At 42.8% G+C, this 144179-nt stretch overlaps 2 protein-coding genes across 6 annotated transcripts; one reads left to right on the top strand and one right to left on the bottom strand.

Moving 5' to 3' along the window:
- Positions 1 to 15455: 15455 nt before the first annotated feature.
- On the bottom strand, positions 15456 to 50813 carry EAF1 (ELL associated factor 1). Its single transcript, XM_063452292.1, has 6 exons — positions 50708 to 50813; positions 49456 to 49550; positions 26601 to 26737; positions 21497 to 21663; positions 19778 to 20008; positions 15456 to 16011 (listed from the first exon to the last, which is right to left on the bottom strand). Exons 1-6 carry the CDS (start codon positions 50811 to 50813, stop codon positions 15965 to 15967), a joined length of 783 nt encoding a protein of 260 aa, XP_063308362.1. The 3' UTR covers positions 15456 to 15964.
- METTL6 (methyltransferase 6, tRNA N3-cytidine) lies at positions 50796 to 92441 on the top strand. 5 transcript variants are annotated; one of them, XM_063452289.1, is made up of 6 exons: positions 50796 to 50884; positions 57190 to 57493; positions 85507 to 85641; positions 89998 to 90168; positions 91185 to 91326; positions 92278 to 92441. In XM_063452289.1, the coding sequence occupies exons 2-6, from the start codon at positions 57197 to 57199 to the stop codon at positions 92430 to 92432; spliced, it is 900 nt and encodes a 299-aa protein (XP_063308359.1). In that variant the 5' UTR covers positions 50796 to 50884; positions 57190 to 57196; the 3' UTR covers positions 92433 to 92441. The 5 variants fall into 5 exon arrangements, with proteins under 5 accessions (XP_063308359.1, XP_063308360.1, XP_063308357.1 ...); XM_063452290.1 differs by lacking the exon at positions 50796 to 50884 and adding an exon at positions 50920 to 51041; XM_063452287.1 differs by lacking the exon at positions 50796 to 50884 and adding an exon at positions 51048 to 51160.
- Positions 92442 to 144179: the final 51738 nt, after the last annotated feature.

The following is a 144179-nucleotide window of genomic DNA, read 5'->3' on the forward strand; positions in this document are numbered from 1 at the left end:
TTCCTCTTTCCTGTTCACTTCTCCAGCATGTGCTAGAGGAGTTTGGCCATATCTTTTGTATCCTATCTGGCACTAAGTACTAGCGATATAGGATCTTTCTTTGGAGTTCTAAGTATTGTGCGCAAGACATTAAGCCCTTGTGTATTGTTACCATATTATTCCACTGTTTCGCGTTAATCTCATATCCCAGATCTCTACCCCATGCTATTTTATGATTCAGGTGGTTGCTTACGCCTTGTTAGTAATACAGAGTAACACATGGATAGAGGTTTATTTAACCCCTTAAGGACACATGACATGTGTGACATGTAATGATCCCCTTTTATTCCAGAAGTTTGGTCCTTAAGGGGTTAAGGGTTTGTCTTTCATACAGGCCCTCTCAAACGCTGAAATGTAATTATTGTCCTCTTGTACTAGGGGTGTGGGCTGATTAGTATTTAGAAATGATTTAAGTTGAAGATAAGTGCCGGTGATAGGTCATATTGCTGTTGTAAGTCTGGGAATATTTTAAGTTGCCCTTCCTAGTATAGTTATAAGATGTGTGTAATTCCATTTTCCATCTGTGGTTAAAGTTGGGATTGCAAGGCGAGAGACTGCATTGGGGCAATCAATGAGAAATTTGTTAGTGTTTTCTAGCGCAAGTACGTAAAGTGGGTAGAGGGGGCACCCCTGTCGGGAGCCATTAGTGATTGTAATAGTTTTAGATAGGAACCCGGCACACAGGACCTTAGCGGATGGGTGACTATAGAGCACTGCTACTCCGTCTATAAATTGTTTAGGAAATTTAGTAGAGCACTCATTCCAGAAATGTCCAGTTCAATCGATCAAGGGCCTTCTCCGCGTCCAAAGACACAAAGAGACTCCCGATCTGCATCTTCTGTGTGCTATGGATAAGATTTAGGACCTTACGGGTATTGTCCAATCCTTGCCTACCCCTCACAAATCCCACCTGATCATCGTGGTGAAGTCTGGTAATATCAATTTCAATTGGTTAGCTTGTAGTTTTGCAAACATTTTAGCATCAGTGTAGAGTTCTGGCATGATGTAGGAGGTTTGCCAGGTTTAGGGAGGCGCGCTCTCCTGTTTCTAACTAGATTTTTTTTAAACTTAATTTTCTAAAAAAATATTTTTTTTATTTTTAAATATGCCACCTCCAGTTATCTCCCTGCTGGTCAAGGGAACATCCTTTACCCAATCACTTCTAGCTCGCTGCCTTTTAGTTACTATTTATTCAGACCTCACCTCTTCTTCCTCCATTCAGTCTTTCTTTAAATAATGTAACGTTCAAAGGAATTAAGTTGTTATGGTGTGAGCAGGTCCTGGGCGAATGTTTTAATCCCAAAGTCTTTAAGCTGGTGTCCGATTGCTCTGTTCTCGAATTTTTACTCCATGTCTGAGGCTTCTAGGAAGCCTAGAACCAAGTGCCACTCATAAACTGAGATTATGAGCTCATACTCTATCAGTCGCTCCCCACTGTGAAAAAGAGAGTGCCGCTCTCAGAAAAACACTCCTTTGTCACTCCATTTTCTTAATAAAGAGCTATTGACAGCCTCAACCTATTAGCAGCACCTGGTCCAAGGCTTCCTGATTGGCGACAGAGCAACCCAGCTTCTCCTTGCACCATAACAATTTCATTCATGGTTTACAAACATTGCTCACATTTATCTAATGCAAGACATAACTAAGGCACTTATTCATCATTTCTTATTCTAACTGTTGTAACTTACTCCTAATTTGCCTTCCAAATACACGCATTGCCCTACTTCAATCTGTAATGAGTGCTGCCATCAGATTTATCTTCCTGACTCAACACCACTCACACCTCATTTCTTTATCAGTGTTTATGCTGGTATCTGGAACCGTTTAGTATTCAGTTCAAGCTGCTGAATCTAACTTACAAAGCTCTCAATAATTAAACTCCATTATATCTCTTTAAGCCCTTCTTGACCCAGACTTTACCCCAATTCTTTCATTACAAGGCAGAGGCCTTTTTGGTATTTTTGCTAAGTGTTTTTTTCCACCATAATTTAAGTTAGCAGTGTTATGAACAAAATAATAAATTTTGGGGTAAAAATTGTAACTTTCTTTTTCAAAGGTTTGCTCAATACCTTCTACACAACTAGTGTTTCACCTATTAGTCCTGATTGTGAAAATGGCCCATATGTCTAGGATTTCAATTCATTTTTGAAAGCCATAGGACAAATATAGCAAGCAGCGAATTCAGCTTTCAAAACAAAATCTTAGGCATGCTGACCCTTTAACGTTAATATCAGTCACAGAGAAGGCGGGGCCTGATAGCCAAGATGGCCGGCCGCATAATCTCAGAGCTCCTGCTACATCAGACCAAAGAGCGGAGATACTGAGCGATCCGAAAAGCGCTAACGACACACGGTGACCAGCAAAGGGCACGGGACAAAATAAGCTTTAAAACAATGCCAACCCGGCACTGGAGCGCCGAAGAAAGGCGGAAACCGGCCATGCGGCCTATGCCAGAGCGGGACCAGTGGTCCGGGGGAAGCGGCCGATCCCACGGCCCGGGACACGCTCACCAGTGAGAAAACATAGCAGCCCTACCACCCCCCCCTATGGACCGGCGGGGGATATCCCGGTCCTCGCCGGGGGTGAATACCCCCATATCGCAGAGAACCCAAGCGACGAAAACCTTAAGCCCCCAGAACCATCAGGGCCTTTAATTCTAGTGATTACCCCTGTTATCGAGGGAGTATTCTGTTTAAGCCAGTCTGACGCCACTGCCCTCCTTGCTGCTAGGGTAATTTTATGTATAAGTTTTTGCTCGCTCCGGGTCCACCCATCTATAGATCTGCTTAGTAGATACAGCCATGGGTCTAGATCTGGGGCCCTGGAGAAAACTTGTCTCAGTAAGTCCCTGATTTGTGACCAAAATCTGCTAATCTTTGTGCATCCCCACCACATATGTATGAAGGTTCCTTTCATGCCGCAGCCCCTCCAGCACAAGTCCGTGGGGGTCTTCCTCATGTGGTATAGTTTAACGGGAGTGGTATACCATCGGAGCATTGTTTTTACTGATTGCTCTTGTAACGTGACGCATACGGAGGAGGTGTTATTAGCTTCCCATATTTCTTGCCATTCTATCTACTCTATTTCCTCCCCGAGGTCTCTTTCCCATTGAGCCGTGTATGTGAGGCCTCCCCATTCCTTGGTTTACGAGCATAAGTGGGCATATAGTAGTGTTATCAGGCCCTTGGGCATGTTTTCCTGTAGGCATATGCGTTCAAAAAACGTCATTGATTTTTGTGCTGCTGCTTGTATGTGTGGCTGTTTGGCATACTCTTTGACTTGTATGTAACGAAAGAAGTCGGCTGGTGTAAGGTGGCCCCTCTGTTTTAATGTGTCAAATGGAATGATTTCCATGCCCTGGTATAACTGACAGATGCGTTGTAGGCCTATTCTCTCCAGATTCCAGAAATCTCTAGCTGTCATGCCTGGTATGAATTCCCTATTGCGTAGGTATGGCATAAGGGGAGAGGGGGCCGACGCAAGGCCATTTTTATGAGCCGTGGAGTCCCACGTTCTTAAGGAATTAAGGATGGTCGGGCATGTGACTCTGATCACGGGTCTAGATGTTCTGGGTACCCATATGAGCAGTTGTGGCAGGTCTGCGCCCACCATAAGGGCTTCTACATCTTCCCATTTCCTTTCCCCTGGAGGAGAGTGCCACATTGCTACCTGTGCTAATTGACTCGCTACATAGTAGAAATATAAATTAGGTAGACCTAGTCCACCTCTAGTTTTCGGCCTGTGTAGTATGTGTCTTGAGATCCTATGGCGTTTGTTTTGCAATATGAAGGCCCCTGTTCCCGTTGCAAGGGCTGTAGTTGCGTCCTCGAAATGTGTATGGGAATAGGAATAGGATCCTAGGTAGTATATTCATTTTTACCGCGTGGATACGTCCTATCCACGAGATAGGCCTGTCTGTCCAGGTCTCTAGTTCCTTAGTTAGCGTTTTGAACATCGGTGTGTAGTTGTGGCTATATAACTGTGCTGGATTTGCCGTCAGGCGTATCCTTAGATATTTTAGTGACTGGTGTACAACGCAGATATTGTGTGTTGTCCGTATTGTGGTTACCTCTCCCCCAGGGATGTGTATCAGAAGGGCGCTGGATTTTGACATGTTGGCTTTGTAGCCAGAAATTTGTCCGTAGTCCCGTAGGACATCTTGGAGGGCCCCAAAGATCTCGTGGGGTCAGTGAGCGTCAGGAGCACGTCATCCGCATAGGCCGATACCAGGAACTCTCTCCCTCCCACCCTAACGCCCTTTATGTCTGGATGTTTCCTCAGAGCCTGAAGCAAAGGTTTGAGCGAGAGCACAAACAACAAAGGGGACAGGGGGCACCCCTGTCGTGTTCCATTGTGAAATTGGAATTGTCGGAGCTGGGCTTCTGTAATTTTTACCTGTGCCTGTACATTGGTGTACATGGCTTTTATTAGTGTTGTTGATTGTTCGGGGAAACCTAGGTGGGATAGAAGTGTAAACAGATAAGGCCATTGAACTCTGTCGAAAGCTTTTTCTGCATCGAGCGAGAATAACAACGTTGGGGTGTTGGTGGCTGCCTGTTTACATATGAGGTCAATGTTTCTGCGGGTGTTCTCAAATAGCTGCCTGCCGGGTATAAAGCCTACTTGGTCTGCGTCTATTAGTTCTGCAAGATATGGGTTGAGCCTATCCGCTTGTATTTTGGCTAGGATTTTCATATCCTGGTTTATGAGGGATATGGGCCTATAGCTTTCGGGGAGTAGCGGGTCTTTATCTGGTTTAGGTAATAAGATAATGGTGGCTAGGGACATATCTTGGTTCGGTGTACCTCCCTTTCTAAATCTATTGAATACCGCTGTCAGGTGAGGTGTGAGTTCCTCCCTAAAGGTCTTGTAGTATGTCCCGTCAAAACCGTCCGGTCCGGGGGCCATGTTTCCTTTTAGCTCAGATATGGCCCGGTCTACCTCTTCTGGTAGGATTTCCGCAGCCATCTTATCTCTCGCTTCTTGCGATACAATATCATCATTTTTTATTGGACTAACAATATTTCAAAGACAAGATTTCGAGAGTTTTCCTAGAGAGAAAAACTCTCGAAATCTTGTCTTTGAAATATTATGTTAGTACAATAAAAAAAAAGGTATCATTGCATACTGCAATACTCTGGTATTTTGGCATCTTGTCTACTGGACTAATACGGCTAATCCAAACTTCACTACTATAGATATAAAAACAATTCTCTGTCACAGTATTTCAATGGGATCAGTAATACTTTTCATATACAATTAATTGCCCATGGGACAGAGGCGTATCTACTGAACATAGCGTTACTGAGGATATGATAATGTACGGGGGGCTTAGTGTATGTTGAGCTGTTGTTAAAATACAGTCTCCCCTTTTGATATCCCTGCCGGCTTGAGGATTGCCGAACAGAGCAGGAGCTCCAACTGGCAACGATATGGCACCTCCTTCCATTGGCACCTAGGGCATGTGCCATGCCTGCCATACCCTAGGTACACGACTGCCGTGGGATGCCGAAGCCTAAGAAATAATTTACTCTAGGTATTATTTAGTTGTTGCACTTCTGCAGTGATCTTAGCATTACAATGTACCATGGAAAGCATGTTGCTTTGTGTTTTTTTTTGTTTTTTTTTTCATCTGGAGGTACCTAGTTAGCATCCCACTCAAATACTTCTGTTTTAAATATAAAGTGTATGATTAATGTATTCCATTTTTAGGCTATTTATGGAGTAATGTGTGAAATGCGTTTACATGCATTTAGATTTCATCCGTTTTACAAGCACTTAACTAAATCTCAAAGTAGAGGTTTTGTTCCATACAAGTTGATCCTTTTGTTTGTAAAACACAGACAAAAGCACATCTCTAATGTCTGTCAGACAGACAACCGCTAGAGCAGTAATTTCAACTTCAGATTCTTCACATTCAGCACACACACAGCATGATGACAACAAATGCACTTAAGGTTTTACATAGTAACAAGCAAAAACGAAGAACAGGAGTGAGTGAAGGGGTATATCGGGTATGTTGGCCCTCAAGAGTAGGACAGTGTTCAAACACTATATAACAATAAACCCTAATGTTTAAAGGACCACTCTAGTGCCAGGAAAACATACTCATTTGCCCCCACCCTCAGGGACCCACTCCCGCCGGGCTCTGGGGGGAGGAAGGGGTTAAACTTACCTCTTTCTCCAGCGCCGGGCGGGGAGCTTTCCTCCTCCTCTCCTTCTTCCTTGCGACGTCATTGGCTGAATGCGCATGCGCGGCAGGAGCCGCGCTCGCATTCAGCCGGTCGCATAGGAAAGCATTTACAATGCTTTCCTATGGACGCTTGCGTGCTCTCACTGTGATTTTCACAGTGAGAAGCACGCAAGCGCCTCTAGCGGCTGTCAGTGAGACAGCCACTAGAGATTTTGGAGGCTGGATTAACCCTCAGTATAAACATAGCAGTTTCTCTGAAACTGCTATGTTTATAAAAAAAAAAGGGTTAATCCTAGAGGGACCTGGCACCCAGACCACCTCATTAAGCTGAAGTGGTCTGGGTGCCTAGAGTGGTCCTTTAATATTAGACATCTAAATGTCTAGATGACATTAATATCTTACACCAAACAAAGAATAATGGTAAGTGGATAGCAATTAGGCTTCACATTTTTATTTAGTGTGTCTCTATGTAAAGCACTGGATTGGCAGATTGCTGTGATGGTGTCCTATGTCTGCAGTATTTTTATATGTGAAGTACTTCATCAATGTTATTTATATCACAAGTGGGTCGGGTAGCGAACAGGACTCTGAGCTGGATTACAGGAAAGTTTCATGGTTTTCTTCAAATAAAAAAAAACTTTATTTTTTTTTGTCACTTTTTTGATCCCTCATCCAAAAGGATACATTACAATTTCCATCACAACAGGTTTATATCCAAGACTCGGCTATTCTCAATGTTCTTCTGACAGATAACCAGACACGCATGCGTGAAAGACCGGTTTCAAGCATGCCTAATGTAGATTTGATCAGTAGCATTCTGCGAAACAAGATGGTGGGAGGAGTTGAGTATTGCTTAAAAACCTTTCCTGAACGACCTGATAAAGGATGTGTAGATTTACTGAAGCTCTGCCTTTTGTAAAGTTTTGTTAAATATAAATATGAAAAATTACCATAGTCCCTAGATCCCACATTTTATACAGAGGGTTCCCTAGTCAGCAGGAGGTTTATTGAAATAACAATAAACCGGCACATTTACATTGGCTTAATAGTTAAGGCTAATTCCTATAACTAGCAACAAAAAAAAACAATCAAACAGCAAATCAAAATTGGAACACTTTTGCTGCAGTGACCATTTTCCTTTGCCCTATTAGAGAGTGAGTCAGACTCTCTAAAAGGGGTTCACCCAGGTGAGACACGGTAAAAGGGCTGTACACTCGGTCTTCGGGAATAGAGAGGTTGATCATTCTTGGCTAGGCTCTTTTGAAAATGGCCTGATATGCATAAAATAAGGTCATATGTTACATCTATTCTCTTTATAAAATTATTTTCCCTGTCCTATCAGCTGTGTGGGGCAGAGCTAACCCCATTTGTATATATGCTACTATGGTTAGTCAGGAAAACACATTTCGGACTAAAATTAATGAGGGCTTACAAATCAAGACCAAATTAAATGTGTAAATGTGTAAATAAATAACATGTTCCTTTAACAAGGAGACAATAGCTACATTTGTTTTGCTTAGGAGACAAAAGCTACATGTTTCTTGCTCATGTCTCAAGAGTTTGAGAGACACATTTACAGTTTAGACTTAGCTCTAGGGACAGTAAGCTTTTTAGGAAATTTCCATGTAACTAGTGAGTGAGAATGCTGACAAAATCTCTGGTTTGAAACATTGTCGGGTCACTTGCATGGTGACTGAATAATATGGAGGAAATAATTATGTCTTGGCATTGCTTAACCTGTTCCCGATGTTAGGACGTCTGATGCAGTCCTACACACAATGGGCGGAAATACTTGTAAGGCAGCATGGAACTTCCTGCAGTTTTGGGGTTTACAGGGCTAAATGCTTACACCAGGAGCCCCATGAATCTATACATATAGGATGTTAAATGAAAACCTTTTGCTGTCATTTAAAAAACAAAATATAATCTGTATGGGAGCACTTGAAGAGGAACCCTTAAATTATGGTGGAGCAAACACACAGCTCAAATTCAAGGTTTTGATTTGGTTCAGAACTTGGACAATTGCCTCCATCCTTAAGGAGTTAACCATTTAAAAAAAACAAAGCATAGAACTTAACCCCTTCACGACGGGTGACGGACGAGGTCCGTCATCCTGGGGATGCCCTTAACGACGGGTGACGGACCTCGTCCGTCACGCGGTAAAATTAACCCCAGATCGCCGCAATCGCGGCGATCGTGGGGTTAATGGTGCTCCGGTCTGCCTCTGCATTAGAGGCAGACCGGGAGCACCGGATCGGGCTGTCAGAGTACATGTGCCCGCTCTGACAGCATGCCAGAGCGGGCACATGTGCTCTCTATACTCACCTCCGCCTCCCTGCACTTCCGGGTTCAGTGTGAAGTGCAGGGAGACGGATCTTCAGTGATCCTGCCCCCTGCTGTTAAAAAAAAAAAGTTAAATTAAAATCCCACCCCCCCTTTACCCATATTAATAAAAAATTAACCCCTTCCCTGCCAATTGATCACTGACTACAGTGATCAATTGGCAGGGATTACATTTTAATATGATCTGATTTTTTTTTTAACCCCTGAGGGTTAATTCTTTTTTTTTTTTAACCCTCAGGGGTTAAATTTATTTTATTAATTAATTTAAATATTTTAAAATTATAAATTTAGCTAGCTGGGGAGGGTGGAAGTTAGTGGGGAATTGGGGGATTTAGTGTTAGGCTAACTAGGGGTTAACGTTAAAAAAAGTTTTAAAATAAGCTTTAAAAAGTTAAAAAATTAAGTAAAAAAAAAGTTTTAATAACGTTTAAGTAAAAAATAAAAAAAAAATAAACCCTTTACCCAGTCCAAATAAAAATTAACCCCTTGCCTTCCAGTCTATCACTGCCTACAGTGATCAAAATACAGATCACAGTATTATACTGTGATCTAATTTTTTTTTAACCCCTGACGATTAACTTTTATTTATTTTTTAACCCTCAGGGGGTAAATTAATTTAATTAACTAATTTAAATATTGTATAATTCAATATTTTGCTAGCTGGGGTGGGTGGGAGTTATGGGAAAATGGGGAATTTACTGTTAGTGCTGCTTACTGCTAGTTAGGGGTTAACGGTAAAAGAAAAAGCTTAGAAAAATGTTAAATCTGTAAAAAAAAGTTTTACGAAAGTTTAGGAAACTTTAAAAAAATGAATAAGCAAAACAAAAGTTTAAAAAATAGTTTTAAAAAGTAAAAAAAGTTTTAAAAAGTAAAAAAATACATTTAATAACGCTCATTACCACTACACCTGGTACAAGCTAGCGGAAAAATGATCCCACGCTAAGGTTCAAAATATGCCTTTTGAAATACCCTGGGATGTCTTCTTTAAGAAATGGTATGGCTTTATGGGGTATTTGGATTATATAGCCTGGTAAAATACTCTAAAATGGGACATGGGCACAGCGTAAAAATTTAAAGTTTGAAAAAAATGGAATGGCTGTGTCCCAAATGTGCCCCTCCGATGTCCACATATACCTGGCAAAGGTACATACGGGGGTATTTTTGTACTCAGCCGACATAGCTGAGCAACATATAAAGTATTATAGAGTGGTGGTACACAAAATGTTTGCAAAATATACTGTGCAAACTCACTTTGTGTGTCAAAAAGGCAGAAAAAACGCTTATTACCACTACACCTGGTACAAGCTAGCGGAAAAATTATCCCACACTAATTTTCAAAATATGCCTTTTGAAATACCCTGGGATGTCTTCTTTAAGAAATGGTATGGCTTTATGGAGTATTTGGATTATATAGCCTGGTAAAATACTCTAAAATGGGACATGGGCACAGCGTAAAAATGTAAAGTTTGAAAAAAAATGGAATGGCTGTGTCCCAAATGTGCCCCTCCGATGTCCACATATACCTGGCAAAGGTACATACGGGGGTATTTTTGAACTCAGCCGACATAGCTGAGCAACATATAAAGTATTATAGAGTGGTGGTACACATAAGGTTTGCAAAATATACTGTGCAAACTCACTTTGTGTGTCAAAAAGGCAGAAAAAACGCTTATTACCACTACACCTGGTACAAGCTAGCGGAAAAATTATCCCACGCTAAGGTTCAAAATATGCCTTTTGAAATACCCTGGGGTGTCTACTTTAAGAAATGGTAGGCCTTTGTGGGGTAGTTTGAATTTAAAACTTACGAAGATGCTTGGAAATTGCACATAGGTCCAGCGTCAAAATTCAAAGTTCTGTAAAAACTGATATGGCTTGGTCTCCAATATGCCACTGTAGCTTCACAAAATAGTGCCAAAGACATTCATTGGGGATGTCTTTTTACTCAGAAGACTTAGCTGAGCATAATTTGAAGGTTTTGAACTTAGTGGCACATATGAAATATACAAAATGCCCAGCAAAAATGCAATCCGTATGTCAAAAAATGCACAAAATTATTTTTTACCACATACTTTGGCATATATTGGTGAATAAATGGGGGCATGCTAAGGCACAATATGCACCTTATGATATACCCTGGAGTGTCTACTTTTACAAATGGTAGGCCTTTGTGGTTTTTTTTTTGAACAGTCAAACTGTTATAATACCCCAAATGGAAGCATAGGCTCATTAAATCCGTCTCTCAAAATTCTACTGTGAATACTGAAAAGGACAGGTCTCCTGTATGGCACTGTAGCTTCACGAAATAGTGCCATAGACATACAATGGGGGTGTCCTTTTACTCAGAAGACTTAGCTGAGCATAATTTGGGGGGTTTGAACTTAGTGGCACATATGAAATATACAAAATGCCCAGCAAAAATGCAATCCGTATGTAAAAAATGCACACAATTATTTTTTACCACATACTTTGGCATGTAATGGTAAAAAAATGGGGGCATGTTAAGGCACAATATGCACCTTATGAGATACCCTGGAGTGTCTACTTTTACAAATGGTAGGCCTTTGTGGGGGTTTTTGAACAGTCAAACTGTTATAATACCCCAAATGGAAGCATAGGCTCATTAAATCCGTCTCTCAAAATTCTACTGTGAATACTGAAAAGGACAGGTCTCCTGTATGGCACTGTAGCTTCACGAAATAGTGCCATAGACATACAATGGGGGTGTCCTTTTACTCAGAAGACTTAGCTGAGCATAATTTGGGGGGTTTGAACTTAGTGGCACATATGAAATATACAAAATGCCCAGCAAAAATGCAATCCGTATGTAAAAAATGCACAAAATTATTTTTTACCACATACTTTGGCATGTAATGGTAAAAAAATGGGGGCATGTTAAGGCACAATATGCACCTTATGAGATACCGTGGAGTGTCTACTTTTACAAATGGTAGGCCTTTGTGGGGGTTTTTGAACAGTCAAACTGTTATAATACCCCAAATGGAAGCATAGGCTCATTAAATCCGTCTCTCAAAATTCTACTGTGAATACTGAAAAGGACAGGTCTCCTATATGGCACTGTAGCTTCACGAAATAGTGCCAAAGACATACAATGGGGGTACCGTTGTACTCAGCAGAAGTAACTGAACACATAATAAAACTTTGTACAGGAATAGCACACACCAACTTTACAAAATACACATGAGAAGTTCTTTGTTATACGTTTGTGTGCGAAAACCCCCCAAAAACACAATTTTACTCCAATATTTAGCAGAGGTTGGCGGTAAAATGGCTACGTAGAAAGTGTCAAAACAACCTTAGGTAAATAGCCTGTGATGTCTACTTTATATAAATATATACTTTTGTGTGGCAATTTTGTTTTATTTTATGGCTATTAGGCTTACAAGACAAACATACCAAATTCTAAAATCGCTCCACATTAAAATTTTATTTTACTCCTTGTGCTTTGTGACCTGTAACTACCAAAAAAAACTTAAAATCCCAGACACGTTATATATTCTGTAAATCAGAACAAATAAATGAATTTATTTTTAATTACTTTCCTTAACCTGCACTAATTATGCACACATTATGATTGCAAAAACTGTAAAAAAAACCCAATATTTTTCTTTTTTTTGCATTTTTCTGTATTTTTTTTATAATAAGTAAGCATTTATATATATATATGTTATATCAAATTAAAGCCCTTTCTGTCCTTTAAAAAACAGTATATAATATGTGTCGGTGCAATAAATGAGAGAGATGCAAATTGCAGTTGAACGCAAACAGCAAGAAAATGCAAAAATTGCTTGTGTCATTAAGCGTAAGTCAAGCTTCTGAAGCTCTGTCCTTAAGGGGTTAATGTTAAAAAGAAGAAAGGAAGGCAGACATTAATGTGAAGTTGTTTACTTTTACATTTATATAGCACTTAAACACATCCACAGACAATAACACAATGTAATAAAGAGTTTATCTACAAGCAATGAAACATTATCAAGATATATTGGCTGTACAGTTTATAAGAGATTATAATACATAAGATATGGCCTTTACTTTAGCCAAAAGAACACAAAAAAAATAAAAATAAAAGAAATAACACATTTCTAAACAAAATTAAAATCTAGAATTATGCAAAAAAAATTTATCAGTGAGTCTTATTCTCTCCAGACTCCAGGCCTGAAGTTCTAAGTTAGAATAGGCAAGGTGATTAATCACCTCTGTTAAAAATGACCAGCTGTGTTGAAAATTATATGTCTTGTGAACCTCTTATTGCCCAATTAGTTGTACCGTTAACAAATAAAATTTCTTGTTGACATATAAGTATTATCTGGGATTTCAATTGCGACATTACCAGTAGTATTCCTATTAGCATAAATAGGAAAGACCTATATTCACACAATTGTTTGAATATGACTATAAGTAAAATTGGCAAAAGATCAATGATCCAAATCTGATCTTAAATGGCACCTGTCATGCCCCAAACAGCTCATGCTCATTAGATTGAGAATACAATTGTATCTATTAATTGTGCTAGCAGTTTTGCTAGACAATGTATAGATTAGGAGAAAAATAGGTTTTTCTCACAGCTGTCAGTCAACGCTTTAGTGTGCCGAGGCATTGATTGACAAGGGAGAAAAGCGCTTTTCCCATAGCAACCACATAGCATGTTTGTTTAATAACAGGGGGACCAGCAATCGAAAAACACTCCAACCTTAAAATTGTTTATTTATTTTTAATGTTCAAGCTTTACTTTCTGCAGAAAAAGTACATTTAATAGAATAAAAATGAATTTTAATAGAAGTGTTCAAACCATCGTTATGTATTTAAGTGCCACTGACCTTGTAAAATTAACCACTGTACAAATGTGCTAGCACTACTCTCACAAATGTAACAGCAAGTAAAAAAAACCATGCAGAGTAATAAAATGTAATCTAAAAAGCAGTCTAGGCATCCACGCACAAATCTTCTTTTAAATTAATTTTTAGAAGATAAATGAATGTACACATTTTCCCTTCCTATTTTCTGTTTTTCAGAAGCAATAGTACAGTTATGAAAGACATCAATATTCTATAAGAGAGCTCAAACAGCTCATATGTGTGAGAATGCAGACAAATGGAAGACTATATAAATCACACGAGTTTCTATAGCTTAATTTATGGGTTTTTTTATGATGAATGAAACTAACTGCAGCAGTGTCTGGTACTTTCTACAGAAAGCTGTGCAGTGTACAGCAGGTTTGGTTGAAATTAGCTTCATTTATCAAAAACACGAATGAAGCTATTTGCACAAAGGTTCTATTAACAGGTGCAAATAGCTTCACTCATGTTTTTCAAGAATTAAGCTAACCAGATTCAGCTCAAGATAAGATGATGCTTCGGAATAAGTAAAATTGCTGTCCACATCACTGCACAACAAAATTTCCACCTTCTGAAGCTATGCTACCTCAACACAGATTCACTGCTCACCATATTCCATAATTCATGGTCCTACGCCAAGCATTTTCTAATGCACTGTCTATTAATTACACTAAAAGTACAACATAAAATGCCCCTTTAACATGATTAAACTGCATTCAGAAAACAAATTCTTTTTCGTGCATGTTCATTTGTATAGCACTTGGAAAACAGTCTTATTTTATACTCAAAAAGACATGGGGCTGCCAACGCTAAACTTCAATTGGAGTGAAGTTGACTGTAGCGCTGGGAATATGGCTTATGCCAAGTGTATCCATATCATTTCATACTTATTAATACCACTATGCATTAATAAACTGAAATCCGAGAAGTAAAATATTTTTCATATTTAGTTGCAATCAAAGTGCACGGTTTTGTTTTTCATACTATGAAAAGTATTAAAGGGCAAAATAAATTGTAATATTTTATGCATTAAGCAAACACATTTACATTTTATTCACAATAAAATGAGTACAGGGACGCAATTGGAGTGCATCCGGGTACTCATTTATTAATTGTAAAAATCTGAAAGTTACGTAGCTGAACATTATCTTGTGGCAGCACGATCATTAATATAAAAGTTATATTCCGTCCTGTACGACAGATAAACAATGAATAATAATTGAGAACCAGATTTAGGCATAGATAATTAAGAGGTGCCAAGGCAATTTCTCACTAAAGCTTGCATTGCACCTTATCTTTTTTTACTAGGAACACATACAAAATGTATACAGAATTCAATATTTGCTGCTGTGCATGATATAGGAATTATATCGATAAAGATGCAGCATAATGAGACACTTTGGTTTCTTCCTTAACATGTCATTTTTTTCTTTCCACAAGGGGCTGGTTACGATGAGACACATTTCTAAACAATACAAGACTGCACAAACATTTTCAGAATATTCTCAATGACAAGCAGTGAAAACATGCACTCTAAAGAAATACCATCACTCGCAAGGCTATTCATTTTACATCTATTTCTAAACACAGAATCCCATTACTTTCTTTGGTTGGTGGCACATTCCATTTGAATGAGTAGCACTGTATATCTAGACTGATGTCTTGTCGATGATATTGGTTGCAGCATTCATGCAGTGGGAGCTTGTTCCTTGGCAATCCATTTCCAGGTAGCAGTGGTGGAGTCGAACAACTTTCAGTCTATGGGGAGAAGCTCAGCAAAATGTCACAGAGCTATTGTGGCTCAAAAACACATATGCCACAAAACAATATGGTGCGAAATATGGGGCTCCTGTACAGTCCGCAAATTATCCTGAGCAGTCCCCTATGGCCAGTGTATAAGTATGCAGCAGCATGGCAATTTATTCAGACAACGTGCTTATAGCTTCAGATGATGTCCGGTGTTACAATGACTAGGGGTTTTCAGTACTGGTCCATTAGCATGTCGTCCAATGAGCTCCATTTGCGCTAATTTATAAAATGCTGGTGTTTTAAATAACATCTGAGTGCTATCCTACATGTGTATTTATTTACATAATCATAATGCCTAGGATTAACGCTTTGTTAGCTTCCAACAAACTACTGCAGCTTTTGACAGGGTATGCTGATCAATGTCCAAATAAGAGGCATATGCCACAATATCTCTATTCTCCAGTAGAATCCTACATAACGCTTCTCAGTGGCTCCTGCAACCAAGAGATTTGCCTCTGTGTCCTACTCTAGAATAAAGCAGGATTCACCCAGCACCAGTTAACATCCAAGTATACAACTGCATGTTACTTGTCTCCCTGCATGGGTACTAACATATTAGTGATGGGATCCCTACATATTTCATTTTCATTGTTTAAGTTAATGGAAGATGATCATTAGACATGCGTTTAAAGGGCCAGTACTGAATTTCCAAATATGTGGTATTAATCCTTTTACGTCTTAAAAGGGATGTGAAATATATGAATGAACACAAAGCTTTTGTTCATTAGTCGTCACTGTCACTTCCAGATTCACTTAACTGAAGATCATTTCCTAAAAATTTGTGGAACACAAAGGAAAGCAGACAATTAGATTATGCTGTGTTGCCATTTGATTGATAAAGTAGACATACATATAATTTAATACAGACTGGTAAACGGTTATTTTAGAAACACTGCCAGTGTAAGCTAATGTCAGAAGGCCGACCACAATGTATTCACCTTCCATTGATGGGAACCATAGCTCTACCACAACTATAGCTTTCTTTCTATGAGAGTGGATCACCCCTCTTTCCCTTCTGTACGGACTGTTTCTAAGTGTGAAAGCTATGATCGGGAAAGAGTAGTGACATACCACATGGATATAAACCCGCCCCTGCTCGAATACAAATATCACTAACTGGGGAAATATAAGGGCAAAAGGTAATGGAATATTGGGACCATGAAAATAAAAAGAAATCACAATGAGAAGATTAGAGGGAGACTGACATTGAAGGTAGTATGGGGAAGTAATAAGCAGGGGAGATACAAAGAGAAGGAGAGGGAATGATGAGAAAATTATAGTTAAAATAAGAAAGAAGACCGATGAAATAGAGTAGGGTTGAATATGGAGAATTTTTAGAGGCTGACACTCTCAGCCAATCAGCTAATGGAAATTCCTGCTGAATAACTTGTGGCTCTCAGGAGATGGTGCGGAGGCAGGGAGCAGTGTCCCGTGGCCCTCAAGTAAAAAGTCAAACCATTCAAAAACTGCTTCACTCTTTACAATAGGGGGTGCCAGGGAACACTTGGCACCATAACCACTACAGCACGCAAACGTGATTAAAGTGCTTGGAAACACTTGAAGCAACATAACCACTAAAGCTCAATATAGTGGTAATGTTGGCCAATTCTTTGAGTTCATTCACTCAGTTCTTTGTCAAACTGTTTAGATATGGTTTGACAGACACCAGTGCTCTCTGCAGCTCCCAGAGACTGTCCACTCCCAAGCAACACTAATAATGCAGATTTACACTTCTATCATTGTCAAAGGCGTCCAACTTGAACGGCTGTGATATACTGAGAATGAATGGGGTAGGTTAGCCCAGTGCTCTAAGTCTATCAATGTCACCCAGACTAGGTGGAATGGATGTTGACTTAAACAATGTAACCACTAAACCAAGCTGTGGTGGTCAAGTTTCTTAGCGTGATCCTTTTAACAACTTTTGCAAAGTGACAATGTTTCAGACATTACTGGTTTAGGGGATAGCATGTTCCTAGCCTCTTGTTTTTTAATCTAATTTTTGGCCAGGCGAAGGTTTGGACATTAACCTTTTTTATACTTTTGCATAATAAGCATAATGACCGTTAGACTGGAAAATATAATATTTTTGTTTAAAATGTGAAATTCCATTGATTTGATTAATCCAAGTTGCTAGAGGTGACAGGCCCAGTTTAAAGCATGCCACCAGACACTGGTTACAGTGTATTCTCCAATTTAAATAAATATATCTCACTTACAATAAGATGACAGCCCACTACATGCAATGTGTTTCCTTTTCTGCCAGAAAACACAATCTTAGTCGAGCATAAACGAACAGGAACATAAGCAAGATTGCAGACGTATGGAGCCACACTGCTGTCTGGCATGTGATTTTTAGAACTGATACTATTTATTATTATATGTGCATGACAGTTTCTCTTGATTCTATGTCTGCACAGACTCACACGGTCACTGACCCATGCGAATAAAGAAACGGAGAGATGACAGGCAAGCTTATTAGACACCTCTGACTCCACTTATGAACAAGACACCTTGTATAGAGTTATATATTTTTGAAGCAGAAATTGCAAGCCCATTTTATATTTGTGACATTTAAATTCATACTATGAGAACGATTGGAAATTACCTCTTCCGAGGTAAAGTTAAATCAGACTCAGTGAGGCAAAGCACATTACTTTCACTGCCTTGCACCACTATCATTTCATAGCAGCTCTTCCGTGTAATGCTGCTCAAACAGCAATGATTCAACTCATCTCATTTGTAACAGGCTTAGCAGCAGGCAGAGACTTGCTGTGTTATTTATATATGATGATCTAACAAGAGAATTTGTATTATATAGAATCCAAATAGAAAATGTTAGCCTGTGGCATCGAAGAAAAACAACGACAACAACAAAAAAACTGCACAGAAATGCAAATATCTCACCTCAAGTGCAGTTTTTAAAAATAGTTAAATTAATAGAAAAACAGACTTTAACAGCAGCTAAATACTAACTAGCTAGAAACTAACCTGCCCACTTAATCTGCTGCCTCTAGAGTCCCTAAAACCATTTCCTCAGTCCTTTTTTCCCCCCCTAATGTCCCCCATTTCTATAAGCTCCCTATTGTTCTGATCTATAGATAGTGAAGGATGCAGTTGTTAAACCTATCAATATTGTGTATCACAGTGTGGATGAGAGCGAGAGAGAGAGAGAGATGATACATAATAGATAGATATGAAATAATTTTACAGAGTGTATCTGAAAACATCATAATAAATCACAAGAATTAAGGTTAGGTGGTTTTAAATGTCTGCCGAAAGCCAAAACGGCATTATTTTCCCCTAGTATATGCTTGCTCATTATTCTGTATCCTATTTTAGGATAGGGTTAGTGTGTTAGAGTTAAATTTAGGGTTAGTGTAGTTTAAGGTTAAGGATAGTATGAGTGTTAGTGTAGTAGTGTAAAGGATAAGGGTTACTGTAAATGTAAGGCTTAAAGGGGCATTATAGATAACAAAACAACTTTGTCTTAATGTAGTGGTTTTGGTGTATAGAAAATGCCTCTGCAGTCTTACTGTTCAATTATCTGCCATTTAGAAGTTGAATCACTTTGCTTATGCAGTCCTTGTTACACTTTCCTGCATGTGACTTAAACAGCTTTCCTAAACACTTCTTGTACAGAGAGATCTAATGTTTAAACTTCCTTTATTGTACATTCTGTTTAATTTATATTTTCTTATCTCCTGCTCCGTTCCTAGCATTTGATAAGCCTCCTGTGTCTGATTAAAGTTCAATGTACACAGTAGAAGACAAAAACTTCTAAAGTTAACATCTAATTGAAAATAAAACATTTTTTTCATGCAGGCTGTGTCACTCCCAGCCAGCGGAGGTGTGGCAAGAGCCGCATTAACAGAACAAAAGTGATTTCTACTAAAAAGCAGATAATTGACCAGTGAGGCTGCAGGGGTATGATCTATACACAAAAACTGCTTGATTAAGCTAAAGTTGTTTTGATGCCTAAAGTGTCAGAGTGGATTAGGGTTAGTCTGAGCATTAGGGTAGAGTAGTGATTAATGGTTAGTGTAGAGGTTTAAAGGTTAGAGTAGCTGTTAGGGTAAAATAGGGATTAATGGTAAGTGTAGTTTAGGTGTTAACGGACAGTATAGGTTTTAGGGTAGAAGAGGTAGATTAATATTAGGGTGGCAATAAGAAGACGTCAGTGTTAGAAAAGCACTGGCACATACATGCCCCAGGGTTGCCTGAAATCAGTGGGCATTAAGCCTGATGGTAGGTAGCTATTTCAGAGAACATGCTTAATTAAAATGTCGGCAACTGCTGCTCAAGAGTGTAAATCCCACTTATCTTGGACATGTCCCGCTTCTGCTGGAGATTAACATCCCCAAACAGCATGGAGGCAATCAGTGCATTATTATATCACTATGAGTAATAATTACACAGATGACATCACCAACTGTGCAGTACAGCATTAGAAAGCATAATGTGACTGCATAAGAAAAAAAATAAAAAATCAGCCCCCCCACACCTTAAGTTAATGGGTGAGGAGGAGGATTTTACTTACGGAGTGTGTTCATTAGTTGATTAGTTCCCTGAGGTCTGCTAGTACCATTGGAAACAGGTGTCTTGCTGCTGTGCTGTTGGGATGGCTGCTGACTGGGGGATGTATGTCTGTCATCTTCTTCGCCACTGCTAGAGCTGTCATCATCACTCCCTGAAGAGCTCCCAGATTCCGAGGAGCTGCTGCCACTGCTGCTACTCATTTGCTCAATTACCTCCACTTCTGCTCGGAGTTCTACGGTGACAAGACCACAGTTCAACTGCCTTAGAAAAACATTCTAGTCTGCAACTTCTTTACACGACCTGATGTAAGTGTAAATTAAAATCAAACAACACAAACATGCTTAAGAGACACTCCAGGCTTCATATGGACTATTACTTCTAAAATTAATTATATAGACAATGCATTTTAAAAATATCTAAGTCAGCTATGCTTTCAGTTTGGCTACTCTGGCCTTAAATTTGAATTTCACTTTGAATACTCCCTTTATTAAACAATAATAATAAAATACATTTACATTCAAAAAATTGTATTAATATTCCTGACACATTTGCACAGGAAGATAGAGCATTTTGGACAGTAGCCAGTGAGGTATATTAAAGAGACACTCTAAGCAACATAAAAACAGTACAGCTCAGTGTATCAGTTATATGGCATAGAGTGTTTGCTGAGGAACGCACAATGGCACACACCCTCACTGAACCAGCGCTGCCCATGTCGTACAAAACAAAAAACAAAAAAAACATACCATATACAGAAATCTAAAATAAAAAAGCAGCACATTTTACAGGCGCAACTGTTTTTTTTTTTCAAATTACTTCTAAATGGTTTGACATAAAACTGGGTGCAGCAATATTCTTTGCACAATTACCACTACAATGGGTTGCAGAATGCCCCTGTAATGAGATTATACTTTATTACACAATACAAATGAAAATCCAGCGAACTCCCTTATCTACTAAACAGCAACTCTGGTGCCGACAGATTTTGTTAGTTTTTTTTTTTTTTTTTTTTTTTAAAGGCAAAAAATTAATGGGGGTTTAGTTACATTATATGATCATACATTGCATAAGCCTGCCACAAACGTCAATGTACCCCATCTTTGGCAAATCTTTCCATCTGGAGTTCTCTGCAGTACAAGGCTAAATGGGATGGGATTTATCCTTGTACTGCAGAGAACTCAAGATGGACATTTTTCCCCAAGTAAGTAGCTCATTTAGCAGACATTTGGCTGTTAGAGTAGGACCTACAAAAGATGGGGTACATTGACGTTGTGGTAGGCTTATGCAATGTATGATCATATAATGTAACTAAACCCCCATTATTTATTTGCCTAGATAAGGTTAATCTTAGAATAGATTTCTCTCCAAATAGCGGTATGTTGTATGGCAACAAACCAAACAAATCAGTTTACAAATGGTTGCAGTTATATGTGCATACAATCCTGGTGTGCTACGCACAAGCACCTTTGCAATTATGCAAAGTTGTGACGGTGCTCAGTGTGACCTTTTAATATCCATACCCCCTTCAGAACATTCCAGAATTTTGACAAATATTTGCACAAATACTACGAGTGTTGTTATCCTTCTCAATGAATTAGTAACCCAAAATCACCATTTATTACTACATTTCCTGCTGTAGTGTTGGTGAAGTGAAGCTTTGGGAGTGGTGTCTGTAAGCAAAACACTGCAGTTAAACAACAATATTAGAGCTTTCGCTTACCTCTCTTAATATCATCCAACTGGGTTTCCGGGGAAGGGTGATCTTTTAAGGGAGACATTTTAGGCCCAGCGGTTAGCTTGGATGGGGTTTTGAACTGAGAAGTGCCCTGAGAAGAACGAGCAGATTGCTTCTCTATCCGAGCTTGAATTTTACTGCTGCCCTCCACCCTGTATGGAAAGAGTAATTAAAAAAAATAAAGTAATTTAACACTTATTTGATTATAAGCAAAAATAAATCATTATTTCTGGAGCAAAGGCAATCTGAGTTAGGAGTTAGTAAGTTGATACAAGAATGCCGCAAATTATATATCCCTTTCACAGAATCTGATATCAGATGTTTAAGTAAAATTGTATAGTGCTGGAATATGATGTACATTCTGGCGTTGCCTATTTAGAAGTCTGTGTACTGTCAGGGAGGGGTGGGAAATAAAGACAGTGCCTCCAAGGGTATCGATCTTATGTGTCCCCCCCCAGCTAGACTATCCGATTCCATTCAAATCTGTATCTCCTATTATCCGTCTAGTAAAAGTGCTGCTGGTAGATAGTGGAATTCCCAGTTGCTGCATGAGTAAAAGATATAGATTTTCTAACATGCTTGACAGTCCAGGAACACACATATGTAAATTAAAGGAACACTGTAGGCACCATAACAACCTCAACACACTGAAGTTATTATAGCGCATGGAGTCCTGCATCACTACTAAATGCTTTACTCCCAATAGTAGAGACTCTCAGTCTGACCTCCAATGACTGTGCTTCAGCCTCACGCCATACCAGTTTATATCAGGGATTTAGGCGGTGGCTGACTAAACAGCATCCAGCTGATGCTCAGTAAGTCAATGACCATCTCTGCTGTAAACTGTTTAGTACTGATGTGGGACCACAGACGTCATGCACCATAACCACTACAATATGTTTAAATGGTTAAGGTACCTTTAGTGTTCCTAAGTACACTATATCTGCTTAATCTCATTGAGCAGTGCCATTAACTGCCAATCATTGTTAAATAATGAAGTAAGATTTCGTTTTTTTTCTTGCTTTTAACATATACACATAACAAGTTTTTATTAAAAGGGGCGCTATAGTGTCAGGAACACAAACATGTATTCCTGACACAATAGTACTAAAACACCTGTTTAGGTGGTTGGTCCCCCTTAGGTTTGCAAGATGATTTACTCACCCTATTCCAGCGCCATGCAAGGCTCCTTGCGTCTGTCCCTGCCCCCGATACGACTCCTTGGCTGACATAATCAGAATTGATGATCTCAGCCAATTGCAATGCTATCCCATAGGAAAGCCACAGAGTCATAGAAGCAACCTGACCATTTCAGTTTTTCACTTTGAAACATGATGGATTTGATGGACTTATGGCTCATTTTGGGGCATTATCACAGTTTGATTGTTCAAATTACCCCACAAAAGGCCTACCATTTATAAAAAAAAATTAGACACTCCAGGGTATCTCATATGGTGTATATTGTGCATTAATGTGTTGACAGTTTCTAACCAAAGTTTATAACATTTGTGGTAAAAAGTTTTTTTTTTTTTTACATACACATTACATTTAAACAGGGCATTTTTCAAATCTGATATGTTCCACTGTGATCAAACCACCCAAATTTGCCAAGGAAAAAAACAATACCACCAATGTATACATTTGGCACTATCGTGCAAAGTTACAATGCCATATAAAAGACCTGATTAGTTCAGTTTTTACAGTTAGAATTATGATAGATTCATTTGATGGGCCTATTCTGCATTTTTGAGACACTGACAGTTAAAACTTGAGCCTTATAATACAGCCATGTAGTACCAATTTCTTTAAGAGTTTATGGTACTAAAGGTGCTTTTGGGGGCTTTTTAGTAGATCAGATATTTAAATCACTCTATAAAAAGGCATTCCATTTGCAAAAGTGGACACAATGTGGACTCTCACAATGTATATTTTGAGCTTTGAGGCATTGTGGTAATTTTTATTTTTCCATTTAACATTTTTTTTTTTTAAATGTATTTTGTTTTTTACAAAGTAAAATACAACGTATAAGAAACAATGTAAAACATTGCATTATGATGTAGAGCTGTTGGGTACAGAGAGGGAAAAGGTTTCACATTCAGTTTTCTAGTATTGGATAAACTGTTTTCAGTATGAATTCTCTTGGTATCGAAGTTGCATGCAATCAAGTGCTGTGTTGTACAAGGAGAGCCTAAAGCAGGGGTAGGCAACCTACGGCACTAGTGCCATGCACGGCACTCAAGGTGTCTTTCCACGGCACTCAAGGCTGCTAGAGCCAAACAGGGTCTGGCCTATCAGGAGTCTCAGTGAAACTTCAGATATCTGCTAATACAAAGAGGTAGTGAAGGACAATCCTCAATTTATGCATTGCAGCACGTAGAGGTAGTGATCTCAGATCAGTTCCTCCCAGCACTTGTGAATAGGAATCCACACTGTAGTAGAGCAGCCCACAGCTGATGTTGCAGCTCCTGTCCTTGACCTGTACCTGCCCAGGCTGGTCTCCACTGGAACCCAGGGAAGCCACCCACACTGCTAAATATACACAGACCTGCAGAATAAGCCTCCCCTCATACAAATAATACGAACAGCCCACACACAAACATACACACAATCCCCACAAACGCAACACCACTAACAATCTACATACATGCACACAATCCCACATGCAGGCTCTCACATGCAAAACCCCAAACAGCCCCCATACACTACCTAACACACAATGTGACATATCCATCTACACACAATTCCACAAGCAGCCCTCATACACAGCCCACACTCATATGTATCATACACGATACCATAAACTACTAGTGAACATATACAATATAATAGCTCATATACGCACAAATACAACGATACAAAGCAATTACAGTATAAATAACACAAGCAGAATACGGCAGCACACACACCTCAATTTAAAAAAATAGGATCGGCAGGGCCGTTTGAAGGAATTTGGGGGCCCCAAGCAAAATGGACATGGTGCCCCCCCCACCCACGCAAAGCCTACAGGAACCTCAGCATAGCCATACAGTTTAAGTTCACCCACACTTTATATAAATAAAAAAGGTTTACAGTGCAAATACTGCTGTTGCATATAATGTGCATTAAACTTGAACATTTTCAACAATTGAAAATTCCCTGTGTTCTCCTCATCTCCCCTTCTCCTCACCCCCTCCCTGTGTTCTCCTCATCTCCCCTTCTCCACCCCCTCTCCCTGTGTTCTCCTCATCTCCCCTTCTCCACCCCCTCTCCCTGTGTTCTCCTCATCTCCCCTTCTCCTCACCCCCTCCCTGTGTTCTCCTCATCTCCCCTTCTCCTCACCCCCTCCCTGTGTTCTCCTCATCTCCCCTTCTCCTCACCCCCTCCCTGTGTTCTCCTCATCTCCCTTCTCCTCACCCCCCCTCCCTGTGTTCTCCTCATCTCCCCTTCTCCTCACCCCCGTGTTCTCCTCATCTCCCCTTCTCCTCACCCCCATGTTCTCCTCATCTCCCCTTTTCCTCACCCCCCTCCCTGTGTTCTCCTCATCTCCCTTCTCCTCACCCCCCCTCCCTGTGTTCTCCTCATCTCCCTTCTCCTCACCCCCCCTCCCTGTGTTCTCCTCATCTCCCCTTCTCCTCACCTCCCCCCTCCCTGTGTTCTCCTCATCTCCCCTTCTCCTCACCCCCCTCCCTGTGTTCTCCTCATCTCCCCTTCTCCTCACCCCCCCTCCCTGTGTTCTCCTCATCTCCCCTTCTCCTCACCCCCCGTGTTCTCCTCATCTCCCCTTCTCCTCACCCCCCCCCCGTGTTCTCCTCATCTCCCCTTCTCCTCACCCCCTTCCCTGTGTTCTCCTCATCTCCCCTTCTCCTCACCCCCTCCCTATGTTCTCCTCATCTCCCCAACCCCCCTCCCTGTGTTCTCCTCACCTCCCCCCTCCCTGTGTTCTCCTAATCTCCCCTTCTCCTCACCTCCCCCTCCCTGTGTTCTCCTCATCTCCTGACCCCCCGTGTTCTTCTTACTCCTCCCCCCTCCCTGTGTTCTTTTTACTCCTTTCCCCCTCCCTATGTTCTTCTTTCTGCCCCCATGTTCTTCTTACTCCTCCCCCCTCCCTATGTTCTTCTTACTACTCCCCCATGTTCTTCTTACTACTTCTTACTTACTCCCCTCCCACCCTTCCTGTGTCCTTCTTATTCCCCTCCCCCTGTGTCCTTCTTACTCCCCTCCCCGTGTCCTTTTTACTCCCCTCCCCCGTGTCCTTCTTACTCCCCTGTGTCCTTCTTACTCCCCTCCCCCATGTTCTTCTTACTCCCCCGCCTATGTTCTTTTTACTCCCCCCCCCCCCCTCTGTTCTTCTCACCTCCCCTTCCCTGTAGCATGGCCGAGCTCAGGGTGCACTTCCTGTCAGTCCGTCCGGGAACAGGAAACTGAATCTCCTGTACCACGTGGTACCCGGCCGGACTGACAGGAGGAAGAGGAGCTCGGCCACACTACAGGGAAGGGAAGGTGACGAGAGAGGCAGTACTGCAGCCGCCTGAGGCTCTCTATAGAGTGCTCAGGTGGCTGCAGCCTTATAGGAAGCGCCGGCCCTGCTTGGGGGCCCAGACCAGCTCGGGACCCAAAGCAATTGCTTGGTTAGCTTGCCTGGTAGCGACGAGCCTGAGGATCGGCATGCTACGGGACATCACAATCCTATATCGGCACAGTGCTGCTAAAAGGTTGCCTACCCCTGGCCTAAAGTGAGTATGCAGACCCAGTGCAATACATTTTTAGATATATCTGAGATATAGCAGTTTTCTCGTTTCTCTTTGTGAAGTGTCAAGTATCATTAATGTTTGGTGAAGCAATGTCAGTGGTTTATTTTTCTAGTGCTAGAATGACACTGTAGTTCTGTCCAGTGTCTAAGAAAGTTAGGCGTAGGATAAATTGATAAGACAAAGTAGTCCCTACATTGTGTCACATTTTTAGTTAAAAATAGATAAAAAAAAAGAGAGAGTAGGAAAGAGAAAAAGAAGAGGAAGCGATTAGGAAAAGGTAGTACGGCATGACAGTGCTGCTTTAACAGCATCACTGAGTGAGGAGGGAATATTCAGAAGTGTGTGCTTAGGAGCCATACCTGGTTTTCTTGACTTGTATACTGCTGCTTAGCTTTTCCAGGACATATTCCCCAGTGTCATGATTAATTATAAGCACGCAGTCCTTCTGGTAAGGGCGCTTATTCCCTTTAAACACCGTCATGGGAGGTGTAGAGCCCTGATTTAAAAAGCAATTAGAATAGAAAATAAGACATTCAGGTTACGATAAACAACAGATGAAATACAAAATGTGCATATATAAGTATAAACTAAAGCATTTCTGACTCATCTAAAGGCAATGTAATTTTTATTATACTTTTAATTTAAAACAAACAACAAACATGTTTTATACTAATTAGCTTTGTGTGCAATCAGCAGTTAAACACCACCTAGAGTGAGAATTTAAAGTGAAATTCAAACTCTAGACAAACGTTGCCAAACTAGAAGCATAGCTAACTGGAGAATTGTTCCAATTCGGCTATATTGGCCTTAACATTGAAATGTGCTTTGAATTCTCACTTTAGTGAAAGGTATTTTTGGTGGAAATGTTTCTTATTCCTAGCAGATAATAGAATTTGTGAAACCCAAGAATGGTGTTTTGTGAATAATTTAACATATAGTACTGCTAGGGTTTTGGAAAACACCTAGGACACAAAATATTTCACAATGATTTGATCTGTGGACTTTAAAATCAATTATTTTGCACAACATGTGAGGCTTCTCTGATATAGGGCTTTTCGTACCCCCTTTCTGTGTATTTCCATGTTCTATTTTGTTTTCTTTGATTGTTTTGTCATTGGGATTTGCAGAGACAAAGCTTTAGCTCCTCTCGGCTCTGATTTATTCACAGTCCAATACGAAGACGGATTCACAAGTTTAATATTCTATCCATTTTGGGTAGGACAGGACAACTCAATAACTTAACTCAGCAAACTCAAATAACTTAAAGGGACACTCAAGGCACACAGACCATTTCTGCCCATTGGAGTGGTCTGGGTGCCAACTCCCACTACCCTTAACCCTGCAACTGTAATTATTGCAGTTTTTATAAACTGCAATAATTACATTGCAGGGTTAACTCCTCCTCTAGTGGCTGTCTACTAGACAGCCACTAGAGGGCACTTCCGGGATGTGAGGACCTCCAGCGTCGCTAAAAATCCCTATAGGAAAGCATTGAAAGCATTTTCAATGCTTTCCTATGGGGAGGTCTAATGCGCGTGCATGATCAGTCTCCCCCGCCGGCTGACGGGGAGGAGCGTGGGCGGACCAAGAAGCAGCGCCGAGGGACATTGTTGCTACCTCTGGTAAGTCCCTTCAGCAACCGGGGATGGGAGGTGGGGCGGGGGAGAGAGTCCCTTTAACCGAGACTATTTCTTTATTTCTCACAGCTACGCCCTCACCCCCCCACCCCCAATTATGACGAGCTAGGCAACTGTATGGCTCACATGACGGCCACTTGTTAATACAAGCCACACTCACTAATGGGGCAAGTATTTTTTAGCACTTTGCATAAAGCATACAGAATACAAATCAAATGAGATATTGGAGCAGGCATAATGTGTATTTCAGGTAGGTTTAAGGGTTATATTTTGTGGTTAATTTATTGGTTTGCTGCGGATACATACAATTTATGTAATTGCTTCCAGCACTTCTAGTGTAATGTCCCAATTTCTAAAAATCATGCCATAAAGACCTTTTGCAATGTCGCCACAGCAACAATATCTAAGCAACAGTGTTAGGTGCTCCAAAATGTGAATATTCAAGATCAACTCGTTTAGGACTAATCGCAGTCTATGTTGTCATAAAAACTGTTCTTTAAAGGGACACTATAGGCATTAAAATAACTTTAGTTTAACAAACCAGTTTTAGTGTATAGATCATGCCCCTGCAGTCTCACTGCTCAATTCTCTGCTATTTAGGAGTTTAACCACTTTTGTTTCTGTCCATGCAACCTTTTCTACACCTCCCCTGGCTGTGACTTACACAGCCTGTAGGAAAATCGTGGTTTCATTTTTAATTAAATGTAGCTTACTTTAGAAGTTTGTATCTCCTGCTCTATAAATGAACATTAATCACACACAGGGGGCTGCTACAGGGTCTAGAATGCTATTAACAGGGCAGGAGATAAGAAATCCTCAATTAAATAGAATGTGCAATAAAGGAACCTAGCATGTCTAAGTGTTTAGGAAGGCTGTGCAGGGAGGTGTGACTAAGGCTGCATAAAAAAAGATGAATTAATGAGCAGTGAGACTGCAGGGGCATGATCTATACACCATAATGGCTTCATTAACCCATTAAGGACGGAGGCAATTGTCTTAATTCTGAACCAAAACAAAACCTAGAATTGTGCTATACGCCTGTTCAACCATAACTTACGGCTTTCATATTAAGTGCACCCACGCTTAGTATATATAATTTGGTTTGGGAGAAATTGGGCTTTTTTTTCCCCACATCAAATATTTATATATGAAACATCATTTTATATAAATAAAATATGAAAAAATGTTTATGAAATTAAGAATTCTTTTTTATTTTTCAAGTTCTGCATAACATTTTAACAGTGAATGTTATGAAACTGTTAGCTTTTACTGCAATAGAATAGACATATTTGTGTACTGTGATGTCTCACAAATACAACAGTACTGTACAATATACGCATACTTCTTGTGCTTCTATAGGTTTCATGTGTGACTCCCTGCCCCCCCCCCCCCCGGCTCAATGCTTACTCCAATCGGAGTTAACCATACATCCAAAGTGTCCCTATTTAGGAGGAGCAGTCCTTATTATGGGCTCAAATCACTCTGTCACTCTTATTTGTCTTAATGCCCCTCTTTTCTAGAAGCATAGTTGGTGTGTATAACTGATCTCCAATGTAATAATACTGACAGCAATCGGTCTTTAAACTACAATGTGTAATCTGTAATTAAGATACATTGTTCTACATTAAGATTTAGTTCAATAAACAGTTTTTGAACCCCCACTCACACCCCCAAAAATTAAACTGTTTATTTTGTCCCTTTGACATGCTGGAAGGTATGTTAACCTACTGTTTGTTGCAGGGCTATTGCTGCCCTAAAACATTTTGATGCTTAACACAATCTTCTCACAGAAAGCCAGTTTACCTGGAATTTATTCATTTAAAAAACAAAAACAAACAAAAAAAAAACTCCCACCCGGCACACAATCTGACAACAAATCCCCAATTCGGGGGGGGGGGGGGGGGCTGCGAGGCAGCACAAGACGACACGTTGGGGGAAATGTGGGAGAAATGTACATCTTGCAATGTCTGTTTCAAATGTATAAGAAGAGAACTAGATGTATAGACCCTGATGTGGAATTATTAAAAATTATTATTGTACTTGTATTGAATTATTGTACTAACTCCATTTTAACTTTATACTGTGACTTCTTCCTCCATTTTGTCCTCCTAACCTGACTTCTTCAATCCTCCATTTTGTCCTCATGACTTAACTTGTTCATTTTAAAACTACATTACGTGACTGAACTTCTCAACCCAATTAGTACAGTAGACAAAGACTGTGTTTTCCTGCAAGGACAAGTACCAGGAGGTGCTGGCTACTCCTTAAGACTTGTCGGCTACTCCTTAGGACTTGTAAGATAGTATAGTTTGAAGGCCACGAGAACACAGTAGTAATGAAATGTTCTATTCATAAGAGATCTTGCACCTGGACATGAAGCCTGATATCATTGACCGTGTAAAATGACGCTCAGGACCCCCTCATCCCCACCCGTGTCCAGAATAATCCCACCTCTGATGGGTGGGCACTGGACTAACCTCTTAATTTTACGAACCAATAGGTAAGACACTAACCCCGTCACTTAACAATTAATCCAAGGGGGGGCGTGGTTCCGGCTCCGTCCAAGATGGCCGCTTGAAGACAGAGCTCCGCTCCACCGTCCCCCGATTACAGCTATTAAGAGCGGCTAAGCATACTTAATGGGGCGCACTAAACGCCCGGAGCATCCCCAGACCCCGGGGAATCCCCAGCAGGGTCCCCTGGACAATTACCTGCAGCAACAGCCCAGCGCGAGCGGCGACCCGGCTACTCCCAAGATGGCGCCTGCGCCGGAGCAGGGCCCAGCGCTCACCGCCCTGGAACGAATTGAAAACACCCTCAGGGACCTGACTGCTGCCATGGCCACTAAAACTGATCTACAGGTCATGGAGGCGAATATTCAGGAAGCTATGAGGAACGAAGTGGCAGGACTTCGCGCCGAGATCACAGCGCATACAGGCCGCATCACTACGCTTGAAGAAGCAGGCGCGGCCCTGTCCACCCGCATGGCGTCCACGGACACCGCAGTTTCGAGACAGGGTGAACTGATCTTGGCTATGCGCCGTCATCTGGAGGATGTGGATAATAGGGGTAGACGATGCAACATACGTGTACGCGGGGTCCCAGAAACTGAGGGCCCCGAGGTGGCGGCGGACACCCTCTTGGAGCTCTTCCAACTTATTATGCAATCATCCCCGCCTCCACAGATCCACTTTGAGAGGGCACATAGGGCACTACGGCCCAGGAATGCGGATGACGGTCCAAGAGATCTTGTTTGCTGCCTCAGCTCATTCCCGGTGAAGAATGCCATCATGACGAAAGCCCGGGAGCGGCAATCTTGGCCCTTCAGAGGAGCCCAAGTAACACTCTTTAATGATTTGTCCCCCATCACTCTGGAAGCCAGACGAGCTCTCCGCCCTGTCACGACTGCGCTACGGGATCATAATGTGGTCTACAAATGGGGTTTTCCATTTGCCTTGATGGCAAGACATCAGAATCGCTGGATCACTATGCGATGGCCGGAGGAAGTCCCACGTTTCATGGGAGAGTTGGGTCTCCCGTCGCAGCCTATTACTAATTGGATTCTAGGCCCGCTGGGTCCACCGCCGAGAGCTCAGAGGGAACCCAGGCAACGACAATCCAGAGCTCCCTCTGCCCCCCGTACGGGAAGATATCGGGATCCGACCTCACCAGAGGAATAACCACCCCATCTCTCATGATTGATGCTGCACCTCCGCAGGATCTGGGCCACGGAACTCCGCTTCAGATGGCTGACTCACCCAGACCACTGTGTGAGACGCACGTACTACACTGCATACTCTAAGGTACTGTGGGGCTGTTTTTGGCTCTTGGGAGGGGGATATTGGGCCCAGTCGGGTTTCCTTGGGGACTCCTACACTTAAGTTCACCATACCTGCTTTATGTACTACTATAATTTCCTCGATGTCTCAGCTAAGAACAGGCTGCATATGCAAGTTTTTGGGGTTTGGGCGGGGGGGTTGGGGGGGGGGGCGGATGTCTACGCTTCAGTTGGGTTGTCCTCTGGCAACGGAACTCTCCATGTTCTGGGACATTTGATTGAGCATTGGACCCTCTGCTGGGGCTTTGGGTGGGGGGTTCGGGATTGGGGGGGGGGGGGGGGCTTTGGGGAAGTACACCTACACATTGTTATTGCTATTTACGGATGTTGATGCCCGGTATACTGTATAGTATTGTGTGTTTCATTGCCACCCTCCGAGGGCCTTGCTTGGTTGCTTGCACGTGCGGCACGTTGCGCCGTATAAACCTCCCCACTGTACTATGCAATCACTCTTTGACAAGCGATTATATGCCGGGTTACGACCAGTCTAACCCTTTTCGTTGCAACCCGCCGCCCAGTTCGTTGTGTTCACATATTTCATTCAAAGGTGGGGTCCTCGAGGATGGCAATCATCTGTGCATTTTTAGATAGAGAACATATGCTTTTATGTAGACAATCTCAACGAACTCACTATTGATATAGGTACTGCTCTACATGAGGTCCACCCTTCCCCCCCCCCCTCCCCCCCCCCGTCGTGCCGCCTCCTCTCCTCTCCCCTTCCCCTCCCTCGCCCGTGCTTGCCCATCCCAAGAGGAATGTGCCTCCTAACTATGATGCAAGTATGACTGCAGGATTCGATGGTAGAAAATGTTTGTGCCGTTATTAGTGTTCACCTATCTGTTTGAATTTATGTGGAGATATAGGTATTGATAAATGTAACCGTTTAGGGGAGATGGGGCTTAGGGGTTCCACGGGCCTTCCGGTACTGGGGGGCAGGATAAGTACACATCACCCGCTGTTACGCCACGAGATAGGATGCTGTCCGTACGAGATTCTAAGGGAGGGGCGGGTATGGGATTCCGATAGAGTGCCCTGCTATGGGGTAATGTCCGGGGTATGCCAGTTGTCTCTGGTAGTTACGTACTGGTACGACTCCTCTGTATTTACTTTCCCTTTTGTTTTGCTATTACCATCCATAAGCCTTGACCCGCTGTCATTCTCCGGGGAATTTCCATAGCCCTTTTACAGTAGCCCGGGGGAACGGTTGGGAGCGGTTGCCGATTGTCTTTCGGAGAGATAGTTTCCAGGCGGAGCTCGAGCTGTGCCTCCACTTTCTTACACTCGTGCTGTAGTCGTGGCCACATAGAGAGTGCTTGGGTTTCCTGGGCTGGTACCGGAACGAAGCACCTCTAGTGTCGGTCACTGCACGGGAATACCCCCCTCCATTCGGGCGGGGGGCGTAGATTTGGGTTACCCCCAAATTCTGTGAGGGTATCGACGATAAGGATACATACCTCCTTTTAACTTCTTAACAGACACCTGGCCCTGGTCCCCGGTCTCCTGTGGCTGACCCACCTTACACCCACTACTCTTATCTCTAACTTCTCTCTCATCTTCCCCCCCCCCTCCCCGCCACTCGCTATCCCCCCCTCCCCTTTTCCTCACCTAGCTTTGGACTGACTGTCGCGTTCCCTGAGGGTTCTACACGGCACCAAGGCAGCCCTTGTTCGTAGTGACACTACGCATCATGGCTTACCGCAAAGCACCCCTAAAGGTTATCTCGCAGAACTGCAGAGGACTCAACATTCCTGAACGTAGATCGCACCTATTAAGGGAATTGAAAAGAAAACAAGTTGCGATCGCACTGCTTCAGGAAACTCATTTTAGGGGAGAGTCTCACCCCAAGTTACGCGACCGACACTTCCCTACTAACTACTTCTGCAACCACCCTTCCGCTCACAAAACTGGTGTGGCTATCCTACTGTCAGCTCACTTGGGATTCGAAGAACTAGATAGAGCACAGGACTCACTGGGGAGATACCTCTTCCTTAAAGGAGTCATTGCTGATAAGATCTACACGATAGCCTCTATATATGTTCCTAATAAGAGACAGGCACCGTTTCTCCGCAATGCACTTCAACAATTGGAGGACTTCTCGGATGGGACCCTGATTGTTGGTGGCGACTTTAATACCCCGCTGGATCCTATGCTGGACTCCTCCACAGGTCATAGTTGTATCCCACAACGTCACATCAGGTCCATCCGACAATCGCTGGACTCTCTGAGATTGGTGGACAGCTGGCGGGTGCTGAATCCTACGGTGAAAGATTACACCTATTTTTCTGCACTTCACAACCGATATTCGCGGATAGATTACCTTTTTGTCACCCAAGAAGGACTCTCTCGCCTGATGGGCGCCAACATTCTTCCGGCCACCTGGTCGGACCACGGATCAGTTGAGATGGAACTGGCCTCCCCTCTCTACAAGCCGACTGGTTGGACCTGGAGACTTAATGAAGCCTTACTACTGGATCGGGATGTCCAAGATCAGCTGCACCAGGAGTTGGAGCAATACTTCAGGGAAAATGATACCCCGGACATATCCCCGATTTCTCTGTGGGAAGCGCATAAAAGCGTGATCCGCGGCATCTTTATTCGCATCGCCTCGCAAAAACGAAAAACGTTCATGGCAGAAATGACCGAACTACATCGCACTATCTCCACACTTGAGCGCAGTCATAAACGTTCTCAGTTAAATGCTGTCTATGGAGAACTGATGGAGCATCGGAGACGGCTTAAAGCACTCCTCCTGAAACGACACCTCAGGGCGGTGCAGCGAACCAAAGGCTTCTATTATGCCCACGCCAATAAAGGTGGTAAATACCTTGCCCGGCTACTGAAAGGCCCCATGCCGCCCAGACAAATTCGCCAGCTAAAACTGACCTCAGGGGAAGTGTCTCCCTTCCCGGAGCTGATAGCAGAAGAATTCCGACTCTACTATGAGAAACTTTATAATCTACAAGCACCGATCGGGGAGAGCGAAGCCATGAGACACCGCGAGAAAATCCGCACCTATCTGTCAGACGTGGACGTGGATAAGCTGGACCGAGACTCCACGGGGCTCCTAAATACCCCAATTAGTGTGGATGAAATAGCCGTGGCCTTGAAATCGTCCAAGACTGGGAAGGCCCCAGGCCCGGATGGCTTCTCTGTAGGATATTATAAAAAGTTTTCGGGATTGCTTGTACCTCGGCTCACCAACGCCATCAACGCGATAGGAGACAGGGGTCCTCTGGGCCGGGAGTCAGTTGCCGCTACCATCACTGTACTCCTGAAGCCCGGGAAGGACCCGCTACATTGCGGCAGTTACCGCCCGATATCCCTGATTAATGTGGATTCCAAGCTATTCACAAAGGTGCTGGCGAATCGCCTCAAACACCTTCTACCCGGACTGGTTCATGCTGATCAGACGGGATTCATCCCGGGTAGGGAAGCCAGGGACAGCACCCTAAGACTATTTGCCGTTCAACACCATGCTCGGAGACAGGGGACCCGGCTGATGCTTCTTTCCACGGATGCGGAGAAGGCATTTGACCGGGTCAACTGGTCATACCTGCTTGAAATGCTACAATGGCAGGGGTGTGGAGAGAGGTTCCTCGCGTGGATCTCTGCCTTGTACGCTGATCCTCGAGCAACGGTACGGGTCAATGGGGCCACGACTGCCGACTTCGCTATCCGAAACGGTACCAGACAGGGATGCCCGCTCTCACCTCTGTTATTCGCACTCCACCTAGAGCCACTTCTCCGAGCGATCAGACGGAATCCAGACATCCAGGGTTATGAATGGCATGGCACTCACCACAAAGTAGCGGCCTATGCTGATGACCTTCTCTTTTTTGTCCGCAATCCCAGGATTACACTACCTTGCCTCCTTTCGGAACTTGATAAATTCGGACAATTGTCCGGATTTAAACTTAACATCTCCAAATGTGAGGCGCTAAACATCACGCTCCCCCCGGAGGAATACCGATCTCTGGAACCACAGTTTGAGTTCAATTGGCTATCTAGTAAAATGAAATACTTAGGGGTATGGGTGACCACGAATCCGGAAGAAGTTTACGACTGCAATTTTTCGCCTCTCCTTAAAAATATCCTAACGGACCTTTCCAAATGGTCCTATCCACACGTTACGTGGCACGGTAGAGTGGCAGTGCTTAAGATGAACATCCTTCCGAGGGTTCTCTACCTCCTACAGACTATACCCCTGGCCATTCCGGTGAGCTTCTTTGCGGCCCTAAAATCAGGGGTGCTCAAATATATTTGGCATGGGGGCCGCCCTCGGCTTCGCCATGACCTCTTATGCCGGCCGAGGACACAAGGTGGCCTAGCGCTCCCCGATTTCAAAAGGTATTATCAAGCTGCTATCCTACAGCGCGTTCTGGACTGGCACTCAACGTCGACACCTAAACAATGGGTAGCCCTCGATAGAGGTCTCATAGGCCCGACGCTGGAGGCGAGGGTATGGGGATCCCCCAGGAGACGGCCCACCCTGACGCCTAGCGAGGGGTTGGTCTCGCAGACCCTGCTTGGATGGCAATCCCTGAGGGAACAAGAACAGGTGTCGCCGACGCCTAGCCCACTGCTACCGATTACTCACAATGAAGAAGTTGGAGGGGGGCTCCCGACTGAGGCATGGCCTATCGAGAGTGAACGTACATTTGTACCCATATACACGGTTCTTAGTGGTGGACGATTGCGGGATCTCTCATCGCTCCTAGGGGATAGACCTCCTACCTTTCTTTCACACTTCCGCCACCTACAACTGAAACATTTTCTGGCCTCCATACCACACAATGCACGACTCCACAGGGAACTTACGTGGTTTGAGCAGCTTTGTGATCAAGGTACCACCCTAGACCACGCAATTTCATCTCTATATTTACACCTGCTCACCGGAGGCGCCTCCACACGGATGGCATTCAAACGGCAATGGGAAGGACAACTAGGGAAGGATCTCACCACCCAACAATGGGAATCCGCGCTACTTTGGCAACATAAGAGCTCTATGAGCTCTTATTATCAGGAGCTAAATTATAAGCTGATCTCCCTATGGTATAGGACACCGGTGCTGCTACACCGCATCTTCCCTTCTACTCCTCCGACGTGCTGGAGGTGTCAGGAGGAGCTCGGTACAGTGATACATATCTGGTGGGAGTGCAGGCTTATCATTCCCTACTGGGATATGATTAGAGAGGCGGTTCGGCTCATCCTAAGAGATCTACCAACGTGGGGTGCAGAACTGGCTTTATTACACATCTCTGCTCTACCCATACCAGTATACAAGAAATCAATACTACGACATCTGCTTAACGCCGCAAAAGCTAACATTCCGGCACACTGGAAGACGGACATAGTACCGACCAGAAGTGAGTGGATTAAAAGAGTGGAAGATATTCAGGGGGCAGAAGAAGCCCATGCTACCATCATGGGCCGGGTAGCCAGACACACTGAAATGTGGGCACCATGGTTCTTCTATATCGCCAGCTGCCGACAGTACGGGGACTATCAGGGGCGCGCAGCGCAACCTCCAATGCCCCCCCCTCTCTAACCTCTTTTCCTACTCTCTTCTCTTTGATCTCTGGGCCACAGGGGATCTGGGCTCGGGACTGGCTAGACCATACACAGGACGGATAATTGACATCTTACGGTACATGACTGACCTGACTACCGACTGACGATTTTCCGGTGTTCAGACCTGATGGCGGATGGTAAACCTTGATCTCCGGGGATGCCCTCGGAGACCCTGGAGACCTAGGTCACGCTGGACACTTACTAAATTTGGGCGACCACCGCTCTAGTCCACCCCCTCAATGCCCCGGGATGGTGCCCATACGTACTTACGCATTGAGAACTCGTGACCTTTGACATGGGCGATCAACTGACCCCCTTTTTAAATGGTTTAGTGGTTTGTTGGGTGTACTAGCCGGTGGATATATCTCGAGCTCCGCTGTGGCACACTGTCTGGAGGGATGATCTCCCACCACCGCAGAGTCTTAGAGCCTGAATATTGGCCTTATCTGGGGATACACTAGGTAAAGGGGTTATGCATGTGAAGTGATGAGGCAGTACTCTATATCGTCTTCACAGACCCAGAATTCTAAACCTCTACGTTGCTAACGGTTGACCCAATTTTCCTAACTCTGCTCTCATGGGATAGATCATGCCAACTATCTCTGCCTAACCTAAAGCAACGTCACACCTAGAATAGTCACTGGTGCACCCATGTAAATACCTTGGGAATGTTCTGAGGTACTGCTCATTTACATATCTGAACCTGACAGCTGGGGACCTGCTACTGACCCACTAGAGGAAGCTCGAATCTCCTGATCCGATATAGGTTAATCGTATTGCTCCTGTTTATATCACAATTTACTAGACATTAAAACTTTGTATACATGTCTTGCTAATGCCTTGAAAATTTTGCTCGTTTATCTGGCCTGCGAGCCAACTCTGTATTATTTACTATGCCTTAATAAACAGATTTACAAAAAAAAAAAAAAAAAACAATTAATCCAATTGATGATGTTTATTTGCTGATATTCTAATAATCAATGATGACGCAAAATGCCTCTTAAAAGGGCCTGCGCGCCCGCTTTTACTGCACTTGCCAATAAACTTTCTCGAAGTTATTTTAACCTGAACCTTGTGTGTCAGACTTAATTACTTCAGCGTATATACGCAATTTAATTTTATTGATTTGGACAGGAACAGATAGACATTTGAACATTTTGGTTTACTTTCAAAAAGTACCATAACAACTTGGCGCCCAACGTGGGGCATCGGGCTATGTCCGGCCGGTGAGCCGTCCTAAGGAAGACAAGGGTGGACGGAGGAATCCGGGGGGAAGGAAAGGAGATTGATCACCTCCAGGTACACGGTAGAGACTTCTGCAGAGCCACCGGTATGTTCCGGCCCCTTTGATTGACCCGTCCACGTGTCTGTGACTGCTTCCCGGGAGGACATCAAAGACAGGTAATATCTTGCCCGGTGTCTCGTTACTCACTTGTTTACCTGCATTTTAGTCTATCTGTTGCCTGGGTGTGTTTGAATGGTGAATTGTTTGCCTGTTTCCCCATTTTGAGATAAAGGGGGGGTGGACCTGCAGGGGATTTGCCTGGGGTTCTGTCTTGCTTGTTTTCCCCTTTTTGGGATAAAGGGGGGTGGACCTGAGGGGATTTGCCTGGGTCTTCAGTGTGTCTGTCTATCTGTTTGTATTTTACCCCTTTTGGGATAAAGGGGGGTGGACCTGTGGATTCGTTCCTGGGGGTCTTCTGTTGCCTGTTTTACCTCTTTTAGGAACCACGGTGCTGTGGTTGTAAGGAAAAAGGGGGGTTGACCTGTGGATGTGTTCCTGGGGGTCTTCTGTTGCCTGTTTACTTCTTTTAGGAGCCTCGTGGCTGTGGCTGTAAGGAAAAAGAAGTTGGTGGAACTGTGGGATCTGTGTAGAATCATATTTTCCTGTGATCCAATGGTGTGTCACTTTGATAGCCTAGCTAGCTTCACTGTGCACTTTCGGACCATCCAGCTCTAGTTGAGTTGGGGACGTCCTGGCCCGGACCCTTCGGCTCTAGTTGAGCTGAAGATCCACTGGTTATTTAATTGTGGTAGGAGACTAAGCCTTGTGGCAGGGGACTCAGTTTCCGGGGGGGATTCAGGCAGGTATTGCTTGTTTTCCGCATCACGCGGTAGTGAGACTTATAAGTGGGTTTTATAGGGGCACTACGGGAGTGAGGATAGAGGTGGCCACATTCTTGTGGACTGCTGTAACGAGGGAGGCTGGAAAGGATTTCGGACCGGTGTTAGCTGTTATCCTTGGCCGCTGGTAGTGAGACTTGAGGAAGTCATTCTCCGAGCGGGGACACTACGAGGTTGAGAAAGGTGACTTTGGAGTAAGCACATGTAGAAGGAAAGGGATTATTGTTGATTTTATTTTGAGCTGTAATGCATGCACTGTATTTCAATTGTATTGTTGTCTTGTCTGTTTAATTAGGAGTCTCAGGAACTCCTGTGTCTGTCTCTAAGGATTTTTCCTTGCCTTTCATCTTTTCTAAACTTCCTATATTATTATACTATCCACTCCCATTTCTCTTGAAAGAGAAGTGATTGGTCACACACTTCTCACCTCGCTCCAATCCGTGTCTACCACCCCGGGTAGGCGGATTCAGTGACTGGTCTACGTTTTGGGAAGACGCACCTGAGAAAGTCCCACGGTTCTCGGGTGGCAGTCGAGCATTGTAGACGTTCCTGTTCAGTTTTTCCTTCTCTCCCCCTATATCTAGGACGCTGGTATAGGGGTAAAGGGATTATGGGACAGGATTTAAGCAAGCCCAGTAAGGGCTGGTTAGCATGTGATTTAGTTGAAGACAGAGAGGGTGAGGAAATGGTTAAAGGTGTTGAAAAGATTGCGAAAGTATGTAGAATTGCTGTACCGACATGTGGAAGATTGCAACCAGAAAGTTGGCGTAGGTTACTGACAGAAAAGAAAGGCAAGCTTACAGATAATGGTTTATTAAAGACTGCTGAAGCATGGTATAGAGTAGCGAAGGCTATTCAGTTAGAAGGTTGGGTTGAGGAAGAGATTAATCACAAAGGTGTGAAATTGTTTGTGTATCATCAGAATTGTGTTGCTGGGGTCTACCCTCAGCCAGCGCCTCAAAGTGGCGCCCAGGGGACATCTATCCCCAAGGTTCAGTCAGCAGTAGGTGATAGCCAGCTGACTATGTTCCCTACTCCCAACCCTCTTAACACCCATCCCATCACCTCCCCTGTCTGCCCGGTCCTGAATTCTGATGGATCTTTCTTTTCCCCTTCCCCGTCTTTAACATTCCCATCATCCTCATCCATCCCTACACTACCTGCAGTACCTCCCCCTGACATTTCATCTGCCATTCCTTCCCTACACTCCCTCTCCATTAATGATCCCCTCCCCTCTTCATCCGCCCAGCTAACCACCTCTTCCACCCTCACCCCGGCTCCTCCCTCTACGCCCACCCCTACCAATCCCTCTCCGTCCCCTCCCATCTCCGCCCCAGTCCAATACCCCACCTCCTTTCCCTCCCCAGCCTGGCCCTACCCCTTCCCATATCCCATGGCCCTGCCCTATCCCGGATATCCACTACCCCTTCCCCAAGCCACTCCCCAGGTTCCGGTTATGCCCAGTCCGGCACAGGTTGCTCCAGGTGTGCCCACATCTAACATGGCCGCCACTTCTTCCCTTAACCCTAATGTAGTACCTTTTCCGGCCACCAATATGGCGGCCCCCAGTTCGGCCCTGATGCCGGTAATCCCCGGTGACTACCTATCCCCAGGTTATGACTCGCTAGCCACCCCTGCATCTGGGGCTCGTTCCCAACCACCGATCCTTTCACCTCATGCGGGTCCTGCACCGCGCAAAAGAGCCAACATCATAGAATTCGATGATGACGAGATGGACAGGGTGTCCCATGTCTCATCGGAGCTTGCCGCGGGAGCCCCAACTCATCGTTCTATCGATGACCCCTTTGGCCACAAGGGTCGGGGAGAACAGGCCCCTCCTAAATATGTTGCTTTCAATCCCACTCAAGCTAGTGCTCTAATGAAATCACTCCCTGACCCAGAAAAACAGCCTATGCCCTTCTACCGAGGGATAGTTCAAATTCAAAAGACTTATTCCGCCGCATGGCGTGATCTACTGAGCATTTGTGCTATAAAAGCAGGGGATGCATATTGGCCAAGTATGGCCCGACACCTCAGTACAGATCTGCTCAGCAGTGATGTTGATTACCCCTCTGGAGTAACTTTTTGCACCCAATTAAGAGAATGGGCTAAGGACAAACTTGCGGATCAGGCTGCTGGCCTTACTGATGTTATTCAAGATAAAGGAGAATCAGTGGAAAGGTTTCATGCAAGACTGTATCAAATGTTCACAGATTTGGGGTTTGATCTTACTGACAAGATTCATTCACAAATGCTGTCAGGTGCGTTTGTCCAAGGTGTTAAAGACTCTATACGCAAGGGAATCATTGCTGCACGTCCTGAATATAAGGTTGTTCCCCTGGATACCCTGCTTTTAGTTGCTAGAGGGTTGGAATCTGTTCAGACCCCAAGAAGATCCAATCCAGCTCCCCTCATGGTGACTCGCGCTACCCCCGTCACCTCTGGCACCAAGAGAATCAGGTTAGAGGATGTAACTTGTTTCAATTGTGGGGCTCAGGGACACTACAGAGGTGACTGTCCGGAACCTAAAAAGGAACCAGGGGCACCCAAGAAGTTCTCTAAGCCTGCCCCAGGCCCCAAGACCGAGACAAAGGTTCCAATTGTTGAAGAACCAGATGATTAGGAAACTGGCAAGCCTGTGACTGTAACCCCTGTAATGGCAGTGTCTACAGGGGATAAAGGGGGGCCACTCGCCACAGTGACTTTGCCTATTGAAGGCCACCCTACCACATTCCTTGTTGACACAGGTGCAGCCCGTAGTGTTCTGCGAGAACAAGACCTGCCAGACCCATCTTTTCTGTCAAATATCGATGTCTCTTGTGTTGGAGTGGATGGCCAGCCGAGACATAGCCCTCTAACAACTCCGCTACGAGTTGGTTCTAGCCTGCTCGCTCGCTTTGTAGTATCCTCCACATGCCCCATTAACCTGCTAGGTGCTGATGTTCTCTCACGCCTGCAAGCATCCATTACCTTTACCCCGGATGGGCAGGTAGAAATGTTTACACCTCTGTCTGTATCAGACACTTCAGCCCTATGCTCCTTGCCTCTGATGCTGCATTTAGAAAAGCCCCGTGAGGAAGCAGCAGAATTAAGATCTCACTTCCCAGAGGAGTTAAAAACACAGGTGCCCGCTAAGTTATGGTCCTCAGGTCCAGAGGACATAGGTCACCTAAATGTTCCCCCTGTGGTGGTGAAACTCATTCCAGGAGCTAAGCTACCAAGAAAACCACAATACCCCTTAAAACCAGCACAGTCTGCTGCCATTTCTACCCACATCAAGGCACTCTTAGAGAAGGGTGCCCTGGTCAAATGTAAATCTGAATGCAACACCCCATTATTTCCTGTAAAAAAGAAAACTCCAAAAGGTGAGCCAGAGAAGTACAGGATGGTCCAGGATCTCCGTGCTGTTAATGAAGCTACCGTCCTGGATACCCCTCTTGTACCAAATCCTCATACTCTGCTCTCTGGAGTCCCACCATCTGCAAAATTCTTCACAGTCATTGACCTGGCCAATGCCTTTTTCAGTGTCCCGCTGGACCCTTCCTGTCAATACCTTTTTGCTTTCACTCATGAGATGCAACAATATACCTGGACTGTCATGCCCCAAGGGGCACAAAATTCTCCAAGTCAATTTGCAAAGGCCATGGGTACCATCCTTGATCCATGGCAAGCCTAGCACCCAGAAGTTGTTCTGCTCCAGTATGTGGATGATTTGTTACTCTGTGGAGATGATATACCCACTACTGAAAATTGCTCACTTAGTCTCCTTTGCTATTTGGCAGAACAAGGATGCAAAGCTTCGCTTATCAAGCTACAATTCTGCCAACCTTCAGTAATTTTCCTTGGACATTGCCTATCTCAAGGTACCAGACATCTTACTCGGGACCGGGTAAGAGCTGTGCTGGATATTCCGCCTCCAAGGACTTCTAAGTCTCTTCATGCCTTCCTGGGCCTCATTTCCTACTGCAGAGCATGGATCCCAGAAGCCTCTCTGCTCATGCAACCTCTCTATGATGCTCTTAAGTCTGACCCATTCTGTCTGGCCGCTGAAGCTCTGGACAATTTCAATGCTCTCAAACGGGCCATTGCTTCTGCTCCTGCCTTGGGCCTACCTGACTATTCCAAACCTTTCAAATTATTCGTCTCTGAAAGACAAGGCCATGCAACAGGAGTTCTCACCCAAACTAATGACTTAAGAGGTCGCCAGCGGCCTATTGGATATTTCTCATGTCAACTGGACGTTGTGGCCAGAGGGACTCCTTCCTGTCTCAGGGCCGTTTTTGCTGCGAGGGAACTCATAGAAAGAACCTCAGACCTGGTCCTTGGCCACCCTCTAGTTGTTTTGGCCCCTCATGACATCTCTGCTATTGTCAACCAAGTCCAGCTTAAGCACGTGTCTCCAGCCAGACACCTGCGCCTACAGTGTCATCTTCTCTTGCCTGACAACATTTCCATCCAAAGATGTCAAGTGCTTAATCCGTCCACTCTTCTTCCACTCCCTGAGGGGGGTATCTATTATGGATTTATCACAGATGAAACCTACATCTACCTGCTCTGTGGATGTATCAAGAAAGTCATGCATCCACATTTGTCATTTCATGAAGATGAGACACCTCTTTGTGAAGGCCCAGATTACGCCTTCTGCACCATGTGGTACAAGCCGAACATTACTCCTGAACCTTGCTATGAAGATGAGCTTTACCACTGGACCGATGTAAAGCTCACTGCACAAGACTTCTATTGTGACTCTGAAGGCAATAGCATGGTCTTGATCCAGCTACCTCAACAACTTAACTACCTTTACCGTCATTGGGATACTGCTATCCCACATATTCCTGTTACCAAGTTGAAGACAAGGTCATGGAATGATCTTGGGCCCATGGCAAAACTATGGGCCACCATGAATGAAGAACAGCTACAGGAAAATGGTATTGCCAAATACCCAACAACTGACCTTCTAGAAGCATGGCCACGCCATTTCCTGGAAAAGGAATTTCAAGACCTGGTCATAAAGAATGATTATGACCCAGAAACACCTCATGACTGTTTTGAACAGATGAAAATGGAAACAGTGCACTTACCAACTGTGCATGAGAATCCATTACCAGATCCGGATCTTACCCTGTTTGTGGACGGATCAAGATATGCCGATGAAGGAGGAACATATCACACAGGATATGCCGTAACCACAACAGATGAAGTTATCAAATCATCATCCTTACCGCCAGCAATGTCTGCGCAAGAAGCTGAATTACAGGCTCTGACTTCAGCATGCAAAATTTCCGAGGGAAAACGTGCCAACATCTATACAGATTCAAGATATGCTCTGGGTGTGGCACATGACTTCGGCCTAATTTGGAAGACAAGAGGATTTCTTACCACCGCCGGTACACCAGTCAAACACAGCACTGCAATCAAGGAGCTAATGGATGCCCTCCTACTCCCCAAAGAAGTGGCCGTTTTGAAAGTCAAGGCCCATGGGAAATTGGATACAGATGAAGCAAAGGGCAACCATTTGGCTGATCAAGCTGCTAAGCTAGCGGCCAGGGATCTGCAGGAAGTGGATGAAGAAGTGTCCGGACAAGAAGAAGAAGAAGTCCCTATTTTTGCTCTGCAAACTCTTCCTACTGATTTGCGAATTTTACAAGAACAGCAAGCTGCAGTCACTCCTGAGGAAATCCAGAAATGGAAAAAGAAAGGAGCTGTCCAAAGGGACGGAATATATTACAACAACTTCAAATTTTGTCTTCCCAGAAATTTGTACCCAGCAGTGGTCCAATGGGCACATGGGCCTGCACACCTGTCAAAAGAACTGATGGCCGCCCTCATACAGAAGTATTATGAAGCACCTGGAATCACAACATTGATCAGCAACTTCTGCAAAGCCTGTGTCATTTGTGCAAAATGCAATCCAGGAAAACCAGTTAAGGTGCCTGCAAAACACCTGGCAAAGCCCATGTACCCCTTCCAGCGAATTCAAATTGACCACATCCAAATGCCCAAGAGTGGGCCCCATGAATATGCACTAGTTATAGTGGACATGTTCTCAGGATGGCCAGAGGCATACCCAGTGGCCAATATCACTGCAAAAACAACCGCAAGACGCCTACTTACCGAGATAGTATGTAGGTTCGGACTTCCAGAAGTCATTGAAAGTGACCAAGGCCCAGCCTTTACAGCAACAGTGACTAAAGAAATTTGGACTGCTCTAGGGGTGACTCTAGCCTTCCACACCCCTTACCACCCACAAAGTAGTGGTAAAGTGGAGCGCATGAATGGCACTCTAAAAACCAGAATGTTAAAAATGTCACAAGAAACAAAGATGCCCTGGCCAGAAAGCCTGCCAATAGCTTTATTTAGCGTTAGGCACACACCTAGAGGGAAGCATTCACTGTCCCCATATGAGGTTCTATTTGGGACAGCACCCAGGCTAGGTTGTTATTATCCGCAGCAGTTGCAACTCCAATCAGATGTTTTAGTAAACTATGTAACTGAACTTGCAAGTGTCCTAAACAAAATACATGCCCAAGTTTTCTCTTCAATTCCAGATCCCGAATTGGATACAGGTTCCCATAACCTACTTCCCGGAGATTGGGTCCTGGTCAAGAAGTTTGTGCGGAAAAACACCCTAGAACCGAGATTTGACGGTCCATTCCAAGTTCTCCTGATTACCGCAACCTCCGTCAAAGTGGCTGGTAGGCCAAACTGGATCCACGCTTCCCACTGCAAGAAATCTCCTGCCCCAGAGGAAGCGAATATCGCACAAACATGTATCTCTGGTACATCTTCTCCTTAATTAGCCTTATGAAGGCCCAGCAAGTAGCCATTACCAAAGATATTAGTGGGTACACCTTCTGGTATAATTCATCATGCACCCAGGTGGCTACTTATACCTTCGACTACTGTGATATTGTAGAATGCCCATTTCCCACACCACAAATCCAGAGCATCTATAGAGATATCCCTCATTCGAAAGACCCATATGTTTGTGTAGTTGACAAGCAATGGGGGCACAATTGTGACCATTGGGGGGCGGCGGGATGGAATGCCGGGCCTGCCTGGGGTTACAAACCAAAAAGTGCCGTAGCTAAAGTAGATGATCATGGTAGATCGCTTCTCCAGAGAATGACTTTAAGAAAGCCTGGGGGGAGCACACCAATGAAATTAATCCTTAACATTGAGCATCCAAGTCCAACAGATGCAGACCAGTATGTGATGGGAATGTATTGGAAAAGAGGTTCCTACCAGAAATTAGGGCATTTCTTCTTAAAAGATATGTGCAACTCTTCTGAGTGGCAAGGGGCCACCCATATGGTCCCTAATCCATTAAAACCTCATATCCAGACCTTTCAGGACATGATGGCCATTGCTAACCCCACCTTTGAAGATACCATGGCCGCTGAAACAGGTTTTAATGATGTAAATTTATGGTTAGAATGGATGAAATATAATGCTAATAAGCATAATAGAACTGCATGTTATGTGTGTGGCGGTGCCCGGCCTCACCTGGGTACCGTACCTTTAATCCTACCCGTAGATATAGAAGAATGTGTTTTAAGCCTTTTTGCCTATCACTATAATTTTAACAGGTCCATATGCATTGCATGGACAAAGGAGTATCCTCTTCTAGCCAAAGATGTCAAACCCCCTGATGGTATTACCGTATATAAAGGTAATTACACTTGCTATGCCATGTACGATGGTATTGGTAAATTTGTAGGTAACTTTTCCAAAGGTTATTGTGCTACATAAAGAACTGTCCCTGTACGCTTGCTGCAACATCACACTAGGTCACTGGGAGACATTTACTGGTTGTGTGGGGATTTACAGCTAAGATCCAGAATGGACACGGAATGGTGGGGGGAGTGTACTTTGACTAAGGCCATTATGCCTATACACATTATCTCTGACACACACCTCAACACCCATGAGTCCAGCCACACTAAGGTTAAACGTGACGCCCCAGTGAAAGGAAGTTTTGATCCTCATGTGTATATTGATGCCATTGGAGTGCCCAGGGGGGTGCCCAATGAGTTTAAAGCAAGGGATGAAGTTGCTGCAGGATTTGAATCAATTTTTACCATAGTTACCGCAAACAAGAATTTAAATTGGATAAATTACATTTATTATAACCAACAGCGTTTTGTTAATTACACCAGAGACGCCCTCCAGGGGTTGGCCGAACAGTTGCAGGCCACATCCCAAATGACTTTCCAGAATAGAATGGCCCTAGATATGATCTTAGCCGAAAAAGGAGGGGTTTGTAAAATTTTGCCCGACACCATGACATGTTGTACCTACATCCCAGAAAACACAGGCCCTAATGGTAAAGTCACACTAGCCATAGAAAAATTAAATGACCTGTCTGAAGAGTTAAAAAGGAATTCTGGGATAAAAGATCCCTGGGAAAGATGGTTTGGTTGGATGACAGGATGGCAAAAGGCTTTAATGCAGATTGGTATGGCTATACTAATTTTTCTTTTTATTTTTGCTCTTCTCTTTTGTTGTGTCCTCCCATGTCTGAGAAAATCCCTCATGAAGACTGTTGACCAAGCAGCACCCACTTTGACCCATCTCGAAGTTGATGACCAAGAATTCCAAAACATCAACTCACCCTGTCTGCCGCTGCAAATTATCCCTTTTGTTGATAAAGTGCAGGAATTCTAGGAAGGGACTAGATTAGGGACAGCATCTGTCAGTGAATGGTAAAGGCCCCGTGTGGAGAAGTGGTGGGTTAGCTGCCATGGGATACCCGTGGGTGTGAAGTGTTCGAGAGCCATACTGATGGATGAGTTAGCCTATTAGGGTCAGTTCTAGGGACAGACTTGCACTTTGCAGTAACACCTAGCTAGCGGCCACGGGGTTTCTGTGCCTTTGGGTTAACACGTCTTCTGATACTAACATAATAAAGTTTTATCTTTTAGAATCTAACATTTCATAGGGGGGACTGATGTGGAATTATTAAAAATTATTATTGTACTTGTATTGAATTATTGTACTAACTCCATTTTAACTTTATACTGTGACTTCTTCCTCCATTTTGCCCTCCTAACCTGACTTCTTCAATCCTCCATTTTGTCCTCATGACTTAACTTGTTCATTTTAAAACTACATTACGTGACTGAACTTCTCAACCCAATTAGTACAGTAGACAAAGACTGTGTTTTCCTGCAAGGACAAGTACCAGGAGGTGCTGGCTACTCCTTAAGACTTGTCGGCTACTCCTTAGGACTTGTAAGATAGTATAGTTTGAAGGCCACGAGAACACAGTAGTAATGAAATGTTCTATTCATAAGAGACCTTGCACCTGGACATGAAGCCTGATATCATTGACCGTGTAAAATGACGCTCAGGACCCCCTCATCCCCACCCGTGTCCAGAATAATCCCACCTCTGATGGGTGGGCACGGGACTAACCTCTTAATTTTACGAACCAATAGGTAAGACACTAACCCCGTCACTTAACAATTAATCCAATTGATGATGTTTATTTGCTGATATTCTAATAATCAATGATGACGCAAAATGCCTCTTAAAAGGGCCTGCGCGCCCGCTTTTACTGCACTTGCCAATAAACTTTCTCGAAGTTATTTTAACCTGAACCTTGTGTGTCAGACTTACTTACTTCAGCGTATATACGCAATTTAATTTTATTGATTTGGACAGGAACAGATAGACATTTGAACATTTTGGTTTACTTTCAAAAAGTACCATAACAACCCAATGGAATTAATGTACAGGATATGTAAAACCTGAACCCCCATAACCCCCTTTTTTCCTTCTGTAACCTTCTTGTTGAGACAAAATAAAAATTGTCAAATTGAAAAACAAAAAACAAACCAAAACAAACTAAAAGCAGCTTCAAAGTACCACGTAATGTGACAAGGAAAATACCTGTTAAAAGATTTTCATACGATATTTGGTGATGATAACTTTTCCTATTCACGCCACTTAGAAAGCAGCTTGAACTTAGTGGCAATATACTGCACAATCAACAATGGACCTAAATCAAAACTATACAGTGTTTATGAAAAAATGACTTACTGGTATGTGTGGCAAAGTAATTGTTACTTCATCTCCTTTTCCGACTTGAAGCTCCCCTTCACAAGAAGTATCTATAGATGCTGGCTTGAAGTCATCTGGAGAGAGAGAGATTTAACAATTAAATATTATTTTTTAATGTGCAAAAAAGCGGCATAAGACAGGGCACTACTGCTCCAAATTGCAAAGCACAGCATGAAACAAAAGTACTCAGATAAAACACACAACAATATTCCATACACACAAATAACCCAAGGGGATGTACACGGAGTCCCATTGAAGAAAAAAAATAAAATCCTGCAAAAAGGGGACAAAACTGACACGCCCCATTATTCAGTTAACCCAATAAACAACTTGTCAAATAATATGTAATGACAACCAGGTAGGGCCCTGACGATTGGCTCTTATCCCTTTGTCTAATCCTTCACATGTGGGTTGTTGAGTAAAATGTAATGGTCCATATATAAATCTCTCTATTACAATAATTACAGGACCAGGGAATTCCTAGATGTCTTGTCCCAGAACTCTAGCGCTAGAAGGTCCCCATATTTTGTGGTCCTAATCCAACTACCTATCAGCTAATTCCATGAATTGACTTACTGCTCATTCTCCTTTTTAATGCCCTTTCAACATCTAAAATATCAGTTTAATACTCCTAGCTGCATAAAATGTCCAACATTCTCATTTCATATTCAATATCATACACCCTTTACCATTTCACATATAGGCCAAGATCGCTGATTTAGAAGACCGTCGCACCCAAATTCAACTTGGCTACTTTAGTGTTAGCTGTGTGGATTCCAAATTCACTAAAGTTCTAAAGTTAGTGAATAATACCCCTAAGCAGTAAATTGTTGTGAAGAAAAGTCCAACTGCAAATTTTCTGATTGTGATTAGATTTTCTATTCTCAGCAATTCTAAGTTTAATTGAATAAACCCCAATGTGTTTTTTTAATTATTATTATTTTTATGAAACACTGAATAGTAGAATTTAGGCAAAACAAAAAGGTGCTGATTTGGATAAAACATATAAATAAAATCCCCAACTCAGCCATTATCACAGCTTAGCTATCACAGGCTAAACCCTGACATGGGATTTTCAATGCACTGTTTAGTGAATGACCCCCTTTAGTTACTGCCCCTACGTGACCTGCATTCTGTGTACAGAACAAAGCTGAGAGGGGGGCGTGGCGTGACGTAACATGCGTCTCCCCTGATTGGACGAGCCGCAATAAGGGCTCTATAGGTTACTTACATCGCACTGTGTGGAAGGAGGAGCGAGGCTTCTTCTCAAAGCTCTCTCCGAGTCTCAGCCCGTGCTCCTCCCGGTCCAGCGGCGGAGGGGGCGGGGTCCCGTTCATGGTTGAAGAGCTCGGCTTCTCGCGTCAAAACCGAAACTTTAACGTCCCGTCAATCAGTAATAAACAGTAAGGTGCGCCCAGTGCATCCGACCCGGAGCTCAAGGCGCATGCGCACTGACTGTCTCCGCAGGGGGGCGGGGTTTTTCCTTTGCAGGTAACGCCCACATCTTTAGTGACGTCAGGACCATAGAGTACTGCAGTGCAGGAGTGTCGCCGTGAGCTGCGTAGGTAACTTCCGGTTTGGGCCGGCCGTGTGTCGGTGCTCCGGTGGGAGATATCAGCGATTCCCGGCCGGTTCTAATTTATTGATGGACTACATCTCCCGTGATGCTGTGTCTGCAGGAACGGTGGCAAAGCATTATGGGAGCTGTTCGGTGTTGTGGGTTTCTCTGTCTTAGTTAATACAGTCCCAGAGTTTGTGTTCATTCCACGGGCTGTGTGCAGGGGTGAGGGGGCAACATATGGCACTCCAGATTTTGTGGACTACATCTCCCATAATGCTCTTGCTGCTGGCGAAGCTTCGGAATATATAGTCTACAACACGTGGAGTGTATAACTGTGTGTAGCATGGCAATATCTCTGCCTGTTAGCAGGCTGACAGGGAAACTAACGTGAGGTTCCTCATGTAAAGTTTTTGTAATATCTTATTGTTAAATTTCCCCTTTTTTATTATATTGCGGAATACGTCGAGTTTCAGTAGGTAAAAGAATCCTGATGCTGAAGTTTGTTTATTATTCTTCAAGCTTGTTATTCCAAGGCAGAAGGTAAAGGACCACTATCGGCACCCAGACCACTTCAGCTCAATGAAGTGGTCTGGGTGCCAGGTCCCCCTAATTTTAACTCTGCAGCTGAAAACATAGCAGTTTCAGAGAAACTGCTATGTTTACATTGAGGGTTAATCCAACCTCTAGTGGCTGTCTACCTGACAGCCACTAGAAGCCGCTTCCGCGATTCTCAGTGTGAAAATCACACTGAGATGGCGCTGACGTCCATAGGAAAGCATTGAGTAATGCTTTCCTTTGGGCGGTTTGAATGCGCGCATGGCTCTTGCCGCGCATGCGCTGTAACTGACCGTTTTGCACACAAGAGGTTAAACGCTTAGGCGATATTCCCCTTTTCCAGTGCACAGGCAGCTACTACAAGCACCAATCTCCCGAACGGCAAACTACACGAACACTGGAAATGGCCGAACAGGAAAAGCATACAATCCAATTCCCCCAATAACGAGACAACACTTCATTTTGAGGGTCAAGCTGAATCTGGTTTACTGGGGCTACCTGCCCGGCTTTTATGCAGGTCTTCCACTTGGTGGACACTCCCCTAGGGGACCAGATGGAAGACTGGGACACAAAGGGTAAAAGGACCAATCACAGACTTACACATTTCAACAATCCCACAATACATCACAATCCCTCCTCTCTGGCCTGGAGATAATTGGGAAGTAATCCAGTTATCTCCAAGGACAGAGGCAAAACTACATTACACACATTTTCAGTAAAAATACATAATTACAAACGGTTATCTTTATCACATAAAACATTCACATTCTACATATCCCCAGATAGCTTGGATCTGAGCGCACATTATTACCGAATGGCGCTCAGATCACATACATACAGTTCAATCGCAATGGAGCCAAAGTCTTTCCCATAGTCTTTCGTTACACGAATGGGCTCCATGGCATGGCTATCTGGGGTGATGCTGTTCATACGGTTAAACTACCAAATGAACAGTAATTTGGTTCTATTACCCCAGGTTAGAATTATTTTTTTGCCCTATGGAAATGAGATGCCCAATTATTAGAAAACATGCAAAATCTGTTTTTTATATAGTGAAAACTTGGTTTCTTTGCCAGCATTATCGCTGTAAGAGCATATGGGACTACCCTTGGACTATAGATGTCAGGGTGCCAGGTTTGGTGCCGTGTTTTATCACTTGGCTCAGCCCAGATTTAACTTTTTCTTCTATAGAGGGATGCCCATTTAGTAGAAAACTAGCTAAATTTGGGTTTGCCCAATTTTCTTAGAGCAGATGCTTAGTTCCTTATTCACCATTGTTTTTCCACATTTGGTGCTATATTTTATGATTCAAAATTAGCCCAGGCTAGATTAAATAGTTTTAAAAAAATTTCGGATTGTTGTTTAGTACAAAAACATTTTCATGTAAAAAGAAACTAGATCAGCAAGAAGCAAACCTGAATATGGTGAATATGAATCTAACTACTGCCTCTGAATAAGAAGATAACTTCAGCACCAAAAGAATCAAATGTGTCCTTTATACTTTATTGTGTATAGAGCCCTCATACATTTACAGTGACACAAGTGTCATACTACCCATCTTTACACTTGTGTTTATTTACTTGCACAGATATTATGCACAATTGACAAGGGACTTATAAAAAAAAAAAAAATTACAACAAAATTCTTAATAATAAATAAATCTCCAATTTGCAAAATTTAGACTAAACTAGTCAAGGTGGAAAAATGGTCAATTCCTCAGTTATTAGTTTAGTATGTAGCTCCTAAATCAGTATTTTTTTTTTTTTTTATATTCTGATAAAAGACAATAAGCATTTGTGAGGTTTCTTTGAACTATACCAGGGGTTCCCAGTCCAGGATTTAGGGATTACCCTATTGTAATTACCCTTAGATACAACTGGGTAATCCTTAAATCTTGGACTGGTAGGGGGAACTTGAGGATTGGGTTGGGAACCACTGAACTATACCATAGTCTGATTACTTCCCCAATTTGTTCAACCACTGTTCACATTTTTGGTGGTGTTAGTCTGGCTAACAATATTTTTTGGCATGACTATAGAGGGATGCTTTGTGTTTGGATGACTGCCGGGTTCAGCCCAGTTAGGTTGGGTTAAAGAAAAGGTGGGAGAGGATATCTGTACATGTATAATGAATTGTTCAGCGCTCCAGAATCTGTTCGCGCTTTATAAATACCAAAAAGAGAAAGGGAGGGGAGGAAGGGAAAGATCTGTTCCTGAGAGGGAATATACACCAGGTGTAATAGATCATCAAGTAAAAAACACCACATAACATTTCCGGTCAAATTTTCAAGTAGATTTGAGATAGACCTAGAGATATAACATTTCTCGAAATTTCAAAGCCATGGGGAAAAAAGTTTTTTTTTTTCCCCACCCAGAAAAATATAAAAAAAAAAAACATGCAGAGTGGAGTACTCTTACAAACTAAAAGTAATTTTGTTACATCTGGAATATTGTGTGTAAATGTATTATGCTTAAAATAAAAGTGCAGATTACTCAGTACATAAACTAAATTAGCTTTTTGCATTATATCTTCTTTTTGTTGCAAGGTCCGCATATGTTAAGAACATGTGAGCTATAATGAAGTTCTTTTCCCAGTACATAAGAACAGACACCCCTACAAAAACAAAGAAACCACCAACATAACAATACTAAGAACATAATTTGCCTCTTTTAAAGTGATACTCTAAGCACCAAAACAACTTTAGCTTAATGAAGCAGTTTTGGTGTATAGATCATGCCCCTGCAGCCTCACTGCTCAATCCTCTGCCATTAAAGTGTCACTCCAAACCCCTAAACAACTTTATCATGCTGAAAAGCTGTGTGAAGCGTTTTCTTTTTTTCCTTTTTTTTTCATCATAGAAATTGACATTTTATAAATTAACCTATTTACAACGCTTTGGCTTTCAAGCAGACAGCAGGTAATGTCACTTCCTGGTTTCGTTGGCTAAATGCAGGCAGACTTCAAGAGGCAGCAATTTCCCAGAGCACCTGGCTTACAGACACTTCTCATTAAGCTGTTTTGGGAAGTCTGTGATTGGACAGCCACAGAAAGTCTGGCCGGGGCTAGAAGGGGAGAGCTTGCAAAGGCAGCAGACAAGATCTGCAGGTTTTGCAAGCTTTTTTTAAATTTACCCCAATTTAAAATACACAATTTAAAGGAATGCAAGTTTTCATTTGGGGTATATCTACTAAACTAGGATTTTTTGTATTCTTTCTTTTTTTTGTGCAGGTGCATACAATATCTTTGTCAGGATGCCACAACAGCGTACATATATGCATGACTATACAGATTAGGTAGTGGCATAATTTCCTTGCACATTTTTAACCGGTATAACAAGGTTAAACGTTATGAGTCTATAGGTTGTATATATGGAATATATTCAGACAAGCTTAACATTACATAGAAAAATAAACTGTTATAGTATGCTTATGTTGCAGGGCTATATTATTCATGTTATTTCTAGTACAGACTATTGTATTTATGCACTCCTTTTTCTTTGTGTTTCAAGCCTAGCTAAATCAGCGTTTACATCAGAGTTAGGTTAAGTTAGCTATGTTAAGGTAGCTGTGCTAATAGAGCCATAATGTTAAAGCGTTTTATGCAGTACCCTAATAGTTGAGTTAAGTGTGGTATACAGTTAAGTTATGCCATTGCAGTTAAGCTAGTATATGTTAATAATGAGCTGATTTGCCATCTATATGTAAAGTAAAGCGCAAAAGAGAATGAACCAAGCTTTCACCCTGGTGGCTCGGGATGGGTTCGGCATCCTGGTGGGCCCAAGGCCCCCCACTTAGGGACCGTCCCGTTTTTGTCCGATACCTGCTCTGTTGTCTGAGTAGTCGGGAGTAAGGGTCCTTCAGAGCAGGCATCAGGATAGGTTTTGTCCGTTTGTTCCTCCAGGTAGCAGCCTTGCTGTGGTGGGCTTGCCGCTTAAGGTCATCCGTCGGTTGGTGTTCGCCATGTTTGTAATGGCTGGGTATTATTTGCAGGGATCTGCCGTTTTCCGGGCTGTTCTGTTGCAGGCTGTATGGTGGGCGAGCACTGGGTCGGTCCGCTACTGAAGGTGTCTCGCTGGGTAGAAGGTGCGGTCACCCTGGGCGGGAATAGTCGCTGTTTGACGTTCTGTCCTATCTCTCGCCTCTTCGAGCCGCCTGTGTCTTGTGATGGTGGCTTGAGTGGTTGTAAGGAATTGCCACGGGTTTTGTAGCTTCCCCATGTGGCGGGACTGGACACCAGGAGCGTCTTGCTATTAATAGACGCTAGGAGGGCGGTATTCTCCGTGCCGTCCACGCACATGGCGTCCGCCATTTTGGATGCAGTGGTTAGGCTCCCCGGCCTTGTTAGCAGAGTCGCGGTCATGTCTGCAGGGTGAGGACCGGGATCACCCCCCCCCCGGTCCATGGGGGGGGGGGGGGGGGGAACGTAGCCGGATCCGCGCCGGTCTGGACCCCCAGCTAGGATCTGTGGTGCAGGATAGTGAGGCAGCGGCCGTCTGGCCCGCTCACCGCGAGAGAAGGCCCAAGTTTGGGCAACGAGATTTTCTCCCCCAGGGGACTGAAGCTCAATGTCCAGCAGTCCTCTAGCTCTGGGCATCCGCGCTGTCGGTCTGATTTTGGTTGGAAATGCTTGTTTTGTCAGGTTTTCATTTGCCTTTTACTGGAGCCGCTCTGACTTGCGGCTGTCCAGCTTGGCGGTCCGGCCCTGCCCCTAAACTAGGATTTTTGTATTTGTGCAGTGGAGTGTCCTTTTAAGGAGTTTTGTTTCTGTTTGTGCAGCTCTAATCTGTTATTCATACAGCCTACGTAAACAAATTAACTTTAGAAGTTGTATCTATTGCTCTGTTAATTGAATTTCAGCCACCCATATGGGGCTCCTGCAGGCTGTAGCAGACCAGGAGTTTAAACCTAAAGGAAGTTGTTCACATGCAGGGAGGTGTGGCTGGAGCTGCATGAACAAAGTGAATAAGCTAAAGTAGTTTTGGCTTATAGTGTCCCTTTAATGCTCCTAGTAATTCATAGTACGAAACAGAACAAAAACACTGATTTACTTTCAAGAGACACTCCAGACCCCTAAGCACTTCAACTTTGGTGCCTTCCCATCTCTAGATAGATGAGAATAAGAGATCTAAGCACCCCAAAAACGGTTTTCAAAATACCATGGATTCCATTAATTTTCTGATACATTATCTACACGGTACATTAAAAAGGGTAATTTTACACAATTGTTTCCCTTTAATTTGTAATGTTGATATTAGCCAAAGACCAACTTTTTGAAGAGGCCCCCATAGTCTGAATAGTTATATTAGGTAGCATGGGTTATGAATGTAAAGCCTAGGACAATAAAAAACAACTTTTGCCAAAACTGTATTCTAGGGCCTAGAACAGGCTTTCCCAAACTCTGGCCCTCCAGATGTTGCTGAACTACAACTCCCATGATTCTCAGCCTATTTCATTCATAGAATCATGGGAGTTGTAATTTAGCAACATCTGGAGGGCCAGAGTTTGAGGAAGCCTGGCCTAGAATCTCAGCTATGAAATTTATGTAGATGTGTAAATGCATCCATTTATCTATTTTAACTTCCTTATTTTTCACACTAGTGTCTCCATGGACACAAATCTAGAAGACAACGACCTCACTAGGATTAAAAATGACTGCTGCTCAGAAACCAGGTGTTCAGAAGCACCGTTCCAAAAAAAGGAGAACCAGGTTAGAATTCTTACCACGGAAGAGGCAGCCAAGCTACAGAATGACAGAGAACTGGTCTCTGAGTTTAAACAGTTGAAATTGGAGAGAGAAGCGCAGAAGAACTGGGACCTTTTTTACAAGAGAAATACCACTAACTTTTTCAAGGACAGGCACTGGACCACAAGGGAGTTTGAAGAACTTAAAGCCTGCCGGGAGGTGAGACTAATATGGTATTCTGAAGGTTTTGTAAAGGAAAAAGGTCTGTTTTATGTGCATGCCCATAACTTGTTAGTAAGTTCTAGAAAGAGGTTGTTATTATTACCTTGACTTATTTTTATTATTTGACTTTTATCAGGCTAGTTTAGAGGCAATGCAAAGCATTGCAAATATATTTACAGATCGAGAAAGCGCCTTCGAGCTATCAAATGGCTATACAGGTCGTTCCCGACTTTACGAACTAATTGGTTCCGAAGCCTAGTTCATAAAGTGAGAGTTCATAAAGTGAGAACTAATTTCCCATAGACCGCAATGTAATAAACATGGGTTCCGTTCCTGACCAAAATATTTTTCCATTGAAAACCTTAATTATGAAGTACGAATACAAGATGAAAGCATAGCAAATACATATATGTTGTAAGCACATTAAAATAAGACATACCATATTGAAATCTTCATAAGTTCTCTTCCTTCTCAACCACATGTTGCACTTGTTGAATGTAGCACTGCACTTGTTTCTGGTTTGTTTAAGACGCTCCAGGTGTCTTATCCCCTCTCCCAGCCCATCCAGGCGTCTCATTACCCCCTCCCAGTGGCTCATTAACCCCTCCTAGTGTCTTATTACCCCCTCCAAGCCCTTCCAGCTGTCTGCTTCCCCCTCTCAGTGTCTCATTGGCCCCTCCCAGCCCCCCCAAGCCTCTCCATGTGTCCCATTCCCCCTTCCCAGCCCCATCCATGTGTCCCATTTCCCCTCCTAGCCCAATCCATGTGTCCCATTTCCCCCCTTCCCTCCCTCTCCATGTGTCTATCCTCCCTCCCCTATTGTACCTGTCAATGTGTCTCTCCTCCTTCCCTCCTGTACCTGCCCATTTGTCTCTCCCCCCAATTCCTTCCTATACCTGCCAATGAGTCTCTCCCCCTTCCCTCTTGTACCTGCCCATTTGTCTCCCCCCCCCTTCCTTCCTATACCTGCCAATGTGCCTCTCCCCCCTCCCCTTCTTTACTTGTCCATGTGCCTCTCCTCCATCCCCTCCTTTCAGGTGTCTCTCCCCTCTCCCATCCTGTACCTGATCACCATGGTACAGTACCCGGTCTGCCAGGAAGTGCTCTCTCAGTGAGAACTTCCTGGCAGACTGCAGTCCGCTCAGCCACACTACAACAGCGGCAGGAGGGGAGCAGCTCAGCACAGCACTCCCCTCCTACTGATCACCATCATTGTTACTCACCTTTCTCTTCTCCTGGTCACAAACTCTGCTCCTAGGTCTGCATCCACGGAGCGCCGCCGGCACAATATGTCGTCAAAATAAAATGTCGACGGGTCCGTTGAGCGTTCGTAAAGGCGGGAGTACGTAAAGCGGGAAATGCCTGTATACTTACGTGCTGGTACAAAAGTGATTAAAAACCCACTTCTTCATAAAGCGTATCAATTAAACAGTTAATAGCTCCCGACTGATTCCTCTCTTGCAACTGTCACTAGTCTAATACTATCCTTACCTTTTTGGGTCTTCTTACCCCACTCCCTCTAGCATGTAAGCTCATTGAGCAGGGCCCCCTCTGTTCCTGTGTGTCCAACATGTCTGGTTACAACTACATGTCTGTTCATCCACCCATTGTAAAGCGCTGCGGAATTTGATGGTGCTATATAAATATCATAATAATAATAATTGTATTACCATGAACATTTCTGCATATACTATATGTATTACAATTCTGTAAGTAATTTTAAGAGCACTTAGTTTAAAGGAACACTCCAAGTACAGTAATCCTCTATTGTAAGTTTTAGAACGGTTTAACTTCTTACATTCGGTCTGCAGGGCACTACTCTCTATCTCCACTACTTGTGACAGAGAGCAGGAAGTTCCTTCAGTCTCTGCTTGGCTCAGACAGAGCTTTTGGCTCTCTAAAGTAGTGGAGAAGGGGAACTGCGCCTGGTGGACTACAAGTATAAAGACAAGCCTTTCTTAAACAGTTTGACTACTTACAATGGATGAGAGGTGCAACATCACTCCTGGCACCATACTTACTACAGCACTCTGTATCCTTTATGGTGCTTGGCCACCCAAACCACTTCATCTCATTGAAGTGGTCTGGGTGCAGTTTCCCAGTTACCTTAACTCTCTGCAATGTAAAACATTGCAGTTTTAGAAAAATTGCAGTGTTTACATTGCCCGATTAAGACTCACTAGTGGCTATTTACCAGACCGCCAATAGAGGCACTTCCTACATTTTCAGAGTCCCCCATAGCAAAGCATTGACTTAGTGCATTCCTGCGCAGAAGGCCTAGTGTGCATTAGGCTCCCCCTCGCAGTGACAGAGGAAACCGAGCCATAGCCGAGGGACATTGGTACTGGTACTGGAATCAGATAAGTGTTTAAAGGGTTATTTAACATTTATCATTGAAGGAAAATGTCACACTAGCAAATGTGTAAACAAAACAAAAAAACAGGCCAAAAACCACTTTCTCACTTGCCAGAGGTAAGCATTGTCCAGCATTTGTTGTGCTTAGTAAGGAGGAGAATCCTCTGCTTGACCTACTCTGCTTAACTTCAGAATGACTACAGTGGTTTGCCTCACAGCTACCGTTATACCCCATACTAAAATCCCAAGATTGACAATAATACCACCCGCTAACCAGATTGCAGTTTTGAAAAAAAGCCATTGCCAAATGTTGCCTTAATTTTCACTTGAAAGCTCAGAAGATGTCTATATATATATATATATATATAATCTATCTCTATCCAAGAAATCCAAAGAGGTAGCAGCACTCATGGTCCAGATAAAAAATCCAAATTTTATTATAGCAAATTTAAAATGATCGACGTTTCAGTCCACTACACGGGACTTTCCTCAAGATCAACAGTTCTAACAATGTGAATTAAAAAACAGACATATATAGCATTATACATGGAGTCAGTACTAGAGATCTAAAGATACATGCATTATATATAAAGTGCATACTTTAAATATAAATAGACCCAATAACAGCTATTTAACAGAGGTCTAAATGAGGTGCTTTCACTAATTTAAAGTGAAACCGTGTTCATAATGTGCAAGTTTAGAAATAAAGTGCCTTTGTGTATAAAAGGGTATTCTACTAATTATAGCATTATATAGAGTATTCTGCTGATTACCTAAACAATCAAAACAGATTATGAATATACATATAGGAACTTGTAATAACAACTATAGCCTGGTGTTTGACAACAAAAAATATTCACTTCATAAAGGCTTACTATTCTGGGTAATGCCTACTTTGCATAAGCTATGCTAACATTAACCTCCTAGGGTCCAGAAAAGTGGACAGCTAGCCTTATGTGCCAGTTTAAGAGGGCTGGGGCCAAGGTAAGACCCCAAAATCACTTCATTACTGCTAACCTTCTTTGGCTTATGAATATACTAATGCGGCTATGGGGAATAAGCATACTTTCATATTTAGCTCAATATTGGCTCAATGTGAATTACTCTAATATTAACATTGAATCAGCAAGTACGCCCTCCATCACCTTTTTTAGGGGTTCCCAAAATGGGCACCTCCACCAGGAGCAGAAAAAAAGAAAACGCAGAACCAGAAGAGGCGGTTGGAATAAGGAACATGCCGAAAGGCAAGCCACCCAACAGGAAGTAATACCAATATTTAACCTATCACAGAGACCATTAACAAAAGAGGAAAGTGAATTGCTAAGTAGAGGATTATCTTTTGTACCCACAGCTAAATCCAATAAATTCCAGTGGGACATTGAGTGGTACAAATTCGGTAGGAATATACGCCTAAAATAATTTTTTTGTCAAAAAGAAAATGCATTGACAAGTAATGATGGCGATGCAATAAAGAAATTCTGACCTAGGTCCACCTTTGATCCAGTAACTAATAAATCTTCTATTAAAACCTTTCTTGCAATGACAAACAAAGAAGCATACGAGATTATGTCTAAACGAGGTAGCACACGACAGAATGTAACCAGGACTCAACGGCAATTGCTTAAGAACTTAGGAGAAGATCCCTCGATAGTAATAAGAGCTGCGGACAAAGGCGGGGGGATTGTACTAATGGACTATAAATACTATGCTGATTAATTAAAAGAACAACTAAACGATACCAACACCTATCGAAAATTGGATGGAGATCCTACTAAAAAGATACAAGATACTCTATCCATGGGCTTGAGATCGGGCTTCATTAATATGGAATTATACCAATTTCTGAATCCGCAACATCCCCGCAGCCCTATAATCTACAGTATACCAAAGATCCATAAAGACCCACATAGACCACCAGGACGCCCCATAGTGTCCGCCATTAATGGGGTAATTGAACCATTAGCAAAATGGCTTGATGCACTTTTTAAGGCATCAGTTGAAGCCTTGGAAACGTACATAAAGGACACACCAACGCTACTGCATGAATTAGCCAAAATAACATTCCAGGAGAACAAGCCTATTTTGATTACTATGGACGTAAAGAGCCTTTACACTGTTATCCCCCATACACAGGGGGTGGAAGCGATGAGAAGGGTGTTAACCCAATCAACAGTGTACGAGGGTCCCCCTGTTGAATTCGTGTTGGAAGTTTTAACACTAGCTCTAGAACACAACTATTTTCGTTTCGAGAGAGAGTGGTTTCTACAAGTAGCAGGCACGTCCATGGGGGCGGCTATGGCCCCCATGTATGCAAACGCATATATGTATACTTATGAAAAAGACAACATAATGTCCACATATGCCCACCTCATACAAGGTTATTATCGTTTCATCGACGATCTGCTTATTGTTTGGATAGGAACATTGGATGAAGCACACAACATGGTTGAACAACTGAACCAACTACCATCTCCAATCAGACTGACGGCTAACATCAGTACTCACACAGTTCAATACTTAGATGTTGAATTATTCATAGGAGAAAGCAACATAGAATACAGCCTCTATTCCAAAGACACGGATCGTAATACCTTGCTTCATGCGCAGAGTGCACACCCGGAAGCCTTGATAAAATCTTTACCTAAAGCACACTATCTTAGAGTGATGAGGAACAATTCCAACGGTATAAAGAAGGAAATACAGTTAAGGGAAATGACGAAAAAATTCTTGAATCGAGGATATCGTAACCAAACCCTCTGTAAGGCACTGGAAGAAGCTGAAGCACCAGTTGCAGAGAAGGACAGTGCTCCCCTTCAAATATTGGTTCTTCCAATGATATACCACAGCTCTTCCACTCAGATATCATCTGCTATTCGCAAAAACTGGAGGATATTGTCAACAGATGACACGCTTCCCAAAGTGTTTCACGAAAAGCCACTAATCTGTCATCAGAGAAATAAAAATCTGATTTATTAGTACACACAGATCCTCTGAGAAGCTATGCCAAAGAAAATAAGACACAGAACCGTGGAGCAGTACAGTGCTTGGGATGTGTGACATGCGGGCATATGACTCCATCTAAGAGCTTTTCCCACCCTCATACAACCAAGAAATATCTTATTCATCATACCATCACGTGCAGAACCACACATGTAATTTATAAACTTACATGTCCATGTGGATTGGTTTATGTTGGGAAAACTGAAACGGCCCTATGCGAAAGGATCAGAGGACACCGTTCAAACATCAGGCTAGCCTACAGGGACAGGGTGTCTGATAAACCGGTGGCGAAACATTTTTTACAGTATAAGCACCCGCTTTCCTCTTTAATGTTTTTGGGAATAGATCATGTGCCAATTTCCAGAAGAGCCGGTGACCGAGGCAAAGCTTTACTTAACCGTGAAACCTACTGGATCTCCGAATTAAATACAGTGTCTCCAAAGGGACTTAATGAGACCATCTCGTTCCACTCTTTCCTATGATTTTAGGTTCCAGCTTGATTTTGGTTTTAACATGTATATATGTACATATGTATATTATAGTGTAGTATAGTTAATACGTATTTTGTAACTATAGCATTAAATTTGCACAGTCACCGTCACTTTATGTTAATATTAGAGTAATTCACATTGAGTCCATATTGAGCTAAATATGAAAGTATGCTTATTTCCCCATAGCCGCATTAGTATATTCATAAGCCAAAGAAGGTTAGCTGTAATTAAAGGACCACTATAGTGCCAGGAAAACATACATACCACTATAGTGCCCTGAGGGTGCCCCCACCCTCAGGGACCCCCTTCCGCCGGGCTCTGGCGAGAGGAAAGGGGTTAAAACTTACCTTTCTCCAGCGCCGGGCGGGGAGCTCTTCTCCTCCGATCCTCCTCCTCTCCTCCCATTCGGCTGAATGCGCACGCGCGGCAAGAGCTGCGCGCGCATTCAGCTGGTCTCATAGGAAAGCATTATCAATGCTTTCCTATGGACACTTGCGTGCTCTCACTGTGAGAATCACGCATTTTCACAGTGAGAATCACGCAAGCGCCTCTAGCGGCTGTCAGTGAGACAGCCACTAGAGGATTTGGAGGCTGGATTAACCCATTTATAAACATAGCAGTTTCTCTGAAACTGCTATGTTTATAAAAAAAGGGTTAATCCTAGAGGGACCTGGCACCCAGACCACTTCATTAAGCTGAAGTGGTCTGGGTGCCTAGAGTGGTCCTTTAAGTGATTTTGGGGTCTTACCTTGGCCCCAGCCCTCTTAAACTGGCACATATGGCTAGCTGTCCACTTTTCTGGACCCTAGGAGGTTAATGTTAGCATATCTTATGCAAAGTAGGCATTACCCAGAATAGTAAGCCTTTATGAAGTGAATATTTTTTGTTGTCAAACACCAGGCTATAGTTGTTATTACAAGTTCCTATATGTACCGTATATACTCGAGTATAAGCCGAGTTTTTCAGCCCATTTTTTGGGCTGAAAAACCCCAACTCGGCTTATACTCGAGTCAAGGTCTGTATTATGGCAATTTGCATTGCCATAATACAGACCGGGGGAGAGGGGGGCTGGCAGAGCTGTACTTACCTGTTCTGCAGCTCCTGTCAGCTCTCTCCTCCTCCGCGCCGTCCGTTCAGCACCTCGGTCAGCTCCCAGTGTAAGTCTCGCGAGAGCCGCGGCTCTCGCGAGACTTACACTGGGAGCTGACAGAGGGAGCTGCACGGACGGCGCAGAGGAGGAGGGAGCTGACAGGAGCTGCAGAACAGGTAAGTACAGCTCTGCCAGCCCCCCTCTCCCCCCCACTGAACTGCCACTGGACCACCAGGGAAGGAGAGCCCCCCTCCCTGCCATGTATCAAGCAGGGAGGGGGGACGAAAAAAAAATAAAATAAGAAATAATAATAAAAAAAAAAATAATAATAAAAAAAAAAAAAAAAGGGGGTATAAGGACCACTGTGGGAGGGGGGGGTATAAGGACCACTGTGGGAGGGAGGGGGTGGGATAAGGACCACTATGGGAGGGAGGGGGGGGATAAGGACCACTATACCACTATGGAAGGGAGGGGGGGATAAGGACCACTATCGGAGGGAGGGGGGTGGGATAAGGACCACTATCGGAGGGAGGGGGGTGGGATAAGGACCACTATGGGAGGGAGGGGGGGAGAAAAGGAACACTATGGGAGGGAGGGGGGGATAAGGACCACTATGGGAGGAAGGGAGGGGGGGGATAAGGACCACTATGGGAGGGAGGGGGATAAGGACCACTATGGGAGGGAGGGGGATAAGGACCACTATGGGAGGGAGGGGGGGGGATAAGGACCACTAGGGGAGGGAGGGGGGGATAAGGACCACTAGGGAAGGGGAGGGGGAAGTAAGGACCACTAGGGAAGGGGAGGGGGAAGTAAGGACCACTAGGGGAGGGGAGGGGGAAGTAAGGACCACTAGGGGAGGGGTGAGTCAGGACCACTGGGGGAGGGGGGTGAAGGAACACGGGGGTGGGGAGGTAAGGACCACTGAGGGAGGAGGAGGGGAGGTCAGGACATATGGGGGGGGCAAATATCCTTGCACCGGCCCTGCACACACTGCATTCATACACACACTGCATTCATACACACTCTGCACTCATACACACACACTGCACTCACACACACTGCATTCACACACACACACGCACGCTGCACTCATACACACGCTGCACTCATACACACGCTGCACTCATACACACGCTGCACTCATACACACACTGCACTCACACACACACGCTGCACTCATACACACACACGCTGCACTCATACGCACACACTGCATTCATTATACACACACTGTAAATAAATATTCAATTAATATATTTTTTTTAGGATCTAATTTTATTTAGAAATTTACCAGTAGCTGCTGCATTTCCCACCCTAGTCTTATACTCGAGTCAATAAGTTTTCCCAGTTTTTTGGGGAAAAATTAGGGGCCTCGGCTTATATTCGGGTCGGCTTATACTCGAGTATATACGGTATATTCATAATCTGTTTTGATTTTTTAGGTAATCAGCAGAATACTCTATATAATGCTATAATTAGTAGAATACCCTTTTTTTTTTTTTTTTAATTCTTTATTTTTGAAGTGCACACAGGTATAACAGTTGCTTATGAGGTACCCCAAAGGCAGTCCTCTAGCACGTTAGGCATAGTTTGAACATAGGGGTGAACATGAGATCTTGCACACAATTTTTTAGTAAGGACGTGAACAGTAATGATGTACATCGCTTAGAGAGTTTGAAAAGCATAACATATAAAAACAACACTTTTGTTTTCTACGCAGTAGGTTAGTATGCTGTGTCAGATGCTAGGCAGAAACATTTAAAGTTGTTCTGATTCTAAATTAAGCATACAGGTTACGCATTATACATCTTAGTTGAAGACTCAGCTGGAAGCTAAAACTAAAACAGGGTGTTAAACATTTAGCTAAGTGTAAGCTATCGCTGGCGACTGTAAGGTCGTAGGGTCACAGGCTTAGTTAAGATAGTTATACAAGTAGGTTTAGCGAGCAAATTATAAGCGAAACGTTAGACCTTAAAAATAATAAAAGTTAATCATATACAATAACAGAAGTCGCTGAGTTTAACGCTTATATGCAGCAGTGTCTACTGAGGCTGGTCCGAGGACCTCCCTTGTATGGCAAAATATACTTTTAGTGACAACTTGCACTAAGAGGTAAAACATTAAAGAGGATAAGATGAAGTAACCAGGTTAGACAGCATTCCAACGTGTGTAAAGGAAGTAATGCTTGCTATAATATTGGAAATATACAGTTGGTGCCTAGATTCCTGGTAATCTGTCTCATTTCTAAGTATAGTAAACATGCCGGTTTAGCTGAGAACTCCTGACTATGCTATATAATGATTTGTCTCAGCATGGGTGATCGAGAGACCTTGCAATACCGGGAGGGTCAGAAACAAGGGAAGAAAGAAAAACTGTGAGGTACTGCAAAGCTTGCATTAGGGGGCTTATCCCTGCTAACCAATGCCTAGTGATGGCAGATTATCTTCCCTGGGGAACCTGAGTCCGAATGCTGGCCTCCCACCCTGAGTCCCAAGGCAGTCTGTGGTACGTGCATCCCTGGTTTTGTTGCTGTTCGCAGGCTTCTGCAGGGCAAGTCCAATAGGTGCCTGGTGATAGCGCTGGCTCTTAGTTGTTGTCAGCCGGGTTTTATCCCTCCGTCGTGTGTCGTGGGAAGCTTGGGTGATCTTCTGTGGCCAGCGGCAGGCAGGTCCCTGGTAGTGTGGTCGGTGCTTAGGGTACTGTCTCCGTGTGATCCTCCGCCTGGGTCGACGTTGTGAACGGCTTGTGGTAGCAGCCTCTGTGGGGCAAGAGAGGCTCTGGGTGGTCGGTCGAGTCAGATGGGCACCGCGCTTCTGCTGCTGTGGGTGAAGCTTGGAGCCTAGAGGTGAGTCTCTATGCCTTGCTGGAATCTTGTTAGCTTGTGGCGGTGAGACATTTCTTGTGCAGGGTCTCGGTACCGCATTCATTTTCGTCTCTCTGTTTTGGCGCTTGTTGCATAGCCGCGATGTTGGTATTCTGTTTGACACAGGCCTTGTGTGTAATTGCGGATCAGGCCGTTTCTTGCGTGGCGTTTCGGCGACCGGTTGGGTCTGTGTTAGGTGGAGCATCTTTGCTTTAAGTTTACGCCAGAAGTCTCGGAAAATTCTCTCCAGCCTAGCCGTACTTCCCGGCCTGTCCTCCGAGTCGTCGGGGGGCCACGTGGCGTTCGCCATCTTAGGTAGGTCATTACTGAGTGTAGCTGCTTTACTCCGCTCTGTTGATCGTTCAGGATAGCCGCTCGAGATCGCTTCGGGGTAACCCCCTCGCTGTGGAGTGTGGACCGGGATATCCCCCCCGGCCCAGGGGGGGGGGGGGGGGAACGGGACTCTGTGTGGTCCTGCTGGCGGAGGAGGCAAGGGACGGGAGATCGGCCGTTTCTCCAGCCCCGGGCCGCCACCTTGCCGCAACCGCTCTGCAATGATTTGGATGGTCGGCATCCCGGTTTTTCGTACCGGGGCACACCGGCAGCCTTCTGTGGTAGTTAGGTCTCTGTTTGGGTCTGGTTGAGAGCGGCAGGAGATTCGGTAAGTCGCTTGGGATAGTGGTTTGGGAGAGAGCTCCTGCATGTTGCGACCGGCCGCCATGCTGGTCAGGCCACGCCCCCAGTAGAATACCCTTTTATACACAAAGGCACTTTATTTCTAAACTTGCACATTATGAGCACGGTTTCACTTTAAATTAGTGAAAGCACCTCATTTAGACCTCTGTTAAATAGCTGTTATTGGGTCTATTTATATTTAAAGTATGCACTTTATATATAATGCATGTATCTTTAGATCTCTAGTACTCAATTTTTTCGTTTATTTTCATAGACCGGGTTTTTAACTTCGTGTAATCCTCCATATTATCCCCATGGCGACAAGTGTTTATACTACGTCGCCATGGAAACACACATAATGATGTCACTACAAAATAAATTGGTCTAGATGAATATTCTTGTTCTTGGGTAGAACATTGGCTTAAGGATAGAGTACAGCGAGTTGTCATAAATGGTAAATTTTCAAGATGGACAAAAGTGGTAAGTGGTGTCCCTCAGGGTTCTGTTTTGGGACCACTTCTATTTAACATATTTATAAATGATCTTGAAATGGGCATTGAAAGCCATGTATCAGTGTTTGCAGATGACACAAAACTTTGTAAAGTAATAAAATGTGAGCAGGATATTGCCTTGCTGCAGAGGGATTTGGATAGATTGGTGGACTGGGCACTAAAATGGCAGATGAAATTTAACGTAGAAAAATGCAAAGTTATGCACTTCGGGGTTAAGAATGCACAAGCAATTTACACCCTAAATGGTAGTGAACTAGGGATAACCACACACGAGATGGATTTGGGAATTGTTATAGACAACAAATTAGGTAGCAATATGCAATGTCAATCTGCCGTTGCTAAGGCCAGTAAGGTTTTGTCATGTATAAATAGGGGCATAAATTCTCGAGATGAAAATATAATTTTGCCTCTTTATAAATCGCTGGTAAGACCACACCTTGAATATGCTGTGCAATTTTGGGCACCTGTTCTAAAGAAGGATATCATGGCACTAGAAAAAGTGCAGAGACGAGCTACAAAATTGATAAAAGGAATGGAGCATTTTAGTTATGAAGAAAGGTTAAAAAATTTAAATCTCTTCATTTTGGAAAAACGGCGCCTTAGAGGGGATATGATAACATTATACAAATATATTCGGGGCCAGTACAAACCATTATCTGGAAATCTATTCATAAACAGGGCTATACATAGGACACGGGGTCACACATTTAGGCTTGAAGAAAGGAGATTTCATCTTAGGCAAAGAAAAGGTTTTTTTACAGTAAGAGCAATAAGGATATGGAATTCATTGCCGGAAGAGGTGGTTTTGTCAGAGTCTATACAGATGTTTAAATTGCAATTGGATAAATACTTGCAAAAACATAACATACAGGGATACAATTTCTAATTAGTGGGCTAATAGCTGCTTGATCCAAGGAGACATCTGACTGCTATTTTGGGGTCAAAAAGGAATTTTTTCCTAGTTTGTTGCAAAATTGGAAGCGCTTCAGGCTGGGTTTTTTGCCTTCTTTTGGATCAACAGGAAAAGCATATGTGAGGAAGGCTGAACTTGATGGACACAAGTCTCTTTTCAGCTATGTAACTATGTAACTTGCACAGGACGCCGGTCAGTAACACATAACACCTGTGGGTAAGCCAATATACTTAATTCACTCCATGTATAATGCTATATATGTCTGTTTTTTAATTCACATTGTTACTGTTGATCTTGAGGAAAGTCCCGTGTAGTGGACTGAAACGTCGATCATTTTAAATATGCTTTAATAAAATTTGGATTTTTTTATCTGGACCGTGAGTGCTGCTACCTCTTTGGATTTCTTGGATATTTAAAGCCTTGGCTTAGCACCCAGCACACAAGGGACATTTAAAGCGTGAGTGCAAGAGCATTTTTTCTTTTTTCTATATATATATATATATATATACCGTATTTTTCGCTCCATAAGACGCACCTCACCATAAGACGCACCTAGTTTTTAGAGGAAGAAACCCAGAAAAAAAATATTCTGAACAAACTGTCCCATAGTGTTTCTTACTATGGGACAGTTTGTACAGAATATGTTTTTTCTCCCCTGTCCCATAGTGTCCCCCCCTTCCATAGTCTTCTCCTCTCTCCCATAGTCTTCACTCACCCCCTCCCCATAGTCTTCACCCACCCCCTCCCCATAGACTTCACCCACCCCCTCCCCATAGACTTCATCCACCCCCTCCCCATAGTCTTCACCCACTCCCTCCCCATAGTCTTCACCCACTCCCTCCCCATAGTCTTCACCCACTCCCTCCCCATAGTCTTCACCCACTCCCTCCCCATAGTCTTCACCCACTCCCTCCCCATAGTCTTCACCCACTCCCTCCCCATAGTCTTCACCCACTCCCTCCCCATAGTCTTCACCCACCCCCTCCCCATAGTCTTCATCCCCCCCCTCCCCATAGTCTTCATCCCCCCCCTCCCCATAGACTTCATCCCCCCCCTCCCCATAGACTTCACCCCCCCCCTCCCCATAGACTTCATCCCCCCCCCTCCCCATAGACTTCATCCCCCCCCCTCCCCATAGACTTCATCCCCCCCCCTCCCCATAGACTTCATCCCCCCCCTCCCCATAGACTTCATCCCCCCCCTCCCCATAGACTTCATCCCCCCCCTCCCCATAGACTTCATCCCCCCCCTCCCCATAGACTTCATCCCCCCCCTCCCCATAGACTTCATCCCCCCATCTCCCCATAGACTTCATCCCCCCATCTCCCCATAGACTTCATCCCCCCATCTCCCCATAGACTTCATCCCCCTATCTCCCCATAGACTTCATCCCCCCATCTCCCCATAGACTTCATCCCCCCATCTCCCCATAGACTTCATCCCCCCATCTCCCCATAGACATTATCCCCCCATCTCCCCATAGACTTCATCCCCCCATCTCCCCATAGACTTCATCCCCCCATCTCCCCATAGACTTCATCCCCCCCCCCTCCCCATAGACTTCACCCCCCCCTCCCCATAGACTTCATCCCCCCCCTCCCCATAGACTTCATCCCCCCCCTCCCCATAGACTTCCATCCCCCCCCCCTCCCCTCCCCATAGACTTCCATCCCCACCCCTCCCCATAGACTTCATCCCCCTCCCATACTGTCCCCCTCCCCTTGTCCTATAATTACTTACCTGTCTTGCAGCGTTAGCCGGCAGCACAGGGCGCACCGCGGTAGTGGAACTTGAATTTCATGTTCCGGTTTCCGGCGGGACTGAAAGGAAGTGCGCACTCAGCTTGTGCACATTTCCTTTCAGTCCCGCCGGAAACCGGAACATGAAATTCAAGTTCCACTACCGCGGTGCGCCCTGTGCTGCCGGCCAACGCTGCAAGACAGGTAAGTAAAGCTTCACATTCGCTCCATAAGACGCACAGACATTTCCCCTCACTTTTGAGGGGGAAAAAAGTGCGTCTTATGGAGCGAAAAATACGGTATATATATATAATCCCATATTGCAACAAATTAGTAGCACATTCTATTAGTTATTTTAAATTTTTTTAATTTATGAATAAAATACAGTGGAGATTGAGTTATGAACACTTTTCATGGACTAAAATACCCAATTAATGAGTTAATTTTAATAATATAGTTTTTACAGAATTTATCTGGTAGTTGGGTACAAAAATGTCTTCATTTAAATCGTCACTGTCACCCCCACCCACATTTCACTGAAATTCCATCCCAGTCAAAAGATTTTCTGAGACAAAGTAGGTATTACTTTGTCTCAGTATATTTCCAATGCCTGACCCTTCTAGACACTGGGCAGAGATGCTACCGCCCTCTAGAAGTGTCAGTCACCCAGCTGTCTTCCGTGACAGCTGCAGGGAATTGGCTCTATCTATGGAGGATCCTGCAGTCTTATGGGATCTTCCATAGACCTCAGGTCTGTACGCTCATGCATGTGCTTGAGCACAGCAGTGACATTGTCTCCTCACACTGCAGCGCATGACCATATATTGCACAAGCCTGCCACAATTCCAGTGTACCCCATTGTTGGCAGGTCCCAATCTAGCAACCTAATGCCGGCTCTTATGAGATTAACCCACTTATTGGGAAAATATTAACTCCTCCAGCTCGCTGCAATGTAAGGTTGAATAGTGCTCTGGAATGGGCACCTGTGACTGGGAGGGGTGCAAATTTGTATAAACATTAGAAGTGCAGTCATAAAATTCATACATTTTTGCTAACAAATGTATAGATTGGGAGAATCCCAAACCCAGCTCTCAGGCAATGCCTTTTGGGACAATGGAGATCATAAAGAAGGTATTTCTGCTCTCCCAAACATACCAGCTGCAGCACATGTACTGTGCTTGCCATGGAAGCTCCCTAGCTGACATTTCTAGCACCGATTAGCGAGTATAGCAACAGGGTGACCTAACAAATCTCCGCTCTGACACAGGCATGCTAGCAACAAAGACAACATGTCTGTGTCACTGAGTAGGTTTGGATGCCAAGCAGGGCAAATCAAAGAATGGCGGAGAGGAGAACAGCCCAGATGAGTAACACCCGTGAAGCTTGAAGATGGCTGCGTTGGAACAGAGGGGACTTGAGAATTTTTAAAATATATTTTACATTGAAGCTCTCTAGATTACATGTTCACTTTAAGCTGAAGTGGTCGTGGTTCAAAGGAATTATCTAGATTAGAGTTGTTCACATGCTATTGTGCATAAAAAAAGTGCAAAACAAATATATAACCAATAAGATCCTCTGCAAATTCTGACCAACAGCAATGGCATCTGCAAAAAGTGACTTTTCTTTAATTCCAATGTAAGAGCCTTTGCTCAGAGTATCTCTAATGCTTTAAAATGTTAGTACACATCTGTGACAGGCTTCATATAAAATAAAATAGTGTAACAAGAAAGTCGAGTCCACCTATGAGGATGGGTCCAGAACGTAGGAACCGTCTCACTGGTGGTCGAGCACCTTGATGGACACTCCAGTGGTGTCCTGGGGCATAACCCCTACTGACTAGAGAACAAACAAAATACTCAAAGTGCTGGAATAAACCAGACTGGCTGAGTATATACTGGATATGAGTAGTTAGATATGTACAGATAATCAAATAATCAATATGTATAAAAGTAAAAAAGTGAAAACATCCGTGAAAACTTGCCTTAATGGCTCACCTCTATGAAGGTTAATAATCCCTATTACCTATACAACTCTGAGAAAAACCACTGACTACTGACTTTATTAGGCTACAACAAAAGGTCAAGTCCAGAGTTAAGAGTGTATAGAGTAGGTATATGTCAGATAGCTGACATAGTATCTAGGGAATAGGTCACTACAAAGAACCTTAATTGTTCCTATGTGCCACGTGAATGGTTTAGGACTCTTTGCCTGAAAAGGTCTGTGTATAAACAGTTATTATCAGGGAGTCAAAAAAACAACAACACGGCATACGGGCAATGTATAGCTATTATCCTGTATAGATTGGTAGATGAATCTAGTATTAGGAGGGAATACGATATACCCCCCAAAGCAAACTTAGTACTAGATAACTGTAACACCAAACAAATAATGGTTACAGTGTATACAGGCAGTGTGCAGCCCTTGTCCTGGGTATATTAATTAGATAGATCTAGCATTTGGCAGGGAATAGGGATATCCCTCAAAGTCCAATGCCAGGTAAACTGTAACTCCAATCAATAATGGTTGCAGTATATCTAATATAGACCCCTATCCAGTCTGTGGGAATTAAATCTCAATAGACTTTAACGTAGTGACCAGAGAGAGAGGTGAAAAAACAAAGATTAGAGTGACTCCATGTGTAGAACCATACTTAGAATGTTGGTTGCCTACACATGGTGATAGATAGTCCTAAGTGAAAAATAAAGTGAAAAAAGAGCCCATAGAGCCCGACGCGCGTTTCGGTGCTTACTTAGATGCACCTTCGTCAGGGGCTAGTGGGAGACTGTTCCTAGTCTCCTTTTATATGTGATCAACACCAAAAAACTTCAGAGATGTCCTATCAGAAAGCCGATATCTGGCGCCAAAAATACCTATTAGGCATATTCTAATTATCTGGACTAAGCCAGCCAATGATTGCCCTGTATTCTGACGTTCTTCTGAGACTATTAGGTAAAAAAGTGTGCCGAAAATAAATTACGAGCACTACTTGGCTGGCTCTAGCAGAGACTCAGGAGACTGTTGCAACTTGTATGGCTACATTCTGTGTGTGTTCGATCAGAAGAGCCTGTTCCGATGTAGCATTTAACATTTAACAGAATTCGCCGTGTTAATACTGTGTGTCGAGTCCCACGTGGGCATATGTAAATAGGCTGTTCTGGCTCAGCCTATCATATGTCTTAGAATCTGACATATCTCTATCCGAAATTTAACCGGCTCGTTGCCGGAGGAGGATCGAGAGAGCTATGTATGCTGCTATAATAAAAATCAGAGGCTGGGGCACCTCCGTGTGGGACAAGGTTCCACGTGGCGAGCTGAATTGGATGTATATTATGATGTTCGGCTGCAGGTGCTGAAAGAATACTGGTAGATAGTATTTAATGTAATACATTATCAGCTTGTGCCTGTGCAGAATTTCTACTGTGTGGACCAATATTGGGTCCTACGTGGATTGTATATTATTCCTACATCTCAATAAATGCTCAGAGAGTGATGTCCCCATACGTGTTTGAAATGTGTGTTTATCCTGACATTTAACCGGACGGGGGTGTGAGGATACAATTACAGTCCAAATTACTGTCAATTAAACTTTCTCAGTTCGTGAGAGTAACGTACTCCCCTGTCTCTTGGTTAATTTATGATGTCAGCTTTTTATATATATATATACATACATTCCTGTGTTCGGGCAGTCTCAGATAGCAGGATATCGGGTTGCTAAACAGCAGGACTTAAGTTATGGTGTTCATGATAGACTTAGACGAATAAATAAATAATATTCTTGAAAAATGAAAAAAAAAGAAGAAATGTGAAATATTTTGGTATTACAAATATTTACAAATATTTACAATATATACATATTACGCTTTTGGTAATGTTAGATATTTGATGAAGCGAGCTAAAACGTATGTATCGGCTATCATAGAGAGAGGATATAAGCCACTGAGTTTTAGGTTTGGCGTTGACTCAGAGAAAATGGATGGAGGGTATTCAAATGAAGGGGGTATATGAAAAGCCTTCATTAAGGCCATTTGGGGACAAGGTCTTCAGTGTAAAGATCCAGTAACTCTCCCTCTGGAGAAGTTTACTGTCTATGTCACCTTTCCTAGGGCCAAGTTTGATTTTTTCAATACCGTTGAAACGTAAACCATGTGCTGAGCCGCCGTGTCTTAATTTAAGGTGTCTAGAGATGACTGTGTCTATTTGTCTGGATGGGTTCACAGAGTTCACATGTTCGAGGATTCTTTTCTTAAAGGGTCTGAAAGTTTTTCCTACATACTTCAGATCACAACTGCACGTCAGAAGGTATATCAAGCCTGACGTTTGGCAGTTGAAAAAAGTGTTGACTGTATGTGTCTGGGTGTTAGTGGAGTTCAAAAAGGTTTTGGAATTTTTGCGAATAAATTTACACGCTTTGCAGCGACCACACTGGAAGGTACCAATAGCTGGGGTTTTGAGCCATGTATTGGCAGGTTTAGGTAGTGAAAGGTGGCTAGGTACTAGTAGATCTTTTAGATTGCGACCTCTTCTGGCTGTCAGTGATACATGTGACGTCAGAACTTCTTTAAGGTGTTGGTCTTGATAAATGAGGGGCCAGTATCTGTCTAGGATCTGTTTTACTGGGTCCCAACCAGAGTCAAAGGTGCCAATGCACCTTATTATATTCTGTGACTTATCCTTCCTGGGATTGTCTTCAAGGAGTAATTCTCGTTCAGTCATAAGAGCTCTCCTATATGCAGATTTGAGACATCTATTCGAATATCCCTTTGCTTTAAACTGGGATCTTAGGGATTTTGCTTTGCTTTTGAATTCCTCAAGAGTAGAGCAATTCCGTCTGACGCGCAGGTATTGGCCTACTGGTATGCCTTTCTTTAAGGTACTGGGATGATGGCTTTGCCAGTTTAAGAAGTTATTAGTGGCTGTAGGCTTCTTGAAAAGGGTGGTGGAGATGTGATGTTCAGCTCCTGAGGTTTGTAGGGTCAGATCCAAAAAATTAATTTGGTTACCGCCCATCTCATGTGTCAGTTTGAGGTTCAAGTTATTAATGTTCAGTTCCTTCACAAATTCTTCAAAGGACTCATCTGTGCCTGTCCAGACAATTAATACGTCGTCTATATAGCGTTTCCACATTTTGATGTAGCCATGGTAGTTAACAAATTGTGGACCAAAGACAACGTTGTGTTCCCACCACCCCAGGTGGAGGTTTGCATAGGAGGGGGCACAAGTTGTCCCCATGGCAGTCCCTCTCACCTGGTGGTAGTGGGTACCCTCAAAGAGGAAGTAGTTGTGCGTTAGAATAAACTGTAAAAGTTGTAGCACAAAGTGGTTATGGTCATTTAAGGATACATCTCGTGTTTGTAGGAACCATTGTGTGTTGTTAAGGCCTATTTCATGAGGAATAGAGCTATACAGCCCTTCCACGTCTAAGCTGCATAGTTTCGCCTCTTTGGGTAGTATCAGGTCATTTAGTGCTTTTAGGGTTTGTTTCGTATCCCTCAGGTATGAAGGGAGGGTTTTAACTAAATCACCCAGAATTTGTTCTACATATACACTGCAGTTTTGGGTGAGGTTATTATTGCCTGATACTATAGGTCTTCCAGTTAACGTTTTTTGCTGTTTGTGGATCTTGGGCAATGAATAGAAAGTGGCTATGGTTGGTTTTTTGTTGAGCATGAATTTATATTCTTCCATGCTTACTAATTCATTTTGAAGGGCCTGGTCCAAAATAACCTTTAGTTCCAAGTAGAATCTCTTTGTGGGGTCAGCAGGGAGTGCTGTATATGTATCCCTATCATCCAGTATTCTGTGTACCATCTGAACATATTGGGTTCTATCCAGTATCACCAGGTTACCGCCTTTATCAGATGGTTTGATAATAATTGTTTCGTTCCTTTTTAGTTTAGCTAGTGCTCTGGTTTCAGGTGCACTTAGGTTACTAGGCTGGAACCTGGTCTGGGAGTCAAACCCTAATGCCTCTATTTCTTTGCAGGACAGTTCTACAAACAGGTCTATATACTTATATTCCTGTATGTACGGTGTAAATTTACTCTTCGATTTTAGGTTGGTAAAAGGTGCTGATTGTGTGCTGTATGGATCATTGCTGTTGAGTAGTTCCACCAGACTATCTAGCAAGTTCATATCTCTATCCTCTAGACCCAGTCTTGTTGCTTGCTTGGTTCTCTTAATACAGTGGTACTTATGTAGAGCTAGTTTCCTGGCAAACAAGTGGATGTCTTTTGTCCAGCCAAATTTATCAAATTTGGGTGTTGGGACAAATGACAAACCTTTTTTTAGTAGCTGAGTTTCCGAGGTGGTAAGATGGTATGAGGATAAGTTGATGATTTGGCTTTCTTGGGTCAATACGCTTTCCTCCGTTGGAAACCTCGAGTGGATTTGCTTCTTGTGTTTCTCTGCGGTCTTGCGTCCTGGTTCGCTCTGCCTAAAAAATTAATCCCTTTCTTTAAGATGCTTTTGGGATTAGATTCAAGAGGGGCGGCAGAACTATCTGAGCTAGTTTCTGGTTCAGAGCCACTTGTATCGTACTCCGAAGTGGAGAATTGGTCAAATTCCACCCTTCTGTTTTGTTTAGACCTCTGGTAGATGTTCCCTGTTTGAAAGTCTTTAGTATCCCTTATAAATTTTGAGTGTTTTCGGGTTTTTATGGTAGATTGGAATCTTTCCAACTGGTTTTTCAATTTAATTTCTAGTTGTTCAAAGTTACTCTCAGCTTTGAAAGTTTCAATTTTTTCTACCTCCTCATCCACCTCTTTATTGATTTTGTCAAGTCTTTGTTTTTCAGATCTACATAGGATGTCCATGAACTTACGAGAACACGTATTGGCTGCCTCTTCCCATTCTTTAATAAATTCAGTCCCTTCAATATGTGGCCCAGGGATATTTTGAACCCTAAGACCCCTTGGTATTAATTCCTTACTCAGGTATTTTTCCAAAGAGGCGACTTCCCAGCCGGCCTTAATCTGTTGTTTAAACAAATATGTAAGGTGATTGAATGCTGAGTTGATATTAGTATATGTGACCGTGTCATTCAGGTGTCCTTCGGAGAACACTGTGTCAATATCTGTGTACCATGCTTCTCTCGTGGCTTTATCAGATAGAAATCCAGCCATACTATAGCTGCGCTTAAAGGTGCTAGGTATTGAAACCGGGTAATCAATTAGTGTAACAAGAAAGTCGAGTCCACCTATGAGGATGGGTCCAGAACGTAGGAACCGTCTCACTGGTGGTCGAGCACCTTGATGGACACTCCAGTGGTGTCCTGGGGCATAACCCCTACTGACTAGAGAACAAACAAAATACTCAAAGTGCTGGAATAAACCAGACTGGCTGAGTATATACTGGATATGAGTAGTTAGATATGTACAGATAATCAAATAATCAATATGTATAAAAGTAAAAAAGTGAAAACATCCGTGAAAACTTGCCTTAATGGCTCACCTCTATGAAGGTTAATAATCCCTATTACCTATACAACTCTGAGAAAAACCACTGACTACTGACTTTATTAGGCTACAACAAAAGGTCAAGTCCAGAGTTAAGAGTGTATAGAGTAGGTATATGTCAGATAGCTGACATAGTATCTAGGGAATAGGTCACTACAAAGAACCTTAATTGTTCCTATGTGCCACGTGAATGGTTTAGGACTCTTTGCCTGAAAAGGTCTGTGTATAAACAGTTATTATCAGGGAGTCAAAAAAACAACAACACGGCATACGGGCAATGTATAGCTATTATCCTGTATAGATTGGTAGATGAATCTAGTATTAGGAGGGAATACGATATACCCCCCAAAACAAACTTAGTACTAGATAACTGTAACACCAAACAAATAATGGTTACAGTGTATACAGGCAGTGTGCAGCCCTTGTCCTGGGTATATTAATTAGATAGATCTAGCATTTGGCAGGGAATAGGGATATCCCTCAAAGTCCAATGCCAGGTAAACTGTAACTCCAATCAATAATGGTTGCAGTATATCTAATATAGACCCCTATCCAGTCTGTGGATATTCTAAGTATGGTTCTACACATGGAGTCACTCTAATCTTTGTTTTTTCACCTCTCTCTCTGGTCACTACGTTAAAGTCTATTGAGATTTAATTCCCACAGACTGGATAGGGGTCTATATTAGATATACTGCAACCATTATTGATTGGAGTTACAGTTTACCTGGCATTGGACTTTGAGGGATATCCCTATTCCCTGCCAAATGCTAGATCTATCTAATTAATATACCCAGGACAAGGGCTGCACACTGCCTGTATACACTGTAACCATTATTTGTTTGGTGTTACAGTTATCTAGTACTAAGTTTGTTTTGGGGGGTATATCGTATTCCCTCCTAATACTAGATTCATCTACCAATCTATACAGGATAATAGCTATACATTGCCCGTATGCCGTGTTGTTGTTTTTTTGACTCCCTGATAATAACTGTTTATACACAGACCTTTTCAGGCAAAGAGTCCTAAACCATTCACGTGGCACATAGGAACAATTAAGGTTCTTTGTAGTGACCTATTCCCTAGATACTATGTCAGCTATCTGACATATACCTACTCTATACACTCTTAACTCTGGACTTGACCTTTTGTTGTAGCCTAATAAAGTCAGTAGTCAGTGGTTTTTCTCAGAGTTGTATAGGTAATAGGGATTATTAACCTTCATAGAGGTGAGCCATTAAGGCAAGTTTTCACGGATGTTTTCACTTTTTTACTTTTATACATATTGATTATTTGATTATCTGTACATATCTAACTACTCATATCCAGTATATACTCAGCCAGTCTGGTTTATTCCAGCACTTTGAGTATTTTGTTTGTTCTCTAGTCAGTAGGGGTTATGCCCCAGGACACCACTGGAGTGTCCATCAAGGTGCTCGACCACCAGTGAGACGGTTCCTACGTTCTGGACCCATCCTCATAGGTGGACTCGACTTTCTTGTTACACTAATTGATTACCCGGTTTCAATACCTAGCACCTTTAAGCGCAGCTATAGTATGGCTGGATTTCTATCTGATAAAGCCACGAGAGAAGCATGGTACACAGATATTGACACAGTGTTCTCCGAAGGACACCTGAATGACACGGTCACATATACTAATATCAACTCAGCATTCAATCACCTTACATATTTGTTTAAACAACAGATTAAGGCCGGCTGGGAAGTCGCCTCTTTGGAAAAATACCTGAGTAAGGAATTAATACCAAGGGGTCTTAGGGTTCAAAATATCCCTGGGCCACATATTGAAGGGACTGAATTTATTAAAGAATGGGAAGAGGCAGCCAATACGTGTTCTCGTAAGTTCATGGACATCCTATGTAGATCTGAAAAACAAAGACTTGACAAAATCAATAAAGAGGTGGATGAGGAGGTAGAAAAAATTGAAACTTTCAAAGCTGAGAGTAACTTTGAACAACTAGAAATTAAATTGAAAAACCAGTTGGAAAGATTCCAATCTACCATAAAAACCCGAAAACACTCAAAATTTATAAGGGATACTAAAGACTTTCAAACAGGGAACATCTACCAGAGGTCTAAACAAAACAGAAGGGTGGAATTTGACCAATTCTCCACTTCGGAGTACGATACAAGTGGCTCTGAACCAGAAACTAGCTCAGATAGTTCTGCCGCCCCTCTTGAATCTAATCCCAAAAGCATCTTAAAGAAAGGGATTAATTTTTTAGGCAGAGCGAACCAGGACGCAAGACCGCAGAGAAACACAAGAAGCAAATCCACTCGAGGTTTCCAACGGAGGAAAGCGTATTGACCCAAGAAAGCCAAATCATCAACTTATCCTCATACCATCTTACCACCTCGGAAACTCAGCTACTAAAAAAAGGTTTGTCATTTGTCCCAACACCCAAATTTGATAAATTTGGCTGGACAAAAGACATCCACTTGTTTGCCAGGAAACTAGCTCTACATAAGTACCACTGTATTAAGAGAACCAAGCAAGCAACAAGACTGGGTCTAGAGGATAGAGATATGAACTTGCTAGATAGTCTGGTGGAACTACTCAACAGCAATGATCCATACAGCACACAATCAGCACCTTTTACCAACCTAAAATCGAAGAGTAAATTTACACCGTACATACAGGAATATAAGTATATAGACCTGTTTGTAGAACTGTCCTGCAAAGAAATAGAGGCATTAGGGTTTGACTCCCAGACCAGGTTCCAGCCTAGTAACCTAAGTGCACCTGAAACCAGAGCACTAGCTAAACTAAAAAGGAACGAAACAATTATTATCAAACCATCTGATAAAGGCGGTAACCTGGTGATACTGGATAGAACCCAATATGTTCAGATGGTACACAGAATACTGGATGATAGGGATACATATACAGCACTCCCTGCTGACCCCACAAAGAGATTCTACTTGGAACTAAAGGTTATTTTGGACCAGGCCCTTCAAAATGAATTAGTAAGCATGGAAGAATATAAATTCATGCTCAACAAAAAACCAACCATAGCCACTTTCTATTCATTGCCCAAGATCCACAAACAGCAAAAAACGTTAACTGGAAGACCTATAGTATCAGGCAATAATAACCTCACCCAAAACTGCAGTGTATATGTAGAACAAATTCTGGGTGATTTAGTTAAAACCCTCCCTTCATACCTGAGGGATACGAAACAAACCCTAAAAGCACTAAATGACCTGATACTACCCAAAGAGGCGAAACTATGCAGCTTAGACGTGGAAGGGCTGTATAGCTCTATTCCTCATGAAATAGGCCTTAACAACACACAATGGTTCCTACAAACACGAGATGTATCCTTAAATGACCATAACCACTTTGTGCTACAACTTTTACAGTTTATTCTAACGCACAACTACTTCCTCTTTGAGGGTACCCACTACCACCAGGTGAGAGGGACTGCCATGGGGACAACTTGTGCCCCCTCCTATGCAAACCTCCACCTGGGGTGGTGGGAACACAACGTTGTCTTTGGTCCACAATTTGTTAACTACCATGGCTACATCAAAATGTGGAAACGCTATATAGACGACGTATTAATTGTCTGGACAGGCACAGATGAGTCCTTTGAAGAATTTGTGAAGGAACTGAACATTAATAACTTGAACCTCAAACTGACACATGAGATGGGCGGTAACCAAATTAATTTTTTGGATCTGACCCTACAAACCTCAGGAGCTGAACATCACATCTCCACCACCCTTTTCAAGAAGCCTACAGCCACTAATAACTTCTTAAACTGGCAAAGCCATCATCCCAGTACCTTAAAGAAAGGCATACCAGTAGGCCAATACCTGCGCGTCAGACGGAATTGCTCTACTCTTGAGGAATTCAAAAGCAAAGCAAAATCCCTAAGATCCCAGTTTAAAGCAAAGGGATATTCGAATAGATGTCTCAAATCTGCATATAGGAGAGCTCTTATGACTGAACGAGAATTACTCCTTGAAGACAATCCCAGGAAGGATAAGTCACAGAATATAATAAGGTGCATTGGCACCTTTGACTCTGGTTGGGACCCAGTAAAACAGATCCTAGACAGATACTGGCCCCTCATTTATCAAGACCAACACCTTAAAGAAGTTCTGACGTCACATGTATCACTGACAGCCAGAAGAGGTCGCAATCTAAAAGATCTACTAGTACCTAGCCACCTTTCACTACCTAAACCTGCCAATACATGGCTCAAAACCCCAGCTATTGGTACCTTCCAGTGTGGTCGCTGCAAAGCGTGTAAATTTATTCGCAAAAATTCCAAAACCTTTTTGAACTCCACTAACACCCAGACACATACAGTCAACACTTTTTTCAACTGCCAAACGTCAGGCTTGATATACCTTCTGACGTGCAGTTGTGATCTGAAGTATGTAGGAAAAACTTTCAGACCCTTTAAGAAAAGAATCCTCGAACATGTGAACTCTGTGAACCCATCCAGACAAATAGACACAGTCATCTCTAGACACCTTAAATTAAGACACGGCGGCTCAGCACATGGTTTACGTTTCAACGGTATTGAAAAAATCAAACTTGGCCCTAGGAAAGGTGACATAGACAGTAAACTTCTCCAGAGGGAGAGTTACTGGATCTTTACACTGAAGACCTTGTCCCCAAATGGCCTTAATGAAGGCTTTTCATATACCCCCTTCATTTGAATACCCTCCATCCATTTTCTCTGAGTCAACGCCAAACCTAAAACTCAGTGGCTTATATCCTCTCTCTATGATAGCCGATACATACGTTTTAGCTCGCTTCATCAAATATCTAACATTACCAAAAGCGTAATATGTATATATTGTAAATATTTGTAAATATTTGTAATACCAAAATATTTCACATTTCTTCTTTTTTTTTTCATTTTTCAAGAATATTATTTATTTATTCGTCTAAGTCTATCATGAACACCATAACTTAAGTCCTGCTGTTTAGCAACCCGATATCCTGCTATCTGAGACTGCCCGAACACAGGAATGTATGTATATATATATATATAAAAAGCTGACATCATAAATTAACCAAGAGACAGGGGAGTACGTTACTCTCACGAACTGAGAAAGTTTAATTGACAGTAATTTGGACTGTAATTGTATCCTCACACCCCCGTCCGGTTAAATGTCAGGATAAACACACATTTCAAACACGTATGGGGACATCACTCTCTGAGCATTTATTGAGATGTAGGAATAATATACAATCCACGTAGGACCCAATATTGGTCCACACAGTAGAAATTCTGCACAGGCACAAGCTGATAATGTATTACATTAAATACTATCTACCAGTATTCTTTCAGCACCTGCAGCCGAACATCATAATATACATCCAATTCAGCTCGCCACGTGGAACCTTGTCCCACACGGAGGTGCCCCAGCCTCTGATTTTTATTATAGCAGCATACATAGCTCTCTCGATCCTCCTCCGGCAACGAGCCGGTTAAATTTCGGATAGAGATATGTCAGATTCTAAGACATATGATAGGCTGAGCCAGAACAGCCTATTTACATATGCCCACGTGGGACTCGACACACAGTATTAACACGGCGAATTCTGTTAAATGTTAAATGCTACATCGGAACAGGCTCTTCTGATCGAACACACACAGAATGTAGCCATACAAGTTGCAACAGTCTCCTGAGTCTCTGCTAGAGCCAGCCAAGTAGTGCTCGTAATTTATTTTCGGCACACTTTTTTACCTAATAGTCTCAGAAGAACGTCAGAATACAGGGCAATCATTGGCTGGCTTAGTCCAGATAATTAGAATATGCCTAATAGGTATTTTTGGCGCCAGATATCGGCTTTCTGATAGGACATCTCTGAAGTTTTTTGGTGTTGATCACATATAAAAGGAGACTAGGAACAGTCTCCCACTAGCCCCTGACGAAGGTGCATCTAAGTAAGCACCGAAACGCGCGTCGGGCTCTATGGGCTCTTTTTTCACTTTATTTTTCACTTAGGACTATCTATCACCATGTGTAGGCAACCAACATTCTAAGTATGGTTCTACACATGGAGTCACTCTAATCTTTGTTTTTTCACCTCTCTCTCTGGTCACTACGTTAAAGTCTATTGAGATTTAATTCCCACAGACTGGATAGGGGTCTATATTAGATATACTGCAACCATTATTGATTGGAGTTACAGTTTACCTGGCATTGGACTTTGAGGGATATCCCTATTCCCTGCCAAATGCTAGATCTATCTAATTAATATACCCAGGACAAGGGCTGCACACTGCCTGTATACACTGTAACCATTATTTGTTTGGTGTTACAGTTATCTAGTACTAAGTTTGTTTTGGGGGGTATATCGTATTCCCTCCTAATACTAGATTCATCTACCAATCTATACAGGATAATAGCTATACATTGCCCGTATGCCGTGTTGTTGTTTTTTTGACTCCCTGATAATAACTGTTTATACACAGACCTTTTCAGGCAAAGAGTCCTAAACCATTCACGTGGCACATAGGAACAATTAAGGTTCTTTGTAGTGACCTATTCCCTAGATACTATGTCAGCTATCTGACATATACCTACTCTATACACTCTTAACTCTGGACTTGACCTTTTGTTGTAGCCTAATAAAGTCAGTAGTCAGTGGTTTTTCTCAGAGTTGTATAGGTAATAGGGATTATTAACCTTCATAGAGGTGAGCCATTAAGGCAAGTTTTCACGGATGTTTTCACTTTTTTACTTTTATACATATTGATTATTTGATTATCTGTACATATCTAACTACTCATATCCAGTATATACTCAGCCAGTCTGGTTTATTCCAGCACTTTGAGTTTTATATAAAATAAAATAAAATTTTTGTATTTTTTTTTATAGCAAGCTTTTTATAAAATTATATAATTTTTACATTATTTTATTTATTTCAGTTTGAGGACCAGAGGCTTACTATTCTGGAAGCTGGGTGCGGTGTAGGTAACTGCTTCTTTCCACTTCTAGAAGAGGATCCACATCTGTTTGTTTACGCCTGTGATTTCTCGCCACGTGCTGTTGAGTTTGTAAAGGTTTGTATCCCCTTGACCACAGTCTTTATTCTTTTCATATCTCAAGTTTCTTCATTGGTAAAAACCTGTTAGTTCTTCAAATGTTTCACCTCCGTGTACAATGTATCTAGAAAAAGGTGTAGGTCAGGGCTTGACAAATCCCAGGAGTTCGTTCTGGGTATTTGTCAGTCTGTTTCCTCCGAGGCGGATGACTGAGGGAGAATGGAGGATCCAGCGAGCAATGGAGGTGGGCGGAGATGGAGCTGTAATCTTGCTGCTCTTCTTGATAAACTCCCTTGCTCGCACTGCTGTGATGCCGGGAGCCGAAAAAAGAGGTCACTCTGGTTCCGGCATCACTAAACAGCGAGGGAGCAGAAGAAGAACTTGAAAAATGACAGCAGCCACACTAGACCCCAGGGAAAGGATCCACTCTTGCTCTCCCAAAGGTAGGGAAACTGGGTATATAATATATATATTTTTTATTATTTGTGAGTGTATGAAAAAATGTATGTCAGTGAGTGTCAAATCTGTATGTGTGTCTGTCAGTTAGTGTATCTGTTTAGGTGACTGCCACCCTCTGATTGCATGGAAAGGTGTTTTTACTCACCTTTTACTGAAACCGTGCTAGTCTCGCTGCAGCTGGCCCCGTCTACATAGCTGAGTCAATCAATCTTGATGATCTCAGCCAATCCACTGCTTTCCACTGCTTTTCTTGATGATCTCAGCCAATCTCAGCATTAGGAGGCTATTTCGAAATGCGGGGCAAAATGCTGCGCTCTGTCAATTAGCATCTCCACATAGAGCATTGAACCGCTGTGCAGCAGTGAGATAGGAAGCACTTCTAGTGGCCATCTGTGTGACCGCCACTGGAGGTGTTACTAGGCAACAATGTAAACACCTCCTTTTCTATGAAATGGCAGTGTTTACAATGAAAAGCCTACAGGGACATGCTATAGACACCAGAACCACTACATTAAGCTTTAGTGGTTCGTGGGATTATAGTGCCCCTTTAAGAATTGTATTGTCATTTAAAATAAAGCTTTGTTAATTTAAATAAAAAATTCTGGCTCCTAATTTTTTTTTTTCACTGGCTCCTAGATTCAAAGTAAATTTGTCAAGCCCTGGATTAGGTGATGAAAATGACTGTTCCTTTATTGTAGAATTGAACATAATAAAACAAAACATTTGTCCAGGTTAAAAATAACCCACAGCTGTCAGGATTTTTCACAGAAGTGATAATTGTCAGGATTTAAAAGGAAATCTCAGATTTAAGGCAAAAAATTGCGCACATTGACTCGGAGAATGTTTCCAGTTTGGCCAATTTTGCCTTAAATTTGAAATCCATTTTGAATTCCTCAAAATTCTCACTTTAGTGTATTACACTGTTTCTCTTCATTTTCACAACTAAACATACATATTATATATACATCATCTGTAAAAGTTGGTGGTTTATATATTTGTGAGCATTGTGTGCTCTCGCAAAGCAAATCTGTCTGGATCTCTTTAAAGCTGAACGCAATAAATACAGAAGGTGCAGAAACCAAGGAGATAGAAATGGTGAGAAACATATAATCCTATACGGACTCACAAAAATTATGCACCATGATTTTTATTTACCATCTTATCTTTAGAATACCAATTTCCTGTTTTATACCCCGCAGAAATATATACACCTTAGCAAAACAATTACCAGAATGTTGTGTTCAGAGCTTCTGGGTAGATGTCCGTGAAGGAATGTAAGATAAGAGATTATGATCCTGTTTTCAGTACAAGGTTGAAACACATCTTTCATCAGAACAGCTGCTCTTACATGATAAGTTTGAATTTAACCCACCAATCTAAAATTTGTCTTGCTGGAAGACACTATTATCAAGCAGGCTGTAAATTGATTCATGAATTTCATTCGCAGGATACAGCATATGCGTTTACTGAAGCAGTGAGCCTAGAATGTAATTTATCTTGTTATAGTTTGTATTCTTATGTCGATTTTGCACTGTGTACAATACACTTAAGGACCAAAACAACTGTAGCCTAATTATGTGGTGTTTGTGTATAGCGAATGCAACAGCCACCTTTTTGGGTGATTTAAAGTGTAATTAACTGAGCAGGAGATACGAACGTCTAAATAAAACACACTGTGCTGTAAAATCTGATTGAAACCATTTTTTTCATGTTTTTCACTGTATGAGTCATAGCCAGGTGAGTTGTTGCAATGACTGCATGAACAGAAACAAAAGTGATTGAACTTCTAAATGGCAGAGAACTGAGCAGTGAGACTGCAGGGGGCATGCTCTATACCAGTGGTTCCCAAACCAGTCCTCCTCAGTGGCCCACCAACAATCCATGATTTATGTATTTCCCTTTTTTTATTCCAATGGAAATGCTGACAAAACCTGGACTCTTGCTGAGCCGTGAGGACTGGTTTGGGAACCACAGATCTATGCACTAAAATTGCTTCATTAAGCAGAAGTTGTTGTGGTGCTTAGAGCATCACTTTACCCAAATAAAACCATTAACTCTGTGTAGATTGAACGGATGTCCAAATCTTACACTAGAAGATGTGATAGGTTGTAAGATCGTTTGAGCTGGGTCCTTATTACCACTTTTCTGTGTAAGTCAAACTTATCATTTAAAGGGACACTATAGTCACCTGAACAACTTCAGCTTAATGAGGTTGTTTAGGTGAGTGCTACAGCTACCCGGAGCCTTTTTCTTGTAAGCACTGTATTTTCTGAGAAAATGCAGTGTTTACATTGGAAGCTTGGAACACCTCTTGTTGCAGTCAATCAGACGGCCACCAGAGGGACTTCCGAGTTCAGAGGCCCTAAAAAGGCCTCTCGTCCGATGCATTCTGGGTGAATGCATCAGACGGGCTATCAGCACACAAAGCACTGTGAACACAGGGGTGGGGGCCGGGGGGACACAGTAGGTCCCCTCCCTATTGTGAATTTTAGGGCCCCCACCCACCGCTCAGGGGTGGGGGCCGGGGGGGGGGGGGACAGTAGGTCCCCCCCTTATTTTTTATTTTAGGGCCCCCACCCGCCGCACAGGGGTGGGGGCCGGGGGGGGGGGACAGTAGGTCCCCCCCCTATTGTGAATTTTAGGGCCCCCACCCCACCGCTCAGTGGTGGGGGCCGGGGGGGGGGCAGTAGGCCCCCCCCCCTTATTGTGAATTTTAGGGCCCCCACCCGCCGCACAGGGGTGGGGGCCGGGGGGGACAGTAGGTCCCCTCCCTATTGTGAATTTTAGGGCCCCCACCCACCGCTCAGGGGTGGGGGCCGGGGGGGGACAGTAGGTCCTCCCTTATTGATATAGTTTTAGAAAGCGAGCTGAGCTGTCAGTCAGACAGCTCAGCTCGCGAACGCGCATTCCGCGCACATGCGCGGTAAAGCGCTCAGGTTCTTCATAGGGCGGCTGTCAATGCCGCTCTATGAAGAACGCGATTGGTGCAGCGCGAAGCCGCGCATGCGCACCACATCGCCCTCTCCATTGGGCCCCGCGATTTCGTCATTTTGACGAAAAAGGGGGCGCGGCCTGGCTGGGAGCTCGGCGCTGGAACGGAGGTAAGTTTTTAATATAAAAACACCTCGAATTTTTTTTTAATTAAATGTAAGTTCATATAAAAGCAAGAAGGAAGGCTGGGGGACCTGTCTTTCTTGCTTTTATATGTAGACTATAGAGTCCCTTTATGGTTTGCTTGTCCTCATATTGTACAACACTGTGGAATATGTTGGTGCTTAAAGGAACACTATAGTCACCTAAATTACTTTAGCTAAATAAAGCAGTTTTAGTGTATAGATCATTCCTCTGCAATTTGACTGCTCAATTCACTGTCATTTAGGAGTTAAATCACTTTGTTTCTGTTTATGCAGTCCTAGCCACACCTCCCCTGGCTATGATTGACAGAGCCTGCATGAAAAAAACTGGTTTCACATTCAAACAGATGCAATTTACCTTAAATAATTGTATCTCAATATCTAAATTGAACTTTTATCACATACAGGAGGCTCTTGCAGGGTCTAGCAAGCTATTAACATAGCAGGGGATAAGAAAATCTTAATTAAACAGAATTTGCAATAAAGAGAGCCTAAATAGGGCTCTCTTTACAGGAAGTGTTTATGGAAGGCTGTGCAAATCACATGTAGGGAGGTGTGACTAGGGTTCATAAACAAAGGGATTTAACTCCTAAATGGCAGAGGATTGAGCAGTGAGGCTGCAGGGGCATGTTCTATACACCAAAACTGCTTCATTAAGCTAAAGTTGTTCAGGTGACTATAGTGTCCCTTTAATAGCAAAGCTGAATGTTGGTTATGTGAGTTATTGTTAAAGATTCCGCCATATATGTTTACCCCTAATTAATTTAATTTTTAATTGCAGAAAAACCCTTCGTACAGCGAGGACACTTGCAGAGCTTTCCAGTGTGATCTGACCAAGGATGAACTGACTGATACCATCACTGAAGAGAGTGTAGATGTAGCCACCTTGATCTTTGTACTTTCTGCTATTCATCCAGACAAGATGCAAATTGCAGTAAGAAATATTTATAAGGTGGGTCTCTTGGCTTAAGTTTATCAAGTAGAAAATCTGAAAGTAAAATAATGTGCTGCTCTGTCCTCTGAATTTGCCTTGATGCAGCAAATCTGCAGCTTTTGCACAGACTATATGTTCTCACCCAGTCCTAGCTCTTGGGCAGCTTCATTGACAAACCCATTGTATAAGTAAAACAAACAGGTATGTTTCCTGCACTTCTACCAAACTACAATATACATTTAAAAAAAAAAAAAAAAAGTTTCCAGCCCAAAGACAGAATTTGTATTAAACCACATAATTCATAGGAAACAAACAAAAGGGGTGCTTTGTGTGCAGCATTAGCGTCTCATTAATTATTGACACAATTTTAGGGTTATTTCAAAAGGTGATAGATGTATTCAACCATCTGTGACAGATCTGGCAACATTTTGACTGGTTATTGTCTTTGTGAAGCCTGAAAACTGTTATCCTGAATTTTTAGAAAGTCCTCTAGCATTTATATTTACTCCAATTACACTATTCAGATCATAATGCATGAATTACTATTACTACTTTTGCAGTGGGCCCGTGCTAACTTGCAAAGAAAAAAGAACCACACTACATTACATTTGACACTAGGTGCACTGACTCAGGACCTGCAAATCCAGTATACTTATGACAGTAAAAAAGAAAAACCTCCATGCACTCAGTGTTCAAGCCACAGAGTAACTTTTCCACCTGCTCAAAAGGTCTTTGTCCAGCTTTACGAAGACCTCTTAGCAGGTTGAAACGTTGCTCTGCCTTTTTTAAACCAGGTAATCTGCTTGTGGCTTGAACACTTTGAGTGCCTGGAGATTTTTTTTCTCTTTTACTTTTAGACTTGAATTGCTAGGCTTGAAATGTAAGCTTTCCTATAGTTTTCAATAGTATTGTTGCATATATCCCAGAAAACCTTGCACTATGGTATATATAACTCTGAGGGATCCTGTCAAAGGAACCGGGGACTTCTATATGGTCCAACCACTCTTCTTGTTTATGCAATGTTTTATTTTCAGGTTTTGAAACCAGGTGGATATGTTTTGTTCAGAGACTATGGGCTGCACGATTATGCCATGTTACGGTTTAAATCAGGGAGCAGGCTAGGAGACAATTTCTATGTCAGGCAAGATGGGACAAGGTCATATTTCTTCACCAACGGTGAGTCAGTGTTTCTGTAGTAAAAACCCATATCTTCCAATCTGTAAATAGCATTGTTCAGCACACATTATACACATACCGTATGTACAGGGGCAAAGTATGCACATTTTATATACTTGTGTGTGTGTCAACACGTGAGAACTTGGGGTTTTACAATAATTTCTTTCCCAGTTCATATGGGTTATGATTTCCATGAAGGAGACAGGTAATGTCTGACATTATACGGATGTGGACTATAAGCTCTATCATTAAATGGACACTCCAGGCACCCAGACCACTTCTGCTCATTGGAGTGGTCTGGGTGCCAACTCCCACTACTCCTAACCCTGCAAGTGTAATTATTGCAGTTTTTTTATAAACTGCAATAATTACCTTGCAGGGTTAACTCGACCTCTAGTGGCTGTCTACTAGACAGCCACTAGAGGTCACTTCCTGGTTCGTAGCACAGATAATCTGTGCTAGAGCGTCGCTGGACGTCCTCACGCTGTGTGAGGACCTCCAGCGTCGCTCAAATCCCCATAGGAAAGCATTGAAATTCGTTTTCAATGCTTTCCTATGGGGAGCGCTAATGCGCATGCGCATTAGGTCTCCTCGGCCGGTGGGCAGGATCAGTCTCACCCACCGGCCGACGGAATCACAGGGAGGAGCGGCGCGGAGGAGGAGGCAGCGACGAGGGACATCGCCACTGCCTCAGGTAAGTGACTGAAGGGGTTTTCACCCCTTCAGTAACTGGGGATTGGTGGGTGGGAGGGAGAGGGAGCCTCCAGTGCCAGGAAAACGGATTGTTTTCCTGGCACTGGAGTTTCCCTTTAACTTAACTAGGCCTGATTTGAGTTGTAATCCGTGGCACTAACCTATGTTTTCCTGCTTATCTGCGTTAAAACATCAGTACAACCTATCATAATACAGTCCATTCACATTATGGCATTGTTTCTATTTTCTTTATTTCAGAATACCTTCTGCAGCTCTTCACGGAGGCAGGATATGAAGAAGTATTGAATGAGTATGTGTTTCGAGAGACTGTTAATAAAAAGGAGGGTCTCTGTGTTCCTCGAATCTTTGTTCAAAGTAAATTTCGCAAACCACAGAACAGTAATGCATTTTAGTGTTTTTTTATTTTTAAATAAAATATATATTTTTTTATATAAATGGTCATACATGATTTTGATGCAACCATATGTGCCATAGTGCACATCTTACTGAAACATTTTCATTTATCAAAAATAGAACTGATTTCACAGTAGACATAAGCTCAAAATGAAAAAAGTAGGTACTATATATGAACACGGAGGTAAACGCGTACAACCACCCTACAAAAGCGTACCTCACAAACACTTCAAAATAGGATCAATGCAAACAGAAATACAACCCCTGAGGGGAAGTATTAGATAGAGGTTGGTGGAACAAAAGAAAATACAACCTGAGGATCAGGATTGAATGGCAATAGGAATCTAGGAGTGAAAAGCTACATATGCACAAGCAATTTACACCCTAAAATTTAGAGTGTAAGTTGCTTGTGCATATGTAGCTTTTCACTCCTAAAGGGTAGTGAATTAGGGAATACAACACACGAGAAGGATTTGGGAATTGTTATAGACAACAAATTGGGCAGGAATATGCAATGTAAATCTGCAGTTGCTAAGGCCAGTAAGGTTTTGTCATGTATAAATAGGGGCATAAAATCTCGGGATGAAAATATAATTTTGCCTCTTTATAAATCGCTGGTAAGACCACACCTTGAATGTGCTGTGCAATTTTGGGCACATGTTCCAAAGAAGGATATCATGGCACTAGACAAAGTGCAGAGATGAGCTACAAAATTGTTTGGGAAAAACGGCACCTCAGAGGGGATATGATAACATTATATAAATATATTCAGGGCCAGTACAAACCATTAACTGGAAATCTATTCATAATCTGGGCTATACATGAGGTCACGCATTTAGGATGGAAGAATGGAGATTTAATCTAAGGCAAATAAATTTTTGTTTTTTTACAGTAAGAGCAATAAGGATATGGAATTCTCTGCCTGAAGAGGTGGTTTTATCAGAGTCTATACAGATGTTTAAACAGCAATTGGATAAATACTTGCAAAAACATAACATACAGGGATGTAATTTCTAATTAGAGGGGTAATAGCTGCTTGATCAAAGGAGACATTTGACTGCTATTTTGGGGTCAATAAAATATTTTTTCCTAGTTTGTTGCAAAATTATAAGTGTTTCAGACTGTGTTTTTGTCTTCTTTTGGGTCAACAGCAAAAACATACCTGAGGAAGGCTGAATTTGATGGATGCAAGTCTCTTTTCAGCTATGTAACTATGGTGAAATACGTATGGACAATTATATAACTCCAGGAGTTAGAAAACGTGCAGAAATGTAAATGATATGCGCCTGTCTCACCTCAGGGGTATCTGTAGGTGGTGGGGAATCTTCCCGGCAAGGTGGTTCCTCAAAGGACAAAAAAGTGCAAATAGTGTAATATTGTATAAAAGTATAACAATTTAATTAAAGGTTGCACTTACATCAAGAAAGAAAACAGCAGGCTAATGTCCACTGGCAAGTGGCTCATCATAGAGAATCCTCCAGTCCTTTAAGATAGAGTTGGCTGATGGTGGTACAAAATACAAATAAAATAAAATGAACATAAAAACAAAGTGTTGAAGTCCAACAAGTATCCAACGTGTTTCATCATAAACTGACTTCCTCAGGGATATAAACTTCATAAAAACATGTTTTTTTTATTTTTATTTTATAGCCGTCCGTGTGGGGCTTGCAAATGTCTTCAATTAATCATATGCGTTCCACCGTGGAATGCAGTATCCGGATCCGGTGTGTATGTGTTTCCTCTGTAAGCCAGGACTGTTCCAGTGTGGTAGTGGGAGATGTTTGCGTTCCTCTGTGGAACGCAGATCGGAACTTCCTGTTTCTACATAAATGGTGTATGGGAACAGTGGTATAAAACCAAGTTCCTATATAATGTGTGGATAAGGATGCCTCAGGTCTGATCGGCAAAGATAATGTATACTGAATAAATGAAAATGCTATAAGGAAGTATTGTAAGAGAAAAATTATAAAGATATATGTATTTAAAAATGTTTTGTAGAGACCTAATGGAATTAGAATTGGACTGTAGCCTTTGTAATTAGAATACATAACAATGAACAATAAATAAACAATATTAAATAGCGTCACTTTGGAGGATAAGGGGGACAATCCAAAAATACCCAGACAGCAGTGAAAACAGTGAATGGGATTAAATAAGACCTACTAAATCAATGTTTGATTTAAACCAATTTTTAGGGTTCTCAAATTGTATATCCATTGGGCTTCTTTTTTGACTAATTCTTTCATTTTATTTCCTTCTCTCCAATGAGTATCAATTTTATCTATGGCAATAAAAGTGGACCAATCAAAAAGTGTGCACATTGTGCAATGTCTCGGTACGCTGTGATCTGATTTTTTGATATTATTAAAGTGTTTACGGAATCTGATGTGGAGTTTTCGAGTGGTCCTACCCACATATTGAGCCCCCCAACCACACTGTAACAGGTAGATGAGCAATGTATAAACTTTTTTATTGACTATATTTTGTTGGGATATGTGCCTGTAAAACTGGTGATCTTTTTCTTTTGGTGGGTGCAGGTTGAACATGTTCCACATTTGTGAAATCCAAGGGATTTGGAAGATTGAAGGAAATTTACCTTTTTATTGTTTTTATTAGGTAAGAGACTACGGGCGAGTTGGCTTTTGAGATTATCTGCTTTTCCATAGATAACCACGGGTTTATCCAGGATGATATTTCCTAAAATATCTTTTTAAGCATCTCCCAATGTTTATTTAGGATTTTTTCGATCCTCTTAGCATGTGTGTTACATTTGGTGGTAAATGCGAATTCAAAATTATTCTTTTTCTTGGGATTTTTTTGGGGGTTATCACACAGAAATTATGATCTCTGACTTTTATTTTTTGTTCATCTTGTTCCATATCTTTTTTTATTGTGTCCCCTTTCCAGTTATATGTTTTTTATGATTTGAGATTGTTCTTCAAAGGTCTGGAGGTCAGAACAATTTCTCCTCATATGAGTCATTTGACCCTTAGATATATTACTGAGCACAAGGGGTGATGGAGACTCGTATTTTTTATGGCCTTATTACAATCTGTTTTGGAGAACCCTTCTCTATGTATAGGGTTGTAACGGCACCCCGAGCATAAAAGGGTTAAACCACCGTTTAGAAGATCTTCCCCTTCCAGAGATACAGGCACAGCTACTGCAGAACACCAAACTCCCGAACTGAATACAAGGGAATGCTCCAAACTCCCGAACTGCATACAAAATAGCATTCCAAACTCCCGAACCGGAACCTCACAAATAGCTGCTAGCAGACGAACAGGAAAAGCACACAAGCGGCTTACACTCCTGGCAATCAGTCTCTAACAGCATATAGTAAATCCCCCCAAAGACGAGACAGAGCTCCGTGTTGAGGGTCAAGCAGTGGTCTGGTTTAATGTGGGCTACCTGCCCGGTATTTATGCAGGTCTTCCACCTGGTGGACACTCCCCTAGGGGACCAGATGGAAGACTGGGACACAAATGGTAAAATAACCAATCACAGGCATACAGGGTTAAAACACTCCCACAGTACATTACAATCTCTCCCCTCTATCCTGGAGATAATTGGGAAGTAATCCAATTATCTCCAAGGACAGAGGCAAAACTCCATTAGCCACATGGTTACAGTAAAACACTAAAATACAATAAAATACATAATATTACATTTGTCAAATAAAATATATACATGTAACCCATCCCCAGATAGTTGGGATCTGAGCGCACAAAAGTACCGAATAGTGCTCAGATCCTATGCACACAGTCCAATCGCCGTGGAGTTAAAGTGTTCACAAAGTCTGTTCTCCATACGAATAGACTCCACGGGATGGCTATCTGGGGAAATGCTGTTCATCCGGTTTAAACTACCGAATGAACAGTCATCCGGTTAAATGACCGACTGTAGAAGCAAGGAGGCTGACGGCTCAGCGGTGTTCGGGCCATTCGGGACTTTAAAATGGCCACCGCCACGTGTTCGGAAAACGAACCAAGGCCACCCAGTATTCGTCAATTAAGCTGCGGTTAACCGCACCTTCTGGGGGGTCAATTGATGGCACACTCCAACTCCCAGGTGGTCCAGTCATTCGTGCGTTAGTTAGGTAGATTGAATCTACCGACTGCCGGGCAGAAAGGTACGAATAAGCCTTTTCTGCAGGCGAAAGGAAGACTTTAACATGGGGCCATAGTCCAGAGGCAACAGGCGGGCAACCAGGCTCCTCCAATGCAATGTGGCGAGATTGGTCTCATCACATCTCTCCCCTTTTCCAAACAGACTAACAGGGTATCTGACCTCCTGCCGGTCAGTGCCCTGGTTAGTCCAGCAGCCCACCCACAAAACACAATCAGTAATACAGCCCACCCACAATAACTGGTTACTACACCTGGGTAGAGGAGAAACTTGTCCATGTCCAGGTGTCTCACCATGGCTGTGTGGGTGACTGGTAAGCTGGCTTGGTTGGTTGCTGAGTTGGCAGAGACCAGCGGTACTCTGCCCTGGTACCAGCACTACCACGGGAGTAGTCTGGTTGGAGCCTGGTTGCTGGAGGGGGATACCGACTGTCTCCCCTTTAGATACACAGCTCTGCTGCTGAAGGGGGAGACCGACTGTCTCCCCTTTAGATACACAGCTCTGCTGCCGGAGGGGGAGATCGACTGTCTCCCCTTTGGCTAAACAGCCCTGTCGCTGGGGGGCAGGACCAACCGTCCCTACCCCCTGTGCTGTAAGTGCAGAGACCACGGTCCCATCTGCACGGTTGTGGGGCTTACTGTCTCCCCCTGGTACGTTAAGCTGCCGCTGGGGAGAGGGGGTAACAAGCTCCTCTCCCATATATACTTCCAGCCGCGGGGAGGGAGATCGACTGTCTCCGCTCCCAATACAGAGTCCTGCTGCTGGGGAAAGGAGACTGAGCTCTCTATTCCCTGTAGGACACTCTGCCACTGGGGAATGGAGACTGTGCTCCCAATTCCCTGCAGATCACACTGCCGCTGGGGAATGGAGACTGGGCTCCCAATTCCCTGCAGATCACACTGCCGCTGGGGAATGGAGACTGAGCTCCTGATTCCCAATAAATCATACTGCCGCTGGGGAATGGAGACTGGGCTCCCAATTCCCTGCAATTCACTCTGCTGCTGGGGAACAGGAGCAACTATCTCTGCCCCCTGTAACTCAGCCTGCCGCTGGGGAATGGAGACTGGGCTCCCAATTCCCAATAAATCATACTGCCCCTGGGTAATGGAGACTAGGCTCCCAATTCCTTGCAATTCACTCTGCTGCTGGGGGACAGGAGCAACTATCTCTGCCCCCTGTAACTCAGCCTGCCACTGGTGAATGGAGACTGGGCTCCCAATTCCCTGCAGGACCAGTGGAGAGACCTCGGTCCCATCTCTACCGGCCACCTGGGGTTCTTCCCAGTAACACTCTGCAATATCTGCCCAGCTGAATGGGTCTGGATCTGGGTCTCCACTTCCCTGCTGAGCCTTCTCACTGGAGTGGAACAGATTTTGGTAGCCCTGCTCCAGCTCCATCTCTCGGGTCACTAGGTGGACCAGGTCTTGCTCAATCTCATGAGTGTCGTCCCAGTCATACCTGCTCTTCCTCCACTCAAAGAGATCATTGAACCGGGCTTGTGTAGGGCTCCCAAACTCCGGCTCTGAAAAAGGGTAGATACCACCATACCACCAGAGCGCCTGGTAGGCATCTTCCAGCCACATCTCCTGCCATACTAGGTGTTCCAATTTCCTCACCCATTCCTCCAGGGGCTGCTCTTCCAGGAAGAGCATCCGCAGGGCTACTCGCTTCTGTAACCGCTGGTCTTCCTTGGGGAATCTCTCGTCCCGCTGGTACTCCACAATACCCAGTGCCTGGTACCACATGCCTTTGCGAATTGCATCTCGGTCATCCATGACAACCTCATCGTACTCCACTGCTGGTTCCATCCTGGTGCTGTCAGGGTCGCTGTACTGGGACATGCGTTGCCCTCAAATTGTAAAATCCAAAGAAATGGTGTCTCCTGTAGCTGTCCTTCTGGCTGTAGGAACGATCCCGCCGCTTGCCACCAATTGTAACGGCACCCCGAGCATAAAAGGGTTAAACCGCCGTTTAGAAGATCTTCCCCTTCCAGAGATACAGGCATAGCTACTGCAGAACACCAAACTCCAGAACTGAATACAAGGGAATGCTCCAAACTCCCGAACTGCATACAAAATAGCACTCTAAACTCCCGTACCAGAACCTCACGAATAGCTGCTAGCAGACGAACAGGAAAAGCACCCAAGCGGCTTACACTCCTGGCAATCAGTCTCTAACAGCATATAGTAAATCCCCCCAAAGACAAGACAGAGCTCCGTGTTGAGGGTCAAGCAGTGGTCTGGTTTAATGTGGGCTACCTGCCCGGTATTTATGCAGGTCTTCCACCTGGTGGACACTCCCCTAGGGGACCATATGGAAGACTGGGACACAAATGGTAAAATAACCAATCACAGGCATACAGGGTTAAAACACTCCCACAGTACATTACAATCCCTCCCCTCTATCCTGGAGATAATTGGGAAGTAATCCAATTATCTCCAAGGACAGAGGCAAAACTCCATTAGCCACATGGTTACAGTAAAACACTAAAATACAAAAAAATACATAATATTACATTTGTCAAATAAAATATATACATGTAACCCATCCCCAGATAGCTGGGATCTGAGCGCACAAAAGTACCGAATAGCGCTCAGATCCTATGCACACAGTCCAATCGCCGTGGAGTTAAAGTGTTCACAAAGTCTGTTCTCCATACGAATAGACTCCACGGGATGGCTATCTGGGGAAATGCTGTTCATACGGTTTAAACTACCGAATGAACAGGCATCCGGTTAAATGACCGACCGTAGAAGCAAGGAGGCTGATGGCTCAGCGGTGTTCGGGCAGTTCGGGACTTTAAAATGGCCGCCGCCACGTGTTCGCCAAAAGAACCAAGGCCACCTAGTATTCGTCAATGAAGCTGCGGTTAGCCGCAGCTTCTGGGGGGTCAATGGATGGCACACTCCAACTCCCAGGTGGTCCAGTCATTCGTGCGTTAGTTCGGTAGATTGAATCTACCGACCGCCGGGCAGAAAGGCACGAATAAGCCTTTTCTGCAGGCGAAAGGAAGACTTTAACATGGGGCCATAGTCCAGAGGCAACAGGTGGGCAACCAGGCTCCTCCAATGCAATGTGGCGAGATTGGTCTCGTCACAAGAGTTAAATCTAAGAAGTCTATAGTTTCCTGATGAATCGTAGAGGTGAATTTAAGGTTGTAATCGTTACAATTGATAGTATCTATGAAATTGGTGAATCTGGAATGGTTGCCTTCCCAAATAATGAGGGCATCATCTATGTAGTGTCACCATAGCACGATGCTCCCCCCAAGACGAGGTCCAAACCCGATGTGTAAGGATTCCCAATGGGACACATACAGGTTGGCAAAGCTTGGGACGAACCTCGTACCCATGGCGACACCACACAACTGTAAGAAAAAAGAAGAGTCAAACCAAAAAAAGTTCTTAGTTAGAACAAACTTAATACATGCAACCAGATTGTACACCTGTAGAGGACATAGCTGCTGATGTTGGATCAACACATCCCTGATAACCTCCAATCCTTTAATATGAGGTATATTGGAGTACAGGGAGGAGACATCCACGATGGCTAATAAATAAGATGGTCTGTAAAGTTTGAAGAATACAGTTGCAAGAAAAAGTATGTGAACCCTTTGTAATGATATGGATTTCTGCACAAATTGGTCATAAAATGTGATCTGATCATCATCTAAGTCACAACAATAGACAATCACAGTCTGCTTAAACTAATAACACACAAAGAATGAAATGTTGCCATGTTTTTATTGAACAAACCATGTAAACATTCACAGTGCAGGTGAAAAAAGTATGTGAACCCTTGGATTTAATAGCTGGTTGAACCTCCTTTGGCAGCAATAACTTCAACCAAACGTTTCCTGTAGTTGCAGATCAGACGTGCACAACGGTCAGGAGTAATTCTTGACCATTCCTCTTTACAGAACTGTTTCAGTCCAGCAATATTCTTGGGATGTCTGGTGTGAATCACTTTCTTGAGGTCATGCCACAGCATCTCAATCGGGTTGAGGTCAGGATTCTGACTGGGCTATGTCAGAAGGCGTATTTTCTTCTGTTTAAGCCATTCTGTTGTTGATTTACTTCTATGCTATGGGTCATTGTCCTGTTGCAACACCCATCTTCTGTTGAGCTTCAGCTGGTAGACAGATGGCCTTAAGTTCTCCTGCAAAATGTCTTGATAAACTTGGGAATTCATTTTTCCTTCGATTATAGCAATCCGTCCAGGCCCTGAGACAGCAAAGCAGCCCCAAACCATGATGCCCCCACCACCATACTTCACAGTTGGGATGAGGTTTTGATGTTGGTGTTCTGTGCCTCTTTTTCGCCACACATAGTGTTGTGTGTTTCTTTCAAACAACTCAACTTTGGTTTCATCTTTCCACAGAATATTTTGCCAGTACTGCTGTGGAACATCCAGGTGCTCTTGTGCAAACTGTAAACGTGCAGCAATGTTTTGTTTGGACAGCAGTGGCTTCCTCTGTGGTATAATCCCATGAAATCCATTCTTGTTTAGTGTTTGACGTATTGTAGATTTGATAACAGGGATGTTAGCATTTCCCAGTGACTTTTGTAAGTCTTTAGCTGACACTCTAGGATTCTTCTTCACCTCATTGAGTAGTCTGCGCTGTGCTCTTGCAGTCGTCTTTACAGGACGGCTACTCCTAGGGAGAGTAGCAGCAGTTCTGAACTTTCTCCATTTATAGACAATTTGTCTTACCATGGACTGATGAACAGCAAGGCTTTTGGAGATACTTTCATAACCCTTTCCAGCTTTATGCAAGTCAACAATTCTTAATCGTAGGTTTTCTGAGAGCTCTTTTGTGCGAGGCATCATTCACATCAGGCAAAACTTCTTGTGAAAAGCAAACCCAGAACTGGTGTGTGTTTTTTATGGGGCAGGGCAGCTGTAACCAACACCTCCAATCTCATCTCATTGATTGGACTCTAGTTGGCTGACATCTCACTCCAATTAGCTCTTGAAGATGTCATTAGTCTAGGGGTTCACATACTTTTTCCACCTGCACTGTAAATGTTTACATGGTGTGTTCAATAAAAACATGGCAACATTTCATTCTTTGTGTGTTATTAGTTTAAGCAGACTGTGATTGTCTATTGTTGTGACTTAGATGATGATCAGATCACATTTTATGACCAATTTGTGCAGAAATCCATATCATTCCAAAGGGTTCACAAACTTTTTCTTGCAACTGTATGTTTGGTGTCTTTAATATAGGAAGGACAAAGAGGGATGTACGGTTTTAGAAATGAGTCTATGTATTCTGAAAGATTGCAGGTTAATGAATCGATCCCACTGATGATGGGGCGACCTGGGGGGGAGGAATAAACTTTTATGGATTTTGGAAAGAAAATGAAAAGTTGCTGTTTTGCAGGAAGGATTAAAAATAAAATGAAATTCCTGTGATGAAATAATATTGTTGTCTATGCCTGTTTGTAATAAGGCCCTTCTTGTAAAAATACACTGCTTAAAAAAATAAAGGGAACACAAAAATAACACATCCTAGATCTGAATGAATTAAATATTCTTCTGAAATACTTTGTTCTTTACATAGTTGAATGTGCTGACAACAAAATCACACAAAAATTAAAAAATGAAAATCAAATTTTTCAACCCATGGAGGTCTGGATTTGGAGTCACACTCAAAATTAAAGTTGATAAACACACTACAGGCTGATCCAACTTTGATGTAATGTCCTTAAAACAAGTCAAAATGAGGCTCAGTAGTGTGTGTGGACTCCACGTGCCTTTATATGACCTCCCTACAACGCCTGTGCATGCTCCTGATGAGGTTGCGGATGGTCTCCTGAAGGATCTCCTCCCAGACCTGAACTAAAGCATCTGCCAACTCCTAGACAGTCTGTGGTGCAACGTGACGTTGGTGGATGGAGCGAGACATGATGTCCCAGATGTGCTCAATTGGACTCAGGTCTGGGGAACGGGCGGGCCAGTCCATAGCATCAATGCCTTCGTCTTGCAGGAACTGCTGACACACTCCAGCCACATGAGGTCTAGCATTGTCTTTCATTAGGAGGAACCCAGGGCCAACCGCACCAGCATATGGTCTCACAAGGGGTCTGAGGATCTCATCGGTACACAGTCAGGCTACCTCTGGCGAGCACATGGAGGGCTGTGCGGCCCCCCAAAGCCACCCCACACCATTACTGACCCACTGCCAAACCAGTCATGCTGGAGGATGTTGCAGGCAGCAGCACGTTCTCCACTGCGTCTCCAGACTCTGTCACGTCTGTCACATGCTCAGTGTGATCCTGCTTTCATCTGTGAAGAGCACAGGGCACCAGACTTTGCCAATCTTGGTTCTCTGGCAAATGCCAAACGTCCTGCACGGTGTTGGGCTGTAAGCACAACCCCCACCTGTGGACGTTGGGCCCTCATACCACCCTCATGGAGTCTGTTTCTGACCGTTTGAGCAGACACATGCACATTTGTGGCCTGCTGGAGGTTATTTTGCAGGGCTCTGGCAGTGCTCCTCCTGTTCCTCCTTGCACATAGGCGGAGGTAGCGGTCCTGCTGCTGGGTTGTTGCCCTGCTACGGCCTCCTCCACGTCTCCTGATGTACTGGCCTGTCTCCTGGTAGCGCCTCCATGGTCTGGACACTACACTGACAGACACAGCAAACCTTCTTGCCACAGCTCGCATTAATGTGCCATCCTGGATGAGCTGCAATACCTGAGCCACTTGTGTGGGTTGTAGACTCCGTCTCATGCTACCACTAGAGTGAAAGCACCGCCAGCATTCAAAAGTGACCAAAACATCAGCCAGGAAGCATAGGAACTGAGAAGTGGTCTGTGGTCACCACCTGCAGAACCACTCCTTTATTGGGGGTGTCTTGCTAATTGCCTATAATTTCCACCTGTTGTCTATCCCATTTGCACAACATCATGTGAAATTGATTGTCACTCAGTGTTGCTTCCTAAGTGGACAGTTTGGAGTTACATTGTGTTGTTTAAGTGTTCCCTTTATTTTTTTGAGCAGTGTATTTTAGTAGGATCTTGGTCAAGAGTTGTATAGGTTACTGTGTCTCCTAAAATATGGTGTGTTTCCTGCATATAGTAGTATAACAAAATGAACCTGGCAAACCACAATGTATTTTCATTCTTAGCTGACAGCTTACCACTGTAATATTTGTAAATCAAAACATTTTTATTCAGCATGCATCTAATTAAGCATCAACAGTGGAATAGCATAAGATAGTTTTCACCTACCAGACCCATCTCTTTCACATTTAGACACACTTAGATTGTTATAGTTCTAGAGGGGACAAACCTGTAGAGCAGAAGTGTCAATATCTGCTTCACCAGGGCCCATTGGCTCAGTCATCTTCTCCTCTGGGAACCACTGATGGTACTTCTAGATCCAGGTGCCCACACATATCTGGACACACACAGCTACACACTCTCATACACACACACCCCTTCCCACCCAACACCCGTATCATGACTGAGCTCTGGCAGAGGGTACTTCCTTGTACCTGTAAGGCTCATCGGTAAAGCTCCAGCACGTGTCTGCAGAATGATGGAACATTAGTAGCGAGGCTTGGTGGAGGACACAGCACAGGCAAACACTGCTCACCAACTTGCCTCTAAATAAGCAACCAATTGTGGTTCTGATGTAGATAAGCCCACTTGAAATCTAATTTTCCTGTGTGCTTATTAATTTATTACGTCTCCACCCCTGCACCAAACCTGATAATGGACTTATTATTTGTTATATCAGTAGTCTTCTATTTTTTGATTGCTGGTAGCTAGCCGTAGGTTTAATACAAAGAAAGGTTGTCAGCATTGATCTGTATTTTGAATATATGACCAGTAGAGGGCACTGTGGTTTTAGTTAATACAAAGCCAGACTAACATAGTATTTGGCATTTTGAGTCCTGATTTACTTATACTTTGTAACTAAATTAAATTTGTAAAGAAATTTAATGCAAGTAGCAGCAATTTGTAAGAAATTGTTTTGGATAAATATCGCTGAGTGACTAGTAAATCTTTTTAAAGATTATAAACTGAGCTGATTAGGGGAGAGGTCAAGGCATGCCACTTGTATGTTGCATAACAGAGTTTCTATGGGTTCCATCCTTTGTGCATATTTGTCCACGTGGCTCTAAAAAAGGTTTCCATTTGAAACAATTTCAATTTTGTGTAATTTCTGAAATACGTGGATCTTTTGATTATAGTACTCTATAGTTCCCGTCTCAAACCCTTTCTTCCCATAATGAAGTTCTTGTGAGCACTAAAACCTTTTAGCAGACTATAATACAGAAATATCTTTATTTAAATCATAATTGTTTTAAAGGATTCACTTTTAGGGCTAAAGCCTGGCTGTCGGGTTCTTTGGCCCCAAATCTCTTGAGGTGACAGGCATTTGGGATGTAGCCTTGGCTCTGAGAGTTTGTCCCAGAAGGTTTTAAAATTTAGCAGCACCTCTACTTTAAATTGAATTTCATTGTGCCAGTGTTACAATTTGAACCTGTATACTTTGTGCCAATTTGCACCCCAGACCTCTGACACCTTAATTTTTTGTGCAATATACGTATATATACAGATAACGCTCAAGTAGTTGGGCAAAAAATGTGGAGAAATCGCTATAAAAAAAAAAACAATGTTCTTAGCTATTGCTTTGTATCAAAACTCGTACTCTGGAATCCCGTTTTTGCTTTCGTATCTCTCTCAGTAGAATTGTTTGATTTACATGAAAAATGGTTCGCTACAGTATAACAAATCATATAAATCTTGCAACCGTATTACATAGACAGTAGATGGCAGTAAATGAAAGCAAAAGAGCCCTCCCTCAATTACCAATTCTTTATTCTTTCTTAATTAAGCTTCTTGAAACAGAAATAAAGGAGTAAATTACAAGAATTTGTAACCACATTTTTTGACTTTATGGTGAGATTGTGATAGAGTTTTCAAAGCAACTGCAATCGAAAATTAAAGTGACATTATAGTCACCAGAACAACTACATCTTGCTATATTTGTTCTAAGTATAATCAGTCCCTTCAGGTTTCTCAGTAAACATGCAGCGGCTGGGGCTGCATGGATAGCAACCAAAGTGATTTAACTCTTTAAGGCAGAAAATTGAGCATTGAGACGTCCATTTGTTGCACATTTTTGCATATAATATTTTTTACCCTAACCTTACACTATCCCTATCCCTAAAAAAGCATTAACCCAAGCCAAGCTTTAAACCTAACCTTAACTTAACCCCTTAATGACACAACTTCTGGAATAAAAGGGAATCAAGACGGAATATATCCGTCGTCTGTCCTTAAGGGGTTAAAGGACCACTTTAGGCACCCAGACCACTTCAACTCAATGAAGTGGTCTAGGTGCCAGGTCCATCTAGGGTTAACCCTGCAGCTGTAAACATAGCAGTTTTAGGGAAACTGCTATGTTTACATTAGGGTTAATCCAGCCTCTAGTGGCTGTCTCATTGACAGCCGCTAGAGGCGCTTCTCACTGTGATTTTCACAGTGAGAAGACGCCAGCGTCCATAGGAAAGCATTGAAAATGCTTTCCTATGGACTGACTGAATGCGCACGCGGCTCTTGCCGCGCATGCGCATTCAGCCAGGGACGTCAGAAGAAGAAGGAGAGTCCCCAAAGGATTAACCCCTTAACCTCTTTTGAGCCCGGCGGGAGGGGGACCCTGAGGGTGGTGGGGACCTATTAACACTATAGTGCCAGGAAAACGAGTTTGTTTTCCTGGCACTATAGTGGTCCTTTAAGACTAACCCTTGCCTACCAGTAAGCCTAGCACTAACCCTACCCTACCCATACCCCTAAATCTAAATGACGCCTTTATATAAGTTCCTGAAGTTAATAAAGCAGCGATGCTGGCACGCTAGGAACTTCAGAGAGATTAATACAAACTGACTGCAACTCACTGTCTGTATTCAGCCTGGTAGTGAAGGGGTTAAAACAGTAGAGTGGTCTGTGACTGCCATCTACTGGCTGTTTTTATAATGACACTCTTTAAAGCCTGCTTCCCAGTTGATTAAACTGATCAGTGCTGAACAGCTGGCAAAGCCCAGCATTGATCGACATGGAGACATGAGGGAGACCCTGAAACTGTCTATTCAAAAGCCTGCAGCCCAGAATCACCACGGCTGAGCTCATCGGTCAGTCTGGGGCCACTACAAATGGCCCCAGCATAGAGAGAGGAGCCCCAAGTATTGATTGATACTTGGGACTTGATGGTGTGAGCAGGGATTTAACCCTCCTCACACCAAAACTGCTGGACACGGCAGTACGCCCTAACGGCATTAAAGCCCAGCAAAGTTTAGACGTACTGAGACATCCTAACATCATCAAAGTGTTCATTTAAATTTGTTTTAATGTGTATAGTCTATACTATACATTTAAGGTTTATATTCATTAAGTAGATGAATGATTTAGCTATGTTACAATTTAGTTAGAAATTGCCTAATTTTGTATAAAAGCATTAGCGAAACAATTCTTGAGGTCTCACAAAACTATAGGCCTACATGTGTCTGTCGGCTATCAATTGTTCAGTAATTTTACTCATCCTATGTAAAGAGAGGAACTGCAGATTGGGGCTACACTAATCATCCAATAAACACCTACTGTACATAAGTGTATAGGAAAAAAAGAAAAAAAATCATAGCAGAACAGCATGCTTCTGATTGGTGGAACCTCTTCCTAGTCTCAGAAGGGCCTGATGCTTCCAACATCTTGTCAATGCATGCTCAGAAGCTTCACAATATGTTTTATATTAATGTATTAATGTATTTCACACCTTAGTTTAGTAGTGATTTAATTTTCACATATTTGTAACACAATATCTATGCTAGGGATGAAAATAACTCTTGTGTTTTCCTATGAGTCTTACTGGAAATGTGACACAACAGGACTTTCTATTTCCAATAGTGACCTGGTGGTTTAATAGTTACATAGTTACATAGTTACATAGCTGAAAAGAGACTTGCGTCCATCAAGTTCAGCCTTCCTCACATATGCTTTTGCTGTTGATCCAAAAGATTGGATCCAAAATAAACGGACTAATGGTAAGGTGTCAATAATAAAAGAACACTATAGTGTTAGGAAGACAAACCTGTACACAATATAAACACTACAGTGTAGGAATGCAGCATTAGGTCTCTGAACCCCTCCCCCTCCCTTTTCTCCAGAGATTCAAGGTGATTTTACGCACTTTTTTTGCACGCCTCACCGGTCTCACCACAGCTGGCCCCACCTGGCTACAGTTCAATGGCTGAGATCATCAATCTTGATGATCTCAGCCAATCCAATGCATTGGGAGGATATTGCGCATACACATCAAAACTCCGGGCTGTGCCAATCAGCATCTCTTCATAGAGCTGCATTGAATCAGGAACGTTCAGCGCCACCATGCTGAGCATGGAGTGGCTGAACGCCAGTATACTGCACTTTATCTAGCACTGACACAGGAAGCCCTTCTAGTGGCCATTTGAGTGACCTTTACTTGAGGTGTAACTAGCCAGCAATATAAACACTGCCTTTTCTTTGAAAAGGCAGCATTGACATTGAAAACTCTGCAGGTACATGCTATAGTCACCAGAACCACTACACATTAAGCTGTAGTGGTTTTTGGTGACTATAGTGTCCCTTTAACCTTTCTTTACAACATTAAATTAAATCTCCCTCCTGGCAAACATTTTTTATTCCCTGGAATTATTAATGGCTTAGCACTACAACTAAGAACGTTTGAGGTCCCTGGTATTTTGCTGCAGTTCAATAACATTCTGCTACACTTTGTGGGAGACAATCCATATTATAGGACATTTTTGTTTTTGTTTGAACTAATATTTAGTAACAGGGTTTAAAAATCAATAATGTCAGTAGGGGCTTTATCAATACTACCACTGGGTGTTTTATGTTTTATTGATTGATTGACACTTCACTTTTTCTATTACAGAAAAAAATTAATTTGAAATGGATTTCTAATTTAATTTCAATATAGCCAACTTTGATAAAGTCTGCTGTTTTCAGATATGCTATTTTGGCCTTAAAATTTAAGTTCACTTTGAATTTCTTACATTTCACACTTTAGTAAATAACTCTGTAGAATATTTGATTCGGTAAGGAATAAATAATGTGTATTGATAGACCATTAGATATATTGCTACAGAACAGATAAAAGTTTACCTTTCACCTTGAAAAATACCAGAACTCAAAATGCCCGTAGCATAATGAGTTTCAAAAGAAGAGACCTTTAAATTATTACAATTATCGTATAATCTTTCTGTGTTCTTACCCACAGTTTGTACAGGATGTTGTGGGCAAGTAATGAAGCAAGGCTTAAGAAAAGACAAAAATATGTTTGTGAACAGCATGTAAAACAGCAGCTTTGAGTGGATTTTTTGGCTTTGAGATGTTTCTCTCATTAAGTTAACCATCAGGAAACACAGTGTACTTTTTGTCCTCTTTTTCCTAATAAATGTACTATTTTGGGGTAGATTATAACATTTGCACTGCGACTTTTTTTTACTTATACTGCATGTCACCATGTACTCTTTCTTGAATATGCATTTTCTCACCTTTCCTGAACTCATCTTCCTTCTTTTGTGCTCTATTAGTTCTTGTTTTCTTATGCTTTTTGGTATTTGGTTTAGGGTTGTACCTTTGTTGCTTAAAATACATTTAAATGGGAGTTTAAAAAAAAAAAAAAAGGTGACCTGCACACTATCTCAAACCCCTATGTCATTGGTTCCCAACCCCTGACATCAAGTACCCCCTAACAGTCCAGGATGGATTATCCAATTGTGTCTAAAGTGTTTTTAGAAAAAAAAAAAAAATACATTTTAGGTACAACAGGGTAATTTCTAAATCCTGGATTGGTAGGGGGTACTTGAGGACTGGGTTGGGAACCCCTGCCCTATGTACATTTAAATTTACTGGAAGTTTTTTTTTAATATCACTCCAATGGCCATTCAAGTGTAAGCTCACCAGTACGTAAAGGCAAAACCTCTTAGGAGAGTCCAACAGTAACAATTCCCTTTGCTTCTTTCAGCTTAAAGGTAAAATCTCTAATGAGACAGAGAGCAGGGATGTATTTACCACAAGGCAAACAAGGCATTTGCCTAGGGCGGCACTTTCAGGGGGGGCGCCAAAAAATGCCACCCCAGGAGAGTGTGTGCCTGTCAGTGAGTGGGTGTGTCAGTCAGTGAAAGTGTGTGTTGGTTAAACAGTGTGTGCCAATGACTGTATGTGTGTGCCATTGTCTGTGTATCTGTCAGTGAGTGTATATCAGTGCATGTATCAATGAGGGCATGTGTCTGTCAGTCAAAAAAATGGCCTTGACACGAATTGGGGGTGGCAAATTTAGATTTGGGGGTGCCCGAATTTAGTTGTGCCTAGGGCAGTACAAATCCAAAATACACCACTGACAGAGAGGGGTGTTTTCTAAACCCCTACACACTTATTAACTATTAATAAGGAACACATGGGGTGGGCGGCAGCACTGTAACATGGCAGTGTAATATAAAAGCAAATACAAAATACAAATATAGAAAATTAAGCCCTGTGGATTTGGGATAGTGTGCAAGTAGTTTTTTTCTTTGTTTTTTTTATTGTATGTATTGGGACTGAGGTATACTATAGTCCAGGGGTAGACAACCTTCAGCACTCCAGATGTTTTGGACTACATTTCCCTTGATGCTTTGCCAGCATTAAGGGAAACACTCTACTTATGCGTAGTTGGGATTGACTAGCCCAGGAACATATTGCTACAATATTCCGGGTGAAGAAAATGGGAATGCTGGTTAGATCTTACGAGTCAGCAGCAGAAAGGTTGAACGAGGGCAACCTGTTGTCCCCTTCTTTTCGCCCCCTGGGATCTCCATTGTTCTGTTGTCACAGCAGTGGTGCTTCTTGTCAGCTCAGCAACTAGTGTAAGAAGAAAATCTGCCCACTATAGTGTTGTAGGCTGATGGCCGATTGCTGACTGCTTTGGACTCTGAGTTGAAGTCATTATGTATGATATTTCTCACCCGGCAACTGACAAGTTGTGATTTTGATTGGTTGCTGGTAGTCTGTGCATGACAGTAATAAATCTGTAGCCTATGTCTTTTCTATCAAGAGGATGTTGTCAGTCTCAATTTATTGGAGTTTGGGCTTTAGGTCATGGGGAGCTTCTGGTTTGCACAACGGTTAAAAAAAGATAAAATAATATTCTTTTGTTTATCTGTTTTCATTAAAACTGATTGTTAGTCACAAGAATATTTTGTGTGTCAGCAGTCAAGTTACACTCATTCTGTAGAGCTGTCCTTAAATAAATTGGTGTTTAATTGCGCTTTCAAAGTGATCCTGTCATGACGGGTCCAGTTTAAAGGCACTCTCCAGTGCCAGGAAAACAAACCATTTTCCTGGCACTGCAGGTCCCCTCTCCCTCCCACCCCCATCCCAAGTTGCTGAAGGGGTTAAAACCCCTTCAGTGACTTACCTGTATCCAGCGCCGATGTCCCTCGGCACTGGTTCAGGGTCTACCCACGCTCCTCCCCCACAAACGTCATCCTATTTTTAAGATGCCGCTCTGTCTCCACCCCTTCAAATACATGTCCATGATATATTGTTCCAAAGAAACTAAATAAATATATTCAGGAATATAGTTTGATATGCCACATTTATTTTTTAATTTAATCCAGAATTCCATAAAACTATACAAAATAGTACTAGAATTTCTGGCCAATATCATCTTATTTGAATTCTTTGCTTGCCATAGCAAAGAACTCAAATCTTTTAAATGGCAAGATTCACTCTCAATTTGATACCATGTTTCTTTTTCTTGTTTACTTGATTGAGTATTATATATATGATAAATCATACTAGCTGAAAAATTATTTTGAATTAAAGGAAATTTAACTCCCTCGTTTAACGCACTTTGTGCTAAAATATTTTGATTTAACCTTGTTTTTTTTCCCTCGCCAGATGAAACTTATGATACTCTTCTGGATCATACTTAGCCACCAATCTGAAAAATTCTAAGGAATCATCCTAAACATATATTGCCATTCGGCAATTATTTATATTAATTCTTCCCATCCAAGATGTTTCTATATTTCACCAGCTCTTTAACAAATGGTTAGTATGATGAATAAGTGACAGAAAATTGATTTCTCTAATACTATTTAAATCTCGATAATTTTATTCAAAAGTAGGGCATATCTTTTTCATTCAAGTGAAATTATATTTGGATCTAATACAGTGGGACCTCAGTTTACAAATTTAATGCGTTCTCCGGGACATTTCTTAATGCGAAACATTTGTAAACCGAAACGCTGTTTCCCATAGGAATGCATTGAAAACCAATTAATCCGTTCAGGAGGTCAGAAAAAAGTCAAAATGAGCTGGCATGGAAACCAACCCACAATGCAGAACACACAATAAAGGCATGTAAACGAGTAAGCTCAGCTCCCTACCTTTCCACAGCTTGAGAAATGCACCAAAAAGTCCCAAAACAACTGCAAACAATTTCCAGAATGGCTCCAAAACTCGATGCACAAACCCCTCCAACACCTCCACACTCGGCGCCACGTGCTACCCACAGGCTCCAGCATGCAGGGAGCGGTGCTATAAACCTCCCAGGTGCAATGCATCCTGGGGAAACTTGCTTTGTGTTGCGAAAAAAAATTATAAACCAAGGCATTATTTTCAATGGATTTTCATTTGTAAACTGAAAATTATGTTAACCGAGGCGTTTGTAAACCGAGGTCCCACTGTATCTTGTTTTAAACTATCATATAAATTAAGATCCATTATTATTGATTTATCTATATTAATTTTATAGTTTGCTACTTGTCCATATTCTTCAATCTCCTTCAAAGATTAATCTAATGACCTTTTCGGCTCTAAGATTGTAATCAGTAAGTCATAAGCATATATATGAATTTTTTTGTTCCCCTTCTTTACATCTATAGCCCCTGATATTCTTATTATTTCCTATGATATTGGCAAAAGACTCAAGGGACATAATATCAAGGAGTAGAGACAGGGGGCATCCCTGCCTAGTACCGTTACTAAGTGAAAACCAATTTGAACATAAATTAGATCCCACTACTTTTGCTGAGGGAGTTGTATAAAACGCCATGATAGCCCAATGTATCCAACCTTGGATCCCAAAATGTTGTAATGAGTGGCTCATAAATTCCCAGCTAACACTTTTTCAGCATCAAGCGACAGGGTCCTCAAGGGGACTTTTTTTCTTGTAACAGAGTCAATATTCTCCTTGTGTTGTGTGAGGAGCTTCTCCCTGGTACGAAACCAATCTGGTCTGGGGGAATTATTGTATCCAATATATTTTTCAGTCTGTTGGCAAAAATTGGCAAAAATATTTTAGAATTTCCATTAATTAATAAAATTGGCCTATAATTTTCTACTGCTGTAAACTTTTTCCCTTGTTTTGGGATTTAAAGTAGATTAGATTGAAGCATTTCAGTAGGGAAAGTCCCTTGCAAAATAATATACTTAAAAATTCTAGTAAATTGTTCTACTAATTGATCTTTGAAAGTTTTATAAAATATATTACTTAGACCATCTGGGCCTGGTGTCTTTATTTTTTCCATTTTATTTATCTTATTCTCAATTTCCAGTTTAGATATGGAATGGTCTCAATTTCTTATTAGTTTAGTTATTTTAGGTATTCGATTAAGACTTTAAAAAAAAAAAAATATCTCTAATTCTTTATTTTATCGTGCAAGAAGAAAAAATACAACAAGGCAAACAATGCCACAATAGCTATTGCCAGTGTATCAGTCAACATGTGAAAACAATTGTGCGGCATATGTAAACAATGCACATTTTATATTTATTATATAATGTAGTTTTGTCTAGAGTGAAATCAGCGTGTCAGTTACTAGTGGTTGCTTATGAGTTGCATCTGCAGTTTTATGTACTGACTGTGTTGTAAGATTATAGGGTCACATGCGTACCAAGATGGTTATTAGAGCCAAGATGGTTACCCCCAGGCAGACTATAGCATTTTGGGGCATAATTAAGTCAGGAAAATAAAAGAAGATTAACTTAAATTAAATTAACTGTAGCTTCATCGGAAAAGGTGTATTCTCATCCATTAAAGTGAGTGAAGTATGTAGGCATTTGTCACAGCTAAGCTTTATGTTTGTGCTAAGCTATAAGTGAAACTAAATTGTAGTGGTATCATACTATTAAGGTGAGGCAAGCCTAGGTGTGCATTGAGTGATGTCGGTAGGTGTTAAATTGCATAATGTGGAGTAATGCATAGGTAGTCCAGGAAACAGGCAATTGTCACCAGGAGCGAGCTTTGGCAGTGAAGCCTGTGGAATGTCCGTAGAGGTTTAGCCGATACCCATCGGGTGTTGGGTGCTGTCCAGGTATGAGTGATGGGTCAACCAGCCTAGTGAGGTAAGTCCCAGTAAGAGAGTACCTTGATGGTATGTCAGATGGTGAGGGGCATCCTGCCTGTGTTGCCGTCTGGCTGGGGGTTCTCATGCCTGAGTTGCGGGTGCTTCTCCGCGGTGAATTCACATAGGTCCATGGTCGAGCTCTCCGCTACCCCCTGGCCTCATGAAGGACTCATGTGCAGCTCCCATTGCCTCGATCACTCTTTGTGCCATGGGCAGAGTCTTGGGATGCCGTGTTCACAGGTTAGCGGTATTGTATTACTTTCCGAGGGTGTGGGCTAGGCACTGGGATTGTCTCTCTCAAGGCCCTCAGCCTGGGAATGCGAGAGCGGGTCTTGGACCATGTAGGACTCAGGTGAGTGGGAGGAGGACTGTCTGTCCCTCCACGCTTATTCCAAGTGAAGTGACAGGCTTGCTACATTCTGCCTTAGGGGGTGAGTGATGCAGCAGGCTTACTTCTCGTTCCCTCTCCTCAAGTTTGCTCCAGAAGGCCGCAAAGATGGCATCCAGTCGGGCTAACGTAGTATCCATCAGGCCTCGTGGTGGGGTAGGAAGCATGGCGTCCGCCATCTTGGCTACAGTGAATGGACAAGATTCTTTCAGCAGGTTCGTGAGCTTGGTCACAGGCTCACCAGTAACAGGTAAGTAGAGCCTGGATGCTGGGGCCAGGATAAACCCCATCAAAGCTCACTTGGTTCAGCAGATAAGCCAGCAGGGAGTTCGGCCGAGTCTCCCATACCCGCTCCAGCAGGTAGGCCGCAACAGTGTTAGTGAGGCCAAGAAGTGTCGGGGTGCAACCGGACTGGGTGCTGGTCGTCTCCTGATTATGGATAGTCTAGGATGTCAAGATTATAAATTCAAGATTATAGCCTTATATGAGGTTTCTTTCACGGAGCTCTCTGTGCATGCGACCAGTACGTTCGGCAGCTAGGCACCGCCCCCTGGTTTATTTTTTCAATCGTACAGAAAGTATTTTGTCTGCTTTATTCCCTTTACTACAGTATTTTAACTTGAGTTTTTCCATATTTTTGTTTGTTTTTTCCATTAGTTTTTGATTGCTAAGTTTTTGGATCTCCATCAATTCTAAGTGATAGCTGTTTGATTCTTCTAAATTATTTTTAAACTATTTGATAAAATTTTATACATAATTTTCCCCTCTTTGTTTTTTTAAAGCCGACTATTGAGTTTTATCAAATGCCCTCTTAAAGCGGATTTGAACGCACACCAATTAATTGTAGGAGATGTATCCTTTGGATTGTTTTTTAGTAAATAACAGTGAATTATTTCTTTAATTAGTTCGATATTCAAATCATCATATAATAAGTAGTCATTTATACGCCATGTAGAATATTTCCTATAACCTACTGTATCTTTCACACTCCAGATAAGAAAATCATGATCTGACCAAGTACTATCTTTTATCTCTATTTTACTTGTATTTTATATTAATTTTCCATCTCCCCATAACATATCTATCCTTGAATGAGACAAGTGTACTTTCGAAAAAAGAGAAAAATCTCTTTGATTAGGGTTTGACACACGCCATATATAAAATAAATCATTTTCGTTTAAAATATATGACAATGAATTAGCTTGTTTATATGATCTTTAATCCATTGTTTGTCCTTTTAATATTTTTTTTATTGATATTTGGATCTAAAACACCATTAAAGTCACGTGCTATGATTATATGGCTGATTTTTATTTTATCTATATTATCAAAGATTTTTTTCAAAGTTAGAATTGGTTTTAAATTGGGTAGATATAGATTGACGAATGTATATTTTGTTTAATTTTTTTTTTAAATGTATCATTTTTATTAGGGGTTTAACATCATAGTATCACACAGTGAAGAACAGTACGTTGGAGCCATAAGTAAGCAGGTACAGTAACAAATTTTGAAGAATAACTAATAACCATTTACATAGGCATTCAAACGGTACTTCAGGATGTCGTATATACATTACTACCAAAGGCTATTCATTTCGTAACTGCTGTGGGAGGCGGCAGAGATGCCAGAGCCCAGCGCCCGGTAGGCATAGGGAGTAATGCGTGTGTGTAAGGATATTGTGGAAGAGGGCTCCCGGGTGTGCATGGTAAGTGCTGGGATTTAGCTCTGAGCCTTCGTTCTCTAGTACCTCGGAGCAGTCAGGTGTTTGTCTGCCATTGAGCCTCTACGGTTAGACACGCGTTGTGAGGTTGTGTCCTCTACTAGTCTTCTCAGGTTTTCCAAGGCTTGCCAACGTGGCTGTGACCCTTGTTTTTTTGAGAGGAGGGGGGGGGGGGTGGTAGGAGGTGGAAGAGGACATTGAACTAGGAAGGGGAGGGGGGGAGGATTGAGATGCTCTACTTTGCACATACTTCAGAGATTGGTTTTCGTCACCTCGGTGTCACAACCATCTACCATTTGGACCAAGTGCGGTTATATTTCAGTAGGGTACCGCTGATCGTGTGTAACATTTTCTCATACTGTTGAGTGAGACTCACTTTGGCAATTACCGACTGTATATCTGGTACTAGGGTGGATTTCCATAGGGCAGCTATGCGTTGCTTTGCAGCTAGTGTGATGTGGGTGATCAGTGATGCTTCGTGAGCCGTAATACCGTGCGGTAGCATATGGAGCAGGTAATGTTCAGGGGTAGGTGGCAGGGTTAACCCTACCTTGGATTTTATCAGGTCTTGGATTTGTTGCCAGTATTGGCTGAGTGCAGGGCAGTACCAAAATATGTGGCTTAGGGTACCTTCCTGTTGGTTGCATCGCCAGCACGTTGCCTGGGTGCCCGGGTATATTTGGGCCAACCTTTGGGGCGTATAGTACCACCTTAGCCAAAACTTGTAGGCTGCTTCTACATGGTCTATACAGTGTGTAGCCTTTTTTACTAGTGGCATGGCCTCCACCCACCTGTGTGGCTCAAAGGTACCATTCAGCTCTCTTTCCCATTGTAACATATAGGATTGTTTTGTCGGTCTGTCTAAGTCTAGCAGGCGGTGGTAACATAGGGATAATTTTTGGGGGTTTTTTTTTTGGCCCAGGCATAGCATGTCAAATTGGTTGTGGGGCTGTGTGAGCTTGGTTATTTTTTTGACGTCTCCTACTATATGCTTTATGCGAATGTATGTAAAGATTTCGTTGTTAGGAAGAAGGTATTTCTTCTGGAGGTCGGGGAACGGTAGTAGCCCCTCGATTTCCAGGAGATGTGATATTCTGGTCACCCCTTTTTCTGTCCATCCCTGCAAGGGGAGGTCGTGAGTGTGGTGCTGGAGACTGGTCAGCGGGGCGAGGGCCTCTATATTCCTGCTGGTCATTTTTGGGGCCCATCTTAGCCACAACTCAAGTGATCCTCTCATTGTCGTGAGGGTTTTGGGATGGCGGGGTTGGGCCTTGGCTGGGATCCACAGTACGTCACCGAAGGAAAGAGGTGCGCTGAACGCGCTCTCCAGGTGATACCACATTGGGTAGTCTCAGGAAGTCAGGAGGCGTGCCATCTGAGAAAGGTTTGTCGCTAGGTAGTATGTGGTTATGTGGGGTACTCCCACTCCACCCCCTCCCATGATCATGCTAATGTTCGCTAGAGATACCTTTGGGGGTTTTCTTTTCCATATGTGCGCATTAAGGAGGCTTTGGAATGCCCGAAGGGTGTACTTAGGAAGGCTAATCGGTAGGGCTCCGAAGAGGAATAGAATCTGTGGGAGGATGACCATTTTGATGGCATTAATACGTCCTAGCCAAGATGTGTTTTTGTTGCCCCAGCTCTCCAACCGTCGCTCTATTTCCACCATTAATTTCCCATGATTATGCTTTATGAGCTTGCTTTTTGAGGGCGTTAAATGTGTGCCTAAATAGGAGAGGGTATCTTTCCTCCATTCGAAGGGGTAAAGTGTTTTTAGAGACTCGGGGTGGGATCTGGGCAGGTTCATGGACAACACCTGGGTCTTTGCCACATTGTTCTTATAATAAGAGACCCGGCCGTAGGTGCAATAGAGTGGGGAGGGAGTCTGAGGGGTTGGTGAGAAAGAGGAGAATGTCATCTGCAAACACTGCCAATTTTTGTTGGCCAGTTGGGGAGAGGACCCCCTGCTATGTTAGGGTTTGCCTTGATTTTGCAGATTAGGGGCTCAGGTGCAAGGATAAAAATGAGGGGCGAGAGTGGGCAACCCTGTCGTGTGCCGTTCGTCAGAGCAAAGCGTCTAGAGATGAATCCTGAACTCATGACTGTAGTTAGAGGGGAAGAGTACAGGGATAGGAGTCCAGTCAGGAATTTAGGTGGGAAGTTAAGCCTGCGGAGGACCTCCGACATATAGCCCCAGTGGAGCCTGTCAAAGGCTTTCTCCGCATCTAGTGCTATCATAAGGCCCTGTGAGCGGTCTGAGTTCATGAGTTCCATTATGTCCAGGGCTCGTCTGGTGTTGTCCTCTACCTGGCGTCCGGGAACAAAGCCCGCCTGCTCAGGTGAGACAAGTTGACATAGTAGGGGCGGATTCTATTCGCTAGGACCTTGGCGAATAGCTTGGTGTCAGCATTAAGAAGTGAAATCGGGCGGTAGTTTGCGCATAAGTCTGTGGGTTTGCCGGTTTGGGAAGTGTGACAATTGTGGCTTCTAACTTTTCCGGGGGTATTTTGCCCGTGTCGAAAATGTGGTTCAATAGTGCCGTGAGATGGGGGATTAATAGGTCCTCAAACACCTTATAGTAGTGAGTGGAGTAGCCATCTGGGCCTGGGGCCTTGTGTCTCGGGGTGTCACGTAATGCCCTAGTTATCTCGGTGGGTAAAATCGGATTTGTCAGTGCTGTGGCCTGTTCGGTGGAGAGCTGGGGAAGGTGTATCCCCTCCAGGAAGGTGGTGATGTTATGAGGAATGGGCTGGTGCTGGGTGGGATCCCCGGAGAGGTTTTATAGTTTTGCGTAAAATGCAGCAAATTCGTCTACAATCGCTTTAGGGTTCACAACTTTGGTTTCATGACCATCCTTGACATAGGGGATTTTTACCTGGGAGATTCTTGCCTTAAGCTGAGAGGCCAGCAGTTTACCCGCCCTGTTCCCCTGCCTGTAGTAAGTAGTTTTCATCTTCCTAATGGCCCGCTCGACTTGTTGCATTTGTAGTGTTTCTAACGTGGTCCTAATTTTTTGGACCTCAAGTCTATGGGGTTCAGTGGGTGAGGCTTTGTGTCATGTTTCGGCTAGTTTTAAATCCTTCAGTAAGGAGTCACTTTTCTCAGAGAGTTGTCGCTTCAGTTTCGCCCCCATCTGTATGAGTGCGCCTCGCGTGACTGCCTTGTGGGCTAGCCATGTCGTGGTAATGTTTGTGTCAGTGTAGTGATTGTCCACAAAGTAGTGTGTTAGGGATCTCCTGATCTCAGAGGCCCTCTCGGGATTGTCTATGAGGGACTCGTTAAGTCTCCACTGGCCCCGCCCTCGGACTGGAAGTAGTGTAGTGAATGATGATATGAGGGGAGCGTGGTCCGACCAAGTTATCGGGGCGATAGTGACCTCCGCTAGGGTATCCAGGGTTTTAGTATCGACCAAACACATGTCGATGTGGGAGTACTGGTCATGGACCCTGGAGTAAAAGGTATAGTCCCTAGAGGCTGGTTAAAGTGCCCTCCAGGTGTCATGTAGATTATGGAGATGGAGGAGTGTCGTCAGTTTGTCTCCCAGGATTGTGGATCTTGGGTGGGAGCTTGGGTCTAGGTCAGGGTCTAGCACACAGTTAAAGTCTCCGCAGATCATCGTCTGTCCCTTTTTTAGTTTGTCAATCTGTCTCAGTGCCTTCCGTAGGAAGTCATACTGGCGTTGGGGGCGTTTAAATTCGCTATAGTCACCTGTGCGTCATTGAGGAGGCTTTTGTATTCCCTTTCACATTGAAAATGCCAGTCTGAGTGGAACAGTGTGCTGACTCCTCTTGTCTTATTAGGTGCTAGGGCGTGATACGTTAACGGATAGGAGGAGGACGAAACCTTTGGGGGGTTCGTAGTTGAAAAGTGGGTTTCCTGTATACATGCGACTGAGGCATGCAGGGTCCTTAGTTGGGACATGGCCAGCCTGCGCTTTTGTGGGGTATTTAGGCCATGGGCATTCAGGGATACTAAGAGAAACTTGTTAGGGGGGTTCATTGCAGTGGGGGTAGGGCGCCACGAAGGCACATCTGGGTGGGTGTGGGTATCCCGGCGGATTTTGCGCAATAAGGCTTAGTGAGGTCTTTAGTGAACACCTCATTACTTATCCTGTGGTAGGAAGGGAGCATCTCAAGGGTAGGACTGGGTCACGGGATATAACTCAACTTATAACGGTTATAACAAAAATAGATCACATAAACAAAGTATATACAGAGCAAATAGCTAAAAAGCATTATGTGGAGGACCCCACCGCCGAGCGCGCACCCTCTACTGCTCTGAGAGGGGGCTACAGCGGCGGGTGGTGTCCCAAGAGAACTTCGGGGGGGGGGGGGGTGCGCCAACATTCGGTGGGGCCTATACGCCTGTCACAGCCCAACCACATGTAAGGGATGAGAAATAAAGGAGGGGTGACCCTCACAGGGGCCCACTGGGAGAATTGGTAAAGGCCGGTGGCAGCAAGGACTGAGTTATTGGTCTAGGCCAGTTTGTGCGCCTCATCTTGTCCCTATAGGGCATATCAGGGTGTGGATCATGGGCGGAGAGACCCTTCGCCCATTGCCATGTTAAGTCCATACAAGTCTCTCCTTCGGACAAAGTTCCTGGCTCTCGAGTGGGCATTAAGTCCGAAGTATAGAGTGGCGGGAAAAATAATGTCAAGGTAGCTGAGCTTGATAGGGCGAGGGCATAATTGTACTCACGTGCAGGTGAAAACCCCTTTTGTTACCACAGTTCCATAGCGTGGACGTTGGTCTTTGGGATTTCGCAGGCCTTGGAGATTCAGTTGGGACCTGAGTGGGTAATAGCGGTAGGTTCAACTCCTTGGCGGCACCATTGGCTAGGCTTTTGTCCAGCTCGTGGCCACTTTCCGCAGTGGGGCCGGAGGTGTGGGTGCGTTTTCGACGGGGAACAATCCCCAGGATTTGAGTGTCTCCATTCCCTGGGTCGGGTCTTCAACTTTGGTCAGAGATCCATTTCGCCATATCAAGAGTTTAGTGGGAAAGCCCCATCTGTAGGGCACTTTGTGATTTCTGAGGCACTTTGTGACGTTAATGAAGTCCCGTCTCCTGGACATCGTCGTCGGAGATAGGTCAGCATATAGGGATATCTCCTCATGGGTGGGTGGCATCTCGGAGGCCTTTCTTTGCGCTGTAAGTATAGCTTCCTTCGCGCTGTAATAATGTAATCTAGTCACTATGTCCCTCGGGACATCTTGAGCGAGGTTTCTGGGTTTTGGTACTCGGTTCGCCCGATCAAGGTGTAGGTCTGCTGGTGCCAGGGCAGGTTGAATTGCCTGAAAGATTTGCAGCAGGTAGGACGGCAGTTCTTCCTGTGTTATCTTTTCCGGCACTCCTCGCACGCGGATGTTGTTGCGGCGGAAACGGTCCTCCAGGTCTGCCATTTTTTCCATCAGGCGCCTGTTGTCTTTTTCCAGTTGCTACAATTTTTCCACTATTGCGTCGTTGGCTTGGCATAGTTCGTCTGTTTTTTCCTCCAGTACATTTACACGTGTCCCCACTTCCAGGAGTTCTTTGCACATGTCTGAGACCGCTATTTGAAAGTCGGTTCTCATGGAGCATGGCTGCTAGTTTCTTCTCCGACACAGAGAGGTCACCTGTAGAGGATTGTCTTGACTCATTGTCAGATCCTGCCTCAGATGTGTGCGTTGGTGAGTGGGAGCCGCCGCCATCTTGGTCAGAACGAAGCCGGTCTTTTTTCCCTTGTCGGAAAAAATCCGATGATTGTTGAGCTTTTGGAGGTGCCATGTTGTGGTGGTGGGGGGGGGGGGGGGGTGTTCCCCTTACCTCTAGTGTCTTTTGTGGAGTTGTGTAGGCTGTTTGCCGCTTTTTATGCCGCTGTTTAGGCCGATCCAATCACGGAGCTCTCACAGCATGCGACCGCTTAGTTGGACCGGAAGTCCCGCCCCTTCCTCAAAATTATTTTTGTTTCCTGAGCTGTAGAGCTGCTTGTGTTTAATTATTTTACATACAAGAACAATATATCTTCCCTCTTGATCTATAATCTGATGCTCTATTTTTACTGACACTTGTTTCGAGAACATTATAGCCACCCCAGTCTTTTTCTTAATCTTTATGAGATGCATTAATTATCTTGGTGATGTTTTTGTCTCCAAAATTGACTATCACTTTGTCTCCAATGAGTTTCTTGGATTAATGCCAGGTTTATATGTTCTTTTCTCATACAATTATAGAACATCGACCTTTCATATTGTGTATTCATACCCTTCACGTTGATTGAACACATTTTCATCAATCCCCCGTGTACCTCCCCATGGCCTCCTCTCGACAACAGATTGATTCTTATACATATAACTCAATAACAAACATTTGCACACTTTAAAAAGAAAAACATAAAATTGGTGTGACCTTCCAACCACATAGTCGGACCACATGTCTCTCTCCCATCTCTCTCCCACATGTCACTCTCCCCCCTCCCCATGCCTCCCAGCCTTCCTGTCACGGTGTAATACCCCATGTGACAGACCACCTGGCACCCCGACCAGGTACCTCCGTCAATCGATGCTCCTAGTGCTCACCGAGGACTCCAAGCACTCCATCAGACACCTTCAGCACCGTAGACCCCCACCAGCCATCCTCCACCAGCCATCCTCCACCCACCCTGGACCCAAGATTAGAATCTAGCTTCCAGTGGGTAAACCTCTCCTACTCCAGAGAGCGTAGCAGGAACAGCTCTTATAAGATATAGTGATTATACCCAGGGGAGTATTGTGATATAGCAGTCCCCGGAGTGAATATAGCTGTCCCCTCCACACATGAGACAAGGGTGAGGGTTGAGGGTGAAGAGGAACTGATTTTAATGGTGCCACACTTGGCCTTATATGACAATCCCCATGCAATGTGTACATCCACATGGACCTTGTGGGGAACTGAGTTACAATATTCACAGACCAATGCACGACACTCCCACACATAGCATACAATCCCTCCACTCTGCCTGGGAGATAATTGAGTCAGATACTGTATTAACCCAATTATCTCCAGGCAGAAAAAACACACATTTCTAAGTCCCAAAAGTACCCCAAAACACATAGTATCCCCACAAATGTCGGTCTAGTTCGGTAGTTTGAAAACAACAGAGTCAATAGTCTTACTCTGGAGCTTGTTCCCCTCATCCAGACAAATGGTCTCACCGAACAGCTCCCTTCTAAGTTGAATAGAACCGAATGCAGGTAATGATGGAAATCCAGTGGTGTTCGGGAGTTTCTGTGTCCGTTTTTAGTTCCATGAGATTCATGCCGAAACACCGCTGCCTGCGTTCATGCGAACAAGATGGCCGCCACCTCGTGGTTATCCATAGGAATTGCGGCCACCCAGCCGAGCAATTAGAACACTGTGGTGAGAAACGTTCCAAGTTGTTAATAGGTGTTAACAAGCTTCAGGGTCGTCTCTGGTTTGAGCGGTTGTTCGGTAATTCGAAGTTCCACTTCAAGAGTTCGAAGTGTGGCCATACTAGTCCAAAAAGGCACACACAGTGGTTTTAACCAGGATTTATCACAGGGGCCGTAGTCACAGGGTAAGAGGCTGGCAAATAGGCTCCTCCAAAAAACAGTGGCGAGGTTACTTTCCCCACACCCCAACACACAGAATTTAGGATAGCCAGGGACTAGGAAATAACATATGGCCAGACTAAATGTTAGACAGAGAAAAAGTGTAATCAGAGACAAGCCGAGGTCATGGTAACGGAGAGACAGCAAAAACAAGAACTAGCCAGAGTCAGCTCCACTTGGTAATCAGTCAGATGGACAAACAAGACAGGAAAGGGTTAAAGATAATTCAGAGTCAGATAAAAAGCCAAAGTCAATATCAGAATAAACACAATAGATCAAAGAACGCACTAAAGGATACTGAATAGATCAAAGAACGCACTAAAGAAACAACGATTGGGCAAAGTGGTTAGGGCTAGGAAAGTTTAAATATCCTTAACTAGCATTTGATTGGCCCACATCATGCCCAAGCCCCCAAAATGTGCATGTGTGGGGGCGTTGGAATGACGTGGGCCATTGGGAGCCTGAATCTAGTTTTGGCTCCCACTTCCCCTAAAGAGCGCGCTTGTGATGCAAGCCGCACTCCTAGTTCCAGGCAGACCGCGAGACTGCTCATTACGGTCAGTTCATGCAGCCCACTCAGAAAGGAAGATTGAGCACGTGTGGAAGCAGGACTGCTCGAGGACCCCAGCCGCCCCCTGGATAAGGTAAGTACCGCCACACTTCCATCTCTGTCTCACTTCCATCTGTTTCACCCCCATGTCTGTATCCCTTGCATCTCTCTCCCCCCATGTCTGTCTACCTTCTATCTCTCCCCCACCATGTCTCTCTCCCTTCCATCTCTGTCTCCCTTCCGTGTCTCTCCCTCATGTCTGTCTCCCTTCCATCTCTCTCCCCCATGTCTTTCTCCCTATCTTTCCCCCCTTGTCTCTCTCTCTATCTCTCCCCCCATGTCTCTCACATAGCAGGGGAGGGGGACCTCTGGGCATCCACATCGGCGGTGCTCTGATTCAGACTGAGCGCCGGGTAGTTACGTGATACCCAGCGCTCCTATGCAGGGCTGGAGGGGGAGGCGCTCTCCCTCCCAGTGTACCTTATAGAACCGCACGCTGCCTGGGGGCTCCAGAAGTGCAGAGGGAGGGGGCGCAAAAATCACATGTCATATTGACAAGTGTTTTTGCGCCCCCCTCTCGGCTTGCGCCCCCTGGCCGGAGCCGGTTTAGTCAACCCCACGGTACGCCCCTGCTTGTGGCTCTCAGACCTAACTCTTACTTGAATCGTCCTGGGAATCAGGGACCAGAACAGCCAACCAACATGTCCAAAACTCTGTTACTGGGATCCCTGAACAACCACACAGAACACAGTACTTTATTTTCACTCAGGACTAGCTCCTACCCACACTACATTTAACTTATGGCGAAACACTCAATCCAATACATATAAACAAATCATATGGAGAAACATACAGAAACTCACAATAACACAATAACATATTCATAAAGAGGCAGGGAAGACAATGACAAACAAGAAATATGTCTTATTTATTCGTTAAGGAGCTATTTCCCCTTCCTCCAATTCAACCGAGAGTGTCTCCTCCCTGGCAGACATTTGGTTCCAGAGAGCCGTTAGTGGGACCTATCAATAAACCCATGGAACTACGATTCAGCCGCAGTACTTCACTTTTCTCTGCCAACTTATTCCCTTTGTCTTACCCCACTTCCCAAGCTGCCAGGAGAGTGCTATTTGGAGGGTAGGTACTATGGACACAAATGAACAATTACTCCTTGAGAGCCATGGTGAGCCCCCCTTTGTTTATCTGCAGGAGGTTCAGTTATTTGACCTTGCTCAGAAACTAATTTCTGCATGGACTATGTTAGCGGCCGGTCAAATCTTTACTCCAGTGCCGATGTTCTAGATTATTTTAAATAAACAAATATGTTTAAATGTCTATCTGTTCCTGTCCAAATCTGAGATGAATAAATTGCGTATATGCAGAAGTAAGTTCACACTGACACACGGAGTTCAGGTTAAAATAACTTCGAGGAAATTTATTGGCATCTGATTAAAAAGCGGTCTCGCAGACCCTTATAAGAGCGAAATTGCATCATCATTGAATATCAAGATAACAACAAATAAACATCATTAATTGGATTAAGTGTTAAGTGGTTATGTCAATGTCCACCCATCAATATTATTAATTGGCTCCAGCACTAAGTGGTTAGCTAGGTGTCCTCCCACCGGGAGGTGGCGTTATTCTAGACACGGGTGTGGACAGATGGCTTAAGCGCCATCTTACCCAGCACGAGGCTTACTCGGTGGGAAGGGGGGCTTGGGCGTCATTTTGGGTAGTTAGTGACGTCAGACTCTAGGTCAGGTTCAGGGTCTTTTTTATGAAAGAACATTTCATACAGGCTGTTTCTCATGGCCTAGCTATAGTATACTTTGTTTCATATTAGAGGAACTTGATAATTCCGGTGTTAGTCATGTCCTTCTAGAGAATACAGTCTCTATTCATTATACTAAATGCTGTTACAAATACAAAAATTCAATACATGATCAATAAAGGCTTTAATAATTCTACATCAGTCCCCCCTATGAAATGTTAGATTCTAAAAAAGATAAACTTTATTTGTTAATACCAGAAGACGTGTTAGCCCAAAGGCACAGAAACCCAGTGGCCGCTAGCTAGGTGTTATTGCAAAGTGCAATTCTGTCCCTAAACTGTCCCTAACAGGCTGCAGCACATCCGTCAATACGGGCAGGAAATCTCTTCACTCCGCTGGTGGCCCGCGGTGGCTTGTCCACCACTTCTCCGCACGGCAGTCAGTTCCATAGAGATGGCCGCTGTCCCTAAGCTGGTTCCCTACCTAGAACTATTGCACTTTATCAGTAAAAGGGATAGTTCGTAGCGGTATACAGGGTGAGTTGAGATCTTGGAAATCTTGGTCATCAACTTGCAGATGGGCAAAAGTTGGTGCCGCTTGGTCTACAGTCTTCTGTAGGAATTTTCTCAGACAGGGGAGGACACAACAAACGAGAAGAGCAAAAATAAAAAGAGAAATTAGTATTGCCATACCAATATGCATTAAAGCTTTTTGCCATCCTGTCATCCAACCAAACCATCTTTCCCAAGGATCTTTTATCCCAGAATTCCTTTTTAACTCTTCAGAGAGTTCATTTAATTTCTCTATGGCCAAGGTGACTTTACCATTAGGACCTGTGTTTTCTGGGATGTAGGTACAACAGGTCATGGTGTCGGGCAATATTTTACATACACCCCCTTTTTCTGCTAGAATCATGTCTAAGGCCATTCTATTCTGGAAGGACATTTGAAATGTAGCCTGCAGCTGTTCGGCTAAACCCTGGAGGGCATCCCTGGTGTAGTTAACAAAGCGTTGTTGGTTGTAAATAAATGTAATTTATCCAATTTAAATTCTTGTTTGCAGTAACTATGGTAAAAAGTGATTCAAACCCCGCAGTAACTTCATCTCTTGCTTTAAATTCATTAGGCACCCCCCTAGGCACCCCAATGGCATCAATGTAAATGTGAGGGTCAAAACTGCCTTTTACTGGGGCTTCACGCTTAACCTTAGCTGGTGTGTGTTTGGAGTTGTGTGTGTCAGGGTGTGTGCCAGAGATAATATGTATAGGCATGATGGCTTTAGCCAGAGTACACTCCCCCCACCATTCCTTGTCCATCCTGGATCTTAGCTGTAAATCCCCACACAACCAGTAAATATCCCCCAATGACCTAGTATGGAATTGTAACAGGTGCATAGGAACAGTTCTGTAGGTGGCACAATACCCTTTAGAGAAGTTACCCAAGAATTTACCAATTCCTGTTATGCTAAATCATAATTAGCATAACAGGTGTAATTACCTTTATAAACTGTAACACCGTCTGGGGGTTTGACATCCTTGGCTAGGAGAGGATATTCTACTGTCCATGCTTTGCAGAGGGACCTATTGAAATTGTAGTGGTAGGCAAAAAGACTCAAAACACATTCTTCTATATCTACTGGCAAAGTTAAAGGTACAGTGCCGAGGTGAGGCCGGGCACCACCACACACATAGCATGCAGTTCTGTTATGTTTGTTGGCATTATATTTCATCCATTCTAACCATAAATTAACATAATTAAAACCTGTTTCGGCGGCCATGGTATCTTCAAAGGTGGGGTTAGCAATGGCCATCATGTCTTTAAAGGACTGGATGTGTGGTTTTAATGGATTTGAGACCATGTGGGTGGCCCCTTGCCACTCTGGAGAGTGGCACATATCTTTTAGGTAGAAGCGCCCTAGTTTGTTATAGGAACCTTTCTTCCAATACATTCCCATTACATACTGGTCTGCATCTGTTGGACTGGGATGCTCAATGTTTAGGATTAATTTCATGGGTATACCCCCTCCAGGCTTCCTCAGAGTCATTCTTTGGAGAAGGGATCTACCATGGTCATCTACTGCAGATAAGGCACTTTTTGGTTTGTAACCCCAGGCAGGCCCGGCATTCCGTCCCGCCGCCCCCCAATGGTTACAGTTGTGCCCCCATTGTTTGTCAACTACACAATCCGGGAGATAATTGGTTTTAGCGAGGGCTAACTCAATTATCTCACAGACACAGAGGCACCAAGGCTGGCTTACTCTGAGTTGATTAGGGACACTATACTAGGGGTCCGTGTATTAAAGACTGTGCTTTCCTAATAAAAAAACAGTTGTACTCCCAGAACTATGTGTCGTCTAGTTGTTGGGAAAAGAGTTATATTCACTAAACAGTGCTTGGAGGAGATATCAACGGAGATACTCAGCCAGAGTACTGGAGCTCCTCTACACCCACCATGCATTTATATTGAGAAATAGTGACTTAAACATAAGAGTCATCCGGGGACCTACATGAAGTGTTTCTCTTATGCTCCCAGTCATGGTGACTACTGTCACACCTGTTCTGATTAAAACTGTCAACTATAGCAATATAAAATACTTAGATAATTAAAAAACATGAGCAACAACTGCATGCATCAAGGCATCACAAGTGCATATGGTCTTATATTCTTAATATATGATTGTGATGGACCGCCTGGCACCCCGACCGGGTACCTCCGTCAATCGCTGCTTCCTAGTACTTGCGAGCACCATAAGCACTGTACTGGAACACCACAACCACCGTAAACCCAACAAACCGCCGCAGCTTGGTTGGGGTCTCGCTGTCCTCCACCCACCCTGGACCCAAGACCAGGATCTAGCTTCCAGTGGGTAAACCTCTCCTACTCCAGAGAGCGTAGCAGGAACAGCTCTCTAAGAGCTAGTGATTATACTCAGGGAAGTATTGTGATATAACAATCCCCAGAGTGAATGTAGTTCTCCAATCCCCCAAACACGAGCCAAGACTTCATGAAGGGGTAAACAAATCTCTTTAAAAATAAGTGCAAAGACTCTCAGAGTTATTCATTAAAGTGACAATTGTCAGTAATCCAAATTATATTTCAAAATTAAGGCCAAAATAACAAAACTAAAAAAAATTCTTCACCTCCAGTTTGCTTCTAGCTTGCCATTCTCCGGGTCCTGCTCCCCGTCTCCACTACTCCAGACAGAAATACATAAACTCTCTGCCTGTGCTACACACAGCAAGGCCTAGTTCAGTGCAGTGCTAAGCTCATTGGCCAAAGAGCTAGCTTTCCATTGCAGTACTTATCCATGGGGAACTGACAGAAGCCCTTGCTTAGGAGCCTGGTAAGCGGTCAAACTGTACCAAACAGTTTGACTACTTACAAAGTAAGGGGATGCCTACGTGATATTATGCAAATGGTTTTAATATTGTGGTGATCAGTGTATCGTTGTGTGCGGAGCGGCATTTATTCATTTTTTTTCATTTACATGATAATGCAGATATAAGCTGAAATGTTGTCAAGATAACATTACCTGTAAATATTGTTTGCTAATCTATAGAGTGAGTTTTATAATTTATAGTGCCACTATGTCATTTTTGAAAAATAGCTTATATTTGTTGACCTCCACTAACCAAAAAGTATGAGATAAAAATTGGAAACAATTTGGGTTTTGGCGGATCTTTAACCAACCTTGCTATTCTGATTAAGCTACAAGACACAACAAATCAGTATTCTGTAATTGTAACGGAATTCTATTCTTTAAAGTGTGGTTCTTATATGACTCCCTTGAAGATTTATTAAATGCAAAACCTCATAATCTATAAAATAAGATAACAGATTTTTGGAACTCAGTTTTAACCATATGTTACTTATTTTAAGCACTGTACATTCATTTTAGAAACGGGTGTCCAAATACGTGTTATATATTTATAACATTTAAAATATTTCAATTAATCATTGTTCCCCTTTCAGGTTCATCTATTCTCATATAGGCATGTGCTATTCCTTGTTTATCTAATAAAATCGCATCTGGGGAAGATAAACTATGGTTAATGAAAGATTAATGTTATTCTACATGGCTAAAAAAAGAAAGGCAATAAATATGAAAAGACTTTTTGAAACATTAAAGAAATAAACTGAGGAAAATCAAACACTACGTGACCTACACAATGTTAAAAAAACAAACAAAAAAAACACAAAATATTTTGGTTATAACGTAAAATTATCATTTTAATATGATAATTCTCAAATTAAATAATTTGTATAGGCTGTGGGCACTGCATTTTGAACATAATCTGTGGATGCAACATATAACTGGCACTCTTTAAAATACACGATTTATTTTAATGATATTATTTTTACTAGTTTGCTATTTTTTTTTTGTACCTTTTAGAATATTTTTTTTTGACAATCTTTATTTGTAAATTTTGTCTGAAGGTATATTTAGGTCCGATCATAACATCTTACAATTTTGGCAGCTTTCAAATTTGGTAACACGAGCATGGTCATAAATACTTATAATAGAATACAGCTTAATGACTGTTATGAGATTAAGTACCAGTGCCTGGTCCGGGACTGCATTAGGGTCCCCGAAACACATATATATCTGGGCTTGCGACACCAACACTGCCCTGCATCGAGAGCACATTGTGTTCTAAAACACACTTCAGTACTAAAGCTCTAGCTGCAGTAGAGGGCCGCTATAAGGGACTTAACTGTCTATGAAAGGTTCCTGAGTTTCAAGGATTATATTATAGTAGTAAACAGGTTGGGGTAGTGGGTAAAAGCGAGTTATGTGGGCTGGGGGGCTGGAGAGGAGAGCCTGGGGAAAAATGCATTTTAATTTTGTGGACTTTTTAAAACTTTTTTTCTTATGTAAGAGTAAAAGGGAAATTTCTAGAACATCTAGAATTTTTTTGAAAATGTATTTTGTTACTATAATTACTGTTGTGGCTTTGTGTATATTTATTTCTTAACAATACAATCTTTTCTGTCCAGATCTTCACTTTAATTGACATTCTAGGTCTAAATTATAAATAAGGAACTTTGCTTCCGTCGCAAATCTATCAAATTGTGCCATTTTCAAATGGCTTGATTACAGTGAATTATACCGTTATTTTATGAAGTCTTTATATATTTTGTCAGATTTTCCTGCTGTATATGGTTTTATTAGAGATGTTGATTTCAAGAAAAATATATTTTCAATTTCTACTACTTTGTTAAAATTATTTGAATTCTTATTTTGCGTACTAAATTATCCTATGCCCATGGTATAATATATACCAAATTCCCTATAAGGTATTAGATGTTAAAATCCGTAATGCTTTTTAAATAAAATAATATTTTCATAGTCTTGAATTAGCAGATAGTTGTGAAAAGGCACATATTAACCTGATGATGACAGTTATACAAAAAATGGCCAATGGGAGTTTTCTCTGCGAGTCATAAATACCTGGATGAAAGCTCCGGAAGCTCCAAGATCCAAAACCTTTTAATTAAATATAGGAACCTAACAACATTATAAGGGGATGTCTGCACATCAAAAATGGTTGGAATGATTCTTGGAATGACAATGGTGGCTGATGAAATTATTGTGAAATTCTTATGGCGGGGTACTAAAGTCCCCATTTGGAGTTTGATACCAACTTGTTTCTCTATAAATACCACCTCCTGACCCATGTATCTCTGCCCACTTAACCCCTTAAGGACCAAACTTCTGGAATAAAAGGGAATCATGACATGTCACACATGTCATGTGTCCTTAAGGGGTTAAAGGAACCCTTAAGTCCCCCAAACAATTGTAGCTTAATGAAGCAGTTTTGGTGCATAGATCATGAATCTAAAATTTCACTGTTCATTTCTCTGCCATTTAGGAGTTAAATCGCTTTTGTTTTTGTCCATCCAGCCCTAGCTACACCTTCCCTGGCTGTGACTGACACAGCCAGCATGAAACCAAGTGATTTTCATTTTCAATCATTTTATCTCCTGCGCTGTAAACTTAACTTTAACTACACACATGTGGCTCATGCAGGGTCTAGCTTAACAGATCAGGAGATAAGAAATTATAAACTAAATAGAATTTGCAATAAAGGAAGTGTAAACATTAAAAGTCTATTTATAGGAAGTTTTTAGGAAGGCTGTGCAAGTCACATGCAGGGAGGTGTGACTAGGGTTGCATAAACAAAGTGATATAACCCCTAAATGGCAGAGAATTGAGCAGTGAGACTGCAGAGGCATGATCTATACACCAAAACTGCTTTATTAAGTTAAAGTTGTGTTGGTGACTATAGAGTCCTAATACTCCAATGAGACATCCCTGTTTAGAAACATAAACCTATATGTGCTTAGAACCCCTCCCCCCTCTCTGCACATACTTTACATATATGCAATGAAAAATGTTTGTTTATTTATAAAAATAATAATGTATTGCCAGGGCTCGAGTCCTGCAGGAACGCGTGGGAACGGCGTTCCTGCACTTTTTTCACAGCAGGAACATTTTTTTGCCGCCCCCAAATGCCCTGTGTTCCCCCTGTCATGGAGAGGCCACCTGATGGACCCACCCCCCGGCAGGCCTCTCTCTCCCTGTCATATGCGGCGAGGGAGCTGTGTTCTCTCTGTTCCCTCTCGCCGCGTGCCATTTTCCGATGCAGGGAGCCGGAATATGACATCATATTCCGGCTCCCAGCATCAGCAGACAACCCGCGCGCAGAGAGAACACTGCTCCCCAGGGACCCATCCATGCCAGCTTTCCTAAAAGGTAGGGAGGCTGGGTGGGAAATGTAAATTTTAATAATATTAATAATTTGTATATATGTATGTCTGTGTGTGTATGTCTGTTAGTGTATGTGTGTGTGTGTATGACTGTTAGTGTATGTATGTGTGTGTGTGTGTATGTCTGTTACTGTATGTGTGTGTATGTCTGTTAGTGTATGTATGTGTGTGTGTATGTCTGTTAGTGTATGTGTGAGTTTGTGTCAGGGTGTGTGTATGAGTGTATTTACGTCTGTTAGCGTATATACGTGTGTGTATGAGTGCTTTGTTTTCCTGGCACTATAGTATTTCTTTAAAAGGAGCAGGAAAAGGTGGAGTCTAAAGAGGAAGGGTTGGGTTCTTAATCAGGAAGCGGTGCGCCCTTAACAGGAAGGTGTGGTAAATTTAGATTAGGGGGTGCTCAGGTATAGTCATGCCTAGGGCAGCACAAAATTTTAATACACCACTGTGTGAGTGTCTGAGTATGTGTGTGAGTCTGTGAGTGTATGTGTGTGTCTGTGAGTGTATGTGTGTCTGAATGTGTGTGTGTGTACGCGTTTATATATGCGTACAAGTGTTTTGGGTTTTTATGTGGGGGGGGGGGGATTTCCCACACTTTTTTCCCCAGGACTTGACCCCTGTGTATCGCTATCCTTATTGCTGTCAGTTACTCTGTCTATCATTTGGATTTCTAACTTAGACCTGCTCTGTTGTCTGGAGTGAACTTCTGACTTCTAGCAAGGACTGCCAAACACACCATGTTACCTGGTCTGATATCAATTATATGCATGGCCGGATTGGGAATGAAAAGCAGCCCTGGAACAAAGTCTAAACCAGCCCAATAATGCGTCACTCACGCCTAGTGTGCAGATATAGAGGCGGAAAATATAACTCAAAATTGAAAACTAAAAACTATTACTCTAACATGAAAGAAGCACTCATAGGGCTTCAAAATAAACAAAAGAGCGAATTTATTTTAAGCATACATTTGTATATGAGTCTCGTCCCTAAACAGCCCCTCTATGTGTCTCATCCCCCTAGCCCCTCCATGTGTCTGATCCCCCCAGCCATAGGCGTGCGCAAGGGGTGTGCCGGGTGTGCCTGGGCACACCCTAATCCCAGAGCCACGCCTATGTATTGAGACCGGCAGGGGAGATCTCAGGATCCCCACTGTCGGTCCACACATACAGCACCCACACACATACAGCACCCACACACATACACAGCACCAACACACATACACAGCACCAACACACATACAGCACCCACATACATACACAGCACCCACACACATACACAGCACCTACACACATACACAGCACCTACACACATACACAGCACCAACACACATACAGCACCCACACACATACAGCACCCACACACATACAGCACCCACAGACATTCACAGCACCCACAGACATACACAGCACCCACACACATACACAGCACCCACACACATACAGCACACACATACAGCACACACACACACAGCACCCTCACAAACACACAGCACCTTCACACACATTACACAAACAGCACCCTCACACTCACACAGCACACTAACAGTACCCTCACAAACACAAACAGGACCCTAACAAACACACACACAGCACACTATCAGTATCCTCACACGCAAACAGCACCCTCACACACAGTACATTTACAGCACCCTCACAAGTGCACACACACACACAAACAGCAACCTGACACACAGTACATTCACAGCACCCTCACAAGCACGCACACACAAACACCCTCACCCACATAGTACACTACCATCACCCTCACATACACATCACACTAACAGCACCCTCACACAGCACACACACAGCAGTGTGTGTGTGTGTGTGTATATATGTGTATATATATATATACATACATACATACATACATACATATATACACCCTAATGCAATAGGCTGCGCACGCCTATGCCCCCAGCTCATCCATGTGTCTCATTCCCCCTTGCCCCCCATGTGTCTCATCCAGCCCCTAGCTCCTCTATATGCCTCCCGCCTGTGCTTGCTGATCATTGTAGCGTGGCTGAGCCACAAATCATAGTGGAGGAACTTCTGTTCTCCTCCCGGTCTGACAGGAAGCGGTTTGGAGCTTTCAGTGAGCACTTGTCAGACTGTGTAGGGCAGGGGTAGGCAACCTTTGGCTCTACAGATGTTGTGGACTACATCTCCCTTGATGCTTTGCCAGCAATATGGCTGTAAAAGCATTATGGGAGATGTAGTCCAAAACATCTGTAGAGCCGAAGGTTGCCTACCCCTGGTGTAGGGGAACAAAAGCTCCTCTTACTGGGGTCTGGGCTTGGCCACATTGCAAAAAGTGACTGGCAGTAGAGGAACGCTTCCCCTCCTGCAAGTCACCCCGCGATTGCTACCCCAGGCCTGTGCACCTTAGATGGCTGCACACCAGCCCAAAGGCAAGCCAGCCTTCCAGGAATTTCCCCAGTATCACGATAGGCCAGTCTAGCCCTCCTTTTTGATTGATGGTATTATATATTATATGAGCCACACAAGAAGAGGCAACATGGCTAGTTGGCTACACTAGTCAGCACTGGTGCTTCCTAATCGGTTACAGAGGAACTCAAGGGCATCACCCAAAGTAAATTGAACAGAAACTACTAAATGGAGTCAGGATAACTCCTCACAAATATGCAGGGAATCCCTCCTCCATAAACGAGAACCTCTAAACAAATTAAGTATCCCTAAATATGGCCTTTGGTATAGACGAAAAATAAAGCAGGATGGGAAGACCGCCCACTTAAAGTTTGCAGACTCCCACTCCACCAAAAGAAGTTCCTTTTAAAAGTAAAAATTCGCATAGGTGGTATAAACCTTTATTAAAGTCGAATATTAGGATATTAAAATACAAAGAGTCTAACTAGAACAGTAGGTTCTATGTGAAAAACCAAAACCCAAACAAATGTGGCATTGTGAATAAACAGAGTGATAATACACCTTTAAAATTCTGGGTAAAGTAGTCTCAAAGGCCACTTCAAGTAGTAAGAGGATTTTAATAGCTATTATAAGGATTTTCAAATTTGAGTTATCTAATAGTTCAGTAAATCGATACCTCCAGAGCATCAAGGTACAAGTAATTAGTGGCTGTAGTGTGTAGAGGTTGTAAAAAATTGAACCAAAACGAAGGAATAAACTGAATATGGTCAGACAAACAAATCAACAATAACTACTTGAAGTGGTGATGACTTATGAGTAAATTATGAAAAAAGAGCTAGGTTTATCCATGCAGTATGTGTATACCTTAACTATTTAAAAGGAGACATTATTTGACCTAAAGAATTTGCAATATGCTGAATAAATGTATATTTACAAGAGGTCGTTTGAATATTGTGCCACTGATTGTAATGTCTGTTTCTAAAAGTGATGACTAGACAGAAATATAAGAATCCATAACTACCCGGGAGATTAGTGGCATAAAATGCTCCATAATTAACAAACAAAATTACGATAGCCTACTCAGCATGATATGTATTCACGGTGTAAACTGTGTACAATTATGTTGTGTTTCATATGAAAACGTATACAGGAACCTGTAATTAGCACGTAATTTCATCCTAACACTTCATGTGATAATTATATTGCAAGTGCTAAGTAAAGGCTCAAATATTATTCTGGAAAATGCATTTTCTTACTACAATATTTTACGTGGTATTTGTAGCCAAAACCAATGGCCTGTAACTGAGCTATGAAATGTGGTATAATAATAATATAAGTTTAACACAGGCTATAGACAAGATGCATTTTGTGGTACTGTTAGGCTGTGGGTGATTATCTACAGGTTTTGTTAAACAATTTGCAATCTCCTTTGACCAAAAAAAGGTTAGCAGCAATTTTGTGAAATAGAAAGGACAATGTTGAATCCCCACATTTGAATTCTGCTAAAGTCAAGCAATCACAGCCCATCATTGTACTGCCTAAGTGATGCACTAAAATAATTGTAATAAAAGTTATACAGATACATAAGAATAAAAGCCAATAGTAAAAAAAAAAAAAAAAAGGCTTAAAAAACCCAATAAAATGTCCAAACTTGCAAGGAAAGTCTCTTCTGTATTGAGGTTCCAGATCAGGCAAGTCTTGGGATCCGTATCAATATTCAAAATAACAGAGGAAAACTCAATAGTGTAGTATATCACAACAATATATGGTACTTATAATTCATAGATCTTATGTAGTCATGTTTTCTAGAGCTGGAATCAGCTCCAGTATGAATGGCGTACAGTGGTTGAATCCCCACCTATAGAACACCTGCGGCAATGTAATTAGCAGATATCACAGCGGTATGGGAAAAAAAAAAACAGAAACAAAGAGAAAACAACAATCGTGCTCTAAGTAAGACATTTTTACTCACATTTACTTGAGCAGGCAAACCACTCAATGGATAAGGCAAACCACTTAGGATTCTTTATTGAGGTCCTCCCTGGAACAGTGAACAATTAGTGCCAAACTGCTAATCCAGTATGCTGCCTAATTAAAAGTGAAATCGACTGAGGTCAGAATGAAATAGTCCTACCTTGAGACAGTACCCTCATGTTTAATAGCCAGTCTGCAGATTGCAGTGCACGTGATATATCTGTTTGCCTGCACATAATGTGACCATGTGCATATAGAGAAATAAGCAGGCAAAAGAATGGAAGGATGACAGAATAAAAGAAAATAAATCCCCTGATTAAGAATTTTGGGAGTTACACCCCACAGCATCTTTAATGTATGTACCCCTAATTCTAGTTACCTCCTAATCCTATTCACCTCCTAACCCTGGCTTTATATCTGTTTTCATCATTTTAAATGCCTGTAATTATTAATAACTCTAGCAAAGCTCTGTTTCAGTTTCACTCATATGATATTTGAAATTTTAAAAAAATCACCCTTTTAATGGTAATGATTTAAACTTATTCCTTGTTATAGTAAGTGAGATTTTCAATAGACTGTTAATTATTGCACAGGAGGCGATTTAAGGGGAATCTTAAACCAAAGAAAATCAATAGGTTTTCTGCTTAAGCTCTAGGTCAGGGGTGCCCAAAAGTTAGATCCCCAGATGTTTTATGACTACAACTTCCATGATGCTTTGTCAATGTAAGGGCATTCTAAAGGCATGCAAAGCATCAAGGGACTTGTAGTTCCACTACATCTGGGGACCACTGATGTATTTAGTATCTGTGCTGCCCTAGGCATGACTGAACTCGGGCACCCCCTAACTCGGGCACCCCTTCCTGTCAATGCCACACCTCTTCCTGTTAAACGACTAACACACACTTTGACTGACAGACACACTCTCAGATACACTGACATACACACACTGATTTGACACAAACAATCACTGACTCACTGACATACACACACAATGACGCAGACACACACACACACTGACAGGCATACACAATCACTCAGACACACACACACATTCACTGACAGACAGACAGACACACACACACACAATCACTCAGACACACAGGCGCCCTCACAGAAACAATCAGTCAGAAACAAACACATATTCACTGACAGACACACACACACATACTCACTGACTGACAGACAGCCACACAGTGACAGAAACACTGACAGACATACACACATAATCACTCACATACACACTGCCATACATACACACACTGACAACCAGACACACACAATCACTCAGATACACACTGACAGACATGCACACACAATCACTCACATACACACTGACAGACATACACACACTGACAGCCAGACATACACACGGCATACACACACTGACATACACACACTGACAGCCAGACACACACAATCACTCAGACATACACACACTGACAGCCCCCCCCTCCATTCCCCTCCCCAAACATTAACCAATTACTTTTTCATTTTTTAGTTTAAATCCACCCAGCCACCCTACCTTTGAGTGCTGGGTGGATTTTTTTTTTACCTGGGGTCCCTTCTGACAGGAAGGGAGGCAGGCAGTTGTGCGGCTTACAAAAAATCCATGCGGGCGGCGCCGGCGAGGGAGCACTGATTAGTGAGCTTTCTCTGCTCAGTTCCCTCGCGCGCCGCAGAGTGATGCCGTGAGCCGGAATATGACGTCATATTCTGTCTCCCAGCATCACTCTGCGGCACGCGAGGGAGCTGTGCAGAGAGATCAGAAATCAGTGCTCCCTCGCCAGCGCCGCCTGCCTGCCTGGATTATTAGTTAGCCGCCAGGCTAACAAGGTATTTGCCTGGGCATTTGGAGTGGCGGTTTTTGCCGCCCCCTGGAATTTGACGCCCAAGGCAAATGTCTTGTTTGCCTCGCGGCAAATAAGTCCCTGCTGGGGACCTACCTTTTGGGCACAACTGCTTTAGTTTAAAGGATACCCAGACCAGACACTAAAGCCACCCAGACCCAGGGCCAGCCATCCAGGGGTACAACCAGTACACTTGTAAGGAGTACGGCAGGCCTGGAACCCGATGGCCAGACCAACAAGTTGTTACATTAAGAGCTTGTTGGTCTACTTAATTCCTTTTCCAGGTGCAATCTATAATTTTATTTACAGGGATGGAGACAGGGCTTCTGGTTTCAAACCATGGGGGATCTGCTGTGTGTAAGACTACAGAGCTAGGAGTAAGCCATGATCTGCTCATTGGTGCAGTACTTGGTAGGTATCTCTCTCTTTTCACAATAACATTGACTTCCAGCATCAGTGCAGCCCATGAATCCTGTCTCTAACTGGTTCGCAGTCTCTGCCTTCCACCGTGTTCCGCCTCTTCCTACAATGTACTGGCTGCCTGCCTCACGCTACCCGGCATGTGTTCATCATATAAACACATGATAAATTTATAGTATGTAGCTGTGTGTATGTTTACTAATGTATGTGTATGTATGTGTGTGCAGCAGAGTGTGGATTTATGTGTATATGTAGCATGTATGTTTTTGTAGCACAGTTTGTGTGGCAGGGTGAGTGTGTATATGTGTATCAGTGTGTATGCAATTATCAGTGTGACTATATGTATGTTTAATAGAGTGTGTGCTTAGTATTGTGTATGGCAGTATGAATTGAGGTGTATGTGGGTATCTATATCTGGAACCATTGCACTCTGAGTGTACTCTTGCGTGTGTGTTTGTGTGTCCCATCCCATGTGCTTTTAAGTGATTATCTGTGTATGTGCATGCTCTGAGAGTGTCTAGAAAGCATAACGTGTGTGTATATTTCTCTGGGATTGTGTCAGGATATCTCTGAGAGTGTGTATATTTGTCTGGCAGCTTGAATGTGTGTCCGAGTGCCCAGCTAGCCCAGGCAATTTATGTTGAAGGAACACTATAGTCACCTAAATTACTTTAGCTAAATAAAGCAGTTTTAGTGTATAGATCATTCCCTTGTAATTTCACTGCTCAATTCACTGTCATTTAGGAGTTAAATCACTTTGTTTCTGTTTATGCAGCCCTAGCCACACCTCCCCTGGATATGATTGACAGAGCCTGCATGAAAAAAAAAAACTGGTTTAACTTTCAAACAGATGTAATTTACCTTAAATAATTGTATCTCAATCTCTAAATTGAACTTTAATCACATACAGGAGGCTCTTGCAGGGTCTAGCAAGCCATTAACATAGCAGGGGATAAGAAAATCTTAATTAAACAGAACTTGCAATAAAGAAAGCCTAAATAGGGCTCTCTTTACAGGAAGTGTTTATGGAAGGCTGTGCAAGTCACATGCAGGGAGGTGTGACTAGGGTTCGTAAACAAAGGGATTTAACTCCTAAATGGCAGAGTATTGAGCAGTGAGGCTGCAGGGGCATGTTCTATACACCAAAACTGCTTTATTTAGCTAAAGTAATTTAGGTGACTATAGTGTCCCTTTAATGAATTGGTTTGGGTGCAGTAGTCCTTTCATTTTAACCCTGCAATGTAGTTTTGTAGAAACTATAATGTTTACGTCATGGGGTTAAATACCCCTCTAGTGGTTTTCATACTGACAGCCACTAGAGGGCAACCTCCTCAAGAAAACAGTGAAATTGTTCAGATGGGCATGCTTAGTTCAAATCCATTGCTTAGGCGGCCGCAGTAGAGGAACCACAGCTTTGGAAATGAGGTAAGTAATCTTTTTTTAAACTTTATTTATTTTTTATTCAAAAGGGTTTGGACAAAGGGAGGTAGCCAGAAGGAATATAGGTTCCATTTAATGACTGATACAATAGCAGGAGTAGTAAACATATCTTTATGTTCAGAATAATGATGCAGACATCTGTTTGCATTTGTCTTTAATTATTTAAAATATATGCATTTATTAATTTTTTTCAAATTATTTTCAAGGATTCATCCAATCCTTTTCCCTCTGTTTTTGTTTTTTTGTTTACCCCTACGCCACACATAAACATTGAAATGAATGTAAAAATAACCGCAATCCAGTACTGGGCAAAGCTCCCAGAGCTGCTCGGCACTCTCCCATCTGACATCACTGCACTTTATAGAGAAGCCTTTGACTGGACCATTTAACCGCCTAAGAGCACATGCATGCTCTCTGAGCCAGCGAGGTGAGTGAGAGTATAGGAAGGCGATGGAGGCTTCAGTAATGGAAGGAGGGAGAGAGGGGAGAGGGAAACACTTACTCTTGCAGGCAAGGGTGAATATAATAACATCTGGCGACCGTCTTAATTTTTGCACTGGACTGCCAAAGTCAGCTAACACCCGGCACAATTTTGAATGTTCAGTGTTCCATTTAAAATGTAAAATCTCTTCTGGAAGTTCTACAGTTAAGCTGATCCATTCCTTTTTATTTTATTATTATTATTTTTTTTTTTAGAAAGCACTAACTTCATTCATGATGGGTAGTATTTTATTTAGGAAATGTGTAGAGATGCTGTCTAAGTCTCATTGGGGAACTGTGGCAATGGTTGCAGAATAAAGTGATCTTACTCCTAAACAGCAAGGAATTGAGCAGTGAGACTACACGGAGCATGATCAATATCCCAAAACCCCTGCTTCCAGCTACTCAATGATAGACTGGAAAACAGCACATAAAATGTTAACTGATGTCAAAAGTTCCATTCCATCACATAACGAGTTTCATTTAATATATATATATATATATATATATATATATATATTACTTGTTGGACAGTAGGTGGAGCTGTAGTCAATGTAAGTAGTTATAGAATGAAGTACAGTGAGCCCCACTTTTCTGCTTTACTGTATGATTAAATTATTATCTGGTTCTAACTGGCATTTTATTGTTTCAAGTTACTCTGATCTAAATCTGTTTAATTTTTATAAATAAAGTTGAATGCCCCACATTCATTTCTATCCTGCTCCAGTCTTTCAGCAAGCATAATTAACAATAATGATAATAATAAAGTATTTAACCAGAAACGGTACATTCTGATTACTCTGAATGTCATGAGGATGTTACCTTATCCCAACATCGAGGGGATGTTACTATTACCCAATTTAAAGGTACTCATTTTAGACCAAATTGCAAGATGGTTGGTTTAATCACTGTAATTGTTTATCCCATAAATATGTTTGTTTTGTATGAGTATTCCTTATAACATTTTATGCTGTTTATTAACAGACAGCCTCTATAGACTGTAAAAGGTTAAGAATATGTATTTAAAGGGTTACTCCATCAAAACAAAAGAATAATGTTTTCATAAAACATTGGTTTTGGTTAGAGTAACCCTTTCTAAAGTGGTCAGCCCCCCACCTCCTCGCATTTAAAAAAAAAAAATGATTATAAGATAATTAAAAGAAGCACTAAATCTTACCTTCGTTCCATCGCAAAGTCCAAGTTCTCCCCTCAGACGAATCCTCTTTGGCGAACGTCACTCCCCTTCGATGAATGGGGTGTGGGAGACTAGGTAGAACTATCGCGACCAGGTAAGACAGTTGTTTTAATCACTGTAATTGTTTACACTATAAATATGTGGGTGTTGTATGAGTATTTAGGCTTGCTAAAGAATGAGGATTTGAGCTTAAACATTGCTGTACTATTTCCTGAAATAAGCTACCACTATGTGTGCCCAATATTTCTGTGTTCATTGGGATTTCTGGGAACTTGCCTCTCCCTTCTTTGGTGCACCATGGTACAAAATATCCTGTCACTGAGTGTGTGCCACCCAAATTTGGTCTACTGAGGGGAGGATAGGGGTAGGACAGGTGAAGGGGGTATGCCACCATAGGCTGTGTGACACCACATGACAATTTTGCACGGAATTTACATTAACCAGATGGAACTTTGTTCTGGGCTTACCAATGATGCTGCCAGGGGAGGAGTTATACCTCCAACAGATAAATCTATGTACGTGCAGTATTTCATAAAGAGAAGCTGCACATACAGACTCAAGTGGTCATGGTGCTTGGAGTATCCCTTTAAGGCATTAAAAGTTTAACAAATTCCTGTAAAATTGAGCTGAAACGTTTCACCAAGGTCCTAACAGGGATGACATATCAACTTCTATACGAGTTGTGGAAAAGATTAACGAGAATAAATAATTATGTAAATCCTATACCGGGTCCTTTTGGATACATCTTTGTATGCTGCAGAGCTGACACAGTCAGATATTCTTCAAGGTTAATCTGCTTGTTCTTTGCTAAAATTCTCTGTTGCTGAATATTTGCTAGTCTGGAGTGTCAGGTTTGATCTGTGTTTGAGGTAAAGTTGCTCCAGGCAAGAAGTCGGCAATGTTCTTTTCTGATTTTTCCTTATAAGTCACAATCAGATTATATTTCATCAGCCATAATATCATATGCTATACTTACTTAGGGCCTCAGATTTAATCTAAATCACTTTCTTGCCATGCATATATTGATTACATTTCTGTAAAGCTTTTTTTCAAATTGAGCGTTGGTCTTTTGGCTTTACTGACCATGATACAAGACACCATGTTTGACCTTGCTGTTGTAGCGTTGCACCTAAGTCTAACATGACATCAAACGATTATTTTCCTTGACATGATACTATCTCAGTATAAGATGTTTTATGATATTATCTGCTGGTGGCTTTGACATGTTGTGTGCTACTCCCAGATACTTTCTTTGTCAATCAGTGTCCTTTGAGGTTCACATATATCTCAATAGTGCAAGACAGAATCTTATCAAGACAAGTAACAAAACCCGGTCAATAGATCGGATGTTGCTTGCTTTAGGTATTTCCGAGATGGATTGTATCTTTCTGGGCCAAGACACACACACCCTCTTCTGCCACGTGTCTAATAAACTTGGAACATCAGACAGTTACAGTCTCCCTTTCTTTTTTAAGCCTTGAATTAAGCTTTCTTGTTTTATTTGAAGGGACATTCCGGACCCCTGAAGCACTTTAGCTTGCTGAAATACTTTATGTGCGAAGAATGTGTCCTCTCTTTATAATTTACAAAAAAAGTGTAGATTTAAAGAGAAATTGGCACTTTTACAGGTTAACCTTGTTACATCAACTGGCTGTCAATCAGACCATCGGTCCTGTTA

The sequence above is a fragment of the Pelobates fuscus genome, chromosome 4 (genome assembly GCF_036172605.1).
Source record: "Pelobates fuscus isolate aPelFus1 chromosome 4, aPelFus1.pri, whole genome shotgun sequence".
Lineage (NCBI taxonomy): Eukaryota > Metazoa > Chordata > Amphibia > Anura > Pelobatidae > Pelobates > Pelobates fuscus.

Excerpts from the sequence above, each read along its gene's own strand:
- EAF1 (XM_063452292.1), bottom strand. The coding sequence starts at position 50,813 with ATGAACGGGACCCCGCCCCCTCCGCCGCTGGACCGGGAGGAGCACGGG. Across the intron at positions 49,551-50,707 it reads CTCCTTCCACACAGTGCGAT|ATGACTTCAAGCCAGCATCT; the intron begins GTAAGTAACCTA and ends CTCTCTCTCCAG. Across the intron at positions 21,664-26,600 it reads ATACAAGTCAAGAAAACCAG|GGTGGAGGGCAGCAGTAAAA; the intron begins GTATGGCTCCTA and ends CTTTCCATACAG.
- METTL6 (XM_063452286.1), top strand. The coding sequence starts at position 57,146 with ATGCATCCATTTATCTATTTTAACTTCCTTATTTTTCACACTAGTGTC. Across the intron at positions 57,494-85,506 it reads AACTTAAAGCCTGCCGGGAG|TTTGAGGACCAGAGGCTTAC; the intron begins GTGAGACTAATA and ends TATTTATTTCAG. Across the intron at positions 90,169-91,184 it reads CAGTAAGAAATATTTATAAG|GTTTTGAAACCAGGTGGATA; the intron begins GTGGGTCTCTTG and ends TTTTATTTTCAG.